The sequence below is a fragment of the Zootoca vivipara genome, chromosome 14 (genome assembly GCF_965207765.1).
Source record: "Zootoca vivipara chromosome 14, rZooViv2.hap1.1, whole genome shotgun sequence".
Classification (NCBI taxonomy): Eukaryota; Metazoa; Chordata; class Lepidosauria; order Squamata; family Lacertidae; genus Zootoca; species Zootoca vivipara.
In genome coordinates this window covers 29,064,265-29,208,443 of record NC_142597.1, presented here as the reverse complement: position 1 = coordinate 29,208,443, position 144,179 = coordinate 29,064,265, and the positions used below count along the sequence as shown (strand labels likewise).

General features: G+C 46.4%; 2 protein-coding genes across 2 annotated transcripts in view; one reads left to right on the top strand and one right to left on the bottom strand.

Annotated features, from left to right (window-relative positions):
• The first annotated feature begins 31,275 nt into the window (after positions 1-31,275).
• On the top strand, positions 31,276-121,185 carry FLI1 (Fli-1 proto-oncogene, ETS transcription factor). The gene is made up of 9 exons (XM_035138987.3): positions 31,276-31,462; positions 75,030-75,241; positions 83,785-83,942; positions 88,032-88,235; positions 94,186-94,254; positions 113,054-113,125; positions 115,965-116,027; positions 116,449-116,496; positions 119,515-121,185. Exons 1-9 carry the CDS (start codon positions 31,445-31,447, stop codon positions 120,042-120,044), a joined length of 1,374 nt encoding a protein of 457 aa, XP_034994878.1. The 5' UTR covers positions 31,276-31,444; the 3' UTR covers positions 120,045-121,185.
• Positions 121,186-143,605: 22,420 nt separating this feature from the next.
• Positions 143,606-144,179, bottom strand: part of KCNJ1 (potassium inwardly rectifying channel subfamily J member 1) — a 17,874-nt gene continuing 17,300 nt past the window's right edge. The window contains exon 2 of the mRNA XM_035139660.2: positions 143,606-144,179. This exon is cut by the window's right edge and continues 559 nt beyond it. Coding sequence (XP_034995551.1) covers positions 143,606-144,179 — 574 coding nt within the window.

Below are 144,179 nucleotides of genomic sequence, written 5' to 3'. Positions count from 1 at the left end.
ACATCGAGGCAGCATTGTTTTCTTTAGGAATTGTCAGGAATTCTGTCTGGTGGGGAGAGTGAATTGTATATAGACATGACTCCTGGGCTGCCCTTTCACCCTGTCACTTTATACATATATATTAAGGAGGAAAATGTTTCAATATGTTAGACTTAGGGGTAAACCTGGAAGAAGGGAGAGATTTGCTGCTGGGGGTATTCTAAATACTTCGGACAGAGGGTATTGTTTACACTAAACGAGGTCCCTTGCTACATATTTTCTCTGTAGGCTTTATAAGAACATACAGAAATATCTTTTTTTAAAGCTGTTTTAAGTGACATTATTTAGAATTTAAACATGCAAATAAATCATGGTATCCTATTCCATGTAAGGCTTTTATTTTCCTTTACCACAGTAATCAGCCCAGGGCTGCCTTGATCAACCACTCGGCTCCAAAGTAAACCTGAATTCAGTGGGACTTATTCTCAGGTATGAGATAGGCTTTTCTAACAATTTTATTTTTTCTCAATTTCTCTGTCCCCTTCACCAACAATCTTAAGTTTGGTTCGCTACATTGCCACATCAGTTTGCTTTTCTTTCTTTTTTAAGTCCTTTAAAATCGATCAGCATTTTGGTGCAAATGTCTTCTAACATACATGTTTTGGAATGCCTTTTTGCCTAATATACACATTTTGGGGAAGGCCACTTCCTCTACTCATAGCTGCCAAGTTATCCCTTTTTTAAAGGGATTTTCCCTTATGCTGAATAGGCTTCCTCGCGAGAAAAGGGAAAACTTGGCAGCTATGCCTCTACTACGTATAATGCCTGTTTGAGGTTCATTTTTTAGGCACCCTTTATCCTCAGGTGTCCATGTTGCACACCTGAGATTGGAGAATCTCAGAGCAAAATCTGGAGATGTTTGAATTTGAAAGGATGGCAGTTTTGATTCGTTTTGAATTTGAAAGGATGGCCGTTTGATTTGAAAGGGGGAATTATGTAGGTTGACCTTTATACACACCCCACCCCTTTCCTACTGTCAGGTAAGTGTGTCTAAGATTGCAGCCTTAACACATATTTGTATAGATTAAGGTCAGTGAATATTTCGATGGCTTAATCTGAGGTCTTGAAGGATGGGGTTTTTTTGTGGTGGGAGAGGGGAAAGGTCTCCAGTGGCTCTGCTTCATTGGGGAGCGGTTAAGCCTCTTTGCAAGGTAGATTGGCCTCCACTCCCCTATTCACACAAGTACATATCACTTGGTTGCACAATACCTGCCTGGCAAGTGGCTGCCGTGTGTTTGACGGAGAGATCAAGATGCTGATGCTGGATCACAATTCTGTCTCAAATCATTGCTTGATATGACAGCTATCAAGTAATGAATGCGTATGAGGGAAGCATGTCTCTCTGCTTCTCTCTCATGCACCCTCACCTCATGGCTCCAACATCAAATGATGAGTTGCACCTCTGAAACAGCTAGCACCAAACATCACCTCAAAGCACACTTCTCCTGCCCATGACGGTTCATTTCTTTTCACTCCACTTTTAATTTCGCCTCTCTGTTTTACTAAACCCAAGGCGGTTGACAAGCTGAAAGGCAGAATTTGTCCCCACAGTTGTAAGACACCAATGAAGGGCTCTTTCACACACAAACTGGTTTCAGGAACCAGGAGTGTGTCTTCAGTTGGAACAACTGAAGGGTTGGACCTAGAGGAAGTCGTATTTTAGCTTTGATTAACTTGTCCCCTTTATTTATTTCAATGGGAAAGAGGAGGTTGGCTTACACAGAGTCAGATCGTTGATCCCTTGAGGTCAGCATTCTCTGCACTAACTGGCAGCAGTAGCTTTCTCCAGGATTTCTGATGGAGCACATTCCCAGCTGTGCAATTGAATCTGGAACTTGCTGAACCTCTGCTCACATAAGACTAAGAACAATATTCAAGAGATTTCAACTAAACATCAGGAAGAACTTTCTGATGGCATGAGCTGTTCAACAGTGGACTGAGCTACATTGGAAGGTGATGGACTCTCCTTCGTTGGAGGTTTCTCAGCAGAGGTTGAATGGTCATTGGTCAGGGATTCTCTAGCCATGTTTCCTGCATTGTAGGGGATGGGACTAGATGTTCTTTGGGGATCCCTTCCAGTTCTACAAACCTATGATTCCTTTGGGTCCATTCAGTCCATAACAAAGAGGAGTGGAATCTCCTTTAACATGTCCAACCAATACCCAACCCTAGGTTGTTTTTTTTAAGGAACTAGGTGGGAAACAGTTCTCTTTGCCTGTGCTTTTAGTAGATTGCAAGGTGCTTTTGCTGCTATTATTCTATCTGACTTTTCTGTGGTTTTATTCTTCATTTTAATGCAGTTGTAGTCTGCTTTTCCTGTTTCATATTCTGTTCAATAAGCTTCAATTTTGGCCATGTGGGTAAGTCGTTTATGATTTGATTATATTTATAATTCGGAAGATGCCTGGAAGGTAGCCTTCTTAGATTAGCACTGAAAGTCATGTTTCAACCCCCTCCCCACACCCCTAAATAAACAGGAGACTTCTGAGCATGCACAGAGTTCTTTTACCTCCTCACCAAGTACGCAAAACTCACCCTCTCCCATCGAGAATTGGAGAGAAGGGCTTTTAGGTCACTCAGATTACACATTACACAGAGGCTTGAGTTCCCAGGCACATTTCCTTTTTGAACTTAAAAGTACTGCCTTCCTCTCAAACAAGTAGACGTCCAAACCGAGGAATGATGATTTTAAGAGCTGATATTTGGAGTGTCTTTCTTTTGAAGCGGGGGACCTAAAGCAGCACTTGAGCTCCACTCAGTGACGCTTTTTGGACTGGCTCCTCCAGCGGGGGGGGGGGGGTTGGGTGTGTTTTTCCCCTTCCCAAAAAGTTTTGCAGTCTTGCATCTTTTTTTTTAATAGGGTTTCTAGAAGATGAAAGCAGCTCCAGTCGAAGACTGGAGTTGCTGAGCAGAGTCAACGGAGGCAAAGATGGTCACATTTGGCTGATTTATCAAAGGAGCAGCTGAAATATTGATAAGAGGTGACGCTGGGTGGCAGGGAGGAAACCCAATGAGAGGAGAGGAAGGGAGAGGGGTCTGGGAGTAGGGGAGAGAGCAAAAGGGGAAGGAGGCACTGGGACCCACAGCATTGCAGAAAACTCCCGAGGATGCCTGAGAGCTGATGCAGGCTGTCTGGAGAGTCTGGGGAGAGAAGGACCCTTTTCATCTTCTCTACAGCCTCTGATGCAACCAGGTTAATCGCCTTCCCGCAGAAAAGAGCTCTGTGTTGCCTCTGTAGCAGAGGGCTATGTTGGACCACCAGACTGGGGGAGATTTTGCTTAATTTTCTCCGTCACCTTTGGATCTTTACAACTTGGCAACCTTCTTACTGGCAAGAGAGGAAGAGAGAGAGCGTGCATAAAAGGTGAGGTTTTGTTTTTTTATAATTTAAGTAAATGAGTGAAATCTGCAATGCAAATAAAGGATTTTAAAAGTTTGCCTTGTAAACCGAGGGGCGTGTTTTGTGTGGACTGGAAACATTGCTGGAGCACCACCACCCGCTGTTCCTTTTCCAGGGTGGTTTCGCTTAATGCCAAAAAGTTTTATATCGAAATTTAAGAGGAGTTCTGGAAGCAATTCTGCTCGCAGCAGAGAAGATTTCCCATCTGAGAAAGATCATTTGAGGGTGGTGAACCCCTTTCTGACCTCTGAAAACGAACTGGCCAAGGGAAATTATATTGCTCCTCAAGTCAGAGGGTTTTCAGCCCCTTCCCCAAAAAATCAGATGTGAAAAAATGGAATGCTTTAGAGGAAGGAACCGCTTAGAGCCAATCGTCCTTTTGTGCCAGCTGGCAGACAACAAATGTATATTCTACATTATTTGAACTTTTCTTTTCAATAGTAGATGTTTTAGCAAAAAAAAAAATCCAAAGGCTTTGGAGAAGAATAGAGATGTTTTCAAAAGGAAGGTCAGGGGATGGAATTCAGGATTTCTCCTTCCGAGAAGCTCTCCTGCTTAGGATCCCAGTGAAATGAACGGGAGCGCTTGCTCAGGTCCAGCAAACCGGAGGACGGTTTAGCGGGACTTGCGCAATGTTGCTTCTCCCGTTGTTGGGTTGTGCCCTTAAGCTGCAAAGGCAGCAGAGACGCAACCGAAGAACTTCAGACAGTATCAACTGCTGGATTTGACACACAACGTCGGTCCTGCATTGTGTGGGCTGCATTTTGATTTATTTCTTTTTGCCAGTACCATTCACAAAAGCAGCAAACATGAAACTTTGCACGAAGACCTACCCGCCCACCCCCCTTCGACACCACCCTTGCACCGTGAAACACACACCTCCAAATGCAACATTCATATTGGCGATTTTTAATCCCAATTAGTGGTAGAAAATCAATATCGTTTGCATTTCAAAATGCCTAAAAGCTGCGGGTGGGGGTGGGGTGGGGGGCGCGGCAAAGATCTTGGGTGAACTTTTTTGTACTCCAGGAATTGTGCGCTCAGGGTACAATCTTAAAAGAGCAAGTAAGTTTCGTTGCATTTGACAGAATTTACTTCCGAGTAAACATGCTTAGGGCTGTTCTGTCAGCCGCTCAAACATAAGGCAAAAGTTTACTCATTCCTATTTAATAACAATTATTATTTTATTATTTATACCACGCCCACCTGGCTGGGTTTCCTTAGCCACTCTTTCTCTGATGCAGGAAGTTTCCCCTTAATTTTAGAAGCACTTTGAAAACGGGAGTTGGCTCTCTCCCATCTTGGTGTGCGTGAAATGAATCAATCCTTCTGATAATCCATATTTGTGTGGGTGTGTTTGTGTGGGTGGGTGATCCTAACCTGTTAATAGCTGTGTGGGATTCTTCAAACAAAGCAGCACTCCAATCCAAAAGACACGGCTTGGTCATGATTTCCACTGAAATCAATCCTTATTCCTAGCAATGTAATAAAACTACTGTACACTGAATAAACTAACGACACACACACATGCACACACTTGAGCTGAGCACCGATGGCATTTTCTTCCGTCTCTCTGAAATTCTCTTCGCCTTATACATCCAAATCTTATAAACATTTATTCAGCAACCCCATTAGACTCAATGGGACCCGCTCCCAAGGAAGCAGGGTAGCTATGGATCGCTGCTCACTTGAATCCTGCAACCAGCGCCTCGATAAAACTCTTCACGGTGACGTCGCATTTAAGTTGCAAGGAAATTGGTTCCGTATAAACAACCCATTATTTTGACATCAGATATAACACGGGCTGCCTGTTCCTTGCAGTGTTGATAACCCCCGTCCATAAGCATTTCCATGACCAAACACAGCTGTAGCTGCAAACGACTGCAGCGTGCTTTTCTGTCCCAAAATCAGTCGTGAGGAATAACTTCATTTGCTTAACTATCTTCCCACTCGCATGAACCCACACATCTATGGCCAGAAGCACCTCTGTCTGTCACTCGTGTTATCAGTGATCCTTATCGGGCACGACGTGGAATAGCAGGTCCGCAAAGGGACTATTGGGGAAGATTTGTGTCTCCGCACTGAGGGACTTGGGCTTGTTTGGAGATGTGGCTGGACCGTCGTTGATTCCTGACTTCTGAAAGATAGTGGCTGAGTGTGACTATGTCAGCTGCCTCCCTTGCAATCTGAGGACGAAATTCACCCAAAATTAAACATTTCTAAAACCCATTGATTTGCATGGGAGAGAGTTAAGCACATGCTAAGCTCATTGAACTCAACGGGTCTTTAAGGACTTGGCTTTGATTGGCTGGTGGCCCAAACGTAGATACACCAAGACCCATACCATTTATTTACTGCTGATATATTCGGGTATGCTTGCAAGTGTGAAGTGCGTAACGATCAGTAGAAATAAATAATCTGAGACTATTTGTTTTACTACTGAGGGGGCTTTGCTGTGAACACACTAGGTTCTGTTCCCTTGCCTTATTAGAAATCATGTTAACAGTTTATTAAAAGCTATTAATGATGACATCATGATGTCATAAAGGTTGGCCTGCAGAAAAAGTATGTGAGACAGCAGGAGACCCTTGGCTGGCTAGCTAGCTACTTTTTCCACCAGAGGAGCTGACATTAAGAAACTGGGTATCTTTGTTCTTTTTGGTGACAGGTTCTGCTTTCTAATATATGACTTGCATGACATTTTTTGTTTATTAATGGGCAACACACACACACCTCAAATCAACAAGGTTTGTGCAAACCACAGTAAGGACTGCAAAGGGTTAGCATGTGTTATTTTGAAAATAGGAACTTAGTACAATTGCATTTCATTTTGCAAAAAACAACAACACAAAAAACACCTTCCAATTTGGACGTTAATGCCTAGCCAGTCTCAGCCTAAATTTATGCAAAAGTTTATTTTAATTATGAATTGTCGATGTGGAAATTTAGTGCAATTATCCAGTGCAAAGTTTTCCACCTCCCCTCCCCTGCCCTCCCTATTCTAGTCCTGGCCCCTTCAAAAGAGGAGCTGCAAAATGGATAAGTATTATTATTTCATGTGGTTTCCCCAAAATTGTTCTTTCTTCTGACATAAAAACCTGGATTAAAACCTGCTCAAACTGTATCTCAGCTTGCTGGTTTTTATTATAAAAATCGAACAGGTTTGTGTTTTTTTAAAAAATAAAAAAAATCACATTACTCTTCCAGGCCAACTTGGGGGCTCTTTCAAACATCTCTGTACAGATAAGGATGTTCCAGACGGTACCAGACACTTCGTCTTACGTCAAGGTAAGACATGACAGCATCTTTAAACAGGTAATGCCAAACATTTACAATCCTCCCATTTACAACCCCTTACCCCTGTTCAGTAAACCACATGTGTTTGTTTCAAGGTGAGACTTGAGCCTCTGTGACAATGGCTGAGTTTAGGGAAACTTCCTGAGAAATTCCTTGCATTAGCTGTGTAATGTAGTGGTGTTTACAGGAGTCAGTTGGGGTTTCCTGACATATATCATATTCATCCTTTTGCCTTGTTGGAGTCTAACTAAGTAGTCCTATAAGGTAATGTGCTGGTGAATCACTATATAACCTTGTTCCAACATTATTAAACAGCAGCCTGTTGCTCAGATTTACATATATAATATACAAGCTTCCCCAAATGGTATCAAGTCTAGAATCCAAATTCGGTGCAATGATGGGAAATGTCCTTGTCGCATTTCGGGTTCCACTAACAAACTGCCCATCCTTAGGACAGGTGCTAAGGGGGTTCTTTATATGGCAAAGCTTACGAGAAGAATAAGAAATCAAGAAGAGATTCTTTAAAAAAGAATGGGGGAGATACGTGGATTATCTGAAAAAATACTGTAAACGATTAAATACATTAGCAGGATTAATTTAAAATCTAGCACTTAAAAGGTGATTTTGGAAGAAATATAGAGTAATAAACAAAAGGAGTTAAGGAGCAGATGCAGTTTTGAAAATGTTTGTATAAGAAACCAAGGAAGGGGAGGAGGGAAGTCTAAACAACTATGTGTGTATTTGATGATGATTATTGTTAATTTGAAAAAATGGGGGGGATTTATATATAAGTATAAGGAGGGCTTTTATATAGAAGTAATAAATAGCTCGACACAGCATGTGGCCACTGCCATGCAAAAGACAAATTCCATGTTAGGCATCATGGGGAAAGGAATTGAAAGTAAAAATACCAGTATCATAATGCCATTATACAAATCTATGGTGCGACCACATTTGGAAGACTGTGTATAGTTCTGGTTGTCTCCTCTCAGGAAGGATATTGTAGAGTTAGGAAGAGTTCAGAAAAAGGCAACCAGAATGATCATAGGGATGAAGTGGCTCCCCTATTAAGAAAGGTTGCTGTATTTTGTACTTTCTTGGTTTAGAGAAAAGGCAAGTAAGAGGTGATGTGACAGAAGTTTGTAAAATCATGCATGGCATGGAGAGGGAAGTTAGATGCAAGTTTTTCTTCCGTCTTATAACATTAGAACTTGTGAACAGCCAGTGAAGTTGAATGTTGGAAGATTCAGGACAGAGGAAAGAAATTCCCTCACACAGCGCAAAGTTTAACTGTGGAACTCACTGCCACAGGAGGCAGTGACAGCCACCAACTTGGGTGGTTTTAAAAGAGGATTAGGCAAATTCAGGGATGAGAAGAGGGCTACCCATGATGGCTCAGCTTGCCCTTCTGGATGCCAGTTGTTGGTAACTACAGGAGGGCAGAGGGCTCTTGAGCTTGTGGGCTTCCCATAGTGCATATCTGACTGCCCTCTATGAGGATGTTGAACTAGATGGACCATAGACCTGATTCACCAGGCTCATCTTTTGTTCTCTATGCCAGTGGATGATGTGAAGAGGAGTTCCTGTGCTGAATCACAAACAAAATAACTTGTTATGTTCTAGTTACAGGTAGGTAGCTGTGTTGGTCTGCCATAGCCGAAACAAAATTTAAAAAATTCCTTCCAGTAGCACCTTAGAGACCAACTAAGTTTGTCATTGGTATAAGCTTTCGTGTGCATGCACACTTCTTCAGATGCCTCGTTTTCTTTTACTTTTGCATTGAACTGCACTGTGCAATGTGAAATTCGGAGAAGAGTCTTTATCGGGATCTCACTTGCCTGCCTTTTTTGGGCTGTCTGTCCTCATACATTGTGGGATCCAAGATTGCAGATCAGGATTTTTGGGTTTGTTTTTGTTAAGCTCATTTGAGCCCAGTATCATATTTTACATTATATAGATGGGGTTTACCCCGCCTCCCCAAAACAGTGCCAAAGAATGTAAACAAACCAGGCCTGCGACATCTGGATTACACATTTTAAACCAGCTTGCAGTTCGTACAAGAATTTAACATGTAGGCTGCTGCTACTTTTACTTGTCTGAAAAAGCAGAGGAGGAGGCTGTGATAAAACCTGTACCTGATGCGGGATTTGCCCCTTCCGTTTTTCCCTTCCGTTGAAGGGAGTTTGGGATGGGGAGGAATTTGACCCAGTTCGCATTTTAAAGCGAACCTATTTAATTAGCAGGACGCAGGTGGCGCTGTGGTCTAAACCACAGAGCCTAGGGCTTGCCGATCAGAAGGTTGGCGGTTCAAATCCCTGCCATTGCTCGGTCCCGTTGCTCGGTCCCAGCTCCTGCCCACCTAGCAGTTCGAAAGCACGTCAAAGTTCAAGTAGATAAATAGGTACCGCTCCGGTGGGAAGGTAAACAGTGTTTCCATGTGCTGCTCTGGTTCACCAGAAGCGGACTAGTCATGCTGGCCACATGACCCAGAAGCTGTATGCCAGCTCCCTCGGCCAGTAAAGCGAGATGAGCGCCGCAACCCCAGAGTCATCCACAACTGGACCTAACGATCAGGGGTCCCTTTACCTTTATTTAATTAGCACTTTCCAAAACAATATGTGAACCCAAAACACAGAACTGCCTTCATCTTTTATAGTTTGTACACTTATTTTTTTTTTAAATATTTAAAGTTTGTAAACTGCCAAATTTTGCAAAGCTGTTTCACAGCCAAGTAATATGTAGTAAATATGCAAATTTTAAGGGTACGTGTGCATAAAAATGCACATATTAGTGAAAGCAAGATGAAAAAATGCATTGTATTAGGAGAAATGACTTTGTAATAAAGAATAGGTATATAGGAGAATTTCACACTATGCTGGTGAATTTTCATGAGGACTTAAAAAATAATAATTCACAAACTGATGTAAAAACAGGTAGAAGTGAACTGAGAGAAAGTGAAATTGACAGATTTGCTGGTCCTTGGAGCTAGTGCCTGCGCTTTGCATGCAGATGGTCCCAGCTATTTCTGGCGTCAAAACTAGTAATGCTGCCAAAATCTGTATTTCCTGGCTCCAGAATGCAAACCTCAGTAGGCTCATAATGCTTTCCTCAGTATGGAGCGAGAGTCATGACTCTGGTGTCCTTCTCCAGACAGGATGCCTTCCATCCACGCCTGCCCCTGCTTAAATTTGTTGCTGCTCCATAGGCAGTAGAAAGAGGGAGGAAGGGGAGCCTATGTCCCCTCCACTCCCCCTCTGAGAAATAGAATTTATCCACTCACGAGCATTGGTAGCACCGGGAAAATTACATTTCCCAGTGCTCCTGGATATGCAGCAATCTGGGGGTGGGGGTGTAATAACAATAACAAAACAATAACAATTTTATTATTTAGACCCTGCCCATCTGGCTGTAAAGAAAAAAAGAGGTGGACTGGGAGTCAATTAGATCAGGAGAGCAAGAAGAGCACTTAAGACTTCCTGGTGCAGGATTCGAGGAAGGGATCGGACCATATTGCGCTTCTGATGACATCATTCGGGGAACAACATAACTTTTTTTGTAATCCAGATCAGAAATAACTGTAAACTATTTTCCAGGTTTGGTTCTTCCTGGGCCTTAAATCATGAATGGAGGCATCCTTCCAGTCACTAATTTTAGATCTCAAGTAAAAGAGCTGGTCTGACTTGGTGGAAGGCAGGCACACTTAATGCATTTTGCAATGAGAGGCTTGCAAAAAGCCAGTGCTGAATGCCAAGAATTCATGCCCAGATCCTATCAGCCTCACCCATCCTCCTCCATTTCCTTCTGCTCTTGCTTCTCCTGGCTCTGAAGAATCCCGTCTTCATACCAAAGCTTCATGTCGAGCAGGCATAGGGTGTCAAGCGCGGTCTGCCAGTTGTTTAGAAAGGGACTTCCTGGGGAAATTGAAGTTGTTGTTGTTTAGTCATTTAGTCGTGTCTGACTCTTTGTGACCCCCATGGACCACAGGACGCCAGGCACTCCTGTCTTCCACTGCCTCCCGCAGTTTGGTCAAACTCATGTTCGTAGCTTCGAGAACACTGTCCAACCATCTCGTCCTCTGTCGTCCACTTCTCCTTGTGCCCTCAATCTTTCCCAACATCAGGGTCTTTTCCAGGGAGTCTTCTCTTCTCATGAGGTGGCCAAAGTATTGGAGCCTCAGCTTCACGATCTGTCCTTCCAGTGAGCACTCAGGGCTGATTTCCTTCAGAATGGAAATTGAAGTACTATAGGGCCTAGTATAGGCAATGCAACTTACACAGGGGTTATGTAACTTACATTCTGGGGGTTCGTGAGAAAATAAAATTGTGCAGTGTCAGGAAGACTCCTGGAACTGCCCCTGTGTTGACTATCCCTACCTTTCCAGGCTCTGGGAAGGTTGCCTGAGACTCTTGGATGTCTGTGGGAAGCTCTCATGACATCTTGCAGGAGCCTACCACAGCCTTCAAGAGGTCTTGCATGACCTTCCCAGACCGCTGTAAGCAAGGCTCATTCCGTGGCAGGAAAATCCAGTGCCAAAAGAGCTTTGCAAGCCCTCTTGCCTTGCTTACCAGGCTCTGGGAAGGTTGCAAGAGATCTCTGACTGTCCCTTCCCTTCCATTCATTTATTTCTTTTCCCACCATTCACGCATAGCTGAAATCGCATATGTAGATCATGCGTAAGTTGCGGGTATACTGTACATATTTAAACTACTGAATCAAACTGCTTCCCTTGCCCCGAGATAGGCTTGGCAACAGGGGTTCTGCTTGAGGCTACTGTGGGACTGGTGGGTCTGTAGTGGGACTCGGATGAGGTGTCTGAAAAACCAGAGAGCTGTTGTTGCCAGCTTCTGCATCATAGAAGATACTGCAAGAGATGGACCAAGAGTTTGACCAGGTGCAACCCCCTCTTCCTAAATTGATTGCATAGCAGCAGTTGGGTGAAAAAAGAAAAGAGCATTAATTTGATTATAAGATGGCCACATACAGTGATAATAATTGGGGTGGAAGGAAAGGTGTTTCATGGAAATAATAATAATGACCTCCTATGAATCAGGCTCTCCCACTTTGGAGGCTGTTAAGAGGGTCCTGCAAAACGATATGAAAATATTCACCTGTCCGTAGTAATGACAAGATGCATGGCCACCTCTGATTTGGCTTCATGATGTCACCCTCCAACAGGTAGCCCAAACTGTTTGTGACATCATCATCCCTCTGGGTATGTGATCTCTGATTGGTTAGGTCATGTAGCCAGAAATAAGAAGAAGGCCCTTTTGAATACAAAATGGATTGAAATGGTGTAAGCAAATGTTTGGCTTTGCTTTGGGACCCACTTGATACATTTTTTTGTAGGAAGGGGGAACCCCTTTCAACCTGAGAGCCTTGTTCCCTTCTAGGCAGTCTTCCAGGGCTCACATACTTCTAGGCAGTCTTCCAGGGCTCCATGGTGGGTGGAGCCAGAGACTAAAGTAGGTGGGGCAATGAATATGAAAGTTACTCTTGTACAGCAGGCTAGCTTATTACAGAACACTCAAACAGCCCTCTCTGTCCTCCAGGCAGACAAACAAGAGGCATGATCAGAGTTCAAGGACACATCCCAGCCAGGCAAAAATATGTGGGGGGGGGGCAAGGTCAGTGAAGGATGTGGCCTGGTGAGCATCCCGGGGGCCAGATAGACAGGTTTGGAGGGCCACATTCAGGGTCTAATATTCCCCACCCATGTTTTACTGAATGATGGACATTGCATTAGGGGTTGTTACCAAGTTAGACATTTGATTTCCATGTTGCATATTAAAATGCTGCTATTTGGGGGATGCACTTCGGCTATTCTTTGAGAGGCAGAATTAGCTGCATCGATTTCAGTTTGAAACAGCCTAGGATCCTGCAGGAAAGTGAAATGAGCTATTATTGCATGTCAACAACACTCCAGAGGTGCAATATGAATGCTTAAAGATGATGATGTTTTTAGGAAGGCCTTTGGGATTGATATGGGAAATCAAGCTGGCCAGACTGTTGTCATCTCTCTGTTGCGTAGATAAAATATTGTGGCCACACATTGGCCAGGATCCAAAGGCCTGTGTGACTAGTTCTGTGTGCTCAAGTGAGGAGGAAGAGGGTGGGCTTGTGCATCTAGCGCAACAGAACCTCATGACGCAGGGTAGAGGGGCTTTCAAAAGTGAAGGGAACTTCCTAAGCAATCTGTAATTATGTAGGGGGAGATCTGCTGTGTGAAGATGTGTATGTGCTACCAATCCGACTGACTACACCCAAGCTCCCAAGAGCACATACAACAGCTCGTTGCACCTGTACATGTGTGCCAGGCAACAATTTTGAATCATCTGTATATATACACATCTCTTGATCTACAGTAGAGGAGGCTGGTCCATTAGGGGAAATGGGGCAGTGCCCCACCGTCATGGTCTGGCTGGACGCAGAGGAATGGTGAGAGGCACCAGCTGGAGAACCCCCAAGGGAAAGAAGCCTGGGGATTGGTGGTGGGATGACGATGGGTGGTCAGAGGGACGAGACTGGAAGGAGTTGGTGTCAGAAGCTGAAAAGATAACAGGTGTCCTGATCCCTAGGGTTACCCAAGAAGCGTAGTCGAAGTCTGGTCCATGGTTCAAAGGTTCAGGGTCGAGACAGTCCAAAGTAGCCAAAGATGGGAGCAGGGCAGGGCATCAGGTGAGGTCAGGAACAGGTACGTAGGTCGGGATCTAAGGAAGGTCAGAAGCGCGGACAGGAAAGCTAGGCAGGTCGAAGGCAGGAACACTGGCAGGGTCTAGTAACCAACAATGTTGCTCCCACAATCTGGGGTGGGGTTTGGCAGCCTTTTATCTAGAATGGGGTAACGGACGGCCCCGATCGCCTGGCAACTCACTTCCTCGCCTCGCCTGGAGGTGAGTACTCCTCCTTCGAGTACTCAGGTCTCTTCTTCTATCAGCCCTGAGTCTCTACAGCTCAGGAGATGCTGGTGGGTTACTGGACCCAGGAGCCGCCTCAGCCCTAGCCAGCAGTGGGCCAGCTGCTGGTGACAACCCGGCTGATGGCAACAAGGTATCCTCTGCATCTGGAACCAAGGCAGGCTCAGGCCCCAGACGTGGCTCAGCTGATGCTTACTGCAGAGGAGGTTGAGCGGACTGAGGCTCCTCAGGACCAGGCCCCAAACTTGGTTCAGCCGATGTCCCTGGCAGAGGGTCCAGTACAGGCTGCGATTCCTCCAGCTCTGAGCCTCCAGCTCTGAGTCCCAGGCCATCACAACAGGATTTAATGAGAAGGGAGAGTTTGCTGCAGAGAGAAGTCCAGAATCAGAAGTGGAAACAGGAGAGGAGGGAGACCAAGAGGCAGAGATAATGCAGGCTGCTGAAGAAGCCAGGGTGTCTCTTCCTCCTGCTGCGACCAGCTCCCCTTTCTGCTGGTCTCCCAGGACCAGGAGAAGCATGAAGCAGGAGGAGCAAAGGCATGCACATGGCACACTCTCAGATTACTTGGGAAAGACCCAGGAGAGGAGGAGACTTAGGCAGCTGTGGGCAGGTGAGCACCTTTAGTCTCCACAACTGCCTCATAGGGGCAAGAGGCCTATTGAAGAAGAGTTGCTGTGCTCATTAGGCCTGGGAGATCTTGTCTCTTCTAATAAAGAGTTAAGATCACTTCCTTCGTGTGATTTATTTCTGGCTTGCTCCAGACACCCACCCACCCCAGCCTGCCCTCAGTCAGCAGTCAGCTCCACCTGTCTACCTTCTCACATCCATTTAATCCAGGGAGTGGACTTGCCTGCTAGCTTCCTCCTCCTCTTTAGCCTCAAAGTTTCCCCTTGTAGGGCAAGGGCAAAGGAGAGTCTCTGAGGGAAGGGCATTTGCTCTCTTAGCAGTTGCTACCCACCCACAATGGGATGATGGGGGGGGGAATCTGTTCAGCCTGCTTTTTAATGTGAATCTACCTAATTTGTACTTAACAATGTATGGACCAAATTTCAATTATCTTTCAAAATTCAATTTCCCCCCTCCAAATTTTGCAGTGTGGTTCTCCAGCAACAACAAAAATGGGGACCAAAATGCATATATGCAGGATAGAAATGATGTTGTTGGCATCTCAGGGGTGCAAGGCTGGATACCACCTTTGAGCATATAAATTCTATTTTGTTCTTTCCTTCATGAATTGGTCTGATCAACTTTGACAGCCGTCTCAGCCAGTGGCCATCAACACAAAGACCATAAATTAGATTAATTATGCATTTCTGTTCATGTGGCATCAGGAATTGGTATTATTTGCATTCTCTTTAACTTGCCGTGCTGTTCTATGGCAGTAGGATGATGTCACGGGAAGGATGGCTGCATGCAATGGATCAGGAGTGAGGAGCCTGTGCCATGGAGATCTTGTTGGACTCCAACAGCTGCAAACCAGAATGGTCAATGGTCAGGGGTGATGGGAGCTGTAAGCAAGAACTTCAGAAGGAACACAGATTTACCACCTCTGTAATGAAATATGTCCCTTGAAATAGAAGACAAAATTAATGTTAGAAAGACGAGAGCTGGGTTCAAATCCTGACTCACTCCGAATCTTGACGTTTGGTTTGGGTCACAACTTGGTCTTCGTTCTCTGCCTGTAAAATGGGAGGAAATGGTGAAAAGGGATGAAATGAGGTTCAGATGAAGATGTGCTGCAGATGTAATTTTTGAGAAGGAATGACCAACGTTACTCAGATCTATCCCACCTTTCAAAATCCTGTGTCTGAAAGGTGTTGCAACTTTGTGTGTTTCTACCAAGCTTGAGAAAGGACCTGTTTCCCATCTGAATGAATTCAGTGCGCAATTTCTTGCTTTTTCAAAAATGGGTTTTCATACAGCCATAATGTTTTTGGTCTCTCACAAAGAAGCACATTCATGGAGGGTGAATGGAAACAATATTTGGCTTGTTCTTGGCATTGGCCTGTCTGGAAGGTTTGCAAAGCCAGAGAGAGAGAGAGAGAGAGAGAGAGAGAGAGAGAGAGAGAGAGAGAGAGAGAGAGAGAGAGAGAGAGAGAGAATTGTTGTTAGCTAGAAAAATTTATGTTTTCACTAGACAGAAAAATATTACAACTGCTGACAAATTGTGACACTTCCACCTTATCAGTTTTGTGCTCTGTCATGTCATGCAATAACAATGGCTTGCAGAGAGAACTTCTGCCTAAGTAGCAAAATGACCTCACAACAGAGCGATTCCTTTCCACGTACTGTATTCTTATTACATTTCTATCCTATTTTTCCTTCCATGGGTTCTACATGAGTCTCCCCATTCCCTCTTTTACCTTCACAAAAACTGTGCAAAGTAGGTCAGGCAGAGAGATGGTGACTAGTTCCAAGGCAACACAGTGAGCTGCATGGCTGAGTGGGGAATTTGAACACCTGCCCCCCCCATAACAATGCAAATCACCCTTCTCGTCGCCGCACGTCGCGGCAAAATTTAGAGTCGGCATCCAGCCGGAGGCCAGAGAGGGTGCCGCCGCCGCCTGGGGAGGAGGAGGCAGGCGGGGAAGGCTGCGCAGGGCTTCCCTTCGCCGGGCCAGAGTGGCGGCGGCTGCCTGGGGCGGCCGGGAGGGAGGCGGCGGCAGCTGCGTGCCCGTGTCTGCCCACCTGGGGTCTGTGCGTGTCCCCGCTCACTCCGCAGGCTCTGCGCCTGGTGGGTCCGCCTGGCTACCGCGCAGCAGTTCTTCAGTGGCATGCTTTACGTCTCCCCTCCAAACTAAACTAAATATAGGGCGGCACAGAGTTGGTGTGCCGCGGGATTTTTTTTCATAGAACAAGTGTGCCGTGGCCCAAAAAAGGTTGAGAAACACTGAACTAACTGACCAATCACAACGGTTCTGCCCCCTCCCAAGTCCTGCATCCCCTAACAAAATTCCTGTGTACACCCATGTCCCAGGTCCTAGTCCATCTCCCGTACTGCTACACAACACTGGCAATAATGATGACTGGACTTGGTAATGGTGACTTTTCAGAGGACAGCATTTGCTACAGTTCTTTGATTGTGGGTTCATGGTCAGGGTTGGTCCGAGACATTGTGCTGCCTGAGGCAGAAGAGCAAAAAGGATTGTCCCCAATGCACTTAGTGGGATACTTCTTTCAGTGGCAAAACATTTTATGCAAGCAGAATGTTGCTTTCCATGAGCAGAATGTTGCTGCACAAGCAAACTCATAAGCAGGTTACAGGTAACTATGCTGAAGAACAGATTGTGCACTGTGTGTTCCCATTAGCTCTGGTTTCCTCTGTTGGGCAAAGTCAAAACTCACCTGTTCATGAGAGCAATAGCCCTTGCACTAGTAGACACAGAAAGCCTTAAACGCATAGCTGCCAAGTCTCCCGCTGAAAAATGCGGGATCAGCAGCGGCGCGGCACTGGATGTCGCTTCTACGCATGTCCGGACATGCGTAGAAGCGACTTCCGGTGCTGCGCTACCCATGTCTGGGTACCGGAAATCGGGCGGTGCCAGCACCCAAAACGGAGCCTCCCTGGCAGGTAGGAAATCTGGGGGATTTACGGGATTTTTTCCAATATGGGCTGCCAGCGGGGAACGGTTTAAAATATGGGGGTTTCCTGCGAAAAACGGGAGACTTGGCAGCTATGCTTAAACGGCTCAGGGCAGCAATACCGCAAGGATTGCCTCTCGCCATATGAACCTACTTAAACACAGAGATCATCCTCCGAGGCCCTTCTTTGTGTGCCTCCGCCATGAAGAAGAAGAAGAGTTTGGATTTGATATCCCACTTTCTCACTACCCGAAGGAGTCTCAAAGCGGCTAACAATCTCCTTTCCCCTCCTCCCCCACAACAGACACCCTGTGAGGTGGGTGGGGCTGAGAGACTTCAAAGAAGTGTGACTAGCCCAAGGTCACCCAGCAGCTGCATGTGGAGGAGCGGAGACGCAAACCCGGTTCCCTAGATTATGAGTCTACCGCTCTTAACCACTACACTACACTGGCTCTCATGAGAGGTCTGGAGGGTGGCGACATGAGAACAGGCCTTGTCTGCAGTGGCTCCCCATTTGTGGAATGCTCTCGCCAGGGAGGTTCAGCTGACGCCTTCATTATACACCTTTAGGCACCAGGCGAAAATGTTCCTCTTTGGCTGTTTGACATCCGGTGCCCTTTTAAATGTGTGTGGAAGGGGGTGTTATTGGTTTGTTGCTGTATTGTATTATGGTTATTGGTTGGTATTATGTATTTTGTGGTTTTTATATTGTAATTTTATGTTGTGAAGGATAGTATACAAATTTTAATAATAATAATAATAATAATAATAATAATAATAATAATAATAATAATAATGGATAATTCCCACTGTCTCTCGCACGACATGTGAAGGTATTTAGTACTCCAGTCTGGCCATGTTATTTTGGAATCTGGGGCAAAGTCCCATAAGTTTTCCTCCCTTGGAATACAAATACAGTAGCAATACATTAAATAACTAACAAGTTACTGTCCTTTTATGAAAACCAAAATCCCCTGCCAAATGGTAGGGCTGGCTCTGCCCATGATTGTGGGAGAGTTGGGGGGAAATAAGAACCCGGTTCCTACATATACAGCTAGGGTTACACAGAGGCAGGGTAGAGGATCGGACTGCCTCAGTAGGCCCAGTTTGGCCCAGGTGAGTGCTGTCTGGGTTAAGGCAGAACCACCATTCCAAGAGATTTCTATGAAGCTATCTGACATCACAGAACAGTCCAGATGCCATCAACTAAACTGCAGTATAGTAAAATCAGCAGCCACTAGGCCCTTGATCACCTTCAAAAACCTTCTGCAGAGGGACACAGCAAAGAGATGGTATCCACAATATACAAAATACTGCTCCAAAATCCCACAAACCCCCTTGATGCAATCAAAGAACAATGGGAACATGACGTAGGCTATGAAATAAACACCACCCAATGGATTAGAATGTGGTCTAAACCTCCCTTTAAATCCATCTCAGCCAAAAGAAGGGAACTCACTCTGAAACTCACCTACAGGTGGTACTTAACACCACAGAAATTGGTGCTGATATGCGCCGAGGAACCTCACCAAAATGTTGGAAATGCTGCACCTCCACAAGCACATACCTCCACATGTGGTGGGAATGTCCCCATATCCAACCCTTCTGGGCAGCAGTCCTACAAGAGATATGCAAAATAACTAAACAGGTATTTGAACTCACCCCAGAACTGGCCCTACTGAACATCTTTCCAAGACTACTCGCATTATACAGAGCTTATAAAACCCCCTACTCTCAGCAGCCGAAAGCCTCATAGCCAGACACTGGAGAGACCTGTCAGGAGGGAACATGGACCAGTGGTACCAAATTGTATGGGAAACAGCCTTACTAGAAAAGCTAACCAATAAACTGAAACTGACACGGGGACAAATAGAAGAGGACACCTTAACCCAAGTATGGCTCCCCTTTATCACATACACAGACCAACAAGACAACAAGAACCCACCAGCAGCGTACAAATTAATCTGGCTTTGTTGTTGTTTAGTTGTTTAGTCGTGTCCGACTCTTTGTGACCCCACGGACCAGAGCATGCCAGGCACTCCTGTCTTCCACTGCCTCCCACAGTTTGGTCAATTGGACAATTCCCATCACCGCTGACCACTGGTCCTGCGAGCTAGGGATGATGGGAGTTGTAGTCCAACAACAGCTGGAGTCTCAAGTTTGGGAAGCTCTGCTCTACTGTATAGAGGGGCCGTGTTGTTGTTTAGTCGTTTAGTCGTGTCCGACTCTTCGTGACCCCATGGACCAGAGCATGCCAGGCACTCCTGTCTTCCACTGCCTCCCGCAGTTTGGTCAAACTCATGTTGGTAGCTTCGAGAGCACTGTCCAACCATCTTGTTCTCTGTCGTCCCCTTCTCCTTGTGCCCTCCATTTTCCCCAGCATCAGGGTCTTTTCCAGGGAGTCTTCTCTTCTCATGAGGTGGCCAAAGTATTGGAACCTCAGCTTCAGGATCTGTCCTTCCAGTGAGCACTCAGGGCTGATTTCCTTCAGAGTCTCTCAAGAGTCTCCTCCAGCACCATAATTCAAAAGCATCAATTCTTCGGCGATCAGCCTTCTTTATGGTCCAGCTCTCACTTCCATACATCACCCCTGGGAAAACCATAGCTTTAACTATACGGACCTTTGTCGGCAATCTGGCTTACCTGAACCAACAAGCCCCCCCCTCACAAATGCAAACAAACCCCATTGCAGCCAACTATAGACAACCAACCACACCCTGCCCCCTAATAACTATCACTACCAAGGAAATGTAAAAAAAAAAGAATAGAAAGAGAACCTACCCAGTTGACGCTGACACAAAACCCCACACGTACACTATACAAAATAATATAAGCCTCCCCACCCCTCCTCTCCCCCCTCTTCTTCCCCACCCTTATACTGTACTCAACACTAATGTCTCACAACAAATGTAACTGATCTGTAAGAAAGACTGTACAACCTGAAAAAAGGCATGAACTTTAGTAAACCAAGAAAATCTTTAATAAAAAATTCTCAGAGAAAAAAACAAAACTGCAGTATGTCCCAATCTAAACAAGCTTCTGTCTGCCTGCCCCAGATCCATTTGCTAGTGTCCCTGTTTCTGGGTTCTGTCTTTTTGTCACACTCTGCTGTGACCAAGATATGGAGCTCAGGGTGATGTTGTGTAGATGAAGCAAACTCCCTTTTTGATAGATCCTGCTGGATTCGTGAGAAGAGAAGACTCCCTGGAAAAGACCCTGATTTTGGGAAAGATTGAGGGCACTAGGAGAAGGGGATGACAGAGGATGAGATGGTTGGACAGTGTTCTCGAAGCTACGAACATGAGTTTGACCAAACTGCGGGAGGCAGTGGAAGACAGGAGTGCCTGGCGTGCTCTGGTCCATGGGGTCACGAAGAGTTGGACACGACTAAACAACTAAACAACAACAGCTGGATTCTATAGGGCAAAATTAAGAAAAGGTTGCAAACAGCAAGACCTTCTAGTAGGGGCATATAACCCACAAACCAGGGGTGGTATTCAACTTATTTTTACACAGAGTAGACCCACTAATTCTGAGTAAAAGTGTGTCACCCAGGGCAGCTCTCACCACCCCTGCCCTGCTGCCATCATTGTGGTACACACTTCTGCCTTCTCCCGTAAGAGATGACTGCCATTCACTTCTATGGAAAACAGGAAAATGCTCAGCTGGGGGGACCCTGGTGGGATGGGGTAAACACTGGCTTCAAGGGGTTGTGCACCAGAAGGGGTGGGGAGAGAAAGACCCCCAGGATCTCTGCAAAATGCCAGCCTTTTCTCTGCCCCCACTCATCAGAATGACAGGCATTTCACCAGTTAATAACAAGCATCTGGGAAACAGAAAAAGTTGCATAAGTCATTTTCCATGTTTTGCTGGTTAGCGATTGATATTTGGGGCACTCACAGGGGCAGGAATGGGTGCAGAGGACCGGGTGACTGAGGGCCCAGAGGAGGAAAGTTGCTCTCCCCTCCTGGTTCACCTTTCTTGCCCATAGATAGCCCCTTTCTATAAAAATACTTAATTAAAAGTAGAGATTGCAAAAAGATTTTTGACAGATTTTTCTGGGCACTTGGGGGTCAAAAGAAAGTAATTTAAAACAACTGTTTTTCATTCTGAATCTGCTAGTGTTCCTGGACCCATAAATGCAAGCCAGGCATCTGCCCTGGGCACATGACACACTCAGTGGGCACCACAAGCAATTGTGTTGAGACAATGTTGCCTGAAATCACCCCAATGAATGGCAGTAGCAAAGAGCCAAGTTGAGCCAAAGACACCCAGAACCTGTGGTACAATTTGGATCCACGTATCTTATGGATCCCTTTACCTTTACCTTAGTGTTAATTGGTTTGATCCATCAAGATCCTTTTAAAGCCGTCCTGGGGCCTGAATGTGGCCCTTCAGGCCTATGTGTCTGGTCCCCAGAACTCTCTTCACGCCTCTCTCCCAGGGCCACACCCCTCACTGGCCCGGTAGTTTTTTTTTTCCTGGCTGGAATGTGCCCTTGAACTCTGGATAGCTCAGTTGGTCAGAACATGGCGCTGATAATGCCACGGTTGCAGGTTCGATCCCATTATGCACCAGCTGCATATTCCTGCATTGCAGGGGGTTGGACTAGATGATCCTCAGAGTCCCTTCCAACTCTATGATTTCATGAGCTCAATATTGTTCTGATTATGCCTCTTAGCCAGTGGCGAAGCTGCATGCTCCGGCTTCGGGGACGGAGAGCAGGCAGGGCCATGGCTGGCCCGCATCCCGGGGGCGTGGCACGCCATCTGAGGGGCGTGGCGTGCGTCCCGGGGGCATGGCACGCCACCTGCAGGGGTGTCACCATAGCTGCCAAGTTTTCCCTTTTCTCGCGAGGAAGCCTATTCAGCATAAGGGAAAATCCCTGTAAAAAAGGGATAACTTGGCAGCTATGGGTGTCACGCCCGGCACAGGGGAGGGGTGCGTGTCGGGGGGGGGCAGCTGCAATGGTACCCTCCTCCCCGATGGTGCAGGGGGTTAGCATGACTAAATGGAAGCTAGGAAGGAGAGAGAGAGTAGAAACTAACCTATTATGCAAAGGCAAAATTTACATTCACTGCCCCATCCACTTTTGCTTCTGGCTCCACCAACCACTGGGCCTTCTCTCTCTCTCTCTCTCTCTCTCTCTCTCTCTCTCTCTCTCTCTCTCTCTCTCTCTCTCTCTCTCTCTCTCTCTCTCTCTCTCACACACACACACACACACACACACACACACACACACACACTCTGCAGTATTTTCCTCCCACTCCAGGATGGAGGTAGTCAAACAGACTGAGTAGGGATCTGCTGTGGCAGATCCTTCTTGATGGCATCTGTGTGTGTTACTTGGAGTAAGTCACCATCCTCAGCCCATCTGGAGGAAGGAGAAGATTGTAAAGCCTTCTTTTCTCCAGACCCATACAAGACTCTTTAGGGGGCCGGGGAAAGTCCTGTACAATTTGCAAAGCTCCTTCTTCTGCCAACACAGCTGGTTCAATAAATGGTAAAACTTAAGGCTGCCTGACATGATTCTCATTCTTAGATCCACATCCACACTCCCTTCCTTAAGCCAAACATGTTGCTAAATTCCTGACTTACAGTGCTTTAAGGAAAACTCCATGGGCTTGACAGAAAAATAAATACTACTCCTTATGCTCACTTACTTGGGAGTAAGCCCCACTGAACTCAGGGGGTTCTTACTTCTGAGTAGACATGTATGTATAGGATTGTGCGGTCAATCAGCAGCGTAAACATGTATTTTAGTTAATACAAAAACTTATTTAAAAAATAAAATATTTAAACATTTGAATGAATCGCTTTCACACAGCTTTAAAATAAATTAGCAGCTTTTTTCATCCTAGGACAATCTTCACCTTGTTATTTTAAATCATCATCAACTGCAATGAATTATATATTTTTTAAAAAAAACTTGAAAGGTATCACTTGGAGTTAAAGAAAAGAGCAACGTTATTTATCCTGGAAAATTCAACAGGCTGAAGCTGTTAAAAAGAAAACAGCAAAAAAGAAAAAGAAAAAAAAGGCAAGAAAGCAAAATAGGCACAGGGGATCGGCTTTTACACTGCAAAAGTCTCCTGCTTTTCCAGACACCAGAATCCAAGTAACCAAATCCCCCTTCAGTTAATTCACTAACTCTGCTGACCTTCTAAAGGTTCCATTATTTCTGTGACTTATAGAAAAATGCACCTCTAAGAAAACAGACTTCAGCTCCTCTGCACATTTTGCAATCCAGACTGCCTCGCCACTTCTCTCTCTCCCCCCCCCGCCTCCTGCCCCCTTTCTCAGTAGGGGAGGGTGATGCTAGGGGAGGGCGTGGGGGGAAGCCTTAAATCTTTCCTTCAAATCTCCAAATATATGAAGTCTGAGGAACAAATTCAAAGCAGGCACGGACGCCTGAAGAGAAGTTAGAGGGAGAAATATTCCGTTTCATTCAAGCGCATCAAGGGTCTAGCTGGAGTCTTGTTTGGCTAAGGTCAGACGAGACTGGGCTCTCCAATAAAAATAAATCTCAAATTAATTATGGCCTCAAGCGAGGGGCCAGACGTTTGGAGCTGGTGTGCTGCAGTCTGGTTTTGGGGAATTCGTTTTTTCTTCTTCTTCTTCCTCCTCCTCCTCTTCCTCCTCCCTCCTCCCGCAACCACTTTAAATTTACAATATTGGAGCGAAATGGGGAAGAGAAAGCGAGGTCTCTTTTACATGTGGCCTTCCAGATGTGTGTGGTGGACTCTTGGATCCCCCTCGGCCCCAGCCAACATGACCCTCGGCCCGAGATTATGAGAGTCCAGCAACTTCTGGAAGGACACGGGCTCCCCATTCCTGGATCGTGTGTCCGAAGAGAAATCCCTTATCTATTCTGAAAGAAAGAAAGAAAGAAAGAAAGAAAGAAAGAAAGAAAGAAAGAAAGAAAGAAAGAAAGAAAGAAAGAAAGAAAGAAAGAAAGAGCTTGAGATGACAAAACCTAAGCTCCAGCTCCAGCATGGAGTAAGAAAACTAATGATGTCAGTGCTTCTGAGCATGTGCAAAATTCCTACTTTGTTGGGACCACTCCTTGGCTGAGATATGTGTGCTGCTTTGGGGGGGGGGTTTACCCCCTTGTTAATGCTAAAAACCTATGGAGGTTGCTACTCCCCACCACCACCACCATGGGAGCCAACTCCTAGGGGCAACTCCAGCCTCCCCCCATAAAATACTCGACGTGGCTACTCCCCACAATGGCATTTCATTGCCATTGAAATGGTGTGAGTGTGCCACACCTTGTGTTTGATTATGTGGAATGGGGCTTACCTGCCCCCCTATTTTATTCAAGTTGGCACCCCTGCCCCCCCCAAAAGGAATCTTATACCTGTTATCCTCCTAGGCATACATCAATTTGCCCAAGGTCTCATTATCACTGCTATACCTGTATCTCCATACTGGGCGGGGTGTGTGTGGACTTCCCCTGCTGAATATCTGCCTGTTTCATAGCTGTTAAGGAAGAGTTAACAAACAAACAAACAAACAACGATTACTCTGTCTAGTTGTGCTGAAGACTGCAGTCCAAACCTTGCCAACTTCAGCCGAAAGCAAGTCCCCAGTCTTTCTGGATGAGGTCCTTAGCTTATGTCACTGCCTTGTTTGTGTGTGCGCGCGCGCGCAGTGGAATCCTGTCAATGTGAAAGATAATGAGAGGCTTTCCCTCAATCTGTGAATGAGACAGGATCTCCCTCTGCTGCTGTCTGTTTGCAGATCTAAGCCAAGTGGAAGAACTTCCAGTTCTTCTGGCAACCATGCATCCAGATCCTTCGCTCATTCGGGGGTCGGCTGAAATGTCTAACTGACGTTCACTGCCCCCCACCCCCATAATGATTTTAGGGGGACTGGATTGTGCAAGCAATGAATGTAATATTATAACTTCTCTCCAAACTCCTTTGATTTCCGCTCTGTTGACAGCTATATTGTAAGCTCCTTGGGGGCGAGGACTTTTCTCTCCCGCTTCTGAAATTGTAAAGCCTCCGGTCCGTTCACAGTGCTTTATGCGAAAGAGGACTCGCTAGGCTTCTTTTCAAGCCAGATCGGATCGGTAAAGGGAGACTTCCCAGAAGAGTGGAGCCCGAAGCAAGTCTCATTTGGATCCACGGGGATTTCTGCCTTACATGCATAGAATTTCAGCCTGGGGAATCAGTAGCTTATACGTGGAGCAGCGGTGTAGATGCACAAAATGTTACCGCAAAAACGATAATTCTGTAGTGTGGCCAGCATTTTGCATAGTTACTTGGAAGCAGATTTCTGCTGCAGTCAATGGAACTTAGTTCCAAAGAATTCGGATCCTGTGCATTTTGGCCAAGATGTTCTACGGAGTTGAACATCTTGGCAGTTCGAAAGCACGTCAAAATGCAAGTAGATGAATAGGAACCGCTACAGCGGGAAGGTAAACGGCGTTTCCATGTGCTGCTCTGGTTTGCCAGAAGCGGCTTTGTCATGCTGGCCACATGACCAGGAAGCTATACGCCGGCTCCCTCGGCCAATAATGCGAGATGAGCGCGCAACCCCAGAGTCGGTCACGACTGGACCTAATGGTCAGGGGTCCCATTACCTTTACCTCTACGAAGTTCCAAGTAAGAAGGCATAGGATTGCAGCAGGGTGTGTGCGTCCATGTTCCCAGTGTGTGTGTGATATGTATGTAGACACCAGCGAGGTATCAACGGGGTAACTTTCTTGCATAGGTGTCTAGCATAGGGTTCGATCCTAAGCACAGAGTTCATTGTGGATGCAAGAGACAATTCCTGCATCCCAGGGGGCTGGACTAGATGCCCCTTGGGGTGCCTTCCAACTCTACAATTCTATATGATTCAGTGATGCGGTCTAAGCATTTCTCACTGAATCCGTAGCATCATCGCGTTCTTGTGCAGTCCACGGTTGTGTTAAAAGATAAATGGCATGAGGGGTGGTGGATTCCACTATCCTGATTTGATTGATTGATTGAACGACGGTATTAAATACCGACCGCCGGTGATCCCATCTTTTCTGGAGCTCCACTACAGCCGGATCCTATGCTAAGTGAGCCACTCCCAGTCTGGCATTTCAGAGCCATCCGGAGAGGCGCGGCGGGGGGGGGGGGGGCTCAGCGCCGGATCGAAAGGGAGAGCCCTCGAGGAAAGAGGCTCCCAGCATTCCTAGGCATGCTTACACGAAAGTAAGTCCCATCGAAATCGATGGCATTTACTTCTAAGTCAGCAAAATGAGTAGGATGGTTTTGCGCTCATTTGAACTGATTTGCGAAGTTTGTTGAATATCTTATTTTAAAATTTCATTGTGATATGCTGCTCGCTTCCCCCACCCCCAAAAGTAATATCTTAAGAGAGAGAGGGAGGGAGGAAAACTATCCTGACATTTTAAAAAAATGTTTCCAAATATCCCTTGGCACCCCTATTAAGTCGTACATCGTCACGGCGGACTCTTGAATAGAGACAAAACAGAAACAAAAGGTCGAATTGAGAGTTTGCAAAAAATGGTTTTCCAGTTGCATGAAGAACGGAAGGCAGCCGCCCGCCCGGGTTCTTCGGGCGCATCAAGAAAGGCTTGGAAAGAGTTCCTTGTCCATTTACCTCCCTCGCCACTATCCCCGTTTACTTGTCAAAGCGTCGCTGAATGTTCCCGCAGCTGACAAGCGCGAAATGCAGCTTGTACTTTAGGGTGATTCGGATCTTTCGCCAGTCTTCAGCCAGACCTCTTGGGGTTGCGAGAAGGACGTGGCCTGAAAGTAACTTTCGTTGAAGTCCACGGGACTTACTTCGGAGTAGACGTGCCTAGCCTGGCTGTGACTGACTGTGCGCAGTGGCCTGTCAGCTAGCTCAGGATCTTGCCGCATCCTCTCTGGGGCGATCCAGCGCCGGGTCAGCGGCTTAGATCCCATTGATGCCAATGGGTTTTCAGCAGCCTAACTCTGAGGCTGCGCTTAGCTCCTGATCTTCCTGCAGGTGAGGGAGACTTGCCGAAGGAAGCGGGCAGAAAGAAGGAATTGCTGGAAGTGATCAACCCAAGGAAGAGCCGGGATTGGGGGGAGCTATCGGCCAATCCCGTCTCATCGTTGGGTTGATCACTATATACAGCGATGCATATACATACCTGTGTGTGTGTGTGTGTGTGTGTGTGTGTGTGTGTGTGTGTGTGTGTGTATACTGTATATAGATATTGTACATAGATATAGATCAGGCACCCTCAAACTGTGGCCCTCCAGATGTTTTGGCCTACAACTCCCATGATCCCTAGCTAACAAGACCAGTGGTTGGGGAAGATGGGAATTGTAGTCCAAAATATCTGGAGGGCCGAAGTTTGGGGATGCCTGATATAGATATATAAAGGAGGTGAGAATCTCGTGCATTCCAACTTTCGCCTTCCTTTTACTTGTCAAAGGCACCCCAATTCTTTTCTTGTTGGCTTTGTGTGTGGGGGGGCATAACAGATGGCCTGATCCCTTCTGGTGCTCCCCTTGTCCACACCCGCGTTTTATTAGAACTTAACTCCGAAAGGAAATTGGTTCATATCTCGGCTTCCAGTATAAAAGGCGGAGGAGCCCAGATCGCTGGAAGACGAGCCCTTTCGGAGCGCTTTCTAGCTCTCTCTTCGCCTCGGATCATTTCCACAAACTTTCTCGATTTCAGACCTTGACATTCACGGCCAGGTTTTAATAGCAGGCGACCTCAGGTCACCTGAAGGTCAGTATATTCGCTTCTCAAGGCGCACAAGCACATCCAGGCAGCGATTGGGATGGCTTGCTCTTCTCAGTCGATATGGACACTGCTTAATAATAATAATAATAATAATAATAATAATAATAATAATAATAATAATTTTACCACCCCCATCTGGGTTCCCCCAGCCACTCTGTGCGTCTTCCAACATATATAAAACTTCTTGTTCTTCCCACCGATGCCATTTAGAATTGGACTGCGCTGCTGTGCACATCTACTCGAAAGTAAACTCCCCTGGATCCAATGGTTCTTCTGAGCAAGCACGCATTGGTTCGGGTTGCAAACATTAAGAAAGCGACATCTGGGTGAGAAGAGGATGGGGGGGGTCCTCCCTTTTCCTCCCTTCTCCCCCATTGGAGTTTGCCATGTCGTGGTGAAGCGGAGCTAGGGAAGTTGTTGGTTAGTAGAGACAAGCAGCCGGCCAGCCAAGGGTTAAGCCTGGTGCCTTTGCGCGGCCTGCCAGCCAGCCCCCGTGGCCCCGGGCGGAGGGGACCTGACCCCGCTAGCAGCATCCAGATGTGGGCTGCTCTCCGGGGACACCGCGGCAGAGCCGCGCTCGGATTGTAAAAAGGAGACAAGGCGGCGGGGCGGGGGGAGGCGGTGGTCTTCTTGTCCCCAGCCTTAGCCCCCCACCCCACCCGAGACAGCCTCTCTGGCTGGCTGGCTGGCTGGCTGGCAAGGCGGGAGCCCCCGACTGGGTGGGGTGAGTGGAGTGGAATGGATGGGGGCTGATTTTTTGGAGAAGGGGAGACAGAGGGAGGGGCCAGAGGAAGTCAAACATCCAACTATCCGGGCGCCGCGCCTCCGCGTGCGCGGCATCCTAAACAAACCTCCCCTTCTGGACGGGAGGGGCAAAGGGACTTGGGCTTCGTCTTGAGACAGACACACACACACTGGCTGGACTAACAAAACCGGAAGAGGGGGGAGGAGGAAAGGTTGGACCTTGCATGAGGTAACCATCTTTTGTGGAGGGGGGGTTTGTAGAGAGACATATTGACAGTGAACTCCGGGGGGGGGGGGCTGCGTGTGAGGAAAGCTTTTCCAATTTCTGCTTCATTTCCTTGGAAGACACCCCCCCGCGTGTCTTTCCATTCTTCTCTGTTGCACAAGAACGGTGGAAGTGTTGGATGTTGGGGGGCAGGGGGTTACTTTGGGAGGGAGAGGGATTTGTTTGAACAGTGCATGGCTTTGAGTGTTTGGGGAGCTTGTCCAGATCATTCTTATATATATATATATATATATATATCGGGCTTTCGTCCGGGTTTGTCTGGGTTCTGCTGGCCGGTCGCGCGATCCTGTGTACTTTTACTTGAAAGTAGGTCCCATCGAGTAGAATCATAGAATTGTAGAGTTGGAAGGGACCCCAAGGATCATCTAGTCCGGTAAGGCGGGGCTTCCGTGGGACTGAGCTCCGTTGGGGATTTACTTCCGAGTAAACCTGCCTGGTCACAGGTTTTGGGCTTCGAGAAAAGAGGCAGAGATGATCGGACTTCTTTTCGATCCTTTTTTTGACATTGGGTCCCCTCACCGTCCGCCCTGAGTCTCAGACCTATTTCCACCATCAAAACCGGCTAGGGACGTCTCCTATGCCCCTTGCACCTAGTCCTAAGCGGGGGGAGTTTGTTTCGTAATAGAAAACATACTCGAAATTGAGCGTCTTCTTATATACAGTATATACTCCATCAATTGCTTGGCCCGCATTTGAATCTGTCCTAAAACTGTCGCAGACCCCCAAGCGCAGTAAATTTGGCACAGTCCCGCTCACTTGAAATGAGCAAACGTCTCTCCTCACTTGGGAGAACTCAAGAACCCTTTTACTTCCGAGTAGGCATCATTGGGGTGCCGCTGCATCTACCGCATAGCTGCCAAGTTTTCCCTTTTCTCACGAGGAAGCCTATTCAGCATAAGGGAATTTCCCTTAAAAAAGGGGATAACTTGGCAGCTATGATCTACCGTAAACTGTCCTGCAACGCAAAAACGTTAAAATGCGGGTTGGATGCAGTGTTGACCAGGATATCATCCAAACAGGTTGCTCAAGAGGTCAGTTCGTGGCTCCAGGAACCATTCCGTAATACAAATGCTGTATTATTGAGAAGAAGGTGCAGAAAATAAATTACAGGGGTCCCCAGAAGGGCTGCAGTCCTAGCTTCACTTACTTGGGAGTAAACCCTATTTCATTTAATAGGATTTACCTTTGAGTAGACATGGCTAGGGTAGCGTTGCAAAGCTGCAATCCTCCGGTCAGGCTGCAATCCGAAACAAATTTACAAAGGAGTAAATCGCATTGAAGCCCGTGGGACTTGCTTACAGGGAAGCATGCTTAGGGTCACCCTGTTAACCAGGAGTAAGCTCCATTGAATTCCGTGGTCTTTTAGTGCATAGGATGGCACTCTTAGCTTATTAAACTCAGTGGCAAACAATGTTTTATTTTATTTTGAAAATCAAGAAATATTGTGGCTTTCGGTTACGCGAAGCCAGCGAAAAGGTTCAAGCTCTCACTATACACACATACACGTATACACGTGTCCACGGTTGCCTCGCGCCTTACCTTAGTTGCCCTTTTCCTGGCAATAAACGGGAGTTTTGAGTTCCCAGTTAGGAATGGGGAAGGGAAAAAGCCAAACAAAGGAAAAATCCTCCAGAAAACCTTCCACGAAACGCCTGTTGAATATTGGCAACCATTTGGTTTTGTCATCTATCCAAAAGAGCACATTGACACATTTAACCATAATAAATTAAATCGAATTTGGTAGGCTGGGGCGAACGAGAGCCTTCCCCCATCCCCGATGTAATTAGCCTCTGGACGGGAAAACGCCGTATGAATGATTTATTTTAATTTATTTTACAAATTGCATGTGAAGGAAAACGGGAATTAATGGCTCAAACTGGGATCCTGCAATGGATCTGTATCCTACTGAATTTCCGGATAAATAGAGCCAGGATCGCAACGTCAGGCACCTTTAAATAGATCTGTCTGGAGAGCTGGGGAAAAAAAAAAATCCCCCCAGATGTCCGGGAGAGGAGAGCCGAGTGGGGGCTCCTTGCCTCTCCTGACCAGCCAGCCAAAATCCCGCAGGAGCCGGAAGGAGCGTCCCGAGTCCTGAAGCGCGCTCCGGGGTCTCGCTCCTTATCTAACCCCAGCAAATATCCTGCTAGCGTTAAAAAAAAAAAAAAAGTTCTCCTTCTCTTCGGATCCAGCAAGGCCGGCCCAGGCGCGGCGGGGAGCGAAGTTTCCTCCTCGAGTGACTTCACTTCCCAAAGTGAGCTGGGGGAAAAAGTTTCATCCGGTTAACTGTCGCTCTTTCGCTTTGCGGAGAAAGGAGAAGCGGAGGAGGCAGGCCGGGCGGGAGGCCGGGCGGGCGCGGAACGGAGTCGGGGCTGAAGCGGGCGGCGTAGCGCGGGCGCGGAGCTCAACCGGGTCAATGTGCGGACTCCCGGAACGCCGGGCTGGGAAGCGCGCTCGATGGACGGGACCATTAAGGTAAGGGGAGGGGGAAGAAACTGGGGGAACCAGGGCGGATGAAGAGGTGGATGGATGGATACGGGGCGAGAGGAGCGCAGGGAGCAGGGGTTGGGGGGCAGAATTGGGAAGCGGGCTGCTGTGGCTCTTTTCGAAGGGGGAGTTCCAGGAAGGGTTAAAACCCGGCCGGCGAGCGAGGAGCACCCCCTCCTGCCCGTTCTCCTTTCCTCGCTACTTGGCCTGCGCGGCGCCGGCTGCGATCCTACGCGAAGGGCGCAAGCGGCGCGCGGCAGAGCGCACGCCTGAGCTGCTCGCCTTCCCTCCAGCTTAGCCTCCCCCTCGGCTGGGGAATCGGGGTTGGCAGCATCTGGTGGGATCTTGGGGGCTATAGTCTCGCGCGTTTGCCCCCCTCTCCCCAGCAGCATTATCACGCACACACGTTGGAACGGGCAAAGTTGGCGGGAGGGCGAGAAGCGCTGGACCCGGTAGCTCTGGGCTAGAGGAGGCTCGGGTCGGGGATGCTTTTGCGGAAGGACTGCAGTGTGCGCAACGAAATCCAGGTCCAGGGTAATCGGGATCGGTGCGGCGTCAGTATCTCCGGTTCCCCTCCCTCTGTGTTTTGTCAAACCCCCCCCCCCATTTTCAGGGCAACTTCTACCCGCGAAGCACCTTCTGTCGATTGGGCGCTGCTATTTGCCTGCCTAGCTCCACGCGCGCCCTTCCCACTGCGGGTTTTCTTTAGATTGCTGCGACGCGCCGCTCGACAAAAGAAAAAAGCCACGGGGCAAGGGGGCTCCCTTTCTCCACCCTCAGCTCGATTACGGACCTGCTTAATTTCTTGGTCGCCTTTCAGAGGAAGAAAGAGGCGGGGAAGGGATATTTTAAAGCTTCCGTGTGTCAGGCGGGACTTCGTTGCGAGGCGCACGAGTTGGATTTGGGCCCAGGAGCAAAAGGGAGCTGGCCAGGAGGGTACTCGCTCCCACCAAACGTATCTGCCTGATTTTGGAGATTCGTCGTCGTCGTCGTTGTCGGAATCATAGAAATGTAGAGTTGGAAGGGACCCAAGGGTCATCTAGTCCAACCCCTTGCAATGCAGGAAAGTTGTTTTGTGTTGTTGTTTTGACGGCTTCACCAGCAGCCCCTGAAACGGATCAGAGGAGGCGAAAGGCAGCGCAGGGACGCGGCGGGCGGGCGGGGAAACAGCCCTAGCAGCTTCCTTGCTTGGGCGGGGCGGCGGCAGCAGCTTCCCTTCCTCTCCTCCCTCCCTCCCTCTCCCGCACCAGCCTCGCCCGCAACTGATCTCTTGCGGAATCTGCCAGATTCCTCGTAGTGAGTAACAAGTGCAGCATCCCACCCTGCAGGGAGGGGTGGAAGGGAGCGGGCGACGTCTTGATGACCTGGCAAGGAGGCTGCTGTTGCTGCTGCAGCTGCTACCACGAAGCCTTCAGCTATTTTGCGTCCTAACCACCAACTCCTGGAGAGAGAAAACATCAGTTTCTCCTTATACTCCAAATCCCCCCCCTCTCTCTCGGACAAAAACACTCCTGAGTAAAACCAGGAGAAGGCAACAGGGCTCTGGGAATTATTTATTTGGGCTTCCAAGATTTTCCCTACCTAGAGGTGAATTTGTGCCCTGATCCAGGGCGGGAGATGTAGTTCGACAACATCTGGAGGGCCAGAGGTTCTCTGCCCTTGCCCTGAAGTGTAGAGTCCTGAGGCTGCTGGTAGAGAATGGGAATTTTTTTGAATGGAAAGGAAACCCCTCCCTGTATTCAGCAACACATCATTGATGTAATGCCAGGGCACCAGTGGTGGATTTATACTGGATCATTCATACATCATTCTGCTTTGCTAGTTGTTCTGTGTCGCCCAGATACAGCAAAGGTGCCATTATTGTAGCTGCCTGGGGAGTCTTTTTATAGTTCACATATAATAATAATAATTGGAATCAAAAAGAGGGAAAGGAACAAGGAAAAGTTCTGTGAATGGTTCAAAGGCTTGCTTTTGTATCCTGTCCCAGCTGAACTGCCAAACAGCAGCATGCATTTACAAGTATTTGCTGTGGTTGCTGCTAAAAATCTCTGTAATAACTTCTATGCAACATGAAATATGGGGGGAGCACCTACTCCTTTATGACTTTCCCCAGCACCACTCTTAAGAGCTATGTTTTGTGTTGTCTGGGCCAAGAGTGGATGCTTGTATAATAGGCCTCAGTATTGTTTTGATGGGCTTGAACTCCGTGTGTAGCTTTATATGAGACCTAATGTGTAAATCAGCCAGTGAGGTGTAATGGTTGGACAGACGGACTATGACCTGGGAGACTAGAGTTCCAATCCCTGCTCAGCCATGAAGCTCACTGGGTGACCTTGGGGATTAATTGAGGAAGGGTAGAACCATGTCCACCAACTTGAGCTCATTGAAGAAAAAGTGTGGGATAGAAATGCAATAAATAAATAAATACTGTAAATAATCTGGGGTGACTAACCCATGGCTGCTGGATTCCAGTTGCTGGTGTCTCTGATGGTTGGCCAGGTTTTTTGGGAGCCAGGAGTCTAACAACAGTTAGAGTGGCGGCGGGGGGGACGGGACAGAGATCTTTGGCCCTCCAACTGTTGCTGAACTACCTCTCCCATCAGCCCCAGTCAGCCTGGCCAAGAGTCGAGGCTGATAGGAAGTGTCATTTGGCAAACATCTGGAGGGCCACAGGTTGCCCAATCCATGATGTAAAGGACGGTTTACGTTCTGGATTCAGGGCAGTGTGCCAGGTTCCCCCACACTGGCGCCGAACTGTAGTGCATTGTGCAGAACGGAAGACAAGAGGTGATGGGGGGGGCACCGAATTTTGGCTTTGGACCGGAGGACACAGTCAGGGCCGGATTTAGGTTTGATGAGGCCCTAAGCTACTGAAGGTAATGGGACCCTTTATATGGCAGGTGGGGCCCTTTACTTACATCATAGGAGCCTACACAACACAAAACACTGTTGCTGTATGTAGGTTTCATTTTATTTGTTTTTGATCTTATATTTTGGAAATGTACATCCAAGTTCCCCCCCTTTAATATTTTTTGGGGGGGGCAAGAGAGTGGGGCCCTAAGCTATAGCTTGTCTAGCTTATACATATATTCAGCACTGGGCACAGCTGAAATTTGAAAGACCGAAGCCCACCTTTGTCATTACTGCCCCTGGCTGCTGTGGGAAAAGGCTTTTTGCTGTGTTAGCCACCCACAAGAGGAGCAGGTGGTGCGAATGAAATGTATGTGCTGTAACTAGTGCTGTTTTTTAGGGGGTACTCAAGGTATATAGTACCGGCGGCTTTTTCCCCCCTAAAAGAAAAACGCTGGTTAAAAGTGTGGCACTTACTATAACATCTTCGTGGTGAGTACTGGCACCTTTCTTTCTAGAAGAAAAGCACAGACTGTAACCATGGGCACCCATGTAAATGGAAGTGGAGCCTTCTTGTTGGCATTATATGCCCTTGTAGCGAAATGCAGTTTGTATTTAAACAGTTCAGTGTTGCTCCCAGTGTTGAGAGCCAGTGTGGTGTAGTGGTTAAGAGCGGTAGACTCGTAATCTGGGGAACCAGGTTCGTGTCTCTGCTCCTCCACATGCAGCTTGCTGGGTGACCTTGGGCTAGTCACACTTCTTTGAAGTCTCTCAGCCCCACCCACCTCACAGGGTGTCTGTTGTGGGGGAGGAGGGGAAAGGAGATTGTTAGCCGCTTTGAGACTCCTTCGGGTAGTGATAAAGCGGGATATCAAATCCAAACTCTTCTCCTTCTCCTTCTCCTTCTCCTTCTCCTTCTCCTTCTCCTTCTCCCAGCAAGGCAGTGTGGTCGCTCATGTACATATAGCGGGGATGGGGAATGTGGTGCCCTCCAGACAACGTTGGATTGCAACTTGTCCAGCCTGGACAACGGTTAGGGGAACATGGAAGTTGCAATCCAACGTTGTCTGGAGGACCCCACATTCCCCATCCCCGCTATATGAACATGAGCGACCACATTCGCCTCCCTTTTCCAAATTCAAGTGCATCTAAAAAGAGAAGAAACGTAAGCTGCATTAGCAGAATGCTCGCCAGAAGGTGGAGGGAATAGATTTGGAAATGTGGACATAAATATGAACTGTGGGTGAGCGTTGGTGGTTGTTTGCCTTTGTTACAGTGGTGGCTGGTGCCCAATGGGTACTGGTAGGGCGGAAGGCAGGGAGCCCAACAGTAGGGGGCACCAGAGCCAATGACAGGCAGGGCCAACTAAGTCTGCTTTGGCTCAAATCTTCTCTCTGCTGAGTTCTACAAGGGCAATGCTGAAGAGGAGGAAGTTGATAGGCAGGGCTACCCGCTGGACTGGCTGTCAGTAGGAAAGCCAGGATGGAGGCGTTTGGAGGAAAACCAAGGTTAGGGTTGCCATACATATGGATTTTCCTGGACATATCCAGAATACTGTAGTCAGCAGCAGTGTCCAGGCAGAAATCGAGAAAATGTCCTGGAAAATCTGGGCGTATGGCAGTCCATGGCAGCAGTGCCATTTTTGCTGTTTCCCCACCGAAATAGCTCAGAAACGGCATTTTAATGCAATTTTGCGGACAAAAAGCTCAACAACTTCTCTGTACGGATTTCCACTGTTTGAAATATGGCAACCCTAACCAATGTTGATGGGGCAGGGCTTCATTTTCCCTAATGGGCCTTTTCCACCGATGCCTTTGGATATACTTGTTCACCCTTTTGCTCCATAAGTAAGCATGACAATTTATGCCCTTGGTTGCCAATCATGCAGATTGATCTGAGAGGAGGGTGGGGACTGGTCCAATGCAGGTTTCCTCAGCCTAGTTCCCTTTGGACCACAACTTGCCTCATCCTTGAGTGCTTGTCATGCTATCTGGGGCTGATGTGCTACGAAGGCACAGGTGGTTCTCAAGACAGAGGTATAAATTGGGAAGAGGGCAAAAAGACTCCTGCCTGTGTTCTGTTGGCTTCTCTCTCCTGGCAAAACAGGCCTGTCTTCACTTGCTGAGGTCATCCTCCTATAGGAAGATGGCGTGTGTGTGTTTGAGCCCCTTCAAACATGCAGTTCCTATCAGTGTTAATCTTGTAATTCACCCCTTTGGGGCTCCAAGACAAGAAACAACCCTGTCCAAATCATCACATCTGTGTACTTATTTGAGGAACGATGAATATTTCTTCTTCTGGAAGAATTTGGGGCTGCAAAACAGCACCGAGATGACCTTCACATTGCTTTAAATTTAAATTGCTTTTGATGTTGTGTTTTAATTATGTAATCTGCCCTGGGACTGAAAAGCGGGCAATAAATAAATAAATTAGGAGAAAACCCAGTTTGGTCCTTTGCCAGTTGGCCAAGCCAGAGAGGCTGGTGGAGTGAGAAAGCTTTACAAGTGGAATTGCTGCTTCTGGGCCACCCGGTTAGAAAGCGCCAGGAGATGGGTGCAGTGCAAGACAGTCCCCTTCCAGGCAGGAGGCTACTCTCTATGCACCTGGCAACGTCCTAACGGTAACGGGCATTTTTCTGCAGCTGCGGCTGCTCTTTGCAAAGTTGGTTTGCCACAACGTAACAGATGGAGGAGGGAAGATCTCTGAAAGGACAGGGAAGGAACCCTTGAGCGTAGCCTGCAAGGGAAAGAGCAGTTACCCGCAAGGCTGGGTAATTTGTCCAACCTCAGAGCCAGAGCACTTTGTGCTTCCTGAGGGTCTGTGCCTATTTCTGTCCTCCGAAAAATGCAACTGACATACACCGCCTGCCTGCCTGCCATTTAGAACAGGGGCTGGCTCTTTTTTTAAAAAAGGTTGCCAGTGGTCAACTCTTAATCCGCATGATACGCTGGCTGTGTTTTTAAATGTGCCTCTTTCGGATCTCTTAAGCAGTTAAAGGACAACTAAGTCTGTGATGCAGAGTGATCCTGTATACACTTTTGGGGGCCACAGCTCAGGGGCACAGCACGTCAAGGGTGTCAACTTGAATAGAATATTGTGGGGGTCCAGGTTAGCCCCTCCCAGCATAATCGATCAGCTGATGCAGTGCACACACCCCATATGGATGGCAATGCCCATGAACATTTTTTGGGGGGGGAGCTGGCCCCCTCAAATATTTTATTGCAGGGGCCAAAGCTCTTGTGGCCCCTAGGAGTTGGCTCCTATGCAGCACGTGCTCTGGAAGTGTAGAGATCCTTTGGCCTTCCAGTCATTGCTGAACTGCAACTCCCATCCTCTTCCTTGGCCATTGGCCATGTTTGCTGGGGCTGATGGGAGTTGTAGTTCAGTATTTTAATTAATTGTTTTTATGTTTTATTGTAATTCTGTTGGTGTCAGCCGCCCTGAGCCCGGTTTTTGACTGGGGAGGGCGGGGTATAAATAAAAATTTATTATTATTTATTATTATTATTACTTCTGGAGGACCTGCTGTAGTTAGGAGGGCAGGATTGCAGGTGATTGAAAAGTCAACTCTGTAGTCATTGGAGGCCAACATGGACTCATGGGTAGAAAAATTAGTCTGACTAATAATAATAATAATAATAACAGGGGGGAAGATGATAAAAAAGAAAAATGCAAATTTTTGGATCAAATAACATGGTACCTGTGAGCACTTTATGAGCCTAAGGATTTGTTTCCAGCCTGGTTAGGTTGCTTCATCTCAACAGACTTATCTAGATTGGGAAAGGAGGTTATTTCGTCGTTGTGGTTGCTGCTCCTGTGGTTAAAACAATTTGCCAAGGTGTGTTGCACATCCCCTTTCTGTTCCCACCCCTCTGCTTTACAAGGTTGCTAGGGATACACTTCGTAGAACGGTAGAATTGCAGAGTTTGAAGGGCCATCTAGTCCAACCCCTGAAATGCCGGAATCACAGCTGATTTCCATAATTTCCAGCCAGACAGTGATGCCCTTTCCCAAGACTCCATTCCATGCCTCTTCCCACTGCAACATTCTGTGCCCACTGGGCATGCTCGGTCTTCACTAACATCTTTGGTGTTTTCGATTCCTGCATTACAGTCTCCCCGCCCCTTGAAGATATTCTATAATACTGCAAACCTTTAAATTTCCCCAAGCCTGTTGACATCTCTCACTTATGTGAGGACGGTGCCATTTTGGTTACATAAGGATCCAAATTTGAAAAACCGAGCTCCCTGTTGGTGTGTAAGGTGCTGTGGGCAGCCTGCTTTGTGAATGGAGCAACAGGAGACGTTCATTTATTATTAAATTGATCCATTTTTCACATCAAACGAGCAGTTTTCTCCCCCCCATGGAAAGAACCCAACATGCCTTTTTGAATGAGCTTCTGTCCTAAGGCAACTGGAATACAAAGGTGTTTGGTTGCTTTCCTAACCCAATAGTAGTAAATTTGCAAACACCTGCCTGAGGATTAAAGATGTGTTCTCGCACCTGTAAGCCATCTTAGGCTGCCACTGTTGGAAAACAGCAGCTTCTGGCTGTATCACTGATAGTTCTTGAGTGCATCGTAAATTAATTTTACATGCAAAGGAAAAGCAAACTGCAGTCAAGAAATGGTTGGCTGCCTTTCAGGGATTCACAGCTTCCTCTCTGATGTTTCCCGTTTTCCACCATAACCTCTTAAGAAGCAGCATAACCTCAGAAAATTGCTTAAATATGTGACACACGTTGAACAAAGTTGCATGGTCGGGTGGGGGAAATGGTTGGCATGTGTCATTTTTGGATCTAACGCCACTAGAGTTTTATACAGTTTGGTGGAGCTCCAGAAATTGGGGTCATAGAGAAGAGTGTTGAGTGTTAGACCAACTGGTGTGCAATTGGTGGTGGAAGCCTTAGGTATGGCTCCTAGTCTGGGCACCACAATGGTAGCAGTAAGCAGAAAGGCTCAGAGTCGCCAGCTCCCCTGGGATTCTCTTCTTCGGGTTTCTCCAGATGGTCCATATTCAAGTGCAGACCCAAAATTTAATTTTGCACAGTTAAAGTGGGCGAAAGTGCACTGTCACCCTAACACAACAAATTTAGAAAATCCAGACTTTTGTAATTGGGAAAATGACAGGGAGATGCATGGAAAAGTGTGGGGGATGGATGGATGATTGACAGGAAGATGTACCAAACACTCGGCAAGCGAATCAAGGCAAAGGCTCATTGCTATATAACCTCCCTTTAGGCATATTGGAATGCTCAGCAAAGCCCAGGCAAAGCAGGTTGTTTGGAAAATTAAGAAGCATTTTGGAATTAGAAAGTCAAAATAATCAGACTGGGCAATATCAAATCAAGACACACTTTGCTAAAAGAATAAATAGATGAAAAGTATAGGTGAAAGTATAGGTGTTACCGGTAGGTGAATGTTGCAGAGAAATCACCTCCTTCCAGAAGGTGGAGCAAACAGTGGCTTGCTGGAGCAGGCATAGACAACCTTGGCTCTCCAGATGTTTTGGAACTACAACTCCCACGATCCCTGACCACTGGCCCTGTTAGCTAGGGATCATGGGAGTTGTAGTTCCAAAACATCTGGAGAGCCAAGGTTGCCTATGCCTGTGCTAGAGGCACATGATACCAATGGGATCCAATGCTCAACATAGCCATATTTGTTGTTGTTGTAGTGAACAGATTATCTGTATGTTTGTCCACAAGAGAGAACCTCCATATTCTCTAATACCGTTGAGAAACAGATAAGTGATTCTGTATCTTTACAGTGCTTGGAAATCTTGAGTCTGGCTGCTAATAAGCCAAATGTGATCAAGTCTCGATAAGAACAATCTTCGTTGTCAGACATGCCTAGAAGTGCTAAGTACACATAGATCTCATGATCAATTATCAGTTATATTTCTCTGAAGATACTTCCACACACGCCCCAGTGAGGTTATACTTAGACACATGACTTAAAAGAGCATCCACAGCCTCTCCCCTAAGTGTGTGTTATATCAAAGCTATAAAGTTTTATAGGAGCCAAGTGCCACCTAGGCATCAGCTTTGACCCAGTCTCACATCAACAGAAATAGAAGGAAATGGAAGTTTGTTCCACACCGCAATCCAATTTATTTAATAAGTAAATAAACATTTGTGCCATAAGCAAACATAGACCCAAACTGCAAAAGGGCTGTAGCTGCCTGTTGTCTGTGAAATTGTTCTGTTTGAAAAAAATGAAACCATGTTAACCTAAATTTATCAACTTCACCTGCTAACCTGCCTGCTAACCTAGATATGAAATTGGTGGCTTTGAATGAGTCAAACCTTTCCCAGAGGCTGGTGAATGTTGTCATGCTAAGCCTCCCCAAGTCAAGAACTGGTTTTTTTTGAGAATCCGGTGAAGCTGAGCAATGGAGAATCTGTGGCCCTGCAAAGGTTGTTGAACTACAACTCCCATAAGCCCCAGCTGACATGGCTGACAACCAGGGACATGATAACTGTATTTAACAGCATCTATCTAGAGGGTTTGCAGGGTAGGTGGGGATTCTGAAGCCAGAACCGTCAACCCATCTGGTGCCATTGGTGTGATAATGATGTCTGTAAAGGGAACGGGTTGCCACCAACACTCTTGCCTCGTGATGCGGCAGGACACACCAACTGGCACAGGAGAGCTTATGGAGGCACCTCCAGCTGCGTTGCTTGTGCGTCTTTCAGTGTCTCTGCATTTTGTCAGCCAGTGATTCTCCTGGGCCCGGGAGCCCTGGGACAGCTCAGTTGGTAGAGCATGAGACTCTTCCTCTCAGGGTTATGGGTTTGGGTCCCATGTTGGGCAAAAGAGTCCTGCACGGCAGGGGGTTGGACTAGATGGATGACCCTCGGGGTCCCTTCCAACTCTAGGATTCTATGTGCTGAAGGCAATAGGTTGTGTGAGCCACGCTCTCCCTGTGTTGTTCTGTTTGCAGATAGGCTCAGGTATTCTCTCTCTCCAGAGGTGGGAGGATGGCACTCTCTTTGTCTTCCCCACAAATTGTTTTTTGCCTCTCTCTCTCATTCCACCGGCAGTGGTGAGGATAGTCAACAGGCAGGTGGCAGGCTAAGCCCAATCTCCCCTGTCTCGGGTCTGGGGTCCAGTGCTTGCTCAACGAACAATCTTTGGGTTGTATTTAATGCGAGCGGCAACTTGGTTGTTCTCTGCACAAATCTAAAATCTTTCTGCTGCAACTTCTCCGTCCAGGTTTGATTGACTTATAACTGCATCCAAACCCACTTTGCTTCAGTTCTTTTTATCAGGCTGAGAGAGGCTTCCTGCGCTCCACAGCCTGGCTTCCTGATGTGTTTCCTTTTTCCCTTTTAACAGAACAAAGGAAGCTATAACTCTCAGCTGCTCCTGTTCCAGCTCTCCTGGGGAACCTCACATAATGTTTGCATTGAACATTGCCTTCTTTCTTTCTTTCTTTCTTTCTTTCTTTCTTTCTTTCTTTCTTTCTTTCTTTCTTTCTTTCTTTCTTTCTTTCTTTCTTTCTTTCTTTTTCTTTCTTTCTTTCTTTCTTTCTCTCTCTCTCTCTCTCTCTCTCTCTCTCTCTCTCTCTCTCTCTCTCTCTCTCTCTCTCTCTCTAGCAAGCATTGTCTGAATACCGGCCAGCATGTTTTTTCATTTCACATACTGTTTTCCACAGTTTCTTTTTAAAAAGTGCTTTAATTGTGGGATGGAATGACCATGTCAGCCTGAAAACTCTTTACCTCTGGGGTAAAAAAAAAGGGGTACCTGGGTCAACTTTAAAGGGTCAAGCTTCTAGGTGAGAGATTTTTCAAGAGGTTCCTTTTGCTGAGCTAAAGGGCTATGCCTCTATCTTCTTAGGGATGCATGGATCCGTCTGTTTTCAATCTGTGTTAATTTTGCACGTCTTCGTTCATAACTCCATTCCATCCTGTTTCCGTAGCAACCTGATTTTTTTAAAGGGGGAAAAATGCATGAAAGTTCACATTATTTTTGAATCTTTTTGCATGAAATACGCATTGTTGTAGGCAATTTACCCCTGGAAATGTAATTCTTACTTAAAATAATGCTGTTATGGGCATACACAATTTTTATATGCATATTGGTACATTTTTATTTTATTGTATTGTATTGCAAAATTCAAAACTGTGTGTAAACCAAAGGATAAGTTGTGCTCTGATACAGGGGATAACCCAGGAAGTGCAAGCTGAGCCAGGTTGCTTAAAAAGGTTGATCAAAGAAAACGCTCCAGCATCTGCTCTCATCGCATCCTCTGCATCCCTTGTTTCGGAAATTTAGATGCTGCAGGAGACACATGTGGGAATCTCTAATGTACTCAAGAGCCTAACACATCATCACAGATCCTGGGAAAAGTGTTACGGTAATCTATATATAGTCAAAACAAAACAAAAAAAATTCATTCCAGCAGCACCTTAGAGACCAACTAAGTCATTTGTACGAGCTTTCGTGTGCATGCACACTTCTTCAGATACCTTCAGATACAGTGGAGATAGATAGTGAACCAATAGGAATTCATCTTGCAAACTCCCCTAGGCAGGGTTTGGGATTTTTTTTTTAGAGAAAAGGAAATTCAGAGGCAACATGAAAGAAATTTATAAATTTATGCTAGTTGCGAGGCTGTATACAGCACTGGAAGATTCAGAACAGACAACAGAAAGTCCTCTTTCATGCAGTGCCTTGTTAATCTAAGGAACTTGCTGCCACAGGAGGCAGTGATGACCACCAACCTGCATGGCTTTAGAAGAGAATTAGACAAATTCATAGAGGAGGAGAGGGCTATTAATGGCTATGCTTTGCCTTCACAATCAGAGGCAGTGATGCTGCTGAATACCAGTTGCTGGAAGCCACAGGAGAGGAGAGGACTCTTGTGGTCTAATCCTGTTTGCGGGTTTCCCACAGGCTTCTGAGTGGCCACTGTGAGAACAGGATGCCAGACTAGATGGGCCATTGGCCTGATCCAGCAGGCTCTTCTCATTATGTCCTTCAGCCTGGTGCCGTGCTGATGTTTTGGGCTACAACTCCCATCAGTTGTAGGTGGGACCTGTAGTTCAAAACATCTGGGTGGGTGTGGCTGGCAAAGGATGCCAGAAACACATTCAGCGCTTCCTGTTTATTGGGGGGACAGCCCCTATATGTTGCTGCCTTCCCCCAGAAAATCCCTGTCTTCATTGTGCTTCCTGTTTTGTGCTATTCCTATATGGAGGATGCCGTCTTGAAATGCCGTTAATTGTTAGTTGCTAGATTTGGGTCATTCTCCAGATTCAGTCCAGCTTCCTTCCCAGAAGCACAAACAGTCAAATCTTCTGAGTTGGTAGGTGAATACAGCATACACCTCCAATACACATCCATGAAAATTTTAATGACATCCCCACCCCCAAATCTGTAGAGAAATGATTTGGCTTCAAAGCACAGTGCAGCTGTTGCAGCTGCCTCCTTTGAACTTGGACAGGTGTCGATCCCCTGCTGTCATTGTGCCAGTTGATCAGCCTGCCAAAGTTGGCCCATGGAGGGGTGGGGGATTGAGGGATCCTGCCTGGTGTCTCCCTTCCTGTGGCCTTCCAGGAACTGGTATTCGGAAGCATTGCTGCCAATGAATGGGGAGGCCAAGCCAAGCCACCGTGGCTAGTAGTCATCAACAGCCATCAACAGTATGCAACTGTACCAACCAAATCCAGGTTTCTTTGGTGGCTGGGCGAAGACAACTCATCAGAATCCAAGGTAAAGTTCTGAAGCTTTTGAGCAGGACATAAGTAGAACATTAGCTGTGTGCCTCAGGGTCATGTGAGTCGACCCCACAGATGAGAACTAATTAGTCTGACTATCTATCTATCTATCTATCTATCTATCTATCTATCTATCTATCTATCATCTATCTATCTATCTATCTATCTATCTTGTTAGTATAGGCTCCCTTTTACGCAAATGATGCTTAGAGACTGTATTGTCTTCAGTACTCATCTTCTCTGAATGCCAATCGGACACCTGGGTTAGCACCTGCCAAGACAGCCAAGATGCAAATAAACCCTGGAAATCTGATCTTGATCAGCCGAGGCCATAATGAAGGCTAATAGACATGACAACAATGCTACTGAATGGCTTTCCCTTTATACAGGGGGCCAGGCGTGGATATTGACTCAATTGCATTAATTAACGCATCAGAATGGAAAAGGCAGCATTGCTCCCCTGCGCATTAAACAAAACAAAAGAAAGAATTCTCAGTGCTTTCTTTCTTGGTTTTTTTGTTTGTTTGTTGCTGCTTGGTTTCCTTTCTTTTTAAATAAATGAATGAGGAGGGAGAGCTTTTATTATTTGTGCAAGCAATGTGCTCCAGGGACTCTGATGTGTTCCACAGATAGGTGGTGGGGTGTGCATGAGAGAGAGGGGAATTTTGTTGCTGAAAGCTTAAATTGCAGAAAAATGATTTCCGCTTATTCATAGCAGCAACAGGCTGGAGATGTTTTTTCCAGATTGTGGCTTTCAAGTCTGCATTTATGGGAGTCTATGGGGCACCCAGGGACTCAACAGTGCCACTGCCGCTAAAATTTGCAAGGGAAATGGAGGAGTGAGTTAAGATAATATGATTGTCCCTGGATTTTTGTTGCAGTGCTTTGCAAATATGTCATCATTGCTTCACCATGTGACATTATGAAGCACATCATGTGATATGATACCACATGATGTGATATTATGAAGCGCCATGTACACCAATAGTACTATTTAATAAGTATCGTAAACTGATCCTGGGGATATTGCCTGCCAACCTCATTGGCTTTAAAAGAGGATTAGACAAATTCATGGAGGAGAGGGCTATTGATAGCTACTAGCCCCCATAAGCTATGCTTTGCCTCCACAGCTCGAGGCAGCAATGCTTCTGAATCCCAGTTGCTGGAAGCCAAAGGAGGAGGGAGGGCACTTGTGCTCAGATCCCACTTGTGGGTTTCTCACAGGCATCTGTTTGGCTGCTGTGAGGACAGGGTAATGGCCTGATCCAGCAGGTTCTGATGTCCAAAGGTGCACATGATGTGTCTTCACATTCACATAGGACTTGTCTCTGCTGGAGGTGCAGCAGCTGGGGTCGTTCAGCTTGAAACTTAAGGGCTGGGGGCAGGTACAGGTGTTGCTTGGCAACCAAGCAGAGTGGCATGATTTTCACAGGGGGAAGCAGGTGTCCTGATAAGACTGTGTAGTCCGGAGGGTTCTTTTCCTCTGTGTCTTTGGTTGAATGTCTCCTTCAAATGTTTCTCCTTCAATTATCTGCTGTTTTTGTTCAGTTGGCTTAGTTAAGCGTTACCAGGACATTTCCCTCTGGACTCCGTTGGTGTTCTTTAAGTGACTTTGCCAACAGTCTCTTCCTCACGTGCTTCTTTTGCTTATTTTCATCAGTTCCCTTCCTCTTTCTGTCTAGAAATCTAGAATTTCTGGTGGTGTCGGCAGAAAGCTCCCCTCCCCTCCCCACCCCTTGAGTTCTGCTTCTATTTTTGAGTTGCGATTCATAAATTTAGCAGAATCACACAATAAAGCGTTCCCTGGAATGCAGATGGGGAAATCACATATCTATAACCCATCTTTTTCTCCTAGGACCTCAAGGTGGTCTATGTGGTTCTCCCCCTTCTCATGTAATCCCCAAAGCCACCCTGTGGGGTAGGCTAGACTGAGATGCAGTGACTGGCCTGTAAGATCACCCAGCGAGCTTCATGTCCAAGTGGGCATTTGAACCCTGGTCTCTCCTAGGCCCTAGTCTGACACTCTAACCACTACACTACACTGGCTCTCTAATTGACAGAAAGCAGGGTCTCAAGCTCTTTTCGGACTACAGTTCCCATCATCCATGACCACTGGTCCTGCTAGCTGGGGGTGATGGGAGTTGTAGTTCAACAACAGCTGGAAAACCTGGTTAGAGTGTTGGACTAAATGTGGGAGAGACCAAGGTTAGAATCCCTTCTTGGCCATAAAGCTCACTGGGTGTGACCTTGGGGACCAGTCACTGTCTCTCAGCCTAACCTACCTCGCAGGGTTGTTGTGTGGATTGAATTAAGGGAGGAAGAGCCATGTACGCAACCTGGAGTTCCTTGGAGGAAAAAAAAAAGGTGGGATATGAATGCAATAAAATAAATAAACCTTCTGTATCACCACATGTTCCCCATAGCAACTCTTTATTTTCATATCTACATTTCTGGTGCAAATCTGCAGCCTTGTGCTAACCGTTTTTTGTCGATGACAATGCCTTCCATCATTTTTGGTTATACACAAACAGGTTTATGGCTGAGATGGGAAATGGCGGACCTAAAGAAAGTGAAGGCCCAACCCAGGCAATTGTAGTCACATCAGCCAAATGAGTAATCCAGCCCTGATGGCGTTTGAGATTTGCACATCCAAAGCCCCTTTAAGTGCAAAGTCCTGGGGCCTGGTTCTTTGGCAGATCGACCATAATGGCAAAGTGCTTTTCAGTTCCACTTCATGCAGATTTTGGGGTGCAGAATTTCATCTTTCCGAGAAACTTTGCACTCGTGTGTGTTTTCAAAACCTTTCCAAAATCTGCTTTCAATTGTGGGCAAAATGCCTAGTGACATCTCGGATGCCAAAAGGTTTCCAGCGGTTGTAAGGTGGGGCTCCGAGCATCCTGCATCGCTTCCTGCCTTTCCCTGTGACTAGCAGAAATCAGAATAAAACCTGAAAATAGAGGTGTTTAATTAAATAATAATAATCTGCAGAATTAGGACTGAGATGAAAGTTGTGTTCAGAACTTCAATGTAGGAATCACAACTAAAAAACCCCCTGGCTGATGGCCATCCAACCTCTGTTTAAAAGTGGACTTTTCTTTCCTGGAGGTGTTTTAACAGAGGTTGGATGGCCATCTGTCAGGGATGCTTTAGCTGTGATTCCTGCATTGCAAGGGGTTGGACTAGATGACCCTTGGAGGTCCAACTTTACAATACTATGATTCTAATTTTTCCAGCTAAAATAGGGAGGGTATACCCTCTGTGTTCCTGGTAGTGGTGATCATGCCCCCAAGGGAAGCCCTGGGGGCTGGTGAGCCCCATTTCTTCCCCTCAGGAAGCTGGAGACTGTGGGCAGTGAGGAGTAGCCTTACCGTACATTGATTGGCCCGGTGGTGGTAAATGGAAGGCAAGTAGCATTTCAAAGCCACTGCAACTCCCAGGATTGCGATTTTCACCAGCATTAAAATAGTGGCACCTCCTCCCCCTCCCCACAAAACGCACATTTTTTTCACTACCCCCTTTGCCAAACCTCTCCCCTCTCAACCATTGCATGTGTATAAAATGTTAAAGTTGGAGAAGCATTTTTAGTTCAGCCCTTGAATAAATTGCGGGGAGAGGAGGGTGGGAAAGAATGGGAAATTGCTTGTTTTCTTCTTATTATTACTAAGGCTTTTTTTAAAGATAAAGAGAGAGAGCAAATCTAATAACATCATAAAACACCCCAGTAAAAATTGGGATTCCCAACCCCTTCTCTTTCTACATTACTGTGTCTTCACGAATATAAGGTTGATAATGTCTTTACAATCTTCAATTGAAAATGCCTTATTTTGCTGTCAGTCTTGCAAGCCACAAAGTTTTGGCTGAAAGGCACCCAGTTCTGTGCCTTTATCTTTCTTTGTGGGGGGGGGGAGGGAAAGCAGACAGCTCTAGTTACAAGCCCCTATAGGATCCGAGTGCGAAGGATGAAGTCAACGCTTGTCTATTCTTTTCCCCTCTGCACCTCCACCTTTATTTCTTATTTTTTTGAACGTGCATCACCATATTTTCAGAATGTCACTTTTGGGATAAACACAATTGCGCTATAAATACTCTGGGCCGTTTCCTGTTGTTGTTCTTGCTGCAGCTTGCAAGAGCTTTGAGCCTGGCAAAGGGTGTGCCTGCTGTCCACGCACTGACATATGCGAACTGTCCTCTCTCAGTTTCCTAGGCCCTTTGCTGTGTGGGCTGGAATAACTTTGCAAATCTTCCCTCTTTCTCCCAAGTTTTTTATCTTCCCATTTGGACAGGATACCATTCTGCAAAGCATCATACACATTTCAGTGAACACATGAAGTTTCAGGATCATTTGCACTGTGCCATTTTTAACACATGTAGACACACACCCATATGCATGACTGGGGCAGGATAGAGCCGCAGGCCAAATCACCCTTTTGATTTCGATAGGCTTGATTATATACAGGTTTGAATTACCAAACAACCTAATCCCAGTTAAGAAAGGAGACTAGATGGCGTTCAATATCTGTGCTGTGTTACTCCTGCACCAGCTGTGCAGGCAGCACAGAGCACTGAATTACTTTGGCAACACAGCAGCTTTCAGTCCAGGTTCTGTGAGGGAAGGGGCAGCTGTCAGTTTGGCTTGGATTAAAACTTCTCAAAGAAGTAGGCTGGGGAATGAAAAAGGCCCTGGACGCAGAAAAGTGGGAGCATTTAAATTGCTCTTTAAATCCCTAAAAGGGTGAGAATGGGTGAAATTTATATCATAGTTCTCTTCAGAGAAAACCCACTGACATGAATGGATCACTTAGCTATGATTCCTGCTTTGCAAGGAGTTCAGCTAGATGACCCTTGGGGTCCCTTCCAGCTCTATGATAACAGGGTTGTTCATTTCAGTGGGTATACTCTGAGTAGAACTTGTTTGGACTTAACCCTCTGAACCCAATCACCCTGTGACTGAGCTGTTGTGTGACGGGCAATCTTTTGCCACCTATTGGCCAGCTGCTTTGTGGGATCCAGTGTATAATTGTGTAGTTGTATTTGTGATCCATTTTTCTACAACACCTTTGGTGTACTGTACATGATGCTCAGCATATACCAAAAGGGTCATACTTCTGCCCCAAGAAGCTTCATCTAAAGTTTACCACAGAGGATTTGGCAGGAGAGAGAGAGAGAGAGAGAGAGAGAGAGAGAGAGAGAGAGAGAGAGAGAGGAGTGATGCTTCTTTGCTGCTCAAAGGCTCATTAGGAACCAAGGTTTGGACTTGGAGAAGCTGAGCCAGACATAGGCAACCTTGGCTCTCCAGATGTTTTGGAACTACAACTCCCATGATCCCTGACCACTGGCCCTGTTAGCTAGGGATCATGGGAGTTGTAGTTCCGAAACATCTGGAGAGCCAAGGTTGCCTATGCCTGAGCTGAGCCATGGGACAGGTGCCCTCCAATTATCTTCTCCACACCTCCAGTGGTTACTTTGAGCTCCAGAATGAACGGGACCAAAGAGGAGGTTGCTTGCTGCAGCAGGCTAGTTTCTACAGACAAATTCAAAGACCTTCCTCTGTCCTGCATTTGGACAAGCAAGAGGCACAACCAGAGTTCATTAAAGGTAAAGGGACCCCTGACCATTAGGTCCGGTTGTGACCGACTCTGGGGTTGCGGAGCTCATCTCACGTTATTGGCAGAGGGAGCCGGCATATAGCTTCTGGGTCATGTGGCCAGCATGAAAAAGCTGCTTCTGGCGAACCAGAGCAGCACACGGAAACGCCATTTACCTTCCCGCTGTTTATCTACTTGCACTTTGACGTGCTTTCGAACTGCTAGGTTGGCAGGAGCTGGGACCGAGCAACGGGAGCTCACCCCATCATGGGGATTCGAACTGCCGACCTTCTGATCGGCAAGCCCTAGGCTCTGTGGTTTAACCCACAATGCCACCCACTGTGGCAAAATCTCTGAAGGAGGGTGCAAAGCAGGAGGAAGGAGAGATCTGACAGAGGATGTGTGGCCTGAGGAGAATCCCAAGGGCTAGGCAAAGATGCCAGATGGGGTAGGGGCTGCATTTATAGAATTGTAGAGTTGGAAGGTACCTGCGTGGGTCATCTAGTCCAACCCTCTAAGATGCAGGAATCACAGCTAAAGAATCTTTGACAGAAGGTCATCCAAACTCACTTGACAAACCTCCAGTGAAGGAGAGCCCACCACCAAGGGTCTATGCTATGGCGTTTCCCATCAAGTACCCTAGATGGGAATTCAGGCACTTTTTGAAATGTGAAGCATTCCTGTGTCCAGTGCGGGATGAATGCAGGATGTGTTCCTATGTGTGTCAGGAGCCCTGGAGCCTTGTGAGCACAAGACATAATCAATTTGAGCCCCTTGGACCTTCTTACAATGACAGAGTCCTCCCCCGACGCTCCTGTCTTCCTGCAGTGAGGATGTGAAGTCGTAGAATCACAGAACTGTGTAGTTGGAAGGGACGCCCAAGGGTCATCTAGTCCAACCCCCTTCCTTGAAGGAATTAGGAGGGAAAGCATAGTTGGCTAGAACCCTGACACCAAAGTCACACTATCCTTTATGAACTGCGCCCACATAGCATATTTATTTTAACTTACTGCAAAGCACATGCCGTACTCTACATCATCACAATGATCAAAATCAGGGCATTTGTTTTCGTATGCTGTGTGGAGTCACCAGTCTACATGTGCTTCTGCATTTTATGGTATTGATGGTTCAGGCAGTGGCACTGCTTTTTATATAGATACTCCTTTTCCTGTCAGTGTTTGTAGGGTTTTGTCATAGTCTTTGGCGAGTACAAGAAAGCTTATTTTGAGCAATGGGTTGAGTGGTTCCCAGCTGATTTGCGCCAGAGCACCAGACCAAAAAATGGGACATTCCAGGATCCAGTCAGAAGCCGGGATGGCTTCCATAATTCCCAGATGTCCTCCTCCCATTGAGATGGTTGAGGGTTATGTCATAGCATTTTATCCAGTTTACTTTTGAGATTACCTCGTTAAGGCAGGACTCTCCGTATACTTGATAGGCTTTCTTAACCTGCTCACAAACTACGGAGCTTGTGGGTTTCTTCCAAATGGGTGTCAATAAGCTAAAAGATTAGACAAAATACATGAGTCCAGCAAAAAAACCCTCTGAATCCTGAGCTAGTGTACCACCCGGCAACAACACTATGAAATCAAACAAATAAAGTAATTACATCCTTTATTTGTTTGATTTAATATATTTCTATTCCACCTTTTCTCCAGGCTGGAATTCAAGGCGGTTGCCCTAAGCCGCCAATCCCGATCTAGGTGCTGGGTGGTGAGATTTATTTAACGATCATTATTTAATAAATTTATATGCCCCTTACTGCCAAAATAGACTTCTAAGCAGTTTACAAAATAGAAAAGCCAATTGCACAGCATTAAAATATATGAAACAAATATATCAAAATTGTTTTTTATTATTGTCTTCTCCCCTGCCATGTTTTTAGATGTTACTCTTTTAGCTGTACTCTGCCTTGTGTCCCCGTCAGGAAAAAAGAATACTAATACAGTAACTACTACTACTACTAATACTAATAATAATAATTCCACAATCAAAATATACAATAAAACCATTCTGGGCAAATGTTATCAACAAGCTTGCCCAATTTTAGCTCAATGTGAATTTATTTCAAGTAATTTTTAAGCTGTATTTCAGGTGGCATACATGCGAAAGAAAAAAAGCTGAGGTTCTTTCTTCCTTTCACTGACTGTGCTCCTCCCCTCCATGTTCAGTATAGTGGGGATTTTTTGATTTTTTTAAAAACAATCTGTCTTATTGGACCAATGAAACTGATTGATTTATGCTGGCTGGGGGAGGGCAGGGCTGAGCTTTGCAGCAAAGGCTCCCTCTCCCCCCCCCCCCCGCCCACCCCACCCCTCTGAGCAAAGTTAGTTTTGCACACCCACACGTGGCCCAAATGGCTGCTCCATGAATGGTTGCCTTTGTTCCCCGACCAGATCAACAAGACAGGCTGTTTAGTTCATGTCTGCGCCTCAGCAGAGGAGGAGAAGCCAGCCTGGGAGGCAGATGTGGCCTCTTAATTGCGTGGAAAGGTTACCAGATTGTTAAGCTCTCTTTGACAAGGGGTTCCTGTCGGGGCAAAGAGCCCAGCGCTGCGGCTGCAGGAAGGCAGGGGCAGATGACTCCTTTTGCCCCTCTCCATCAGAACCTGCTGCCCCTCAGATGCAAAGCAAGAGCTTGGGTCAAAGTGTGTCTCCTGTCCCCCTTCCCCAACCTGTCTCATTAGGGGAAAAGGTCCCATCAACACCTGCCTAGTGTTTTGCTAGATCAGGTGGGGCAGAATAGCCCACAGAGGAACTCAACGGACAGGTCCAGTCTTCATAAGAGAGGCTTCATCTGTCTAGGTCAGTGCTGTAAGAAGACCCTGGTAGACCAGACTCAGGGCCGGCTCTAGGGGGAGGTTGGGTGGCGGGGGGCGCCAGGGCAGCACCGCGCGCTGCGCCTGCCCACCAGCCGCGGCAAGAAACGGGACGGGGCGGGGGCGCCGGAGCGATCTCTGCACCACGGTGCCATGGCGCCCGACATGCTTAAGACGGCCCTGACCAGACTCCAGCATCTGCTTCTCAAAGTCGCCAACAGATGCTTGTGGGAAATCCCAAGCAGGATTCGAGCACCAGAGCACTCTCCTGCCCTGTGGTTTTCCCTCCTTGGTTTCCAGCAACCGATGTTCAGAGCAGAGCTTCTGTGGCTATAGCATTGGTAGCCTTTTCCTCCATGAATTTGTCTAATCCTCTTGTAAAGCCATCCAAGTTGGTGGCCATTACTGCTTCATGTGGGAGGGAGTTCCACAGTTTTAACTATGTGCTGAGTCAAGGACTTTTTTCTTTTCCTCTTCAGATACATGATTCTGCTAAACATTTTTTTTAAAAAAAATAATTTTCCAATTATTTTTAAACATTCTCAATCAAACCTAAATAGCAAAAGAAAAAAAAACAGATACAAGATTCTCTTGCATCCTTGAACCTCCCTCCACCCTTCCATGGGTTCCGTATTTAACCTTTTCTGCTGCATATTTTATGCCCTCCATTTATTCCATTTAACATTTATATCTTAAGTCTCCGTTAACTCACAATTGCTATTTAAGTCCTGTTAAAGAGCTCAGCTGTTTACAGTGGTCTTCTAGGTACAACATAATTTTCCTCCAGTCTTTATTAAAATCTTGGTCTTCCTGGTTTCTGATTTTCCCAGTCATTTTTGCCATCTTGGCATAGTTCATCAGTTTAGTTTGCCATTCCTCTCTGGTTTGGACCTTGTCATCTTTCCATCTCTGGGCAAGTACTTTGCCATCTTAGGCTGGATCATGCTCCCTTAGAAGACATCGGATGCATGCACACGGCAATTTCTTCTAGTTCCTCAACATTTCCCTGCCTGTCAATTTCCACACTATATTTGAGATACTGGAATTATAGTGGAATATAGTGCTTATTTCCATATCATTTGCTTCCAGGGGAAAAAATCCATTTGCGAATCCCATGGAACTGAAAACAGGTTGATTAGCATGGGAATTTGCAAAGAGCTAATTTCTCAAGCACCTCTAGTCATTGCGAGTGACCTCACAGTCTATTGCTATGCCTAGGGCTCACTTTAAGGTCATGTAACCTGGATGGTGGAACTTAGATCACTGTCTCCTCCTTGAGTTATTGATGGAAGAAAGGAAATAAATGTTATAAAAATAAATAGAGAAATAAATCTTGTGGTTTTAGGTTGGGCTCAATGGGTAGTCCCAACTCCAAGAGCATTTAAAATATATTTGCAAAAGAACAGAAATCCTTTACATCCCCATAGAGGCCTAGTTTATTAGTTCATTGACCTTTGCCACAGCTCTGTTTCCCTACACAACTGTTGAAATTCTAATGCAGAGATATATATGTATGCAATTCGGTTACCATGATCACATCCATGCATGCAGAACCATCACATCTGGGCAATCTAGATGTCAATTTTGGTATCCTTCAGCTTCTCATTTTTCCAACTTTTAGTTCTCCACCTTCCCATATCAGTTCTCAATTTAAAAAATCCTCATGAAAAGTTATTAGCATTTTGATGCAATTTTTTTTCAAATACTCACTTTTTTGTATGCCGTTCTGACTAATATACACATTTTTTTTGCAGGGCATTTCCCCCTTTTTGTATGCTGTTTTTTTACTAATACTATGCATTTTCATGCACACTTTACGCTTGCATCTAATTGCCTTGCAAATTTTGGAGATGTGAAAGATTCAGTGAATGGCTGTGTTTCAGTTTGTGTATAGTTTCAGAAAGTGTGAATCAGGATTAGGGCTGCGTTTTCAGTGCAAACTGGACTTAATTTTAACATCCCTAGGTGTGGCACTTGGGCTGCAACCCTAGACATAACTTTCCTGGATTATATCCCATTTAACTTGATGGGGCTTACTCCTGAGTAGACACTGTCAGTTGTGCAAAGCAGTAGAAAGTTGGCAGCAAGCGAAAGGGTTACGTGATCCACACTCCCATTCTCACCCATTCTACAATGGAGGGAGTCTCCCCTGGCATTTCTCCCCAACAACTGGAAAACTTGGCAGAGAGCTGAATGTTGGGTCTCTTATGCTCAAAGCAAGAATTGTCTCCACAGGCATGTCAATGGGGTCCCCTTGCCCAATGAGGTTGATCCTAGCTGGGGCTGGTGGGCAGCTGAGTCCAGCAGCATTGGACAACACTACATTGCCTACCCCCCACCCCCACTACACTGATGGGAGAAAATCTTGTATGGAAACATATTAGAATCATAGAATTGTAGAGCTGGGAGGAACCCCAGTTCTGTAATGAAGGGTTCATGGCTCAAAAATCCCTGGCAGATGGTCACCCAATTTCGGGCACTATCTTTCACCATCCAGCTTCCTCTGACCAAGTCAGCCGTCCTGCATCAACTGTTACAACAGGAATCTTAGGTGTTTTATTACTGATTGCAGATTTTTGTGATTGCAAATTTTGAGGTCAACACCTAAACCAGTGTGTCAAATGGAGTTTTCTCTCATTTCCCCATCGAGTGTGCAGTCATCCTTTTTTCATCTTCGGTATGCATTACACATATCAAGACTGTGCTCAAAGCACCAAAATCCCCACAAATGTGAAATGCCAACCAATTTCCTATTGCACCCAGATGTAGAGGAATAGGATGCAGAGTTTGGGCACAAAGAGCATTGAAGTGTTTAGGTTTGCATTCAAGCCTCTGCCTTGCAAAACCTTTGAGGGAAACCTGAATAGGACTCCATCTGGTCTGTTTGCTTGTAATTATTATTTATTGCATCTGTATCCCACCTTTTCCTCCAAGGAGTGAAAGGTGGTGTACACAGTTCTCCCCCACCTCATTTAATCCCCACAACAGCCTTGAGAGGTAGGTCAGGCTGAGAGGCAGTGACTGCTGGCCCAGGATGACCCAGTGAGCTTCATGGTTGAGTGGGATTTGAACCCTGGTCTCTGTCAGGTCCTAGTCTGACCCTCTAACCACTACACCACCCTGCCTCTCTTTATGCCCTCCAAAAGTTCAGGAGAGCCCGATTATCCCTCTCACTCTGTCCTCACAATAACTTTGTGAGGTCGGCTAGGGTATGTGTGAGCGGCCGCCCCAAAGTCACCTTCTAAGCTGCCTGCCTGAGCCTGGATTTGAACCCTTGGCTCAATGAACACTTTAAGCAGAAGCCCTTATGCATTCAACTGGAATGGGTTTTGTTTGTTTGTTTTTAATTGTTTTTATTTTAAAAAAAATTCTTGGGGTATGAAAGTTACGTGCATTGTCTCTATTTTCAGATGGTAAAATCCTTTCTACAGATCAGTTATATTCAATGTGAGACTTTAATGTTGAGGAAATGGAACAATAACAACTTCACCCTTTCAGACAAAATAACCATGATCAAAACATGATCACCCTCCCAAAATTAACCTCCCTATTCCAAACCCTCCCAATCTGGATTCCCCCAACCTAACTCCATAAATTGCAGGGAAAGAAACGACACTCGCTTATTTTCTCACACACAAAAAAGCCCAAGGATAAGCTGGAAAGGTTTGTTGAAATGAAAATATTATTCCGTTGTTTCTGGAAAGTACAACAAAGGGGGTACCTGTTGCATCCCAACAAAGATGCTGTTTTGCAGAACTAGGACATCGGGAAGATTTTGTACCCCGAGATCAGTGCAGGATCTCTGGAGCGGATCTTTCCCTTGAAGGGAAACTGGTTTATTGCTCAGACCATTGCCCCACCCTCCTTGGAAGTGAATGACACATTGCTGTGTTAACTTTGGGTCTGCACCCAGCATGGTCTGAAACCCCCCCCCAAAAAAAACCCCAACATTCCATCCCAGCCTGCGACCCACCAAGCCCCTCCAGGGGACACCCGTTTGCTCTTTTGGAGATTGGAACATTAATGAATCTTTTTGTGGAAAATGAGATCAGCCAAACCCCCGCCTCCCCCCGAAAGAAGTTTCGGCGGTTTGAAGCTGGGACTGACAAAGAAAATAGCTTGATGTAATCCCATTGAGATGTTTTTGTTGGAATGCCACGAGAGGACTCGTTCGCAACGCGCGCACACAAAAAAGAAAGTCTATACTCCCACCCCCACGACACACACACACCCGTAGAAGTGCGTGGAGGCAAACTGGCCAGCGTGGAGCCAGAGGCTGGACTGGGTGTGGAAAGAAAACACAGACGCTTGCCAGCCCAGTGGGGGCAACAGATTTGGGCTGGGCTGCCAAATGTGGGGGGCCGGTCAGGGGGGAGACGGAGAGGAGTTCAAGGGAAGGACATATTTGTGGAGGAGGCCAACCAGCGGACTGCCAAATAACTTGAGTTGGGCAGCACCAATATTGTCCACCCCAGGGGCACAGCTGAAAAGACAAATGATGGTTTCCTCCCCAAAGAGAGGGATGGAGATGGCCTGGAATAATTCGTGGTGGTATATAGACAACACAGTTGTCTCTCATGGACAGGTACCCAGGGGACAGTTGCTAGGTCAGGACAATGGCCCACCTAGTCCAGCATTCTGTTCTCACAGTGGCTGACCAGATGCTTGCAGGACACCAGCAAGCAGGATTCATGCATAAGAGTACTGTCTCCTCTCTATGGGTGCCAATTTGAATAAAATAGGGGGGGGTAAGCTCTGTTAGGGACCCAGGTGGTGCTGTGGGTTAAACCACAGAGCCTAGGGCTTGCTGATCAGAAGGTCGGCGGTTCGAATCCCTGTGACGGGGTGAGCTCCCATTGCTTGGTCCCAGCTCCTGCCAACCTAGCAGTTCGAAAGCACGTCTAAATGCAAGTAGATAAATAGGAACCGCTACAGCGGGAAGGTAAACAGTGTTTCCATGTGCTGCTCTGCTTTGCCAGAAGCGGCTTTGTCATGCTGGCCGCATGACCTGGAAGCTATACGCCGGCTCCCTCGGCCAATAATGCGAGATGAGCGCACAACCCCAGAGTCGGTCACGACTGGACCTAATGGTCAGGGGTCCCTTTACCTTTTACCTTTAAGCTCTGCCCCACACAATCATAAGATGTGACATACTCACATCATTTGAATGGCAATGCCCATTTATTTTGGGGGGAGGGCCATCCTCAAATATTTTATTGGGTGGCCCCAAAGGGACCTCAGCCCCCAGGGCGTTGGCTCCTACGGTTTCCACAAATGGTATTCAGAAGCATTGCTGCCTTCAGCTGTGGAGGCAGAGCATAGCCAACGTGGCTAATAGCCATTGACATACCCTCCAAGATTTTGCTGATGAAAATAGGGACGTCCTATTCCATAATGATAATTTTACTATTTATACCCTACACATCTTACTGGGTTGCCCCAGCCACTCTGGGCAGTTTCCAACATATATAAAAACATAATAAAGCATTAAACTTTTTTTAAAAAAAATAAACTTCCCTATACAGGATTGCCTTCAAATGGCTTGGAGGTCAGATGCCCTCCAACATTTCTCCAATGAAAATAGGAACATCCTAAGGAAAAAGGGGACATTCTGGGGTAAAATCAGAAATTGGGATGGCTTCTCTAAATCAGGGACGTCCCTGGAAAATAGGGGCAACTTGGAGGGCCTGCACTGATAGCCTTCTCCACCCCTTGAAAGCACAGTGGAAGGGTGTTCTTTCAAAGAATTCTAGGCCCTGTTGTTTGTTGAGGCTTGGTAGGAATGGTAACTCTGAGGGGGGGATACTACAACTCCCAGAATTCTCTGAGGGAAAGAATGAGCTTTGGAAGTGCTTTAAAGGGATAATGTGTGCACAACCTCAGTCATCAGTCAAAAAGCAACACGTTGCATCATGTACAGAAGACAACAGGAAGCCAATGGGAGTGTTGGAGCAGTGGTGGCCTGTGTTGTAACCCTCTGGCATTATGTGTCGCCAGCAGGAGACAAGCTGCTGAACGTGTTACATGAATTCACAGCACCAGAAAGCTGCCATGACAAAGATCTTCAGGGTTTAGGCAGGAGTCAAAACCAGCACTTTGAATTGGGCATGGAAACTAATTGGTAGCCGGTGCAGTTGGCCCCAGGATCGGTGTAATAGGCTCAAACCGACTTGCTCCAGTGAGCGACCTGGCCACTGAATTCTGCACTAGCTGAAGTTTCCGAACCGTCTTCAGAGGCAGCCCTGTGTATAACGCATTGCAGTAATCTAACCTTGAGGTTACTAGAGTGTAGACAACAGTAGTTAGGCTACCCCTGTCCAGATAGAGGCATAGCTGGGCCAGTAGCCGAAGCTGATGGAAGGCATTCTGGGCCACTGAGATCACCTGAGCCTTGAGTGACAGCAAAGGATCCAGGAGGACCCCCAATCCATGAACCTGCTCTTTCAGAGGAAGTGTAAACCCACCAAGAGCAGATGATCTCCCACCCATCTGGTCTAGGGAACCACCCACTAACAGTGCCTCAGTCTTATCTGGAATGAGTTTCAGTTTGTTGGCTCTCATCCAGTTCATTATGAGGCGAGACACTGGTCCAGCACTTCCACTGCCTCACCTGCAGATGTAAAGGTGAAACAGAGCTGAGTGTCATCAGCATCCTGCTGACAATGTACTCCAAACCTCCGGATAACCTCACCCAGCGGTTTCATGTAGATGTTAAACATGGGGGATAGGATTGAGCCCAGCAGAACCCCACATTGAAGGTGCTATGGTGCTGAAAAGCATTCCCTAAGCAACACCCTCAGGGAACGACCATCCAAGTAGGACTGGAACCACCGCAAAGCGGTGCCGCCCACCCCTAGTTTGAAGAGTTGCTCCAGAAGGATACCATGGTCAATGGTGTTGGAAGCCACTGAGAGGTCAAGAAGAATTAACAGGGAGATGTTTCCTTTGTCTCTCTCTCAACAGAGGTAATCATACAGGGAAACCAAAGCAGTTTCTGTGCCAAAACCAGGCCTAACACCTGATTGAAATGGATCCAGAAAATCAGTTTCTTCCAAAAGCACCTGAATTTGGTCTGTGGCCACTCTCCTGAACCTTGCTCAGGAAAGGAAAATTAGCAATTGACTGGTAGTTAGTTAGGTTTTTCGAATTCAGGGAAGGTTTCTTAAGGAGTGGTTTTAGAACTGCCTCCTTCAAACAGGCAGGGGCCACCCCCGTCTCATAAAGAGGCATTTATCAGCTCCCTGGCCCAGCCACCTGTTCCCTCCCTGCTGGTTTTTATCGGCCAAGAGGGACAAGGGTCTAGAGCGCTAGTAGTCGCCCTGACCGATCCGAGCACCTTGTCCACATCCTCAAGCCTTACCAACTGAGCCTGACTTTTTAACTGGGCCTGTGAACATCCTCAAATTGCATTCTTTCTCTTCCTGTGAGTTTTTCTTTAGGCAGTCTTATTTGTTTTTTATTGCCCCCCCCTTTAGTCTTCAATAAAACATCTCATACTGGAAGTGGATGTTTTGGTGTCTGAACCAGACTCTATCAGCAACACCTTGTGAATGTTTCCTAATGGGTTTCCGCTAATTGTTCTGGAAACAGTGTTGGGATAAGGAAACAGGATGTTGCCACACAATGCTTATGAATGTAGGTGGAATAATAGCGTCACAGGTTGATTTAAGAAAAATAATGAATGGGCATTGCTTGTAGATGGTGGGTCAACATAGCAGACTTCAGAAGCGGCTATGTACTGTATGTCCCTCAGCTTCTCTGAATGAGTTGTATAGGCTTCCCAACTGTGTTCCTGGGGAACATTTTGTTCCTGGTTAAGAAGATCAGTCATGATGGACATCAGATTCCCTGGGAGATAGGATGTCCAATACTGCTGGCCTTTTGTTATAATGATCAACCCACAAGGTGGCACTGGGTTAGTTCTAAGGCAAATTTTCATTTCATCTAGTGTGGGGTGGGATTCAAAATTTAGAATAATAATAATAATAATAATAATAATAATAATAATAATAATATATTTATTTATACCCCACCCATCTGGTTGGGTTTCCCCAGCCACCCTGGGCGGCTTCCAACCTAATATTAAAAACAATACAGCATCAAACATTAAAAACTTCCCTAAACATGGCCGCCTTCAGTTGTCTTTTAAAAGTAAAATAGTTGCTTATTGCCCTGACATCGGCTGGGAGGGCGTTCCACAGGGCAGGTGCCACTACCGAGAAGGCCCTCTGCCTGGTTCCCTGTAATCTCACTTCTTGCAGCAAGGGAACTACCAGAAGGCCCTCAGGGCTGGACCTCAGTGTCTGGGCTGGACAATGGGGGGTAGAGATGCTCCTTCAGGTATACAGGACCGAGGCCGTATAGGGCTTTAAAAGTCAGCACCAACAGTGAGCACATGTTTGCATGGATAAAAGGCTTAGGTTCAACCCATAGTATCTTCTGTTAGTGGTGATGAGGAAGACTTCCAGCTGAGACCTTGAAAAGCCCACTGCCTCTTTGAGTGGACCAGCCTTCCCCTGACCCTCCAGATGTTTGGGACTTTGGTTTCCGTTATCCCTGAGCATTGGGCATGTTGGCCAGGACTGATGGGAGTTGTGGTCCCACAACATCAGGAAGCACCGGGTTGGGGAAGGCTGGAATAGAGAACACTAGTTGAGATGGGCAAACAGCCTGAACTTCTGGGGGAATTGTGGTGAGCAGGCGTGTGGTCTCTGAAGCCATCTCACTAACCTCCATGGTGATTAATGAGCTTCACCTGACCATTCTCCCGCTGAGGTTGCATGGGCAGCCTCAAGCTCCAGGGCAAAATTGAGCAGAGCTGCAGTGGGAGAGTGTTTCTGGAAGGATCCATTTGTGTGAGGTATTGAGGCAAGAGAAACAACAGCAAATTAGAATCGAGAGTTCCTGCTAGTGTGCCCAGTCAATGATCACAAATTTGGAGATTGATGCCCAGGAACTGAATTGGAGTAGCCTATTGATAGATACTGTTAACTGGGGTGAGGAGATAAGTAACTGAAGTACTGTAGACATTACATAGCACTGTGATCCTCCTGACTGATAGAGTAGTAGTTTATTGGAAAATGAAGTTTTAGAATAAGGGTCGAGATCATTTGCAAGGGGGTCAGGTAGTTTATAAGAAATTGTTGAGGTACTAGTGAAATTCATGATGGGGTTTTTGTAATATATTTATTAAAGGAATGGTGCAATGTTATTCAAAACAAAGTGATTGTGCAATATATAGAAAGTGGTGCTTATTGTTTGTGGTGAATTTTATAGAGGGTCTGGAGGAAGTATTTGAGGAATGTGATATATAGATAATTGCAACCTATTCAGGGAACCAGTCCTCTTTAAGATCAAATCAATACAGAATAAACATTAGACTGAATATTCACAGAGTGTTAGTGAGTGTTCTCTAGGTCGTGAAGAATACGTTTCATAATTTCAGTGATAATATTAAAGGCTTTGAAAAAGGATGAATTAATATATAAGAAGAAAAGATAAAAGCAGAAATAAAGCTAAAACTAAATATGTTTGAGAGACTTTTCTTTTAAAGGATTTTAATCCATAATGGATAAATAAGGTATTTCAGAAAGCAGAAGTACACAGCAAAATTGTCACCGTTATGAGAAAAGTGGAAAATATGGAAGAAGAAAACAGATTCACTGAAGCAGTGAGTGAGATTGATGAACCTTAGATAGACATACAAGCAGCGGTGGAGAGCAGGCGCGCTGCCCCCCGGGGACGTGGTGCGTGTTCGGGGGGGGCGTGATGTAGCGCGCCGTGCGCAGGGGCAGGACGTGCGTTTTTGGGGATGGGGTGGGGAGCTGCAATGGTGCCCCTGGGAACGCACCGCTCAGGGCACCCCGCTCTCACCACCCCATCTTCCTACGCCCCTGCATGCAAGAAAGTCATTCAGCGGAAGAAGAAAGCGAATGTAGTTGTGCTAACAGTGAGAACAGAGGCATTTAAGAGCTAAGCAAGTTGCTAGAAGAATTATTAGCAACCATCCTAGGAATGAAAGTGGATCATTGTCAGTTGAGCCAACATACTGGGCCTGTGAAAGCAGGCAAGTCCATGGGGAGGAACTCACAGGTGCTCTGCTCTGGTCTTTTCCCCCCACTCCTGCAAAGCACTGAGCAAAGTCCCTAGTCCTCCGTCTGCTCTGCAGGATTTCTCAGGCCTCTGGGCAGATTTTAGGGGGCTAGGAGGGTCAAGCGGAGGACAGAGGAGCCCTGTGGTGGTAACAGTTGCCTGCTCATGCTAGGTTGGATCTCACACTTAATTTGGAATTTTTTGGAGCATTTCCACTGCTGAAATAAAGCTATAGGTAAAGGACAGATCGTCTCCTGCCACACTGGTGTGGTGCACCACACTCTTTGAGAACCACTGCTGTAGATCAATCAGTGCGGAAAGGGGCTGACCCCACAGTGAGGCAGAGGGAAGAAACTGCCTCGGGCACCCGTTCTGGGGTCTTTGAAGGGCAACACTTAATTCATTGTTGTGTTTTTACTGCCGTTGGGAAGTTTGTGCCTTGACTTGAGGAGGCGCCATTTGTTTACTTCATTTATCAACAGCTTCCTTTGGGGAAGGGGTCATAGGTCAGCAGCAGAGCTCGGGCCTTGCAGGCAGATGGTCCCAGGTTCAATCCCTGCCATCGCTGGAGAGTCTTTCCTGCATGCAAGTCGGTGTGTAGGCAGTGCCAACCTAGATCAGCCAATGGCCTGACTCAGTCCAAGGCAGCTTCCTGTGTTTCTTCCTATGAAGCATCTCAAAGCAATTTCGCAATGAAGAACAACATCTTTAACATAAAAACCCACAACAAAGCATGCAGCGATTTCACGTATCGAGACAACAGTTAGCGCCTCCAAATGCCTTCCACGCCAGCTCTGCTTCAAGAGAGGAAGTTTGGAAATGGCCGGTTTGGTTTTGTTCAAAAGGACATTTGATGTCCGCTGTGGTTCTGCGTCTTTTTATTTCCTTCTGATGTGGCGTGCTAACAAAAGGTAACCTTCTGACCGGAGAGTCATCCTTTCATATTCCCCCTCGCCCCACATTTGTTTATCCTTTCTGAATGGGGAAATCAAACCGCAGGACTGTCGGACAGAGTGTCTCTTGGTCTGGTTGGGCACGTGGCTTGAGAGGCTTCTAATCATTCCTGCACCAGGAATAAAAACAAAAGCTTCAGGAAGCGAAAAGGACTTAACGCTCAAGCTTCAGATTAAATCAGAGAAGCGAACAGGGCTGCAGATGGAGATGGATTTTATTCAGAATGATTTGCCGTGTTTCTCAGCCCAACCAGCTCCACATCACCCGCTTACCTTCCTCTCCCTCCTCGGAGGAAGTTTAACCCCTCTCATCTCCTGGCATGTCCCGCAGAGGACCCTAAGGCATAGCTGCCAAGTTCTCCCTTTTTTAAAGGGAAATTCCCTTACGTTGAATAGGCTTCCTCGCGAGAAAAGGGAAAACTTGGCAGCTATGCCCTAAGGTCCGCGAATAGTAACAGCCTAAGGGTCCCGGGCCCTAAAGAAGCCAGATTATCCTCCACCAGGACCAGGGCCTTTTCAGCGATGGCACCGACCTGGTGGAATGCTCTGTCCCATGAGACTAGGGCTCTGCAGGACTTACTCTCCTTCCGCAGGGCCTGTAAGACGGAGTTATTCTGCCTGGCCTTCAATTTAGCCTGATCCTCCATTCCTTTTTCCCTTCCCCATTTTCTATGAAGAAACCTTTCTGGGTCCCCACTTTTAAATACTTCCCTGGTCTCCTTGCTGGCCATAGCAGGACTAACTTGGCCAGTTATCCCTGGCGATGCTACATTTATGTTGTAGTTCAATGTTGTTTTTAAGCTGTTTTTAAGTCATTTTTAATCAATGTTTTATATTTGTTGTTAGCCGCCCTGAGACCGGTTTCTGGACCGGGAAGGGCGGGGTATTATTATTATTATTATTATTATTATTATTATTATTATTATTATTACTGTATCTCTATGGCTGGCCCTGCCATGGGGCACTGGGAGGCAGTTGCCTCAGGCAGCAGGTGTTGGGCAGTGACAACGGGAGCAGCAGCCCTCCAGCTGTTCTTCCTGAGGACCGCATCCCTTCTGTGGGAGGGGAGAGCTGTGCATGCTCCTCACACACTAGACTTTACCTAGCCACTAGTGTCGAAGCAAGATTAAACTGTTGATCCAGTGGGTTTCTGTAAACAGATTAGGGGTGGAGAAGGGGAACATAGCACCTTGTCCTTGGCCTCAGGCAGCAAAATGTCTTGGGCCAGCCACGTGACTGATTAAGATCACTTCGCCTGCGGTGCCTGCAGGGGACAACTTTGGTATTGCCGAGGGGAGGGTTAAACACCCACCGAATCTGCAGTCCCGTCCCCCCCGTTGCTCAGCTGATTGGAAAGGAACAACTGATTGGCAGGAGAAAGGAGACTGCAGCCCACCTGCAGTGGAATGGATGAATGATGAAAGGGGAAATGCACAGCCATCATTTGAGCAAATCAGAATAAAGTTTCCATGTCACATAACTTTGGCTGATTAGCAAGAGGGGGGCACAACGAGTCACATAAAATTGGACACTGGTGGGCAACCGTTTGCCCACCTTTGAACTAGACACAGAAAGGAAGGACATGCTTCTTGGAGAGTATATGCATATTAACTGGAGAATGTGCATATTACCCAGAGAATTTTCAAAAACCTTTTTTCAGATGCATGCATTATATCCAAAGCCTGCTGGGGATTGTGTCTGTTGACTGGATAATGTATAAAATGTTAGTGAGATATGCATGATCCTCATTCCTTTTTTGGAGACTATGTACACTGACTGGGAAATGTGCACAATTCCCTCTATGGGGCATGTCAAATGTGCATAACGGCCAGGTGCAGACCCTCCAAGTGTCCCTATTTTCCAGGGACAGTCCCGGATTTACAGAAGCTGTCCCAGTTTCTGATTTGATCCCGGAATGTCCTGTTTTTCCTTAGGACGCCCCTATTTTCATCGGATAACTGTTGGAGGGTATGGTAGGATGTCCCTATTTTCATTTGATAAATGTTGGAGGGTATGGAGTTATCCAACCCCAGAGCCATCTGAAGGCAGCCCTGTATAGGGAAGGTTATTTTTAATGTTTAATGTTTTATTATGTTTTTATATATTTGGGACGCAACCCAGAGTGGCTGGGGCAACCTCAGGCATGTTCAACAGGTAGATCGTGATCTACCAGTAGATCACTGGACACCTGTGGTAGATCACTGGCTCCTCCCAAAGAAGCTCAACAACTTTGGCTCCCCTAAAAAAAGCTCTACATCAGGGGTCCCCAGACTTACCGTGCGGCGGGCCGGAGGGCAGGGGAGTGCGCGTGCAGCGGGCCGGAGGGCGGGGGAGTGCGCGCCCGTGCGCATGCGCACACACACACGGGCGGGGGAAAAATCGCCGAAAATTGCTTGTGCGCATGCGTATGGGCCTCCCCGACCCGGAAGTGCACCAGAAATGACCTCTTCCGGGTCGGGAGAGGCCCATACGCATGCGCACAAAGGATTTTCGGCGATTTCTTGCCGATTTTTTAGATCGTCGCTGTGCCGCGCGCCGTGAGAGCGGGCAGCGGCAGCAGGCGGCGGGGGTCGTCGCGGGCCGGATTGGAAGGCCGATTGGGCCACATCCGGCCCGGGGGGCGTAGTTTGGGGACCCCTGCTCTACATCTTTGACCTGAACCTCTAAAAGGGGGGTAGATCACCCCCAGTTTTTAACTCTGTGAGTAGATCACAGTCTCTAGAGACTCTTGGGAGTTGGCCACCCCTGGATTAGATGATCCTTGGGCTCCCTTCCAACTCTATGATTCTATGTTCCCCTTCAGGTTGCTAGCATTTTGTGGGAGGGATTCAGAAATTTAGGTTTGTGAAATTAAAGTAAAACTTTCACACCAGCACAACTAATTTACTTATTTAAAAACAAAACCAAAAACAAAGAAACTGGGTTTTTTGTGGTTAGGAAAGTGATGCAGAAATGCACCCCAAGCAGGGCCATCTTAAGCATATCCGATGCCATGGCGCAAAGCTCCCTCTGGCACCCCCCCTTTTCCAGTTTTTTTAAAGGGAGGATGGCGCTGTAGGTGGGGCTGGAGGAGGCAGTCAGTGGCTGGAGGGCGGCTCCTCCAGCAGGGAAGAGGCGGAGGCCTCCCGGCTCAGCTGGCCGCTTCATGCCACGGTGGCCACAGCAGACGGAGGCTCCAGGCATGGCGCTGCTTCGGCACGGCATGGCGGAGGTGAGCGAGGGCGGCGAGCTGATGCCAGGAGGTGCCGCGTCCAGCCTCTGCCTCTTCCCTGGCGCCCTCTAGAACTTGGTGTCCCGGCGCCCCACGCCACTAGCCTCTATGGGTAAGACGCCCCTGACCCCAAGGTGAATGAATGACGAAAGGGGAGGTGCATGGCCATCATGTGAGCAAATCAGAATAAAGTCTCCTTGCCATATAACTTTTGCTTAAACCAGAAAGAATGCTCAGTGGTGACCAAACATAGTCTAACCTCTCTGTATGTTTTGTGCAAGCAAACCAGCAGGATGAAGTCTCAGTGAACAAGTCACCTGTAGGAGCCCCTTCTTCCAAAGACCTATAGGGTTCATGACTTCCCTCCTTTTCTTGCAAGAGGAGCGCCCTTTAAATTCTGGCTGCAAGGGAGACAGAAAGTAGAGAAAGCTGCTGCTTTCTGCAATGCAACGTGCTTCACTTATTTGTTTGTTGAGGAAGTGGTTTGGTTTGCAAAGTAGCCAGTTCTTGAAACCATCTTCTCCCTGGCCCCGAGCATCTCCAGCTGAAAAGACCATAAAACCTGCTAAAACAATATTTACAACTGTGTCTGCAATATGTGACTGTGTATTTATAGCCTTGGGTCAATGCTGACAAATAGGGATGCCTAATTATTTCCCCCCAAAATGAAAGAAACAACAGGAGAGAAGGAGGGACGGAGTGGGGAGAGAAAGCGAATCAGTGCATGCACGCTTGGTGAGAGGGAGAGAGAGAGAACATGCTTCTCCCCCCCCCCCCGTCTGGTCTGTGGGCAATTGAGCGGCGCTGTAAATTGTTATGTACATACCAGATGTAAGTGAGCATTAAGGGGAAAGTGGGGCGTATTTGGTGGAAGAGGCAAGGCTCGGAGTCTTGAACTGATTTGCCAGCTTGGATCAATCCAGCACCAGGCCCAGGTGGTTCTTGTTGGGATTAGCATGACAAGTTTAGCCTGGCTGCCAAATCAGCTGCAGCGGTTTTTGTTGCCTCTGCTCTGCTGCTCCAAACCAAGAACAGAGCGCGGAAGACTCTCCTGCACAGGAGGCTTTTCAGCAGAGGTTGGATGGCCATTGGTCAAGGATGCTTTGAGCTGTGATTCCTGCTTTGCAGGGGGTTGGACTAGATGACCCTCAGGGGTACCTTCCAACTCTACAATTCCGTGATTAAGAAGGGATGTATGTGTGATTGTTTTTTAATTGTTTATTGATTTATTTTGAACCATTTTGCGTTCACTCTTCAGGCCTCCCTCCTTCCCTCCCATCTCCTGAGCATCATTCCTGCATTGCAGGGAGTTGGACTAGGTGACCTATTCTACAACTCTGTGGTTCTATGATCTGGGCTGGGAGAGATTTACAGGGATGGGATGGACAGTGGGTGGAAAATGGCAGCCTTACAGAACTGAAACGGGTGTCAGAAGGAGGAGCTGAATGTTGCTCAGCTGGTTGCTGTTGGGTTTTTTGCTTTTTTTAAAATAAAAAAGTGTGGTAGAATCTGCCTGTATACTCTGGACCATCTCTGCACATATCAGGACCTACCAAGCTGATGAATCCAGATGAGTGGCCCTGGCAGACGGTTGTCAATGTCAAGGTTGCTTTTGCAGTCCCAACAAGACCAGGAGGTTTAAAGGAGTTCTAAAAAGCAGCAGCAGCAACAGCAACAACCAGGCCATATTTTTCTGCCTTCAACATGACCGCAATGCGGGGGGGGGGGGGGGGATGTTTTCCTGGCATAAAGACGAAGCAACAAGAAATGTTTTGCCTGTTTCACTGCTGGGAAGGTGAGGTGGACACTTATGCATTGTCAAAAAAAGAGGAGGCTGTACCCAACCCTGTTCGCCCTATTCAGAGTAGACCCATTGGCATTAACAGGCACAGCTAATGTAGGGCCATTAATGTAAGTGGTCTCCTCTGATTAGAAGCTGGATATGGCTCAAGAAATGCACCCCCCCCCAAAAAAAAGTCAAAAGATGATACAGATTTGCATAGATTCTGCACAGGGGCGCCAAGTTGGGCCCCAGGTTGTGGGTGCCCAATGGCACCCATGACATAGTGTGATGTCGTGATGTTGTGACATCATGACATCATGTTACATCAACGCACCACAGCGGCGCTTCTGAGGACTGGCAGGGCCTCCGATGTGATCTCCGAGGCCATACGCATCTTCCCCCGTGACTTCCAGGAAGGGCCTCCAATGTGACTTTCAGTAGAAACCAGAAGCTGCATCGGAGCCCGTGCTGTGGGTGCTGAGCACCCACAATTTTTTGTGGGTGCCTGGGCCCCCAGGGCGCCCTGTAGTTGGTGCCTATGATAAGGCTACCAGATTTTTTTTTCAATGAATCCGAGGGCACTTTTCAACTTCAATGGATTTTGTATGGGGACTGATTTGTAAATCCAGGGACTGTCCCCGGGAAACGGGGACATCTGGTAACCTTAGCCTATGATCCTGCATATTTAGACCTGGATCTAGGTGTGGTTGAAGAGTAAGGGGCTGTTGAGAGGTAAGGGATTGTTCCCCCTCCAATGTTTTAAGAGTGAAGGTGCCTACCTGAATCAAGAGGCAGTGAGTTCCAAAGTGTAGGTGCTCAATATCTTACAGCTATGGAACAAGTGCAGTATGGCACCTGTAACAATGTTAAGGTAAAGGGTAAAGAGACCCCTGACCGTTAAGTCCAGTCACGGATGGTTCTGGGGTTGCGGCGCTCATCTCGCTTTACTGGCCGAAGGAGCCAGCGTTTTTCCGGGTCATGTGGCCAGCATGACTAAGCCGCTTCTGGCAAACCAGAGCAGCACACGGAAACACCGTTTACCTTCCCGTTTACCTTGCACTTTGACATGCTTTTGAACTGCTAGGTTGACAGGAGCTGGGACTGGGCAATAGGAGCTCACCCCGTCACGGGGTTTCGAACCGCCAACCTTCTGATCAGCAAGCCCTAGCTCTGTGGTTTAGACCACAGCGCCACCCCCGTCCTGTAACAATGTTAGTTCTGCTTATTTAAGTAGTCGAGTAGGCACATGTGGGACAAGGAAAGAAAATGTCCCAAGCTGCAAGGGGCTTTATATACTGTAAGACACCTACCATCTTCCCCCTAAATGGGGTCAGCTTCTGCAGGATGAAGTGCCCTTTTAAGTTATGAATGGAAAAGTGATTGTATGCAGAGGCACGGCATTTTCTGAGCCTGTAATACAAATGTTATAGGGGAGGAACAAGTCCCTTCTCATAGTACACATATGATGCAATGATTTGTGGCTTATCCCCCTTTTGGTTTTGCACACTTCTGGGGCTTGTGTTCATGAGGTTAAACAGAAGTTTGGTGTCTATACGAAGTCTGTGACCCTCCAATTACTTCAATCTGGCATCTCATCTGCTCCATACATTTCTTGACTTGGGTTTGTCAGGATTCGAATACAGCCCTTGCCAAAATGATGCACCAGGTTGGTGCAGGCTGTGTTAGGCTGCATTCTCACTGTCTGGTGCTTTGTTTTTAATCTTCGTTCATTGTTATAGGATACTGCTGTTGGATGTGTTGGTTCTCAAACCAGCTTCACCCTGACTGCAGCTCTTAAACTCCTCCTAATCCAGTCTCTGTCCAAGGTGGGAACATCTTTGCATAGAGGGAAGGTATCCAAGTGGAAACGAATCTGATACTAATGAAGCTGTGCTGATGTGAACGGCTTTTGTGGGGTGGAGGTGGAAAGAGTTGTGAAGAGCACCACCACAACTCCACTGTGCTTGAAAACGGTAATATGAAACTCCTTGGCTGGAGTCGATGTCCAGAACATCTGGAGGGCAGCAGGTTGGCTAAGGCTCCTCCAAAACATTTTGACTGTCTATTTTTAAGGGTTATCTTTTTTTTTTTTGCCGGTTTGTTCTTCACTTCCTGTTTCAGCAGATGTGCTTTGGTATGACGTCAGCTGGACGTTGGCTCCCAAACTGCAATCTGGCCAACACTTGATTCAAGGAGTCTTTTCAAAACACAGCTCAAAATTGCTTGGGCGGAATCTTCCGCAGAGGGCTCCTTTTGCCCTGAGAGGCATTCAGAAGTTCCAAAGTCAGGCCTGTTATTGTGAAACAACAATCCCTGCCGATGTGAACCAGTCACCCCTGTATCTGATGGACTTAAGTGGTTCCCAAGTCAGTCGTGCGGAAGTCTTCGCCCCACCCAGGTCTGCAGGCTGGAGATAAAAACTCTGCCGCACTTTCCTTGATTGCTTAGTCTGAGATGAAAGAGAAGTGAGTTAAGAGCCCCAATCTGAATTATTCCCAGGGCTTTCTCACTTCCCTTTAGCTCATCTGCTGCCTCCTGTGTGTGCTGCACTTATTCCACTGGAATATATTCTCTAACCTTCCAAAACTGAGAGCATCATCGGCCATTTATCGCCAGGGATGGAGAAACCCACCAACTTTGTCTTTTCTCAGGCTTCTTATATTTTCAGTCTTCAACTTAGTCCACCCCATTTCCACATCAGTTAGTAGGCAAAAACTGGCAAGCATTTTTGTGAGTTTTTTTCCTCGATGTGTGCATTTTGCAAACACTTCCCCAGATTGTCACGTCTTTGTGTATATTTCTCTCAACGATATACTGTATTTTTGGTATGTCCAGGCTTTCACCTAAAATAATGCATTTTGGGGACACAGTTTTTTGGTTGGAGAACAAAACAAGCGCAATGAATAAACTTGCGCTGACAATTCGGAGAAGTGCAAATTTTGAAGGTTAGCAGCAACTGAGTTCAGGAAGTGCACCTTAGGTAGATTGGTAATAAAATGTGAATGGAATGAATATCTCCCCACACCTTCCATGTGGTTGGTTTCCCTTTGGAATAGCTGTATGTAGGCAGGAAGCATGCATAATATGGTCCAGAGAGCAGAATTCAGTCAACAACAACAACAACAACAACAACAACAACAACAACAACAACAAGAATTTATTATTTATACCCCACCCATCTGGTGGGGTTTCCCCAGCCACTCTGAGCAGCTTCCAAGAGAAAAATAAAATACAGTAATCTATTAAACATTAAAAGCCTCCCTAAACAGGGCTGCCTTCAGATGTCTTCCAAAAGTCTGCTAGTTGTTATTCTCTTTGACATCTGGTGGGAGGGCATTTCACAGGGCAGGCGCCACTACCAAGAAGGCCCTCTGCCTACTTCCCTGCAACTTGGCTTCTCGCAACGAGGGAACCGCCAGAAGGCCCTCGGCACTGGACCTCAGTGTCCGGGCAGAACGATGGGGGTGGAGACGCTCCTTCAGGTATACTGGACCGAGGCCATTTAGGGCTTTAAATGTCAGCACCAACACTTTGAATTGTGCTCAGAAACGAACTGGGAGCCAATGTAGATCTTTCAAGACCGGTGTTATGTGGTCTCGGTGGCTGCTCCCAGTCACCAGTCTAGCTGCCGCATTCTGGGTTAGTTGTAGTTTCCGGGTCACCTTCAAAGGTAGCCCCACGTAGAGCGCGTTGCAGTAGTCCAAGCGGGAGATAACTGGAGCATGCACCACTCTGGCGAGACAGTCTGCAGGCAGGTAGGGTCCCAGCCTGCGTACCAGGTGGAGCTGATAGACAGCTGCCCTGGACACAGAATTGACCTGCGTCTCCATGGACAGCTGTGAGTCCAAAATGACTCCCAGGCTGTGCACCTGGTCCTTCAGGGGCACAGTTACCCCATTAAGGACCAGGGAGTCCTCCACACCTGCTCGCCTCCTGTCCCCCCCACAAACAGTACTTCAGTCTTGTCAGGATTCAACCTCAATCTGTTACCGTGAGTTTCAGTTTTGTTTATTTAAATTGAACGGTATATTTCTTTCTCTTATGACAGTCATCAAGTGTTTACGCCTGCAACAAAATCTTAGAAGCAGACGTTGGTGGTGCTGGGATGTGTGGGTACACTGGTCAGCGAATGGGGGCGTTAGCACCCCAATCAACTCTTTGCCCCACCCCGCCGCTAGCAAAAATAGACTAAATTGTGCCAGTTTTTATAACAAATTTAGGTCTCAGGATTCAACCTTCCTGGATGAAGAATGCTTTAGAGCAGGATCTTAATCTTTTGTGAGGTGAATTGTACACACAGCCATGGAGCTAGGATAACAAGATGTCTAGATTTGGGACTTTTAAAATTTGGCGTTGCGTTGGAAAACTCTGTGGACCCTTGGAATCCTTTCCTAGAAAGGATTGCTTACTCTTGGAGATTAGACTATTTTTGTTGTTGTTTCGTAATCTACAAAAAATGTACACGCACAGGTGTGTAGCAGTGAGCTGCCACAAAAGGGTGAGAATTATCTGTAGCTCTGGTTGACCAGCTGGTGATATTTTTGCCTCATCCAGCACCTTCTACATATTTTCTGTATGAATTCTTTCCATACCTCTGTGAGCTCTTAAGGTGTTTTTCCTAGTGACGCCCCACAATCGTCTCCCTATCCCCGCAGCCATAAAAGCGGCCGTCTTCTGTAGCACCATGCAGCTGTCCTGGAGGGGAGGCAGGGGGTTTGGGGGGGGTGCTGACAGTCCCAGGAACCTGGGCTAGGTTCAGCTTGGCCACAGACAGAGCCCACAGCAATGTGCCAGGAATGCAGATCTCCAAAATGGGGGAAAGTTAGAGAGCTGGCTCTCCACCAAGGACAATAAAAGGCAAGATGCAAGGACAAGGCCCCTCTCTCAAGTTCAGTCTGTCTGGCTTTACAATATCAGGACAGGCCATTGTGTTATGGGGAAGGAACTTGCCTAGGTTGCTTCTAGCCTGACTGGGCGATAGTAGTGTCTTTATCTGCTGCTGTAGATTACTGAAGGAGCCCAGCGTGAACCATAGAATTGTAAAGGGTCCCTTCTTAAATTTTGATGCCCCAAATTGGACACAATATTCCAGGTGTGGTCTGACCAAGCAGGATAGTACGGGACTGTGACTTCCCTTGATCTGGACACTATACTTCTCTTGATGCAGCCTAGAATAGCATTAGCTTGTTTTGCTGCTGCATCACACTATTGACTCATGTTAAGCTTGTGGTCCACCAAGACCCCTAGATCCTTTTCATATGTACTGCTAGTATGCCAGGTGTTCCCCATCTTATATTTGTGCACCTGGTTCTTCCTGCCTAAGTGCAGAACCTTACACCTGTCCCTACTGAAATTCATTTTCTTAGCTTGGGCTCCCCACTTCTCCAGTCTGTAAAGGTCATTATGAATTCTGATTCTGTCTTCTGCGGCATTAGCTACCCCCTCCCAGTTTGGTGCCATCTGCAAATTTGATGAGCATCTTTAATATTTGTTGCTGCGTCTCCTTTGAGTATTTGGATGTTTACAAAGTTTGTTCAGGATTTTCAAAATGCTCAACATGCAGAGGCTAAGAGTCACCAGAGTTGGGGCTTCCATCACATCACAGCACAGCACACTCTATGCACTAGCATTTTCCAGTATGAGGTGAATCTTCTGCCATGAGCAACTTTCTGCATATGAAGTCATGCCAAACAAAAGGGCTGCTACCGTCATGGGGCCGCATTGATCAATCTGCCTCCACCAAGTGGTTTTTCATATGTCTCAGCCCTCAGTCAGGATGGGCTAAACTGTTGGTTTTGGGTTCTTTCAGTTTCTCATTCTTCTAATCTCAAATTGCAAATTTGCAGTTTTGACTTCCAATCTTTCAGTTGGCGGGGTGGAGACACACACATCCGCGTCAGCATTTTGGTGTAGATTTCTTCTAATTTCACATATTTTTGCAAGCTGCTACCACTGATAAAATGTTTTTGTTTGTTTTGCTATTTTTGCTAATATAAATGATACTGGTGATGATGATAGCAGCAGAAGCAACAATTTAATTTTCTAATTTACACCCTACCCATCTGGCTGGGTTCCCCCAGCATATTTTAATACATATGATTTGGTTAGTGCACCAGATTCAGAGAATTGCAGATTTTGTAGGACAGCTGTCTTTTACTTCACATATTGTTTTGGAAGGTGTTAACTAGGGAAGTTTGCATTAAAACCTGAGCGTAACTGGATTTCACCCTCACTCTGAGTTCTTAGCTATTTCAACTCCAGAACCCTCTCCAAAAAAGGGGAGGCAGTAGACTGTCGGTGACTCTTTTGCTCCTGGTTCCAGTAAGTTCCAGTTAAGAGCAACAGCCCGTAAGTTTCACTTAACAGTTGGGTGGAGGTGCAAAATATCTGATTCAATCTGCAACTCTGAGGCAAACACTAGTTTCAGGTAAAGCCTGTCTGGACAGCTGCTTGCCAGCTCAAACAGGGAGCATAACTTGAGTTTCTAGTCTAGTTTTGACAACCATTTTTAATTTTTTGTTTCTTCTCTTTGGCATCCAGGAGGCCCTCTCCGTGGTGAGTGAAGACCAGTCCCTCTTTGATTCCACCTACGGTGCTGCTGCTCACCTTCCCAAAGCAGACATGACAGCCTCAGGGAACCCCGATTACGGCCAGCCCCACAAAATCAACCCTTTACCTCCTCAGCAGGAGTGGATCAACCAGCCAGTCCGAGTCAACGTCAAGAGGGAATACGAGCATATGAATGGATCCAGGTGAGGAAGGACAAAAGGCTATTTTTCTAGGAAAAGAGGTGCCAGAACTCACCGTTAACACTTCCCTTGTAATGGCAATGGTGCCTGCCGGAACTGCAAAAAAGCCCTGACAAAATGCCCACCTTGGTATGTGTGAACCTTGGTGCCAACTTGGGATTCTGTATGGGGAAGCTCAGAAAGGCACCTCTGGAGTTCAGGTTGCACTCTCCTTCTGCAGGGCCAACAGTCTTTTTTCCCCCTCCTGAGGTGAAATGGGAAAGTGAAACCCTGGACAGAACCCCCACCCCAGCCTCACTGCTTGCTGGAGCTGTGTAGCTGTGGCTTCCAGGTTCCGGCAAAATCTCTGCAAGACCTCTCAGAGACCTCATGTGGCCTTCACAAGACTCTGGTAAAGTTGCACGAGGCCTTCGCAAGATTTCACAGGACTCTTGTGAGATCTTGCTGGGACCTGGAAACCGTCACTAATTCTCCTCACTTCTCCAGCAGTGTGTGTGTGTGTGTGTGTGCGCGCGCGTCTTCCCCTACATCCAAGTAACCAATGGCAATCCCCACTCCTGGAATAGAATTTGGTTCTAGACAAGAGCCTGTGGCAACTTGCCATAACGTGGAAGGAAAAAAGAGAGACCTGTTGCATGAAATTCCAGCACACACTGAAAATAATAATAATAATAATAATAATAATAATAATAATAATAATAATAATTTATTATTTATACCCCACCCATCTGGCCGGGTTCCCCCAGCCACTCTGGGCGGCTTCCAACAAAACAGAAATTCTAAAATACAGAAATCCATCAAACATTAAAAGCTTCCCTAAACAGGGCTGCCTTGAGATGCCTTCTAAAGGTCTGGTAATTGTTGTTCTCTTTGACCTCTGGTGGGAGGGCATTCCACAGGGTGGGTGCCACTACCGAGAAGGCCCTCTGCCTGGTTCCCTGTAACTTGGCTTCTTGTAGTGAGGGAACCGCCAGAAGGCCCTCGGAGCTGGACCTCAGTGAAAAATAGGGATGTGGAACTTGCCCCCCCCCCAGTGCTGTTGCTGGACTATAACTCCCATCATCCTTGGCCATTGGTTTTCAGACTCCAGGATAAGGGTTTAGGGTTGTCAGTTTGTGATCCAGAGGTGCTACATACATATGCAGGACACCTGTCTCTAGATATAATAATAATAATAATAATAATAATAATAATAATAATAATAATAATAATAATGTGTTGGTGCTGACCTTTAAAGCCCTAAATGGCCTCGGTCCAGTATACCTGAAGGAGCGTCTCCACCCCCATCATTCTGCCCGGACACTGAGGTCCAGTACCGAGGGCCTTCTGGCAGTTCTCTCATTGCGAGAAGCCAAGTTGCAGGGAACCAGGCAGAGGGCCTTCTTGGTGGTGGCGCCTGCCCTGTGGAACGCCCTCACATCAGATGTCAAAGAGAAAAACAGCTACCAGATTTTTAGAAGACATCTGAAGGCAGCCCTGTTTAGGGAAGCTTTTAATGTTTAATAAATTATTGTATTTTAATATTTCTGTTGGGAGCCGCCCAGAGTGGCTGGGGAGACCCAGCCAGATGGGCGGGGTATAAATATTATTATTATTATTATTATTATTATTATTATTATTCATCAGGGGAATCAGAGCTGGTGTAGGGATCCCTTCAGCTTGCTCCATTTCTCTCCTATTTCCAGTCTCTGCCTCCCTTCTGCATCTGCTTAGTGCAGTATCAGGGCATGAATTTCTACTTGTACAGCAGAAATTCTTCCCCCTCCCACATTGCTCTGGAGTTTTGGGGGAATCCCTAGAACAGAGGTCACAGGAGCAGAAGAGAGGGGAGCTCCGTTGTGCAAGTACTGATGATATGACTTTTAGAGGACATCTGAAGGCAGCTCTGTTTAGGGAAGCTTTTAATGTTTAATAAATTATTGTATTTTAATATTTCTGTTGGAAGCCGCCCAGAGTGGCTTATATCACTACTTTGGATGCAACCCCGGGACTTCATTTTTTTGCACTCTGGGAAGAACAAGAAGAGAACAGGCAAAGAGAACTTGGGGGGTGGGTGGGCATGAGGTCCATCCATGGCTGCATCCCCTCTGTATCACAACTTGGAAACCCAGCACCAGAGAACAACCCAGCACTCTGAATGCAGTGTGTTTCTCTGTAGAGCTCAATTTCTCTCTTTCCCCCCAGTAGTTTTGGCAAACTGGCCTTTGCACCTCATAGAATCGCAGAGTTGGAAGGGGGACCCCCCAAGGATCACCCAGCAATTCAGGAACCACAGCTAAAGAATCCCAGACCTATGGCCATGCCATGCAACCTCTTCTTAAAAACCTCCAATGAATGAGAGCCCGCCACCTTCCGCCTTTTGTCATCCTTGCCAATCCCAATTCAAAGACAGGCAAATGGAGCCAGCAACTGTCGGGCCATAGGTCACCCTTTCCTACGCTTTTCTTCAGAGGGGCTACAAACGGGCATCTTAGCTGTGGTGTGGTTTTGCCCCAATGGCGCTTTTCATCCCATGATCAGCAACGGGTGAAACTCGCCGCTCGCTTGCTGTTTAGCCTCCCGTACGATGCCACCTTTTCTTGTATCAAACATACAACCAAGAACCCAGGTTACGAATGGCAAATTCAGCAATACAGCAGCGTAACCGGCCGATATTCTCAGTCACCAGTTTATAGACATATGACACCAAATGACAAAATCCTACACACAAGAATATGTAACATTCAAACATCATAGAAAAACGTATGACAAGATTCAGTCCAAACATCAGTCCAAAAAGTATCAAGTCTTAAATACAGCTCATATAGGTCATCCATACGGCATATGAAAAGGTTCCAAGATGTTTTCAAGTAGATGAATGAGGATCTAGGTAACAACGGAGCATCCAAATGTGGTAACAAATAACGGTGGCAATGGAGTATCCAAATGAAGATGAGAAGCAACAATGGATGGTGACAAAGAAGATGAGACAAGATTACCCAGGTTATATACTTTGTTTCACCGGAACTGGCTTCTTCAGTGAGTAGAACGATCGCATTCATAGATAAGATACTTAATGGAACTCCAAGTGCTGACTCCAAGTGTTAATCTTTAAACCTTTTCTTGTGCCTCCTTCTTTCCTGTGCCTGAAATGAGAAAATTCAGAAGCAGCGCCTAGGGGCAGATAAACAGAATTGGTGGCTCGTTCAGAGGAATCTTGTGCTCCAAAAGAAATGGGGACAATATGTCAGGCTCCATGAGCCAAGGCAATTTGAATTATTATCCTTCCAGCGAGAACCAGATAAATATTTTCTAGTGCCTGAGTCTGTGCTGGATTAGCAGCTGTTATTGTTTTTGCAAACAGGACAACTCTGTAAGAATAATGCCTGGTGCTTTGATTTTAAGGTTGCTATAGGATTATGGAACTATCGGGGTGGAAATCTTAACCCCGACACCTTAGAAACAGCAATGTTAATTCTGGGCTCTGCTGGCAGACTCCATATGCCTGTCCTTGGGATATTTTCTTTATTGAAACAATTTTTTATTGTTGTTTTCAATAACCACAACCAGCAAACAAACAAAAACCAGACAGTAGGAATGTCAAGCTTTACCATTCAAAAATAGGAATTGATCAAAGATTCCCAAGAGCAATCTTCAGCCCCAGCAGTTCTCAAACTCCCCCTACCTCCACAGACCATTCTGGATGGTTTTGGTGAATCACTTAACAATTTTTCTGCCTGTTGTTGCCATTGTAATGCACTGTGCTAGGTGCTGTATGCTTTTAAATTATATTTAAATTACTTATTTTATTTCTTATGTAGTGTTGTATCGTATTACATTTTTTTTACTTCACCAAATTTATATACTGCTTGATGGTAAACACACACACACACACACACACACACACAACTGGGAAAGTGATTTACAAAAATTTGAATTTCGTCGAATTTGAGAGGGTGGCGGTACCAAGACCATTTCATTTTTAAAATAATTTTATTTCTCATTTTCATTTTACAATTGCAACATTAGATAATAATCCCAATATCAAATAAACATTTAATGTCGACACCCCCACCCTTTCCATGGTTCACTTCAGCATATTCTAATTGACCCCTAACTTTTCATTTTCTCATTTTTTATCTCAATAATTGTTACTGCTGAATTTACTCTATGGCTGTTAACTTTTTAATAGGCTTACAATAATTTCCCAAATATTCCGCAAAACATTTCCAATCTTCTTTAAATGTCCCCCCCCCAATCTTGGTTTCTTATTCTGTTGGTCAATCTTGCCATTTCTACATATTCTATCCATTTCATCTGCCATTCTTCCTTTGTTGGTATTATAGAGTAAGACCATTTCAGGCGGAGCGGCTGGCGGGCGGGCGGGCGGGCGGGCGCAGCTGCGTGGCGCCCCCCATCCCCACAAATAATGCTGCCACCCCATATTTGTGGTAGGCAGGGTCTGTCTCCACCTCCACCCCTTTCATCTGTTTCTTGTACCCTGCAATTGTGACTCTTGGATTCTAAGTAATAAACACATTCTCTCTCTCTCTCTCTCTCTCTCCCTCTCTCTCTCTCTCCCTCCCTCTCCCTCTCCCTCTCCCTCAGCCCCCCTCTTTACAGGGCTCCAGCTGCCTCCCAAGAAAGCAGCCTTTACTCTCTTCTTCACTTGTGCTTCCAGCCAGGGATGGGCAAATCCAGTACTTTTTTTTCACTAAAAAATGTTTAGGGGTACCCTCATTTTGACTCAAGAAAATTACCATTTTATAGTTCAAATCGGGGAAAATAAATACAGTAAATGGACAAAAGTACAAAGATTCACAAAATGTTTAGGAGTATGCGTACTCCTGCATCCCCCCCCCCCGAAAAAAAAGCACTGGGCAAATCTGTCCCTTTCACTTGCTCTCTGGATCTGCCTTTCTGCCACTCAGTTCTCTACATTTCCACACAGGTTTGCATTTTCTTTTTTATAGCCTTCTTGAAAATTCATCCTCATTCCTGCATGTGAAATTCCCCTAATTTGTATGCAATTTTGCCCGATATAGATTTTTTTCTTTTTTGCAAAGCTATCTCCCCAAATGCGGTGCTCTGTTTTGTGAACAGGTCCATTTTAATGCACATTTTACCCCAGTAAATGCATTTTTGTACCCCTTGCTTGCAAAATTCAGAAAAGTGCGAATTTCCGAAGGCAGAGCGTGTCTGTCATGGCTAGTAGATCTTGGCAGTCCTTTCCTTCTCCAGGAATCCATCTACAAAGCCCTGTGAACTTAGATGGTGGGAAGGCCCATAGCACATGCTTTGCATCCAGTTCTTTATATCTCTACCTGGACTGGAAGAACTGCTAGCCACTGTAAACAATGCTGAGCTAGAAGCCCTAGTGGACTGACCTGATGTAAGATCCTTTGGAAACCTTAGGTGGCTTTTAAACAAAATAAAATGAGACAACTTGCATTCTCATATTCATCAGAGAGACCGTACGTGGCTTTCTCTATCCTCAATGGGTCAATGCTCATAGCACTGTGACCAATTGTGTGTCAAGGCTTACCAGAAATTACCTTAAAAATAACTCACAACTGACACGAGAATTATGGTTTGGTTTTTGGCAATTAATTTAGGCCACAACTTTATTTAATTACACAATTTTAATCCGAGTGTTGGCTTAGGCTTTGGGTTAACCACTCGTCCTTCCCTAAGAAGGACTATCTCCATCTGTCCACTGAGGACAGGACTCAACTCATCTGTCCACTTGGGACAGGACTCACTTCAGCTGTCCCCCTGGGACAGGACTCACCACTGTCCACTTGGACAGTACCCGCTCCGACTTCCTGAAGGGAAGTCAAGTGAACATCCCTGGGAGAGGAGGTGTCTGAGCCCAGGCATTCCCTCCTCTCTTTTTCCAAGATGTTCCCCAAGGCCCGTACTCTTATAATTGGGCCCTCCATCCCCGCCAATGGCGGGATGGTAAGGACAAGAGCGTAAGCCCTGGGATTCCTTTAACGGAATACTTCTATGTGGAGCAAAAGGTGGGGGGGTAGGCATCTGGATGCCACACCCCTCTTCCAACCGATTAACCAACCAAAAGCCTAACCGCCAACCTAACAAGTTGTGACAATTTGCTAAGCAGTAGACGAAAACCAAGAGGCAAAGCCAATCAGCCAATTGGAAAAATTCCTACTGGCCCCTGAATACAGGCGGCCCCAAAGGCATAGCAATGTCAGGCTAACCTGCAAAAGAAAGGGCGGGTGGGAGGGGATTCAGATGCCAAGGCAAAAGTGAATTCTAAAATGGAGGGCAGAAGCTTAAAAGGGGGGCCCCTCAACCAATCACGGACCCAGGATTAACATGACCACACCCCCATTACTCAGCATGACCTGTGGCCTAGGCTGCAGCCCCAAACCCTATATTAAATTTCCTAGCAGCCCTACCACAATCCGCTTTATATTAGATGATATAAAGCGCTTTGCTGCTTTCCAACATGTCCCGTTGAGTGTTGATCACATTCAGATCTCACCTTCCCACTGTGAGAAACACCAGGGTAGTCACAGCATGGTTGCTACCTAAGAGTCTCAGCTTCTGGGCCCCTCCTAGATTGCTGGAGAAGTTGCTGTCCCGATGTTGCTGGACTTCAACTCCCATCATCCTTTGGTCTGTTTGGTTGGGACCAGTGCTTTTTTTCTGGGGGGACGCAGGAGGACACATACACCTAAACATTTTGTGAATCTAAGTGTGGCCTCATTGAGGGGCAGTATTTCAATATGAGTAGGAAAATGAGAGTACCCCTAAACATTTTTTTAAAGAAAAAACAAACACTGGTTGGGACTGATGGGAATCGAAGGCCAATGATATCCAGAGGACCACAACTTCAACCCCTCAGCCTTGCAGCACCAGACATCTGAACCTGAAACCCTGACATCAGTTTCTGCTCTCTGATGTTGTCCCATCTTATACATCTGCTGGCAGCCCAAACACTACTTTGGAGGAGGCTGTAATCCCTCCAGAGAAACTCTGCAGCATGCCAAGGATTTTGCACTCCAAATACTTGCAGCTTTTAACACCTGACACTGAGAATTTCTGCTGCCAGTGAGAAATGGTCTGGCCTTCTCTCTCTCTCTCTCTCTCTCTCTCTCTCTCTCTCTCTCTCTCTCTCTCTCTCTCTCTCTCTCTCTCTCTCTGGCTTGTCTACCCTGCAGTTCCTCACCCCCCCCCCCCGACTGCCACGGGGACATTAAAACTCCAGCAATTTGCCTCTCCAAAGACTGACTTTGGTTCGGTGCCTGGAAAAACAGTAGGCGAAATAGTGCAACCTTAAATTCTAACATGTGTAAGTTATACATCTTATTTCCATTTCCAAGCAGCCTTTCTCCCCAGAAAGACATGAGGAAAAAATTACCATCTGCCTCGAGAATATCTCAGCGGAACGTTTATCTCCTAGCCACGATAACTATGCTAGAGTAATTCTGCCTCCGCGCCTTAACAAACAAATTTAATGTTCTCAATTGGAAAATCCTTCAGGCTTGTTCACCAGATGGGAATCCAGCACAGAGTTGTAAGGCTTCCCTTTGCAGTGAATGGGGAAAATTATTTCAACACTGTTTTGGGGGGGTGGGGGGGTGGGTGTGAATGTGAGAGGTGTTAAGTTCAGATGACACACACATACACACCCTGAAATAATATATGATGTATAATGTCCACTGTGCCATGTGGGCAAGCTCTGCTTTCCATGGGTAACGCAGGCTGTGAGCACATCCCTTGCCCTCCATGGGTGTGGCTGGCATGTAAAAGGAACATGGAAGGAAGACCCTTGGTCAATCTAGCTCCTTGTCGAGACATTGATAGGCAGCAGCTCTCCAGGGTTTCAGGTGAAGGATGTTCCCACTCCCACCTGAGATCCCTCCACTGGAGATAGAGCCTGGCACCTTCTGCATGCAAAACAGGTGCTCTAACCACTGAGCTACAGCCTTTCCCTTTATACTTGGTCTACACTGATCATGGTCCTCAATCATTTCAGATGGGAGTTGCTTTAACGTCCCACGGTGGACAGGCCTGTGGGTCATCAGGGTTGCTCAGGGCTTTCCTAACACACTTTTTTGCTGCCCCACTTTCCTTTCTTGGCACAAGAAGCCCTCTTTCCTCTGCTCAATGATCAGGTGGCATTGCAGGGGGTTGGTCCAGATGACCCATTGGATCACTTCCAACTCTACTGTTCTGTGTAGTTGCACCAGGAGCTGACGATTGCCTGGTATATGATACGATAGCCATGGTGATAGTTGGTGATATGATAGCCATGTTCAAATATATAAAAGGATGTCTTATAGAGGAGGGAGAAAGGTTGTTTTCTGCTGCTCCAGAGAAGCGGACACGGAGCAATGGATTCAAACTACAATAAAGAAGATTCCACCTAAACATTAGGAAGAACTTCCTGACAGTAAGAGCTGTTCGGCAGTGGAATTTGCTGCCAAGGAGTGTGGTGGAGTCTCCTTCTTTGGAGGTCTTTAAGCAGAGGCTTGTGGTCTCTTCCAACTCTATGATTCTATGGTACTGATCTGCCCCCTGTGTTTGCATTTCAGGGAGTCCCCGGTGGATTGCAGCGTCAGCAAATGCAACAAGCTGGTCGGTGCCGTGACCGAATCCAACCCCTTAAATTATGGCACCTACATGGATGAGAAGAACGGACCTCCTCCCCCCAACATGACAACCAATGAGCGGAGAGTCATTGTGCCAGCAGGTAGGGGCTCAACAGTTTCTGGGACACTGACACCCATCTGCATAGCCCAAATTTGGTTTTGGTCCTATCACGACCTCTTTCATCAGAGAAATGAACAGGAATACTGTAGGTCTTCAATGAAGAGAGGTTATTGTGGTTGCTCCTGAATGCTCCATTTGGGGTCAGTGATGAACCCAAACACCATGGCAAGATGGGCAAGTTGAGGATGCATGAATTGCCTTGCTGAATCTGGTCCAAACTTGGGGAACCTGTGCCCTTGCCCTGCCCCTAGATGCTGTTGGACTCCAGCTCCCATCAGTCCCAATCAATATGGCTGATGGGCAGGTGTGATGGGAGCTATAGTCCTGGAGGGCCACAGGCTCCTCATCCCTGATCTAAGGCCTTGCCACAGCAGTCCATGCACTTGTATTACTTCAAGACTGGATTACTGCAGCACGCTCTATGTAGGGCTTCCCTCACACTTCACTCAGAAGCTGCAGTTGGTGCAGAAAGCTGCAGCACGATTGCTGCCAGGTGTAAGGCCTTGCCAGCATATAATACCTTGCGCTCAGAGATCTGCACCAGTTGCCAATTTGCTAACAGGTCAAGTTCAAGGTTCTGCTATTGGTTAAAGGTAAAAGGTAAAGGGACCCCTGACCATTAGGTCCAGTCGTGACCGACTCTGGGGTTGCGCACTCATCTCGCATTATTGGCTGAGGGAGCCGGCATACAGTTTCCAGGTCATGTGGCCAGCATGACAAAGCCGCTTCTGGCAAACCAGAGCAGCACATGGAAATGCCGTTTACCTTCCCGCTGTAGTGGTTCCTATTTATTTACTTGCATTTTGACATGCTTTCGAACTGCTAGGTTGGCAGGAGCTGGGACCAAGCAACGGGAGCTCACCCCATCACAGGGATTCGAACCGCCGACCTTCTGATCAGCAAGCCCTAGGCTCAGTGGTTTAACCACAGCGCCACCTGGGTCCCTGCTGCTATTGGTTAGAAAGCCCTAAACAACTTGGAATCTATGAGATCACCTTACCCCACATGTGCTCACTTGCTGAATTGGCACTACTACACGCGCCACATAATACTCGTTCCTCATTTGTAAGAACTTGATTGTTTAGTGTGGCAGCATCTGTGCTGTGGAACTCCCTGCCTCTTGACATCAGGCAGGCACCGTCACTGTACTCTTTTTGGCACCTGCTAAAAACATTCTTGTTTAGACAAGACTGTCCGGATGCTTAGAAATGCTAAGGTGGATTTTAACCTGTTTTGGTATTTTAACTTTTTGTGTGCTTCATTGTCGTAAACTTTTATTGGTAAGCAAGGATGGTCATGCAAGGACTGTTCCAAGGAGATGGTTCAAGTGCATGTGTTTTTGCTTATACACACCAATCCTGGATCATAACCCCCATGCAAGATGCCATCGTGCTGTAATTACAATTGCAAGAGTTCGTCTGAGGATGGAATCTGGGAGAGCACAGAAGGAAAGTAAAGGGCATGCAGAATATATTCTGCTATGACTCTTTTTCCGAAGGGTACCCCTGCGTGTCTAGATAAGAGTCGTGAGAAAAATAGCACAGGATGCAGATAAAGAGGCAGACAGGCAATGATAGGTAACTCTGTAAAAACAGCTTCAGACCCTGATATATTGCTCCCTAAGGGGATGCACGAGGGTGTGTGTTTTTTAAAGTAGAAACTTTATAGTTAGATTTACTTTATTTTATAGTTAACTGCAGTTCACGGTAACTATGGTTAGCTTTAAATAACCCCAACCGTGGTTTATGGAGCTGGCTTGTTTCAACTGAGCATGCTTCTGAACTCCTCAGCTGTGTGGAAGGAAGAGAGGAGGGAGCAAATCTAGGAGCCTGGGGAAATCTAGGATCATGTGATCTTCCACTAAACCATGGTCTGGCATGACGACCAAACATGGCTACAGCAGATTCTGCAGAGTGAATGATTTTGGAGGAAGAAGCCATGGCTCAGTGGTAGAGCATGTCCGCTGCAGTCTGAAGCGCCTAGGTTCCCTCCCTGCCATTTCCAGTTAAAAGAAACAGGTGGCAGAGTGAGATGTGGGAAAAATCTCTTCCTAGAGAGCTGCTGCTGGTCAGAGTAGACAACCCTGGGCTTGTGTCTGCACTTAAGGCAGCTTTCTGATCCTGCTATATCAGAGTCCGGTAAAGTTGGCATAAAGGCAGCCTAATGTAGTTGGTACCCTAAACTCCAGCCTGCACAAGCCAAGCGTGGAATTGCCCTATCAGTTCCTAGAATCGCCACTGGCGGTTAGCATTCCGTATGTCGGTCCTTGGCAGCAATGTGTCATTGTGGACGGAATCCACCATTCTTCCTGCCCTCCTCCTGTGTTGACTCTGCAGGGCTAGCGTGGCAAGGGAAGGGTGAGTGGGCGGGGGAGAGTTTGTTTTTGTCAGCAGGGTCTGGAAATATGACTCAGACCGAGGAAGCCAGCTTGTCTGAGCAAGGAGAGGTCATTTTCACAGAATTTACTACTTTCTGGAGCGCAGTAAGGAACATCCATCCAAAAATTTTAATAACCCATCTGTACGAGATTTGCAACAGGCCGAGGGTAGGACCAAATGTGCTGGCCTGCCTGTTTGTAGCTGCTTTGCGACTGGAGACCCGCAGGAGTAGCTGAAGGGGGTGGGGAGTAAGACCTCCTACTCTTCAGAAAACAGAGGTGCTGTGATGGGGTCAGCGTGGTGCCTGCAGTGAGTTGTTGAGTGGTGGGGGTCAAATCCTGCCGATTTGGCTTCTGACACAAGCACCCACAGCCAATGCAGGATTGAGCTCTGCCCTCCCATCCGCTGGTGTCACAAGTATGTCTGCTGAGTGACAGGTGAGCGTGGCTTGGGGAAAAGGTCATCGGATGCCAAATTGGGACCCCTGGCCGGCCAAGGTTAGCCCACCGGCCAGTCTGTGGCAAGGGAGAGAGGAAGGCAGAGGCACCCCTCTTAGCCCCACTGAAGACTTACTGATAGAAAAATTTCTCATCTAGCTCAGTTGGTAGAGCACGAGACTCTTAATCTCAGGGTCAATCTCTTCAGTCTCTGAAACGGATGTCTCATTGATAGGAATAACACCACCACCAATAATCTTTCGGTGCTTGTTTGCACTTTCAAGTGCCCAGAGCCCTCCCGCTTGCTTTTTTTTAAAAGTTGCAATCCTTACAACAACCCTGTCAGTGTCATTATTCTGAATATCACAAACAGGGAAGATTGAAGCTAAGAGGGAGTGGTGAGTTTGTGGCAGAGGTGGGATTTGCACTGTGGACTTTCCCAACTCATAGCTCAGTCTCACAATCACACAGGAAAATGGTCCTTAGCTATCTGTACATTGACAGGCAGGAAAGCTAGGGGGGCAATTCCTGGCGATTCTCCCCCCCCCCATGACTTTGGACTACAACTCCATAATCCCTGTTCATAGGCCATGCTGGATGGGGCCATTGAAACTGGAGTCCAGCAGCATCCAGAGGCCTTCACAGGTTGCTCATGCCTGCCCCAAACAATCTGGCCCAATTTACCTACAGAACTTTCTTCACTCCTGTGACCCACTGTGACCTACATAAGAACAAAGGTGCACAGAGGAAATGTTCTCAGTGGCTGTTCCTCAGCTTCAGAATTTTCTTCCCCTGGAGACTCTCTAAAGCCAGAGCCTGTGCATCTTCTGAAAGTGGTGGTTTTATTCAAGCCGGTAGCCAGGATGTGTTTGTTATTGTTTTTACAGCAAAGCATAATTGCAGGTTTTAAAGCAATCAAGCAGTACATAAATTTTGTTGAATCAATAATAAACACATTGGCATATAATCCACTCTGAACCCTTGGAATCTCAAAGGCTATACACATTGTTGGGTGGAGGAGGATAACGGTTTTACTGTTGCTCTAAAGCAGGGGTGCGGCGCCCTTTTTTTGGTCCTCTCGATGTTACTGAACCACAGCTCCTATCTGCCCCCACAAGCATGGCCAACAGCCTGAGATGATGGACATTGTAGTTTAGTGACTTCTGGAGGGCCAAAAGTCCCCCATACCTGTTTTAAGAGAAAAACCTTGACGACTCTTGCTTTATCAGTGTCCCCCCTGCTTCTTTCTGGCAGACCCCACATTATGGACCCAGGAGCATGTGCGCCAGTGGCTCGAGTGGGCTATCAAGGAGTACGGCTTGATGGAGATCGACACCAACCTCTTCCAGAACATGGACGGGAAGGAGCTCTGCAAGATGAACAAGGAGGATTTCCTCCGGACCACATCTCTCTACAACACGGAAGTTCTGCTGTCTCACCTCAGCTACCTCAGGGAAAGTAAGTGACTGCTCTGTTCTGCCTTTCTTCTTTCTTGGAGGCCTGCCTGGCACGTCAAACAAAGAGTAGGTTCTTTTGGCCGAGAGCTGAAGTCAGAAGGGTAGCTGGGAGGGGAAAAGGAAAAGAGGTTGAAAGGGGACCAGGGTCAACAGCAAGAGCCAGTGTGGCACAATGGTTAGAGTGTTGGGCTAGGACCTGGGAGAGCAGAGTTCGAATCCCCACTCAGCCATGAAGCTCACTGGGTGACCTTGGGCCACCCACTCGCTCCCTCACAGGGTTGTTGTGAGGATGAAAATGGGGAGGAAGAGAACCATGTGCCTCTCTTTGAGATCCTTGGGAAATAAAGGTGGTATATAAATGTAATAAATAAATAAAAACAGCAAGAAATGCAAGAAAACAGTGTCCTTCCCGATGTTTCTGGACTCCAACTCCCATCATTCCTGGCCCATGGTCCTGCTTGCTGGGGCTGATGGGATTTGGAGTCCAGGAACATCTGGAGGGCCAAAGTCTCTCCATGCCTGAAGCAAAATCTCCCAAGCTGTACTTGTTCTGCCTGGTTTTTTCTTGTACCCACTCGCAGAGGTGGATTTAGGGCAGCACAACTGGTTCCACTATGCTGGGCACCAAGCCAAAGGGGCATTGCAACTATGACATAGTGAATTGAGCAGAAAGGAAGGGGAGAGGTGGTGGGGCACCTCTGAAATTTGAAAGTCCAAAGTCCACCCCTGAGGCTCCTATCACAAAAACCTAGCTGGCGGTGTGGAAGAGCAGATCCACCGGGTTTCCTCTGAAAATGCAGATCAATGAATTGCTCATTTGTTTAGCTCTGCTATCTCACTGAGAACAACTTTTTAAAACATCAAGCTGCAGACATTTTGTCTGACTGAAAAAAGGTGTCTCCAATTAATTGATGGAAAGATTAAGTAGTTATAGACGCTCTGTCTCTGTGGAAGCGATATACAGTGAAGTGTGTGGGGAGCCTCTCCTTAGGGGCACAGCACACATGACACTTATAGGGGCCAATGGGAACTTTGCCCCCCATTGCTAATTGCAGCACAGGTTTGTTTCTATTAGGGTTGCAACTGGGGAGGGAAGGTTCACATGTCCCCTCCACGCATGGTGTAATCCCAATGGAAAGCCATGGGGGGTGTGCCTAGAATGTTGTTGTCTTTTTATCACCTGATTGGCTGCAAGTCCCATGGCTGGTTTAATGTATAGTTGGGCTTGCATGCAGATGTATGTCCTAAGAAAGAGCTAGAGCAGAATTCCTATATGCATGTGAACTCAGAAATGCGATCCGTGCAAATCTGCTTTGCATGGGGAGAGTGCAAAAGAGGAACCAAAGGGTTTGCAATTCTGCTTTCTGTACAACTGGAATTTGTAAGATCCAGTCACGAAGACTTGTATCCAATACAGAACAGATTTGCTGAATTTTACTGCCATGGCTAGCTTAGGTCCATTCATTTCAGTGGGTCTGCTCTGCGTAGACGTTAGTTGGCTCCCAGTTCCAGGGTTCAACCAGCCTCTCAATGAGTGAACCCATCAAAGTCTTATTTCAGTGCAACCCAAAGCCAAACAGATTTGCCAGCAACCCCCAGTTCAGCAGCCTCCCACTCTTATCTGCCTCAAAATGTGGTTTCCTGGAGTGCAGCAACTTTGAGGACGTAATGCTCAGCACTGCCATGTTCTGAGGCTTCTTTCCGCCCACATCTGACTTGACAACTAGGAGAGTTGCGCTGATCAACATCGCTTTCTTGGTGTTTTCCTGCCGTCACAGTGCAGTCACCTGCGCTCAACCATCGTAGAATTGTAGAGTTGGAAGAGACCCAAAGGGTCATCTAATTCAACCCCATGCAATGGAGGAATCACAGCGAAAGGTTCCCTGTCAGACAGCCATCCAACCTCTCTCTAAAAGCCTCCAATGAAAGAGAGTCCATCGCCTTCCAAGCTCATCCATTCCATTCTTGGATGGCTCTTACCATCAGAAAGTTCTTCCTGATGTTTGGCTGGAATCTCCTTTCTTGTAACTTGAATCCATTGGTTTGGCTCTTCTCTTCCGGAGAAGCAGAAAACAGGCTTCTTCCGTCTTCTGTATGACAACCCTTCAGATATTTGAAGATGGCTCTCATATCACTTCTCAGTCTTCTCTTCTCCAAGCTAAGCATCCCCAACTCCCTCCTCCACTGCTCTTCAGGCTTGGTTTCCAGACCCTTAATCATCTTGGTTGCCTTCTTCTGCACACTTTTCAGCTGGATTGCTGTGGTCCATGACTTGCACGAGCCTGCCTCCCTTGGCACCTGACCTGTTCCTTTCTTCTGTTTTGCACACTGACTCCATAGGCTATGGAGTCAGTGTGCAAAACGGATGAGGCTGCGATCCTCTGCGCTGCTTCTTGCTGCCGGCATCTCTGGCTGTAATTGGGGGTTGGAAGAGGTGTGGGCTTTGAGGGAGATAGGGCAAAGCCTTGTTCTCATTAAAGTGTGTTCATAGCCCAAGCCAGGCTACTGGACATGACTCCTTTCCAAGCAGCTGTTCCTACGTCTGCTTCACGACAGTCTGGTTTCTGGATTTCTGGGCAACTCCCTTGTGGCGTCATGCCTTTGAAGGGAATTTATTGTTTTTCCAGACTTAATTTCCACTGGATGTTTTGCGCTGCATCTCTGAACCAAGAAGGGCGCTCGAGGAGATGGCTCCTTACTTCCCCACAACAGAGAGACATTGGGGGCACTTTAACCCACTGCAGTGAGTGAAGAACACTTTGCAGAGAGCAGTGGAGCAGCTGGGGAATTTTAGACTCTGGGTTTCATGGTTCTCCGGGCGGACACTTCACTTGCTTAAAAGTAGGGCAATCCAGCCCTATGGTAGCTGATTGGGGTCCTGGGCCAGAGTCCTGCCCTGAAGGCACCAGGGTAAGAATCACAAACAAGCAGCTTACAGGAGGATCAGCCACATCCTTTTTCAGTCTCTATAGACTCAGCAAGGGGTGAGGTGGGAGGAGATCTGATTCTCTTGTCATCTAAAGGTAAACTTAACACATTTGCACTATCTGAAATGAAACACCATGGATGGGGGACCTTTCTGCCCAGCAGGACAGATCCTTTCCTCCTTACCCTTGGAGGGCCAAATCTGACAGATGGGCGGGGTCACCCACCTGTCGGTTGTCCAATAACATAGTGACATCAGGTGATGCTGTGCTTTGAAGCCCCCAACTGTTGGGGCTTCAAAGCATAGCATAAGGATGTTCAACACACACACACACACCATTTGTTTTGCAACTCTAAACGTCTGGGTAGTGGAAGTTTAAAAGGCAGCATGGGGCTGTTTGCAAAAGGGCTTTCAAGCAGCCCTGCACTCTGCAGCCAAATGTTTTATCAGTTTCCCGTGGTACAATGTGAAATTTCCTAATGGTCTTAAGTACTCTGCTTCTTTGTCGTGTGTTTGAACTTCTGTTGTTTTTATTGTGTTCCTTTGTTTAACTTTACTTCGATAAAAATTATAAAATGAGTAATAACCTGGAATTAGCAGTGAGGGCTTGCCATTCCGGCACGAGTTGCCTCTTAGAATGCAAAAGTTGTCAGTTAAGGATTCCAGGTCTGGTATTTTTGCTGGCCTCAGTGCCCTTAAAGTCTTGATGTCTGCTTCGTCCCCCGTCCCCTCCGTCCCCCGTCCCCCACATTCCCCTCCTTTTTTCATTTAAGCATCTTAATAGGAAACACATTTTTCTTCCTTTTCTGGTGTTCCCAACTAGAAACCTCAGACTGCCGGGCAAAGGTGAGAACTTTCAGCAATAAACCTGGGGTGACTCTCTCCCTTTTGACAGCCACAACTTGTGTTTTTCAGCAGAGAGTGGCCCTTGTTTTATCTGACAAGTTCACTTAGACGGGAATTCCCCCTCTCCCACCCCAGCCCCACTCCCTGCCCCACCGTCTGTAACTTCAGCCATGTAGGCTGTCTGTCTGATCGCTGGGTCTTGGGGCACTGGGCTGGCTGGCTGGCTGATGCTTGTCATACTGAACATCGAAGTCTGGATCCGTTTCCAACCAGAAGCCAGAAAACGTGTCAGGCATGAATTAGTTCCCTCGCTGAGATATTTGAAAGGAACAAATTAAAAGTGAAACGAAACACCAACTGAAAACCAAGGATAAGGGGGTGGGTGAGAAGTTTGGCTTGGTTTGTATTTTAATGTGAACCAACCTAAATAAATCACACATTCTGGAACTATCAGTGAACCAAAATGCAGTAGCTCCTTGGAATTTGCACCTCTCTGATGGTTTGTGACAAGTAAACAAGTAATGTGCACAAAACAAGTAATGTGCAAACAAGTAATGTGCACAAAAATCTGTATTGTAAGGAGAAATGTGCATAACAAGGCCAGCATTTGTGAAAATAGCATTAAGAGAAATTGCTTGCAAATGTGTTTCCGTTAGGAAACCTTGGCACTCAAATGAGGATTAGGCAAATTCATGGAGGAGGAGGAGAGGGCTGTTGATGGGGGGATGGCTCTGCTCTGCCTCCACAGTTGAGAGGCAGCTATGCTCCTGAATACCAGTTGTTGGAAGCCACAGGAGGGGAGAGTTGCTATTTTGCATTGAATCCTGCTTGCACATTTCCCCTAATGGGCATCGTATGGGCATGATGAGAATCATATGCCGCTTGGAGAGAGAGGAGAGGAGAATCTGAGATTAACAATGCCATCCTGCATAAGGCTAATCAGAAGGAAAACCCATGAGTTTAATGAAATTTACCCCTGTTGAAGAATCAGTGGAATCTGATTTCATCTCAAATGGCAAGGTCAGTTTCATGAATTTTTAGTTGAATCTCTGTTTCCCAACCTTAGCTGTATCTAAGTTCTACTCGGATCAAACCCATTGAAATTAATAAACTTAAATTAGTCATGTCCATTCATGCCAGGGGGTCTACTTGGAGTATGACCAACATTGGATACAACCCATAGATAGATAATATAAATATTTAACGGTAGTTTTGGTATGTGTCATATCTTGAAAGGTATTCCCAGTTCTCTCACACTTGGCCAAATGGGGGCAATGCCTCTTCTCAGATGATGCCTCTTCTCTAACATGGGGGATGTTTTTCACTTCAAAATTATTGTCTCGTTTATATTCAGACAGGGAGATTTAATTGGCTAGATACTTTGAACTGATTTACAGCCTTCATCTATAGACTATGGCAGGCATGTCCAACAGGTAGATTGCGATCTACTGGTAGATCATGGGGTGTTCCAGATAGATCCTGGTTGATCTCTGGCCCTTCAGTAATCTCCTTACAAAAAAAGCAAAACAAAAAACAAAAAACCCCAATTTTGGCTTACTAAAAAAAGTCCAACAACTTTGGCTTACTAAAAAAAAGCTCAAGCTCCACAAGTTTGGCTTCCTAAAAGAAAGCTCCACAACTTTGGGTAGATCACTGCCAGTCTTTTTACGACAATGGATAGATCACTCCCTTTTTTTAATACTGTGAGTAGATCGCAGTCTATTGGGAGTTGGACGTCTCTGGACTATGGCAACTAGTCATAGATAGTGCTCCATCAAGATTAGACGTGATCCCTGATGTTGACCTCTGATTATGATGATGCACTTTCCAGAACACCTGCTGGTTTTCCTTTTGAGATAATGAACATCAGGGATTCTTTAGCTGTGGTTCGCTGCATTGCAGGGGGTTGGACTAGATAATCCTTGGGATGATTCTTCCAGCTCTACAATTCGATTATCCTAACTGCAGAAGGGAACTAGGAAACCGTTCCTTTCTCCTTCCTTTCTCTGCACAGATCCCTTCCAAGCAAATAATTTGATCATGAATACTTAATTGCCGCATTTCTCTACCCTACCCCATCCAAAATAAAGGCTTTTTTCCCTACACATTGTTTTTTAAAAATACCTGTTTTTGCACAGGCTAAACCTCTTCTTGTCCTTTATTTTTTCCCCCTTTCCAGGTAGTTCCTTGCTGTCTTACAACACACCAGCCCACACGGAACAATCCTCTCGACTCAATGCCAAAGAAGGTGAGTTCCTTCTTCTGGATCTTGATCATTTGTCTGAGACTGTTTCGCTGTTAAAAAAACCAAAAACAAACACCAAACAAGAAACTCAGTTTGGAAATGCGCAGAATCTGCTTCCTTGTCTTTTCATCCCAGAGGCTGGGGAGGATGCTTTTCCTTTCTTCCCCATTGTCTACAGCAGGCGTGGGGAACCTTTGACCCTCCAGAAGCTGCTGAACTACGACTGCCATCAATCCTGGCCATTGGCCATGCATGCTGGGGCTGATGGGAGTTGCAGTCCAGCAACTTGCTGGCGTTAGGAGCTGTTCAACAGGGGAGTGGACTCCCTCCGGAGATTATGGACTCTCCCTCACTGGAGGTTTTAAAGCCAGAGGTTGGATGGGCATCAATCATGGGTGGTTTAGTTGAGATTCCTGCCTTGGAAGAGGTTGGCCCTTGAGGTTCCTTCCAACTCCACAAGTCTATGACACTATGAAGTTCAGGAGGGCCACAGGTTCCCTATTCCTGGTCTGAAGTTCAGATCCTCGCCTTACTGGGGCAGAGACTTGCCTTCTTTTGCTGTATATTGCTTTTAATGCACCCGAGTGTGTTGATGGTGCTCTACTTTTCTGTTTGTCGCATTAGTCAGTGCAGGTGTGTAATTGCATTCGTGGCCAGTGCCGGATTTACGTAAAAGCTAAACAAGCTATAGCTTAGGACCACCCCACCACCCCAATTTCACTATTAATATACTTCTTCTTCATTGCATTTCAGTTCAACAATTACTTTGATAAAATACATATTTTGTTATGTTCAAATGGCTCCTGTTAGGTCCATAAATTACCATATAGCATATATTCAACACACAAAAACAGTGACAATTTGTTGTTGACAAAGGCCAGCTGGACATATAAAGCGCCCCATTACTTTCAGTAGCTTAGTGCCTCATCAAACCTAAATCCGGCCCTGTTCGTGGCCCCCCCGCCCCGGTAGAGACCCCCCATCCATGCTAGGCAGCCACTGGACCTTTCCGCCTCCATGGCCTCCTCTCTCCTTCTCTATGTCTGCATCGCTGCCAAACCAAAGCTGAGCAAAGATCCAAAGCAGGTCTGCAGCACTTCTTTAGGGGTTGGGTTTTCTCATCATGTTAAGAGGGTGCAGGTTGTACAATATCTTGTGAGTCTTGTGAGTGTATGTGTGTGAAGGCTTTGACCATAGCATTGTGGAGGCAGCTGGTGAGCAGATGGAAAATTTAAAGTGTGCGCATCCTAGAGGCTGATCTTGGTCTTTGGATGTGTACTGTGTTGTCTTGTCCCTCCTGGCTTGCCATACCAGGAACTGAGTCAGTAATCGGGCATCCTGCTTCTAGCTCTGCAATAAAGCTCTCCCCACACACAGCCACCCCTGAAATTAACTGCTTTTGGAAAAGTTCTCCTGGTTATCCATCTTTTGTGTGGCCTCCTCTTCATGATACCAGAGGTTGCCCCATTTTTGGACAAAAGTGTCCCCTGTCCCGTTTGGACTTCAAACACAACCCCCCATATTTCAGCTCAGCTGGCCCAAAATGGTGGCTGTATCGCTGTTGGTGCGGTTGATGAGGAGCCTGGCCCGGTGTGAGCAACAATAGAGAGGGGGAAGGAGCAACTTCCACTAGTGTCTTAGGCTTGTCTCGCGCCCTGGTGCAGGGATCCCTAGGGCGCTCCCACCCCCTCCCACACACATGCCTGCCGCCTCGCCCGCACTTTCCTCAGCGGCTGCCTTGGCCAGGGAAGAGCAGCACCGAAGCCTCCTGGGGAGTGCAGTGCGCCTTCCTGCCAGGCCCCGACCACGGTGCCTCGTCCTCCGCTGCCGCCACATCCTGCAACAGCCCTGACGTGCTTGCCGCCTCCCCCTTGCCGATACTCCACCTCAGCTGAAGGGGAGAGCTGGGAAGGGGAGATCGCGGCCTCCGGAGAGGCTTCGCCAGCAGCGCGCACACAGCACGGGGAAAAGGAGAAGTAGGCGCAGCACGGCGGCGGGACCAGCATAGGGCTTAGTGGCTGGTTGCGCCCTGTCAGCACCCCCCAGAGGCTGGCGCCCTGGCACAACGCGCCACTAGGCCCTATGGCAAAGACGACTCTGGCAACTTCCTCTTCCTCCCTCATCCCCTCCTTTGTTCCATTTCACTGGTGCTCCTCATCAGCCACCGCCTGTTGGTCTAGCGTGGTGCAAGTCTGCTTGGCCTCCTCCGCCATCCCGACCTGACCTCTCCTCCTCCCTCTTCTGAAATTTGTGAGGCAGTTCTCTGCCCCAAAAGGATGCATAAAAATATGTGTAATATATATAAAAATAATGCTGTATTGTTTTAATATTCGATTGGAAGCCGCCCAGAGTGGCTGGGGAGACTCAGCCAGATGGGTGGGGTACAAATAATATATCATCATCATCATCATATATTATAATAAGGAGAGTTGATTGGAAAACTGCAGAAATGGGCCCAAATTGGATACAAAAGTTTGTATATAGAAAAAAACACACACCCAGAAATGTTTGTGCAGATTTGTACAGGAAAAAATGCAGATGGATGTGGAAACGAGGCAGATTAAATTTAAGCCTGGAAAAAAATGAGGGGCACCTAAATGGACAGATTTGCCCATTTTCCTTAATGCAAAAATATTTCTTGCATATCTGGGGAGGAGGGGGGAGGAGCAGGTTTTTCGCACAAAAGCACCAAACCCACGTTAATCCTGCAACTTGAATTTTGGCAGTGTGCAATCTGAATCCTACCCACTAAACAATGACTGTCTGTGGGGAGCCCTTACTTTCAGATAAGTGTGCCCCATGGGATTGCATTGCTAGTCAAGATCCATGGAGAAAATGTCCTGTGGATCACTCAAACGTTGAAGCTAGACATTTGGTACTCTTTGGACGTTTGACCGTCTAGAGGCCAACAAGCGAAGAATCCTCCTGATGACTTTCCAGGCAGAGTACCCCACCAGTGCCTGCTTGTTCTCTGACAAGGGGGGTGGGGCGGGGTCTGGATTTTAGCTAATTCATGCCTTTGCAACTGTCTGATTCAGCACGAAGCCCACATTTTATATAAAAATCCCTTCTGCAAAGTGTTGTGCCTCGTGGTACTTCCACATTCCCACATCCTGCAGCCGCTGAGTCCATTTCCCTTAGCAATCACTTAATCTAAATCCCAGCTTCATCCTGGCTTTATAGCCTAACCCTCCCCACCTACAGAAAAAAGAAGAAGCAAGCAAGCAGCATATCTGTTTCAGTTTAAGCTCTGCCAACATCTCCTGTGTGCTGACGGTTGATGGGTTTGGCTCTAGGAGATTTTGGGGGAGGGAAAAGGGCCAGGTCTTTTTATAACTTGATGTTTCATTGACTACAATTTCCTTTTTTTAGATGTGTTTTTCATATTTACAGCCATAACAGCATATAATATATAATAATCAAGATAATATATAATACTCAAGATCAAAACAATGCAATTCAATATCACAATTTTAATTTATTACCTGTCATTCTCCCTAAGGTCCCAGGGTGCAACCATTTAATAAAGAGCTTAAGAAATTAAAAGATGCAGCCACCCAAAATAGAGTGGGTCCTGAAAATATACATCTTAGGTGTCAAAAGCCAGGGTAAAGAGCTGCGTTTTCAGCATCCTCTGGATGCTATATAGTGAAGTTGCCAAATGTATCTCTTCAAGTCTCCTGTATTCCCCCAGAAACCCCCATTTTTCCAGCCATTCCCAGCTGGAAAAACAGATTTTTTTCTTTTTTCCTGGTTTACTTACCGGCCGGGGGAGGCTCCTTCTGTGCATGTCTGGAGTCTCTGGACATGCGCAGAAGCAATTTCTGGCACGGCGGCCATTTTGGAACTGGGCATAGCTGCCAAGTTTTCCCTTTTCTCGCGAGGCAGCCTATTCAGCATAAGGGAATTTCCCTTAAAAAAGGGAGAACTTGGCAGCTATGGAACTGGGCCACAGTGCGACTTCCTGTCTGCCAATCCCTTATTTTTCTGGCAGGAACTTGGCAGGTATGCGCTTTGGGAGGGAGTTCTACCACTTTGGGGCTGCCACAGAGAAGGCTCTGTCCTGGGCATCACATGCAGGTCCTGCAATATAATATATAAAGTGCATGAGTATATGAGTATAAAGTATATGAGTGCAAAGGGGGGTGGGATATATCCAGTACATAAGGTAATACTACAACTGGCCTACACACACATTTTAGGAACTACAAATCTGCAATTTGACTAAAAGAAGTGGAGCAACCAGCTGCGAAATATTTCAGTTCAGAGATCTGCAGCCTGTTGGATTGATCAGTAATTGCTGTAGAGATGACAACAACACAAGCAAGTGGGAGAACCTCTGGGTGTGTATGCAGGACATGTTAGCATGGCCTCAGGCTGGAGAATGGTCTCCGCATTATGGACGATGTCCTCCAGTCTCCGCAACTGACACTTTGGAAACAGTGCCGTTCCTTTTTATCAGAGCAGTTGATAAAGACGGAAGCCAAAACCTCTCGACACATACATTTTTTTTTAAAAAAAAGCTCTGTTTTGTTACATTTTTTGTTACATACATACATTTGTTACATACATTTTTTTTTAAAAAAAGCTCTGTTTTGTTAATCAGAGTAACATCCCGTAGATATTATTTTTGGGTTTAACTGGATTCTAAAAGGAACCCAGAGCAAGCTTGTATGAAGTGCTTGGAGTGGGCTCTTTTGAGCTCAGGTGTGCTTACTGCTGTCTGCATAGGTTCTACTTGTAAAAAAAAAAAAAGGTGCATTGAGCATTAACAAAAGATCTTCGACCAACTGAAATGCAACCTTTGGCTTTTAATTAGAAATGCAAACCCTCTTGCAAAGAAAGCTTAGCATTAAGTTTGCTAGCATGAACTGGGAACCCCACTGAAGAAAAGGAAAGAAGGACCCAGCCTCTACTTAATTATTTTCCTGATTCTCCCAAGTTCAAATTTTTTTGAAAGCCTCCTTACTTTGTTTATTTCTATGAATATATATGTACCGCCTTTCATCTTATGATTGCAGGGCATTGTACAGAAAGAAAACTAGTGCAGACTTAATAAAACCCTCACCTCTGTCTTTAGCCAGAACAAGAAGGGTCCGTCTAGAAGCCCAGTACCCTGGCAGATGACATCATCACCCCTGCTCATAAAAATCTCTGCTCCTCTATCTTTGCCCTCCCCTACCTGTCAGGCTTTCATTGCATGTTACAGAAAAGGCAAGGCTCCGAAACGGGACTGTGATTTTCCACAACCAGGAAGACAAAAAGACAGGCAGGTGGCAATGAAAGCAACAAGAATGCAAAAAAAGAGGAGAAACTGTCAGCTATCAGGGACAAGAGGCCTGTGGGTTGTTTGTTTGTTTGTTTGTTTGTTTGTTTGTAGATCACCTGCTTCAAAGATTTGGGTAAGCTGCTTCAGAACGCCTTAAAATTGCTCCTGGAGGAGGGACTGCTTCGAGCTTCACATTAAACCAACCCTCCCTGACATCTTAGGGGTTGATGGGAGTTGTGGTCCAAAACTCTGTAGAGAGCACCGAAGCCCATGATGGCTGCAATGAATGCATGCCATTCCAACATTTCTCCCATGAAAATAGGGACGTCCTAAGGAAAGGTGGGACATTCCTGAATCAAATCAGAAACTGGGACGGGTTCTGTAAAAAGGGACACTTGGAGGGTCTGTGGACCTAAACCTTGATAGCTGGTGCTGATGAGGACTAGTTTCTTCTTTTTGCATTCTTCTGAGTCCCACCCCCACCCCCCAAAACACATCATTACCGGCTGCAATGAGCGGCAGGGCGTGATTTTGCAGATTGTGACGATGCACTCCCTGAAGAGGTGAAGATGAGCGTAGGCCTTGCGGCCGAGCGGTGGGAGATCATCACAAGGGTGCCTGCTTGGGGTGACACCCTCGTGTTTCCTGCTCTGTGTGGTTTCGGCCTCAGCAGAGGATGTTATCTGATACCGCTGCTGCGCCTTCTAACCTCAGCCGCCAGCTGCCTCGCAGGCAGAGAGAAGCAGCACACAAACACGGGCCCGGTGTGTGTGTGTGTTTGAATGCGGCACCCTGCAGGTGCTGCCATTGTCTCCGCAGCAGCCGCCCACTTCAGCACCCTGCGCCCTACAGTTGCCCTCCTCTGAGCAGCCCGGCTGCAAGGTGGCAACAAAGCTCCCCGTGCTTGCCCCCAGCTCCTTCTCTGGGTGAATGGGTATCTGTTTGAAAATAATAACAAAAGCTTGTTTGGACGAAGCAAACAAGGAGAGCCCAGAGCCTCCATCTGCAAGCAGGGGGTGCACACAAACCCATCAACCTCACTCGAGAGAGCTGTAAACATAGGAAGGCAAGGAGGGAGAGGGAGAGAGCGCGCTCAGGCTGCAAAAGTGACCCTTCTGGGTTTTGTGGGGTTTTGTTGAATTTGGCATAACTTCTATCACTCGAGAGCAGCCCTGTGTTCATTTTCAAAAGGCAACCTGCTTAGATATATTTTTGTGCAGAGCATGAAAGAGGCTGCATTTTATTTGGTGTCTGGCCTTCACGCCGTTAATGTACAGGGGTGCTTTCCCCGTTCGTCTGCCTCTAAATACAAGGAAAAAAGGATCAGAGTCGAATGAAGAAGGAAAAAATTGCCCACAAAAAATCCCAAGAAGAAGAAAAGGTCTCCTTTTTGCAGACCTAAGAATTTGTTGGAAACTAGCACAGGGAAATGCTGTCTCCCCCCCACCCCACTTTATTAGATTAAGGGCAGAATAATTTATAATTCAAACAACAATAACAACTCGGCTGTCAGTTCTTGAAATTAAGACATCCAGAATGCAGCAAATGGATCCCATATTTGCTCAAACTGGTTTGAAAAAATTGGATTTCCCCCAAGTGCGCTTATCTTGTGCAACATGCAAGTACATGATGTTCTAAGTTTAGCAATCAGTGTGGCGTAAGGAGAGCTTTTTCTGGACTAGAGAGTGTATACTATGGGATGCAGGAAATCAGGAGTAGCCAACCTGGTGCTCTCCAGATATTCTTGGGCTCCAACTCCCATCAATCCCAGCTAGCATGCCCAGTGGTTAGAAATGTTTTGTGGGCTTTTTTTTGCTGCTGCTGCTGCTGCTATTCATATTTCTTATTTGCTTTATCCAAAAAAGGGTCTCCAAGGTCTCAAGATAAAATAGAGATATTTTTTTTAAAAAAACCACATTAAAAAAGTGCAAAGTACAACATTCCCAAAATGCTCATCCAACAATGAACTAAAAGATGAGCACCACAGGAGAGGATGATTTAACCGCCAAAGGGCTAGGTGGAAAAAACATCTTAGCCTGGTGCCTAAGAATGGTCAAGGATGGCACTAGGTGCATTTCCCCAGGGAGAGCATGTCCATGCAGCCACCCCCTCCACACCTCCCTTGGAAGAGACACACTTTGAAGGACATCTGATAAACACTATGGGGCCTGGGCTTGTTTCTGCGGGATGATGGGAACTGTAGTCAAGCAACAATCCAAAGGGCACTCCGGAATCAAGTGGTATTGCAGACTGGGACTTGAAATGCACCACAGGTTAACAGGGGATGTTACACACTGTGGAACCAAAAGACCATGAAACTCATTGTCAGCATTTCAGGGGTTGTGTTTATTTGCACGGTATAACTGGGGAACAGAAATGACTGCTAAATTAAGATCTCTCTCTCTCACACACACATACACACACACTGCCCCCCCTCAACAACAATTAGCTTGGCTGCCACCTTAGTCGGTAGGTATGCTATCATACCCCCCAAGATTTCTCCAAGGAAAATAGGGGGATGCGGGTGGCGCTGTGGTCTAAACCACAGAGCCTAGGGCTTGCCGATCAGAAGGTTGGCGGTTCGAATCCCCACAATGGGATGAACAGAAACGCCGTTTACCTTCCCACCGGAGTGATACCTATTTATCTACTTGCACTTGGTGTGCTTTTGAACTGCTAGGCGGTCCTAGCTCCTGCCCACCTAGCAGTTCGAAAGTACACCAAGTGCAAGTAGATAAATAGGTATCGCTCCGGTGGGAAGGTAAACGGTGTTTCCGTCCGCTGCTCTGGTTTCGCAAGAAGCGGCTTAGTCATGCTTAGTCCACATGACCCAGAAACTGTCTGTGGACAAACACCAGTTCCCTCGGCCTATAGAGCGAGATGAGCGCTGCAACCCCAGAGTCATCTGCAACTGGACCTAACGGTCAGGGGTACCTTTACCCTTAAGGAAAAGCGGGACATTCCAGGATCAAATCAGAAACGGGATGGATTTTGCAAATCTAGGACTGTCCCTGGAAAATAGGGACACTTGGAGGGGCTGTGCTATGCATTCCTTGCTGGTGTTAATTTGGCTATTAATCAGCATTCATGGTTAGGAACCAAGCCACTAAGCAAGAGAGCAGATTGCTCTTAAGAGTATCACAGGCAGTTGTGGTTTTGCTGGGGAACATGCTCAGATTGTCTCTGGCTCCCTCCACAAGTCTGCCTTGTGGTTCGTGTGGCAGGTTCCTTTGGGATCAAGCCCAGCCTCCTCTGGACATTGGCTGAGGTTCCCCGTTAGCAAGCATCCCAACCAAACAAATGTACGGGGTTTCGCGTCCTTGGTACAAATTGTCTTCAGCTGCCTTGGAGACCTGAGTGGTCCTAATGAGAATCATCAGGCTTTCCTGGCCAAGGAACAATTTTCTTGCAAACGAAATGAGGCTCCTCTCATCATTAAGTGGAACGATTTGGACCTCTCTGCTTGTTTTGTTTTAATGGGAAAGAGTCTGTTTCGGTTTCCATGACTTGGCAGACCAGGTCAGATATTGCAGGCACATAAGGAAAATGGGAGACATCACAAGGTAATTTATGTGCAGGCAAGGTACACCGTTCACGTTTTGCCAAACCCAGATTTCAATATGGCAATGCAAAATGGCATGGCTTATGTAAGGAGTAGCTAAATCTTTTGAGGCTGAGGGTAGCATTGACCCTCAGTCAACATTCTGAGGGTCGTTCATCAAAGTAGGTGTGGCCAATGTGGGTGTGGCCAATGTGCAAAAGTGGGTGTGGCAAGAACTTTAGAATTCTCGGGTCTTCTTCTTTGCCCATTAGCTGTTCAGCGCCATTTTAAATCCTTGTTCAATTCATCCATCGTTCAATCCAGCAAACAGCAGCGACAACAATTTAAATGGAGAAATGTAAGGGATGTGTGCAGAAGACATAAAAACCTTCAGGCATCACAGGAACGGTCAGGAATGTTGTTTTTTAAAAAGGGAAATTACATTTTTGTTTTTAAAAGGCCAGATTTTGGTGAGGGTCTTGGGAGTCTGCAAAAAGCTTTTGGCAGCACAGTTTTTAAAATAGGGGGGGGGGAATGGCAGAGAAGGGGGGGTTGGGGGGACACAAAAAACCAACAGAGGACCCGTGGTGGAGGCAGAGGCTCCAGCCCAGTTGCCACCGTGGTGCGGGAGAGCTAGAGCTAAGGCAGCGGGTGGTGGCAGCAGGCAGAGAATGGGCACCCACAGTGAAAACTTTGTGGGTACCCAGGACCCCCTGGAGATGGCGCCAGTGCCTTTTGGTAAAATGGCATAAGAATAGGGGAACCACAGGCGTGGGGGGGGGGGGGAAGAGAGAGAGAGAGAGAGAGAGAGAGAGAGAGAGAGAGTGTGTTTCATTTTATAGTTTTTAATTTGTTTATTTATTTAAGAAAGGACATACAGTTAAGTAACATCAATATAAGAAAGAAAAGAGACAGACAGACAGACAGACAACACAACCGAATGAATATTAAACATACACACAAAATACAAATTTGAGTTGCTTCATTCATTATTCCTGAAGATAATTAGTATTGGTGGCATTGGGATGGGGGGTAGTAATACCTCCCTGCCCCGCTAAAAGTTTTTACTTATTTTTATTTTGTATCTTAGTAAATCACTTAGAGAACATTGTAATTAAATGGCACATACCTTGTATGAATGAATGAATGAATAATTCTATGACATTGATGGCTTTGATGTCCCAGTGTAATGCAAAGCAGGCACTCCTGTACCCCTCTGTGGTAAAAATGCACAAACAGGACATATTTCTATTCAGATTATTGTAATTCTCTGTAGATTTGTATATAAATCAGCACGTGCATGTTTATGCAAACCAGTGTCCTCTTTTTCCTCAGTGTGTTTCCTCTCTTTTTTGCGGGCGGGGTGGGGGGAGTTGCAATGTGCAAGTGGTTAGCCTATTGCAGATAGCGGGCAGACACCACCGCTCCTGTTCCAACGAGGATGGCAGGCAGGGCAATGAGTTTAAAAAAACCCCACAACCTTCCCCACATGTGAGGTCCAAATCTGTTCTTCCCTCCAAACACACACACACACACACACACACACACACACACACACACACACAGAGAGAGAGAGAGAGAGAGAGAGAGAGAGAGAGAGAGAAGGCAATTTAATTAAAACACCAACAGCTATGCAACGCTAAAAACTCTTTAACAAATAGCACATCTCGCTGCGCCCTCAGAAGTAGAGTTACTCTAGAAAGAGTGAGTTCTAGACCTTTTTCCGCAAGGGAAGGATCACACACCTCCATAAGCAATTTATTAGTTTTTGAAGCATCTTTTGTGAATGTAGGAGGCTATCCTGCCAGGAAGACCTTCCGCAGATAGAAAAACACAACCTTTGCTGACCCTGAGAGATTTCATAGAATTGGAGGGGACCCCCAAGGGTCTTCTGGTCCAGTCCTCTGCAATGCAGGAATATCAACTAAACTAAAGCATCCATGAGAGATGGGCATTCAACCTCTGCTGAAACACCTCCAAGGAAGGAGACTCCATCCCCTCCCGAGGGAGTCCGTTGCCACTGTCAAACAGCTCTTCCCTTCATTATGTTCTTCCTGACCTATAGTTGGAATCTCCTTTCTTTTTAACCGTCTCTCCCTCTCATGAACCCTTTGCATCTTTCCCCCATTCCTTTTCTTTTCTTTTACTGGCCAAACAACCCCAAATCCATGTCAGGACTTGGCGCACCAAAATTTGCTGTCGTGTCGTCCCCCACCTGCAACCACCACCACGTATACTTTATGTTGTTGGTTGTTGCTGCTGCTGCTGCTCCTGTGTGGAGCTATAAAGTCGGGATTTTTTGGTTCCAAGAGAAACAGTAGCTTGCTCTTGGGGGCTTAAAAAAAACAACCACCACCACTGTTTTCCTTTGAAATTCCATGGCTGGTGTTGTGTCTGCATTTCTCCCTGACCCTCTTTGGAGGTGGCCATGTGCATTTTTCAGAGAGAGAGAGAGAGAGAGAGAGAGAGAGAGAGAAGGGGAAAAAGGAGGGGGAAGGCAACCTCTCCTGGAAACAAAGCCCTGTTGTTTCTGCGCTGGAGCAGGCAGGAAACACTGCTCACAGGGGATCCCTGAAGGCCAGGACTGTCCCAGCGCGAGACTCCAGTGCGCTGAATTCAACCTGACAGCTTGTCTGGAGCACTTTCTAAGTAACCATTATCCTTCCTTTGCCCCTTGCTAAATAAGGGGGCTTCTCTGCCCCCCTCCATCCATCTCCCTCCCTCCCTCTGCTTTGAGTGCATGGAGTACAGTCCTCTGGCACATGTGTGCAAGGAATGCGCTGGAGGGGATACCTTTGCCCCCTTCAGAAAGATCCCAGACTGAGCCGGGCTTTTCCCTAAGACAAAAAGTTAATGCGTTTCCTGATGGTGTGTTTCTACAGACCAACAGCGCGTGTCTATCTCCAGCTTGCATTACGCCTGTGCTCATGCGTATGAGTGCTGGGTTTCCGCACAGTTCTGGCGGCATACACACCATGCAACTGAATCCCATTTCCTCTCCTCCAAGAATCCTGGGGACTGCAGTTTTTTTTTGAAGGGTGTTGGGAATCGTAGTGCTGGGAAGGGTAAGCTACATCTCCCCGGATTCATAAGAACATCGGAAGAAGGCTGCTGGATCAGGTCCATGGGTGCCTAGGTAGTCCAGCATCCTGTTCTCACAGGGGCCAACCAGGGGCCCCAAAGGGAAACCCACAAGCAGGATTCGAGCACAAGAGCCCTCTCCTTTCCTGCAGCTTCCAGCAACTGGCACCCACAAGCATTGCTGCCTCCAACTGTGTAGACAGAGAATAGCCATCGTGGCTAGTGGCCATTGATAGCCCTCTCTCTCCTCCTCCATGAATTTGCTTATTCCTCTCTCAGGGCCATCTGAGTCGGTAATCATCCTTGCCTCCTGTGGGAGGGAGTTCCATAGTTTAACTTTGCAGAGAGGGAATGTGCGTCAAATGAATGGCATGTCCGCAGCCTCGCCATGCAGAAACGGAGCCAGGGTGGTGTCCTGGTTAAAAGTGTTGGGCTGAGGACTTGTTCTGCTAGTCCCAACTCGGCCGTAAAGTTTGCTGGCTGACCTGAGCTGGTCACTATCTTCCTGCCTAGCCTACCTTATGAGGCTGTTGTGAGGATTGGTGTTATGTACTGAGCTGAATCCTAGAACAATAGGATCTAGAATGCCACCCAATCCAGCTCCAGGTGGAAGTGAATCAGTAACCTGATTGGCCTGCAGGAGCAGCCAATCAGCTCCTGGATGAAGTGAGTCTGTCAGCAACCTGATTGGCTTGCAGGAGCAGCCAATCGGGCTGCTAGAAGAGAGCACAGAACCACACAGATGGACCCTTAGCTGTTTGGAGAAATAGTTCTTGCATTTCTATTGGCTGCAAGAGTGTAGAGTCAAATTCAATATGTTCTTGAAAATCTGTTTGATTTTATTTTTTTGCTGGGTGGGGGAATGCTGACAGCAGCATAACTTTCACCAGTGGAGTCCCAGGACTTAAAACTAGTGCGGGGGACTTATCACCAGCACATCCCTGGTTGAGGCAGGATGAGAAAGACCCACCTGTGATGGGGGCGCCTATTCTGAACATGCTCATCCTGGCAGACCTTGGGCTTGGATGGTGCTTCAAGTGGATGGAATTTTCCCCACCTCTAAAATCACTTTGAATTATTTTATTTGCATACGCTGCAACCCCACTCTCAACATACCTTTCCCTGGGTGACTAACAATGGAATAAGCATAAAAGTGCATTTTCTTTTAAAAAGAAAATAATAAAGTTATTGGCATAGAGATGAACGCAACAGGAAGCAACTGTTTATTCAAGAGACCAGGAGTAGCTGACCCCTAAGCCAGATCTAGCCTGGCAAGCTGGAAGCTTTATCACCCTATTTCAGGGCTGCGGGGCTCCCTCCATGCTGAGATGGGGAGAGAAAATGTTTTTTGCCTGCCGGCCCTCCTGGTCCTCTTGAGAGGTGGCTTACCATCAAGGTGGCCCTCTGGCCAAAGGGGGTCAGCTACCCATGAAGCGGGCGATGAAATCGAAATAGTTCTAAATGTTAAAAAATGCTAACGTTAGATGTTCTTAAAAGCCTGGGGAAACCAGAAAGGCCAAAAGGAATGTATTTCTTTAGGCAAGCTGTGATTTCCAGTGCATCCTACCGTATACACCAGGGGTGTCCCTGTAGATGCCGGACTCCAACCCCCATCTGTCCCAGGCCAGGCAACTTGGGCGAGGTCAGGAATGATGGGAGTTGTAGTCTGGCAGTATTTGGAGTGCCTCCCCCCCCCCCGGACTAAGTAAATCAGAAGAAAGTGCCACTGAATTCAAGGGACTTACTGAGGCTTGAAGTATTTTATAGGTCAAGGTTAGCAGCTGAAGAGGTCCCTGCTCCAAGGAACTTCTAGTTAGTCCACATTTCAGCATTTGGCTAACTGGGAGGGAAAGCAGCTAAGGCTAGCAAGGAGCGATCCAAAGCTGAAGCGTCCCTTACAGGAAACACCAGCACAAAGGCGGCAGGCAGAGCTGCTCCCAGAAATTATCAATGAGGCCTAAATGGTCTGCAAATCTGAGAGATCTTTGGATGAAAGAGTCCGTGACGTTGTAGGCGTTGTTTAATATCCTTTTTCTCAGGTTTGCAATAGAGTCTGTGTTCATTCAAGGACCTTCTGGATGGAAACCAGATGGCTGTGAGATGACGGCTCTTGAAAGCCTCGTAGGATTTATATTGTGCTTTTTAATTTTGTTTGGAATTGGACACACATTTGTCACAGAAGCCGTCACAGAGACCCTCATATCTGCTGGAGCTGGCGGGATGGCAGTGAGGCTACACCAGAGGGCAACTCTTTGGTCCTCACCATTTGCAAAATATTGTTACGTGCCGCCTCAGTCTCCTACATCACCCTCCAACATTTCTCTGATGAAAATAGGGATGCCCTATTGCACAATAATTATAATAATTCTATTATTTATATCCCATCCATCTGACTAGGTCAGGGTCCCAAACTAAGGCCCAGGGGCCGGATGCGGCCCAATCGCCTTCTCAATCTGGCCCGCGGACGGTCCGGGAATCAGCATGTTTTTACATGAGTAGAATGTGTCCTTTTATTTAAAATGCATCTCTGGGTTATTTGTGGGGCTTGCCTGGTGTTTTTACATGAGTAGACTGTGTCCTTTTATTTAAAATGCATCTCTGGGTTATTTGTGGGGCATAGGAATTCATTCATATATTTTTTTCAAAATATAGTCTGGCCCCCTACAAGGTCTGAGGGACAGTGGACCGGCCTCCTGATGAAAAAGTTTGCTGACCCCTGGACTAGGTTGCCCCAGCCATTCTGGGCGGCTTCCAACATATAGATAACAGCATAATAAAACATTAAACATTTTAAGGGCTGCCTTCAGATGTCTTCTAAAAGTTGTATCTTATCTCCTTGGCTTAGGGGTTGGATAATTCCATACCCTTCAATATTTCTATGATGAAAATAGGCACCTTCTAAGGAAAAGCGGGACATTTTGGGATCAGATCAGAAACCAAGACGGCTTCTGTAAATCTGAGACTGTCCCTAGAAAATAGGGACACTTGGATGGTCTGCTCCTAGCGGTGAGAGACTGCAGGGATTCCAGGCGCTTACCCAGGTTTTGTTTCCTTGGAATGAAGCTCAGCAGAGACTGTGGTGTCTATTGGATATATTTCCACACATATTTAACCAGAGTATAGAATGGAGCACCAAGTCCTGACATGGATTTGGGGTTGTTTGGCCAGTAAAAAAACCGGAATGGGGGAAAGATGCAAAGGGTTCATGAAAGGGAGAGACGGTTAAAAAGAAAGGAGATTCCAACTATATGTCAGGAAGAACATAATGAAGGGAAGAGCTGTTTGACAGTGGCAATGGACTCCCTCGGAAGGGGGTGGAGTCTCCTTCCTTGGAGGTGTTTCAGCAGAAGTTGAATGCCCATCTCTCTATGTGTCTCCAGCTTCCAGCCTGCTTTCCAATCAGCTCCCACACACCCTCTTTGCCTATTTTCCTCCCACCTTGCAGCTAGGGGAAAGGGAAGGACCACCCATTCATTCTGTGGGCGTGGCGGTAAGGTACATCCATTTCTTCTATGGCACAGAGAAATTTCTTTCATTGCATTAATCACGGTGCTTGACTAGTCAGCTACGGCCATTGCCTAGACAAAGAAGTTGGTCTGGCCAACTTGTTTTCCTACATTCTACCCCCCCCCCATTCAAATCCCCGCGATAGGGTAAGCTCCTGTTGTTCGGTCCCTGCTCCTGCCAACCTAGCAGTTCAAAAGCATGTCAAAGTGGAAGTAGATAAATAGGTACCACTCCGGCAGGAAGGTAAACGGCGTTCACCAGAAGTGGCTTGGTCATGCTGGCCACATGACCCAGAAGCTGTACGCCGGCTCCCTCGGCCAGTAAAGCGAGATGAGTGCCACAACCCCAGAGTCGTCCATGACTGGACTTAATGGTCAGGGGTCCCTTTACATTTACCTTACCCCCCTCCCCCAGATACAAGATCCCAATAATTGGAAGGGACTTGAAGCATCACCCAGACTGACCCTATCCCCAACTTCCATAGCTCAGAGCTGCATCTCAGTGTTTTTGACTGGCGTAGGGGCTGAAATCAAGCGTCTCCTGCCACCTTTGCCCAACTCAACAGGCTGGCTGCGAGCTCTGTCACAAGAATGGGATTGTTTTTGCAAAATAAATGAACAGAAACTCCGTGCTCTGGATTGCTTCCCTGGCTGAGAATGCCTCATTGTGTTTGAAACACATTTTGCAAGGCTCCGGGTGAGGTGGCTGCCGAGTGCTGCCGTGGTGCACACATTGCATTCATTTGGCTGATGGCAGGGTGGTGGTGGGGGGTTGGGCTTTGGAGCCAGAGAACCAGAAAAATGTTGGCTTCCCTGAGCAACTATTGTCATTGTCATTTTGGAAAGATGTGGAAATGCACTCATTAAGTTCCCAGTTGTTGCCGATTCCAAAATTCCCAACCCAAAGCTCCTCTTCCTAGGGACGGGTCTCCCTCACAGGTTTCAGCTGGAATCATAGAAGCACAGAATGGCAGAGTTTGAAGGTACTCCGAGGGTCATCTAGTCCAACCCCCTGCAATCTTTTGTCCAATGTGGGGCTGGAACCCATGACCTTGAGATTCAGAGTCTCATGCGCCACCTACTGAGCTGCCCCAGCTTTTAGCCTCATTTCTTCTCCATTCTAGCTGTCAGTGTTGGGCCAATGGGCTGACTCCATATGAGGCAGATTCCTCTGCTTCTATTTAAACCAGTGCAGAACGATGAGGACTGGAATCTTGCTTGTTTTTAGGGGAAGGACTGTATCTCAGTGGTACAGCATTTGCTTTGCATGCAGAAGGTCCCAGGCATCTCCAGGTACACCTGGTAGAGATCTGTGCCTGAAACCCTGGAGAGCCACTGCCGGTCAGTGCAAACAGTACTGAGCTGGATGGCCCAATAGGCTGACTCAATATAAGGCGACTTCCTGTGTTCCTAGTGAGCTAATCCCTGGGCAATGAGATAGTCCCACAACCATCCCAAATCCCGCATACACACAAATACACACAAACAACTGACAAAACATGTATCACGCATACAGATGACTCTGCCTCTGTTTGTCTGTTGTTGGTTTTAAAAAATCCACACCAGCTTCTAACATATAAAAAACGAAACCAGGAAAATTCCAAGGAAGCTTTTCCTGCGCCAGCTGGAATAGACAACAACATGAGGGGTTTTTTTTCCATCTGACAATTTTTGCAGTCTTTGTCATTCCTAAAAGGAGCAGACAATAGGATCTTCTGGCTTTAATTCGTTTGAGAGCATCATCTCAGGACTGGTTTTAAAACTGCCCTTTCAAGGGTCTCTCAAGTGCCAGGTTCACCAGATGGCAGGGATGGGAATTTGCTCTTATGGCTAAAGGAAAGCGACAGAAAGACCCTTTTGCTGCTGAGTGGTGGTGTTTTTATTCTTATTCTTATTACAAATAAAACGGAAAATAATTGACAAGGACCAAAAGTCTTCTCAAACTTTCTGATGGTAGGTTGTTGATTTCTTCTTCTTTGCAAAGTGTATTATTTCACTGACTCGGTGTGGTCACATCTACTCTGTATATTTAATACATGATTATACAGCTTTTAACAGTCATGGAGAATCCTGGGAAGCATAGTTTGCAAAGGGTGCCAGGAGCTGTAGCTCGGGGAGGGCAGCACCATTTTAAAAAACTACATTTCCCAGGATTCTCTGCAAGTGTTAACAGTGGCATAAAATTTCTTTAAATGCAAGGCATGGAGGTGACCTTGGACCAGAGTCTAATGAACCTGTTGTATACAGAATTGCTGTGCAGGGAGCACTGCTGTAGTTTTATACTTCCATAATGCTGTTTTGTTTTGAAGAAAAGAAAGAAAGAAAGAAAGAAACCCAATCAGCCACAAAAATGGGGCATCACATTTGCTGATGGTAAAATGTTGGAAGCGTTTAGTTTTTAGAAATGCTGGTTCTTTTCTTGTTGAGTAAGGCTGTGGGCTCACCCTGTTACTCCTTTTGGTATTAGGCTTTGGTCCTGTGGATACTCATTCGAGAATATCTCCCGGTTTCAGATGCTGTTGATTCAGAGCTGTTACCCTGAGGCAAAATTCTTGCTCTCTCGGAACATGGAAATTCCAGGATTTATTAATATATATATATTTTAGCGGAATTGCTGGCTGGAAAAGATCAAAGCCAGCATGTACACACATTGAGTATTCAGATGATAGAATCATGGAAATGTGGGGTTGGAAGGGACCCCCTGAGATCATCGAGTCCAACCCCAATGTCCTTGGGCTGCTGCAGCTGCCACCAAGAAGGAAAACAAGGCAGTGAGTCAACAAAAAGTGCAAGGGGAGTTGGAGAACTGAGGGAGGAGGGCAGGCAAATGCTAAGAGAGGTTACGATTTGGCTTAGGCTTGCGTGTCAACAAGTGTATTCACATTTTTTAAAAGGTTCCACAGGAAGATGGTGCCTGTGGTCTATGCTGTCAGAGGGCATGAGCACCCTCTGCATGTGAAACAGGACAGACACCCCCTGTCTCCGCTTCCTACATATTCCTTTCAAGGTGCTATTGGCTACGTCCGTTATTTGCATGCTGCATCTCCTGGGCTCAGCTTGACTTTTCAGATGTCTCAGAGCACCTCCAGCTGCAGATGGCGATGCCCACCTCTCACACTGGTTGGCTGCAGCATATCCAGGACAACAGGAGTGAGGGATCTGTGGCCCTTAAGATGCTGATGGACTCCAACTCCCATCAGGACCAGCCAGCATGTCCAATGGTCAGGGAAGGCGGGAGTCATGGCTCATCAACATCTCAGAGAGCACTAGCTCACCTTGATCCCTAGACTGTAACGAAAGCAAGCACAAATTTTAAACCACCTCCTAACACCAGCCATTCTTTTCTCGCGTCCTTGCCTCTGTGCCCGGCTCTAAATGAAACATTTGCTGCTTCTTTTTTCCCAGATGCTTCTTCCTATGATGCAGTCAGAAGATCAGGATGGGGCAATAGCATGAACTCTGGCCACAACAACAAAAGTGAGTTGCCGATGGCCTAGATGGCAACTGGCATATCCTGTTTAACTTATTATTATTATTATTATTATTATTATTATTATTATTATTAATTGAATTAAGCGCTACAACAATGGCTGTGTCCACCGACTCCTCTCACACAAAGGGAAGAGAGAGTCTTTAACCCATTCTGACCTCAAAATAAGCAGAGACTTTGGCATATTTCTTTGGTTAGGCATCTCAGCTGTCGCTCTCATCTTTATCTCGGCTTGAGAATATAAGGTGTTCAGCTGAGATATAGGAAAGGGCTCTGTTGATGTTCATACTGTGTAGGAATGGGGTTAAGTGACGCTGAAGTCCCAAACCACCTGCGTAACTGTGTTTTAATTTTATTTTAAGCCATCTCAAGAACTTCCGTTAGTAAACATGCATAAATATTGGGTTGGATTCAGACTTGCTTTATGAAACATGGGCTTTATGAAAGGAACCATGACAAGTCAGGCATGACGTCACATGACTCCCCCTAATTTCAGTGGGACCTCTGCTCAGCTAACTCATCTATTCATTCATTCATTCATTCATTCATGTATTTAAAATATTTGTATGCTGCTGGATCATAAAAAAAATCAAAGCGGTTTATAGCTTTAAAAACATACACTAAAAACCATTAAAAAGTTTCAAACAGACATCAGTTAACATTGCGGAGGGGATGTTTTCGTTAGCACAAAGTTCTCTGGGCAGCTTTGAGTCATAAAAAATGTAAATATAAAATAAAACATTTTTAGAAAACATTACAGTCAAAATGAAATAAATGCAAGCAGGATTTAAGAAGGCCAAGTTTTTGTTTTGTGCCACCTAATCTGTAAATTCACCAAAAGCCCGCATAAGATTCTCTATGCTGTGATTGTTGACTTCTTCTCAGCCTTTGATTTAATAGATAGGGGACAGCTGTGGAACAAACTGGCCCATTCAAATATACCGTAGATAAAAGACTTCTCTGGCTCATCCAATAAGTACATCGAGGGAACCTCATGCAAATGAGACTGGGCCTTCAAGGCAATTCCACTTAACAGAGGTGTCAAGCAAGGATGTATACTGGCACCCTTCCTATTTAATTAGTATATCAATAATCTCATCCCTGATATGGCATCTCCATCTTTTTTCACCCCCACCCTTGGGAATCGTAAAGTGCCAATCCTGCTCTATGCCGATGATTTTGTTTTGAGATGCATTTTAAATAAAAGGGCACATTCTACTCATGTAAAAACATGATGCTTCCCAGACCATCTGTGGGCCGGATTTAGAAGGCGATTGGGCCGGATCCGGCCCCCGGGCCTTAGGCTAGAATATCATGGGTAGGCAAACTATCTGAGATACTGGCACAGACTAAAAAATGCCTTTGGGGACCATACTCTTACTAAGCTCTGCTGGTTAGAGCAACTAAGGGCAGGGGACAGGGCACAAAAGTGCCAAGAGAAGCTTAGGGCTTGTAATCTTCAAATGGAGAACTACTTAGCCCATGTGACCTTAGAAATTGGACTTTTGATCAGGATGCCAACCAAGACAGAGCATCCATCATTGCCGCCTGTTATTCTACTTGGTACCCCCCAAATTAAGAGCAATCACTCAAGGCCCCATTACCTTGAGACTCTGACCTTCCCACAACTATGCAGGGCCTTTGTGGAACTAAGATTTCAACAGATGCCCGTAGCATATTTGGAGGGGAGTTATCAGGGAATTCCCCATATGGATTGCAAATGTATACATGGATGCAATCTGGCAGAGGACATCACACACTATCTGCTGATTTGCCCCCTGTATACAACGCCCAGCGGAAAATATATACTGCCAATTCTTAAATGGCTTCCAGGTCAATCTGCACAGGACATAGCAGTTGAACTCCTAGTGGATAAACTTCTACATATTATTACACACCAGGTAGCCAAATTTGCACTGGCAGCCAAGAAACTCCATTTCAGCTATGTGACTGCACTCCAACCTTAAGTTTTAATGTAATTTTCTTTTTATGTTGTAAACTGCTACAGGTTACGTTGTATGATTTTAGATGAAAGTTTCCTTTTATTCTCCATTGTAAAGGCCTTTGGCTATATACAATAAAATTGATTGACTTACCAACTAAACAAATGCAATGAAAATAGGGCACACAACACCCCTATGATTAAAATGAACAGGGTTTTGTTTTTGTTTTTTAACAAAAACAGAGAGACCCAAACTATGTACTGTATATTCCTGCATATAAGACTACTTTTTAACCCAGGAAAAATCTTCTCAAAAGTCGGGGGTCATCTTATACGCCGGGTCGTATTTCTTATACGGCGAGTATATCCCAAACTCTATATTTCAACTGGAAAAGTTGGGGGTCGTCTTATATGCCCAGTCGTCTTATACGCCGGAATATACGGGCAGGTTGTCTGGAAGGCCTGCATAAACAGAACACAGATTGAGTCAATCAGAGTATTTAGGGGAGTGGGGGGGGAAGCTAGCAAGACTGTGGGGGTTGAAGGACAGAGCAGCTTTGTGGTGAGGTGGACAGAGTGGCCTAGTCGGGGCAGGGCAACTGGGAATTCTTCTCTGGATTGGATTTGAATCCAAACCGGAGAAAAAAACCAGGTCCTGGTAAGGCTCACCTCTTCTCCGAGGCAGGCTTTTATGAGCTCACAAAGTCTCTTGCTCAGCCTGGCTCAGGAGAACTTCACCAGCATCACTCATTGGTGAAAAGCACGGACTATGGCAACAAGGTCTGCTTTCAAATACCGTATCTTTTATTGTGCATGGAATCTGTTTCCTTTCCCCCCCCCCCACCCTGCGATCTGAAATGCTTTCGTTTCTCTGATACCCCCAGGTCCTCCTCTGGGAGGGACGCAAGCTGTGAGCAAGAGTGTGGAGCAACAGCGACCCCAGCCAGGTACGGGTGCCGGAAGTTTATTCCCTTAGAAAAATACGTATATACCCAGCTAGATGGGTGGAGCATTATGGTACTTAGCCCATCATCATCATCATCATCATCATCATCATCATCATCATCATCATACCACTATGGCATAAGAGTGGTTTTAAGCTTACCCAAATCATGCCCATTTCCCTCGTAATTCAGAAAGTACACAGAAGTGATGCACACCCTTAATAAATATGCTACATATAACTATTGGTTATCCAGCAAACGAACAGCAAGCAGGGATCTGTCAGGTGCTCTTATGGACAGTGGAAATAGCATCACGCTGAAGCTAACAATAACATTGCAGTTTGCAGCTGTGATAAGTAGCCTTTGGTGCAGAGAATTGAACAGTGTTTAATTTTCATTTCCTTTTGTTGGTCTCTTCACTTAGATCCCTACCAGATTTTAGGACCTACCAGCAGCCGTTTAGCCAACCCAGGTGAGTCTAGTGGGTCAACAGGTTAACAGCCCATGGGCTCATTCTATCTCTCCAGTTCTTAGATCAATACCTTATGGCTCTCATCTCCTGTATGGGCTGCAGTTCTCACTCTGGGTCCCACCCCTCACCCCATTCGATGAAACACTCACCAACTATTGGGGTCACATGTTGTTTTAGTTTAAGGTCACTGGGAGCATTCCTGTTAGCTGAGACCCTTTTTGGGGGGTTGGGGTTGCGAGCACAGTATTTGTTTTGGAGAAAGAAAGAGGAGGTTTGTTGAATATATATTTTGGCTAGCTGGAGGTTTCTAAATCCAATGCCAAGATTCATGAGGCTTGACAAATCATACCCTGAACACAGACATCCTAAGCACAAGGAATGCCATTGTTGAATTCCGAAGGCAGGTATGGGTGGGTCACAGTTGCATTGGCAACTGGTCCAAGAAATAATAAACCCATGCATGGCATTGACTTGATGGATCAGCTTATGATTTACTTCTGCATTTATACCTCACCACATCCAGTTTGCTCATTCACAAAATAGGAGCTGGCATTTCTGCAGCTGCTTTGTGCATGTGATTACATTGCAACCAGGCAGAGGGCCTTCTCGGGAGTGGCGCCCACCCTGTGGAATGTCCTCCCATCAGATGTCAAGGAAATACAGTGGTCCCTCAACTTACGAACTTAATCTGTTCCGAATGCACATTCGTAGGTCGAAAATTTCGTAAGTCGAAAAGTGGATTCCCATAGGGAAAAAATATTCGTAAGTCGAGGAAACCACATTAAAAAATTCATAAGTCGAGGAAAGCGCATTTAAAACCGCCAACGGTTTCCGTTCGGATGTAGAAAAATTCATAAGCGTGCGCCCATTTGTCCCGTTCGTAAGTCGAAAACTTTGGATGTCGAGTGATTCGTAAGTCGAGGGACCACTGTAAACAACTATTTGACTTTTAGAAGCCACCTGAAAGGCAGCCCTGTTTAGGGAAGTTATTAATGTTTGATGTTTTATTGTGTTTTTAATATTCTGTTGGGAGCCGACCAGAGTGGCTGTTCACAAGGTGAATGTCCTCCTTCTCCAATGGCTGCTATTTAACAGAAAACAGACAAGCAGACTGTTGTGATTTCATTCATGGGAGCCACCAGGTAGACCAGCTGTCTGGGGGCCCCAAAGGGAAACGTAAAATTTACTGGGGATAATTGGTCATCCTTGTTGTTGTTGTTTTTAAAAAAAGCAGCTGCAGGGGGAGGAAGCCTGACCAGGTCTGACCAGGAGTAGAGCTGTGAGGAAGGGCTTAACCCTTTTCACCACCCCCATGAAGTGCCAACAAAAATCCCCTCTGAAGCTTCTATTTAATTGTGTGGTTCTCAAACCTTTTGAGGCCACCATCACCTTGATGCCATAAACTCACCCCCTGTGCCCTATACCCAACCCTATAAAAAGCACCATTCAAAAGAACACAATGCAATAAAATTCGCAACAGTAACAATTAATTGCACATTTATTCAAAATACAATTAAAACTATTTAGTTTAATTCAAGAAAATTTGATGTACTTGATCCAGTGACATCAGCTTTTCAAAATCTGATCGTCATTTACACCTCCAGCACCTCTTGCCTCTTAATGTCCTCCTTGGTAATTCCACCCCCATGGGGTAGTATCACCCATTTTGGGAACAACTGGTTTAATGGGGACAGCCTATTGTCACTCTGTGTCAAAGTGGGGGGGTTGTTATATCCACCAGAGGAAACTGGCTATTGGTGTCACCAGCAACTTCAGGCAATGGCAGCTTCAGCGGAGGGAGGTTTTTGTCTAGACCATAGCTGCCAAGTTTTCCCTTTTCTCGCGAGGAAGCCTATTCAGCATAAGGGAAAATCCCTTTTAAAAAGGGATAACTTGGCAGCTATGGTCTAGACTACCGTAAATAGAGGAAAGGTTTCCTAAAGCTGCAGTCCTGACTAGCAACCCCCACAAAATGGCTACCAATTCACATGCACACCCTAACAGATAGAGAAGATACATTCCATGTACCATCTTGACCAGGCACAGGCAAACTTGGTCCTCCAGATGGTTTGAGACTACAATTCCCATCATCCCTGACCACTGGTCCTGTTAGCTAGGGATGATGGGAGTTGTAGGCCAAAAACATATCAGGGCCGAGTTTGCCTATGCCTGATCTTGACCAACTCACATCCGGGAGATATTGGGATTAATAGGATACAGACATCTCCAAGCCACTTGGAAGGACACTGGAGGCAAACCACCACCGATATTTTTATTCCATTTATAGCCCACCTTTTTCTGCAAGGAGCTCAAGGTTGCCTGCATGGTCCTCTTCCCTTCCTCAATTAATTCCCGCAAGAACCCTGTGAGGTAGGCTAGGCTGAGAGGCAGTGACCAGCCCCCAAGCTCACCCAGGGAGCTTCATGGCCAAGTCGGGGGAACTGAACCCTGGTCTTTCCTAGAGATGGACAAAATCTCTACCAGAATAGAATGGCAGATGAAGTTGATGGACTATGCTGAAATGGCTAAAATAACCAGAAGAATCAGAAAGACCAAAATTTTAATAAGGAATGGGGGAAAATTATAACTGATCTTGAAGACCATTGTAAACAGTTAAAATCGTTAGTAGTATTGGAACATCACTTGTAGTTTAAGGGTGAATTCTGCACGCAATGGAGATGTAAAAGATTTGGTTAATCATAAAAGATGCAGAAGGAAATGATTAATAACAGGACCCACAAAGGGGAGGATGGAAGTCCAGGAGATTCCTTGAAATCTTGTTTTTATGATATACGTTTGATATATCTCTGTAAAATTTTAATTTGAAAAACCAAATAAATAATTTTTTATATATTTAAAAAGAACCTTGGTCTTTTCCCAGTCCCAGTCGGGCATTCTAACCACTGTGCCACTCTGGCCTTGATAAATTGTCGCTTGGCAGATGATATTCCCTGCCCCTTGGCTTTGGGGCATTGTACCACCTGGTAACTGGGCGTTTCGTGGCCTCTTCTCTTGCAGGGAGTGGTCAGATCCAGCTCTGGCAGTTCCTCCTGGAGCTGCTGTCTGACAGCTCCAACGCCAGCTGTATCACGTGGGAAGGCACCAACGGGGAGTTCAAAATGACGGACCCCGACGAGGTGGCCAAGCGCTGGGGCGAGCGCAAGAGCAAGCCCAACATGAACTACGACAAGCTGAGCCGGGCCCTGCGCTACTATTACGATAAGAACATTATGACCAAGGTGCATGGCAAGAGGTATGCCTACAAGTTTGACTTTCACGGCATCGCCCAGGCGCTCCAGCCTCACCCCACCGAGTCCTCCATGTACAAATACCCTTCGGATCTCTCCTATGTGCCTTCGTACCACGCGCACCAGCAGAAGGTGAACTTTGTGCCCCCACACCCTTCCTCCATGCCCGTCACTTCCTCCAGTTTCTTTGGCGCCGCGTCGCCCTATTGGACTTCCCCGGCAGGAAGCATCTACCCCAACCCAAACGTGCCACGCCATGCCAACTCCCATATGCCATCGCACCTGGGCAGCTACTACTAGGCGGCCTTTCTCCACGTGGCAAACTGTTCTTTTTTCCATCCGTGGATATCTCTGGACATTTCTTTTCTTGTTGCTGTTGGACATGTGCCTTTCCGTTGGGAAGAAAGCTGAAAAACTGGATATTATAATTATTATAATTATTATTGGAGTCAACTTTTTCTTTTTTGTAACTCTGTCTTGGACAGGCAGGTGGATTCTCCGGCGGGCCAGTATTACGCGTTTTATTTTGGTTCTAAGCCTTATATCCCCTCTAGAGCCAAGTGGAATGTGTTTTGGAATTTGCAGTGGTTATCACTTCAGATCTTAGACAAAGCGTTGTAAAGTCCAAGGCGCTTTTTTTTTTTTTTTTTGGAAGGAAAAGACCAAGACCTCTAAGTCTTAGAAGATAAATGTTTGTTTGTTCCAGACTAATGGCAATGACCAGTTTTTTGTTTTGTTTTGTTTTGTTTTCCGGTTTGGGGGCAGAAGCAGAAGCAAGCTCCTATATTATAGGGCTTGGTTTGGAGACGCCCAACTGGAACCTTAGCTATGAAGCCAATTGTGGCTTGTTGCTTTTCACCCAACTGGAAAAAGAGATAGAGAAAAAATTAATAAATATATATATTCCTATAAATAAATATGTATATTTTAAGACAAGGGCATTGAAAGGACCTTTTGAGAATGTGCATTGTTGTTGTATCAGTTTTGTTAATATCTCCAGAAGCATCTGAGACCAAGGGAAATAGAAGAAGTTATAGTGGATCATGGGCAGGTAGTCTTATGAATGCAAAATGGAACTAATTTAAATGACAGCAGCTCCCAAGCTTGGCCAGGGTTTCAGGGGCTGCGAGAGCATAACCGATTCACGAGCGCTGTGCGTTTGTCAGACCGCTACTCAGAGGGTCAACCAAGTCAGAAGGCAACTTACTGTATAAATTATGCAGAGTTATGTTTTTACCTATATCTCACAGTATTAAAAAAGAAAGATGAAAACTGAAACGAGTTGACCTCGGTCACAAATGCAGTTGTTTTTTACTATCAAATCCATTGTTGTTGATGTTGTTTTTAAAAATGTAATTTGTACATCTTTTCAATCTGTACATTTGGGGTGCAGCTTTGTAACTTTTTTTTGCTAAAAAAATAAACTTAAAAAAAAGGAAAATGTATGCAATGTGTCTGTTGGAAAAACAAGCCCGTGGTTTTGAAAAGAACAATGGTTATATCCGGAAACAAGGGCTGCATCTACACTACAAACTTACATTGATTTTATGCCATTTTAACTGCCATGGCTACCCCCAGGGAATCCTGGGAAATGAAGTCTGATGAGAGGAACAGGAGTACAGTCGTACCTTGGTTCTTGAAGGCCTTGGTAATCGGACATTTTGGTTCCTGAACACCACAAACCCGGAAGCGAGTGTTTCAGTTTGCGAATGTTTTTCAGAAGCCGAATGTCTAACGCAACTGCCGCTGCTTCTGATTGGCTGCAGGAAGCTCCTGCAGCCAATCGGAAGCAGCACCTTGGTTATCGAACAGTTCCAGGAGTTGAACCGACTGCAAGAACAGATTAAGTTGGACAACCGAGGTACGACTGTATGTCTGAAACCCTAAATCACCTCACAGAACCACAATCCCCAGAGTTTCCTGGAGGGAGAAAATGCCCATTTAAACCACTTTCAGTTCATAGTGTAGATATGTCTGAAGGCATTCTGGATAATTAAAATACAACTTTAGCTCACATTTGAGTTTATTTCTGATTAATGCCTGTTACCTGGTATTTTGATTCAAGCTGTGAAAATGTAACAGTGATGATTAAATAGGGTTGGGTTCAATGAGAGGAGAGCAAGGTTCTCTTTCTACAGGCACTAAAACTCTTCTGGGTTGATTTGTTAGCTGCCAGAATGGATGCAATAACTTGATGACGAACACGTCATACAACACAAACCATTGGCCTGTCATTTCCTTAAAATGGACATTTGCCCCGGCTCTTCTGGTTGCAGTCCAGATGCAGAGATTTGTTTTACCCTGGTAAATTTTTCCTCCAGGGCACCAGGCTAAAAGCAAGCAAACTGCCACCGATAAATATTTTGTCACCCAAAATAAGCACCCGTCACTTATAAACTGGGATCTGTTGTTTCTCCCTAGTCCAGCAGAACCTGTTACAATTTCCAGCATCTCTGACCATTGAACAAGCTGGATTGGGCTGTTGGGAGGTGGGCGGTTAGGTGCCCAACAAAATCTGGTGGGCCATACATAGGCTCCCCCCCAGGGCCATCTTAAGCCCATCCAGCGCCCTGGTGCTAAGGTCCCTCCAGCGCCCCCCTCCAGAGCCTCTCCAAGGGAGTGCCAAGCGGACCGCGGCAGCAGCAGGAGGCCACCTCCGAGGACTCCGCGCTGCGCCTCCTTCTCGTTTCCCCAGCTCTGGGTTCCGCTCAGTCAAGCTTCGCCACCAGCACGCGCACCATGGGACCAGGAAGAGTTGCTTGGGCGCTGCGCGCGCGCTGGTGGCAAAGTTCGACTGAGCGGAACCCAGCGCTGGGGAAACGAGAAGGAGGCACAGCGCGGAGTCCTCGGAGAAGGAGAGAGACGTGGCGTAGCCTCTCAGCTCGTGGAGCGCAGTCATGGTCAGATCGCCGGAACCCTACACTCACTTGGCACCCTTCCAGCGCCCTCCAGCACCCAGCGCCGTGGTTCTCCACGCCACTAGCCTCTATGGCTAGGACGGGCCTGCTCCCCCCCTGCCATAATTCAAACTCAACAATGAATTGGTTGACTTAAATCCCTAGTTTTTATACTGTGTTCCCAGGGACCCTGGTGTTTCCCCCTCCCAGGAGCTCCCGATTCATAGAAATATTTCATAGAAACATAGAATTGGAAGGAACCTTGAGGATGATAGTCCAGCCCCCTGCAATGCAGGAATATGCAGCTGCTCCATACAAGGATTGAACCTGCAACCTTGGCGTTACCAGCACCACGCTCTAACCAGCTGAGCTACCCATCTTATTCCTGTGTTGGGCTCTTTAGGTAGCAAAACAGGAGCAGTTACAGTGGTGCCCCCTCTGGAGGTTGTTGGGACTCCCATCATCCCTTGCCACCAGCCATGCTGATGGCAGATGGAGTCCTATGGCATCGTGAGGGCACCATCTTGGTTTCCACTTTGGGATCAAGGGCCGCCCGTGTCAGACTCTTGTGCCTGGTAAGCCAGTCCTGCTGTGTCTGGGAGTCCTCCTGCTCCTTCTGCTGAGTGGGTCCCTGGACTTCTTCCACTAATGGCTGGACCTGGCATAAGGCAGCACCCTGTGTTCCTAACGGTGGAAACGCTTTCCAAAAAAACCCCACCACCACCACCAGTTTGCCCACCACAAGCAGCCGCTTCATAAAATCCACACCAACAAGAGTCTTCTCAGAACCCTCCACGAGACACAAGTCCCATGGCAGGTGTGCCAGGGTTTCAACGGAAGACAAATCAGTGTAGAAAAGGTCCCCAGAAGATCTAACCTGAAAAACCACAGGGCAAAAAGCCATAAAAATCTATTTCTGGAATGGGGAACCTCTGGTAGCCATCTGGATAACTACTATTCTCACCATCCCTGACCATTGGTTATGCTGGCTGTTGGGGCTTGGCGGGGTCAAACAACAGCATCTTGAGAGCCACAGGTCCACCCAGCCTTGGGCTATCGTGATCTGAATGAAGTTGGCAGAAATTTGGTTGTAAGTCTTCCCTCAGCCACAAGACTTGACACCTCCAATTTTACATGTACCATCCCAAGCACAATCTAGAAAAGCTTACATGACAACAGGCCAGGGGCGTAGCCAGGATCAAAATTAGGGGGGGCAAGGGGCAAGGGGCGGGGGCAAGGCACGGGGGGAGGGGCCACAGTGCGGCAAGGAAAGCCATGGTCGTTCAGGGGCGAGGGGGCGCCAGGATCAGCTCGAAATCAGGCTGTTCTGATCCCCTCCCCCCCCATCCGCGATCGCCGGGGCAGGTGGAGGGAAAGCCCCAGAGCCACGCAAAGCGTTTGGCTTTCCCTCCACCCAGTCCATAGCTGCCAAGTTATCCCCTTTTTAAGGGATTTTCCCTTATGCTGAATAGGCTTCCTCGCGAGAAAATGGAAAACTTGGCAGCTATGCCACCCACCCCACAGCCAGCCGGCTAGAAGGGAGACGTCCTTCTAGCCGGCTGGCTGTGGGGCGGGTGGAGGGAAAGCCAGCCAAACACTTTGCGCGGCTCTGGGGCTTTCCCTCCACCTGCCCCACAGCCAGCCAGGGAGAAGGGAGACGGCACCGGGTGGCGGCGGGCAGCGGGGCAGGCTGGCCAGCGGCCCTGCTTCTAGGGGGGGCAACTGTGCCCTCCTGCCCCCTGCCTACGCCCATGCAACAGGCAGTATCCCATGCTAGTCCTGCTCAAAGTAGACCCATTGAAATAAACACAGATGGCTATCTTAGTTTTGTTAATCCCAATGCATCTACTCTTGAGGAAATGCTGGTTGGATACAACCCAAGCACTGAAGCTGTTTCTTTGCTGAACAAAAACAAGAGGTCAAACTAATTTTTCTCCATGTTTGTGTTCTTTGGAATGTGGGCCAATCCTACTGCGATGCTTGCAAGATATTTTGCAAAATGAAACATTCCTGAAAGATGTATTTTCTAGTTTATATATGCAGTGTATTTTGGGGTATTAAATATATATAAAAATATATATATAATTTTGCAAGTAGCCTTTGGGGCCTTTTGTTTTTCTAAAAAGAAATGTGTTTAGCTAAAGACTGTTGTATGATGATGCTGAATTACGATGTTTTAAAAGTGATAAAATAAATGGTTCTTTCTCTAACTGAGGATTTGTTCAGATATATATTTATATATGGTGGCAGTGCCAGATTTACGTATAAGCTAAACAAGCTATAGCTTAGGGCCCCACTCTCTTGGGTGCCCCCCCCCAAAAAAAAACAAAAGAAAAAAAACCTGGATGCACATTTCCAAAATATAAGATAAAAAACAAATAAAATAAAACCTACATACAGCAACAGTGTTTTCTTATGTGCATGGGCGTAGGCGTAGGCGGGGGGGCAGGAGAGGGCAGCTGCCCCCCCAGAAGCAAAAAATTATGTGCAAATGGCTTTACATACCTATTAGGTCAATAAATTACCATATATGCAACAACAAAAAACAGCGACAATTTGTTGTTGACAAAGGACAGCTGGTCATATAAAGCTACCTTCAGTAGCTTAGGGCCTCATCAAACCAAAATCTGGCCCTGTTATGGTGGTGTTTCTTGACCATTCATGCATACTGTATAAGCTGCAGGGCTCTAACCATGTCAGGACGATCCTTTGAAACAGATAAGGCGTAGAGCCAAAATGTGTGTGTATCTGTGTCCTTGGCTGCCTTTTTGAAGGGGAGGGTATTTTCCTTGAGAGCGGAAAAAGGGGGCCTTGTGTGGCCCTCCAAGCCACCCTACCTGACCTTTGGGACTCTCACCAGGCAACATCCCTCACTGCTCCTATTTAGGGTTGTCATACGTCCGGAATTTCCTGGACATAGCCAGGCTTCAGCCATTGGGAAACAGTGTCCTTACAGAAATCGCTGAAATTTCCAGGAAAATCCAGGCATATGGCAACCTATGTCGGAAGTGTAGATTTCATTAAAAATCGCTCAAAAACTTATTCTTTTTTGAGAATCGGGGCAAAACTAAGCAACATCTTTTGCATCCATATTTTCACTTTTTAAAACATGGCAACCCATATTTTGGATCTTCCTGGAACAGATGCTTGATCTCTGATCATGCACCTGGTTTGCCTGGATGGTGGATAGAGAGGGGTGTGTGATTTAGTGCAGGCCCTCCAAGTGTCCCTATTTTCCAGGGACAGTCCTGGATTTACAGAAGCCGGTTTCTGATTTGATCCCGAAATGTTCCACTTTTCCTTAGGACGTCCCTATTTTCATTGGAGAAATGTTGGAGGGTATGGAATTATCCAACCCCTGAGCCAAGGCAATAAGTAACTATACAACATTTAGAAGACATCTGAAGGCAGACCTGTAGTAGTAGTAGTAGTAGTAGTAGTGTGTTACCTCGGGTTGAGAACTTAATTCGTTCGGGAGGTCCGTTTATTATTATTATTATTATTATTAAAATTCTTTATTATTTAAAATAATACAAAAAATAATATACATGTGAAACAAATACAACACAAATTCTTCCTCTCGTCGAGTTACATACAGAAAAAGTATGAAAAACAAAATACTTAATTCAAAATAAACTCTTCTTCGCAATGTGAACAGTATACCATCCTTGTATTTTATCCTATTTCTTCCCTCTTAGATACTTCCCATCCTTCTAATAATACATTAGCAAATTCTTTATTTTCCACGGGCCTGCCTTATAAATTTCCTTCTTTCTTTCCTTGATTTTTCCTGATCTCACTTTATATTTTTGAACTCACTTTATATTTTCATACTATATCTGCTAATATGGAGTTATTAGGATAATACATTTTTAAATATTTTTTGTAAACACTCCATTCCTTGGATACATTTTGTGTTGATGATCCTCTTACTGAGTCGGTAAGTTTTGCCAGTTGTACATATTCTAACATGAGTGTTTGCCACTCCATTACAGTGGGTAAGTTCTCACTCTTCCACTTTCTTGCTACTAATACCCTGGCCGCGGTCATTGCATACAGCAGTAAAGATTTTGTTTCTTTTTGAATTTCTGGTGGTGACATATTTAGCAAAAATATTTCCAGTCTTTTTTTGATTGGTTGTTTAAATAGTTTTTTTTAATTTCTTCATGTATGTTATTCCAGTAGCCTGGAGGTCCGTTCTTAACATAGCTGCCAAGTCTCCCGTTTAGTGGGAACCCCCCGGATTTTAATCTGTTTCCCACTGTTCTCCTGAATGGAAAAAAATCCCGGAAATCCCCTGGATTTCCTACCTGCCAGAGGCTCCATTTCAGGTGCCGCTCTGCCCATGTATGGGCACTGGAAATCGGGCTGAGCGGCACCGGAAGTTGCTTCTATGCATGTGCATAGAAGTGACTTCCGGTGCTGCTCTGCCCATGTCTGGCCACTGGAAATCGGGCAGCGCCGGCACCGGAAGTTGCTTCTACGCATGTCCAGACATGCGTAGAAGCGACTTCCGGTGCCGTGCTGCTGCTGATCCTGCGCTTTTCAGCGAAAGACTTGGCAGCTATGGTTCTTAACGTGAAACTGTTCTTAACCTGAGGTACCTCTTTAGCTAATGGGGGCCTCCCGCTGCCGCCGCGCCGCCACCGTGCGATTTCTGTTCTCATCCCGAAGCAAAGTTCTTAACCCGAGGTACTATTTCTGGGTTAGCGGAGTCTGTAAGCTGAAGCGCCTGTAACCCGAGGTACCACTGTAGTTATTATTATAATTAATTTCTATACAACTTTATATTTTTAAGGAAAACTCTCAAAGAGGTTTACATTAAAACATCACATACAACAATCCAAAGCAAAACATTACAGAAGAAAGTAATGTTTAAAGTTTAAAGTATACATTCAAAGAAACATAATTAACAGGAAACTAAAATATTACCTTAAAAGAGTTTGAGAATGCACATTTAACGCAGCAAAGTTAACAACAACAAAATTATCATAAATGTTTTGAAAGAAAACATGACTAAAGGAAGTCAAATATAAAATGCACATTCAAAACAGCATGATTAAGCAAGAGAATAAAATATCACCGTAAGTACAGAACCTATCATCATCTGCTGTTGCTGCCAGTTCCTGCCCATGGCCGTTCATGGCAGGTGGTGGCTGTGGAAGCTCAGGCTCAATGACCTGGGTCTGCGCTAAGAGACAGCCAAGATGGTCTCTGGCCTCAACCTTTGCAGTTGCAGTCAATCAAGGCCCCTTCCCTCCCAGGCCAGGTGGGAAAGGGCCTGCAAGGCAGGGAGCCAGTCTTCCAGGACTCTCAGAAAATCTGGTGAAAGAGGAAAGCATTCAACTGACACTGAAAAGCAACCTCAGCAGTCATAAGCTGAAACTCAAGGGGAAGAAGAGGGCCCAGGCCTGGGAAGAGGACCCACTGCCAAGCCACAGATTTCATTCAGCACCACCAAGAGAGCCTTCACAGTTATGATTCCTGCATTGTAAGGCATTGGACTAGATCAGGCATCCCCAAACTGCGGCCCTCCAGATGTTTTCGCCTACAACTCCCATGATCCCTAGCTAACAGGACCAGTGGTCAGGGATGATGGGAATTGTAGTCCAAAACATCTGAAGGGCCGAAGTTTGGGGGTGTCTGGACTAGATGACCCTTCCAACTCTATAATTCTATGATTCTATGACCTCATGGCCTGGAAAGGATGATGATGATGATGATGATGATGATGATGATGATGATAATTTATTATTTATACCCCGCCCATCTGGCTGGGCTTCCCTTGCCACTCTGGGCGGCTTACAACAAACATTAAAATACATCAAATATCACAGATTAAAAACTTCCCTAAACAAGGCTGCCTTTAGGTATTTTCTAAATGTCAGGTACAGGTAGTTGTTTATCTCTCTGACCTCTGATGGGAGGGTGTTCCACAGGGCGGGTGCCACTACCGATAAGGCCCTCTGTCTGGTTCCCTGTAGCTTTGCTTCTTGCAGTGAAGGAACCGCCAGAAGGCCCTTGGCGCTGGACCTCAGTGTCTGGGCAGAACGATGGGGGTGGAGACGCTCCTTCAGGTATACTGGACCGAGGCCGTTTAGGGCTTTAAAGGTCAGCATCAACACTTTGAATTGTGCTCGGAAATGTACTGGGAGCCAATGTAGGTCTTTCAAGACTGGTGTTATGTGGTCTCAGCGGCCGCTCCCAGTCACCAGTCTAGCTGCCGCATTCTGGATTAGTTGTAGTTTCCAGGAGAGGAACTCTTTCAGAGGCCCACATCCAAGGCCTTAAGACCAGGCATGGCCAAACTTGGCCCTCCAGCTGTTTTGGGACTACAATTCTCATCATCCCTGACCACTGGTCCTGTTAGCTAGGGATGATGGGAGTTGTAGTCCCAAAACAGCTGGAGGGCCAAGTTTGGCCATGCCTGCCTTAAGACCTTGAACATAAGAACGCAAGAAGAACCTGCTGGATCAGGCCCATGAAGTCCAGCATCCTGTCCTCACAGTGGCTCACCAGATGCCTGTTGGAAACCCACAAGCAGGATCCGAGCACAAGAACCCCCCCCACACACACACCCTGTGGTTTCCAGCAACTGGTATAGATTCCCTGCTGATGGGTTATCATTCTGGATGGCGGAGAAATTCAACTCGTTTTGCATTTAAAGGTGAATCCGTAAAAGCTGCACTTTCTGAAGAATATGAGAACTGAAACACAGGCAACCTTTGAAATTTGCACTTACCTGAATTTTGCAGTGCAGTTCTCCAACCAAACCCTGTTTATAAAAAATGCATGTGTTAGGTAAAGAATACCCTCCAACATGCCTCAGTTGGAAATTTGGATGTGCCAAAACGAGACATCCTGGGTTCCAATCAGAAGCCAGGATGGCTCCTGTAATTCCGGGATGTACCACTCAAAGCAGTACAGTTGATGGGTATTGGTAAAAGACTGCATAGAAATGAATCCATCAGCGAAAAGAACATATAAAATGCATTAGGAGAAATGGCCTGCAAGAATCTGTCCTTTAATCAAAATCTCATACAAAGCTGTGTTTATTAGGTGAAATCTGCACTGAAATGCTGGAAGAATTTTCGAGAGGATATTTTTTTATGTTGCCGCAGGTATCTGGAGGGCTAGATGAAAGATGGGTAAAATGAGAACTGGAGAGGGCCCAAACAGACAGATCTTTCCCTACCTTGAATTAGTCCCAGCAACAAATGGGAAGCCGGAACTGATCTTTGAGAACCTGTCAAGTGTGGTCTTGCGCAGATGTTGCATTTTGCAGAAATTGCAGTCTCTGGGCAGCCCCTCAGAAAGCAAACTGCATTGCACATAGAATCATAGAATTGTAGAGCTGGAAGGGACCCCAAGGGTCATCCAGTCTAACCCCCCGCAATGCAGGAATCTCAACTAAAGCATCCATGACAGATGGCCATCCCACCTCTGCTTAAAAACCATGTCCAGAGATTGCATGGAAATATAGGAAGCTATTGGGTTCATTGAGCCCATGTCTGCTGTGATTGCCAGGTGCTCTCCATTCTTTCAGACTGGAGACTGCCAGGCCTACCTGGACATGCCAAGGATTGAACCTGAGACATTTTTCATGCTCAGCTTGCAAAGCCTGAGCACTCCCCCTTCTCTCGCAGTTACCCTGGTCCAGCTGATCACATGAATATGCCTATAACAACCCCCCCCCAGAGGCATCCACCATCAAAGAACCAAATATGAGGCTCAGCGGGCTTGTAGCCTAATATTTATGCACCGAGGAATTACTCCACCCACTGTGCACATACTTCTGACAATGAACTCCCTGGCTTTTGTAGACTTTGTAAATGCGAGGGCTTTTCCTGCCTTAACGCCTCCTTGTTTTCGCATTAGCAAAGGAGGGAAACGGGAAGGAAATATTAAAACGTATATTGTACCCTTAACCACCTTAAACAATTCCGTCAGGCCTGATGCCACTGGAGTGGAATGCGAGCTGGTTCGGAAAAGGGCCAGACGAGATTTCTCTTTTCACAAGCACTTCCTCCTGTAACAGGAACATTAGCTGGGGAGTTTGCAGATATTTCCCTCCACTGAAACAAGGGAAGGCATCAGTCATTTCTCATTGCAGGTTAATAGTATCATAGAATTATAAAGTCAAAAGGGTTGTTTTCTAGTCCAACCCCCTGCAATGCAGGAACCACAGCTAAATCTCTCCTCCCCTCTTTCTAAAGGAGGGCCTGAGTTAGCAGAACGATTGTTCAAAATGATGCTTGCCCTGTATTTGCATGTAAGTAGCAGTAACAGTAATTTTAAGTGTGGCGTGTCTTGTGCTAAAATTGCTTGCTCCAGCAATTGTCGCAAGGTTGTGCCATACAGATACAGCCATACCTCGGTTTAAGTATGCTTCGGTTTGAGTACTTTAAGTTTAAGTACTCCATGGACCCGTCTGGAACGGAGTAATCCACTTTCCATTACTTTCAATGGGAAAGTTCGCTTCAGGTTAAGTACAGACTTCCGGAACCAATTGTGTACTTAAAGCGAGGTATCACTGTACAAGGAAACAGAACGGCAAAAACATCCTCAAGCAAAGCTTAACATTTCGTTTCGTCTCCCCTGCCCTCATGCTAATGGGCTTGCACTGCCTCCTGTGCCGGGAATCCCAGGACCTCCAGACCTAGGGAAAGGGGTCCCTTTCTAACCTGCCCCAGGGCTTGGACCCAGTGGATTGCTATGGGAAGCATCCTCACAATCACACACTTTTGGAATGCACCCTCCAGTTTGCTGACGTTTTGTCTCTTGTACTTTGTGATGTTAGCCATAGATCAGGCATTGAGGCTCCGATGCTGGGACTTAGCAAGGGACGGGGAAGAGATTTGATTCAATTCCCATTTAAAGGTGGACCTGCCTAATTCGTATTTTCCCAAACAAGATGTTAACTGAAATCCATGCTCCTTCAAATTCTGCAGTGCAGTTCTCCAGCCAAGCAGTGTGTACAAAATGCATCTATATGGGTTAAATGTGCATATACAATGCAAAGTTATGAGTGTAAGGGGTGGGGCATTAGGCTGAAAACCTGAACCCCCTTCTGATTCCTGGAACAGCCAAGCTAGCTTCCTGGTGAGGTGATGGGCCATTGAGGGGAACAAAGGAAGTGGCTCTGTGCAAGATGGTGAATGAGTGAAGCCCCCTCCCTCAATTTAGAAAGACAAAAGGCTGGAGAGTTTGAAGTGATATGCAGGAGAAGCAAAGCAGCAAGCTGGGAACAGAGAGAAACAGAGCGGTTTGATTTCTCTTTGTATCCACAGCTGTGCCTATGGGGGGGGGAAAGCAAGACCCTTTAGGCGTGTAAACACTGTGAACCCCTCCATCACAGGCTCAGGTTGTATACATGTATAAATAAACCACGTATCAGAAAGACACCACAGCCGCATTCCGAAGAAAATGTGAATCCTGGCTAAGCGCCTGGAGCCCCTGGAATCTCACACCACTTGAAGATTGGAGTGGTGTGCAACTTTATATTACTGAAAATTATATACACAAATGCTTTATATTAGTGGAAATTGTTTTGCAAAAATGTGTATATTAGAAAAACATGTATATACAGTGGTACCTCTGGTCAGGGCCATCTCAACCATGTCGGGTGCCCTGGCGCCGTGGTGCGGAGATCGCTCCGGTGTTCCCGCTCTGCCCCGTTTCTTGTCGTGGCTGGTGGGCGGGCGCAGGGCGCAGCACAGCTTCTACACAGCTCCGCCACACGACGCCCCCCTGCCAGGCCGGCACCCTGGCGCCCCGCGCCATCCAGCCTACCCCTAGAGCCGGCCCTGCCTCTGGTTAAGAACTTAATTTGTTCCGGAGGTCCGTTCTTAACCTGAAACTGTTCTTAACCTAACTTTAGCTAATGGGGCCTCCCACTCCACCGCACGATTTCTGTTGTCGTCCTGAAGCAAAGTTCTTAACCCGAGGTACTATTTCTGGGTTAGCGGACTCTGCAACCTGAAGCGTTTGTAACCCGAGGTACCACTGTATTAGGAAAAAATGTACATCAAAACACTGATGAATTTTGGTGAAGCCTTTTTTTAAAAAAAAAAACTAAATTTCGCATCCAGACAAAGCAATGCAATCAAGTATTTCTTCTCTTGCTGCCTCCATCCTCTGCTGAGTGTTTCCTGATGTGGTTCATCACCTGACGGAAAGAGATGTGCCACCTGGTGGCCGTTTCACTCTAATCACATGGCCCTGAATTCACTTTCCTCAATCCTGCAGCTCCTCTCTGTGGCTTTCCAGGCTCCCTGCTTCTCTTGTCCTACCTCCCAAACCCCTGGCAAATGGATCACAGGACAGAACTGCTCACAGAGCCCTAGAAGTAACAGGGGAAGATTTGGCAGAGCAGGGGAGAGGTCTATAAAGACCCAGCACTCCCAATACATGAAACAAAATATATATTTTTCTTCCAGTAGCACCTTAGAGACCAACTAAGTTTGTCATTGGTATGAGCTTTCGTGTGCATGCACACTTCTTCAGATACTGTACACTGAAACAGGAGTCTCCAGACCCTTATATATAGTGTGAGGGTGGGGAGGGGTATTCTCAGAAGGGTGGTGGGAATTGTTGTTTGACTGATAGGTGTGGAAGCTCGTTGATGACTCTTAACGACAGCAATTTGTCTTACAGGAAAAAAACAAGGGGCGAGATGGCTAAAGATAGCTTTATCATGTATAATGAGATCAGAATCCAATGTCTTTGTTCAGGCCAGGTCTCTCCATGGTTCCAAGTTTGGTAATGAGTTGCAGTTCAGCAACTTCTCTTTCCAGTCCATTTCTGAAATTCTTTCGTAATAAGACAGCTACTTTGAGATCTTGTATAAAATGTCCTGGGAGATTGAAGTGTTCTCCTACTGGTTTCTCTATCTTGTGATTCCTGATGTCAGATTTAGGTCCATTTATCCTTTGGCGTAGGGTTTGGCCTGTTTGTCCAATATAGAGAGCTGAAGGGCATTGCTGGCATTTGATGGCATACACAATGTTAGAATAGCTAACTCAGTGAGAGAGCTAGAATAGATAGCTCAGTGAGAGAGCCAGGGCAGGGGCTGGATCCAACATGGCACCAAGCAGATGTTGCTGGATTCTAACTCCCATCAACCCCGGGGTTAGGGCTCCAACAGCATCAGGAGAGCACCACATTGGCCAGTCCTGCACTGGGTGACGACTATGACAGACCTCTATTTGAAGGGCTGTTAAGAGGGCAGCCTTCTATTCTCAGAGTGGTTTAACTATCAAGCCGGCTTCCCAAGGAACTCTGGAAATTGTAGCTGAAAGGGGAACAGTGGCGTCCTAACAAGTCTCAGCACCAGTGGTATTTTTCTGGAAAAAGAGGTGCCGGAACTCACTCCCTTGTTCCCTTATCATGCCAATGGCGCCCACCTGAGGTGCCAGAACTGAGTTGCGGTGAGTTCTGGCTGAAGAAAAAGCCCTGCTCAGCACCCTTAACGAACTACAGTTCCCAGAATTCTCTTTGGGGAAGCCATGACTGTTTAAAGTAGTGTTGTAGAAAATATATTGGAGGAAAGAGAGGGAGCGAGAGAAAGACTTCCTGGAGAAACATGAAGAATTAAGGAACCTGAACAAGGGCTGGAAAAGGAAGGGAAGACTCATTTTATGATTGATTGATTGATTGAGTGATTGATTGATTGATTGATTGATTGTGTGGCTGCGGAAATGGACCCCCATCCAAACAAGCCCCCCATCCAAACAATGACTATCATCAGTGCAGGTAAGAAAATTTTTATTTTTATAAAAAAATATATTTTATAGTACAGTTCATTGATTATTGCTTTCATTTTATGGATCAATGGTCTCGTTAGATAGTAAAATTCATGTTAAATTGCTGTTTTAGAGGTTGTTTTTAAAAGTCTGGAGTGGATTAATCCGTTTTGCATTGCTTTCTATGGGAAAGTGTGCCTTGGTTTTGGAACGCTTTGGTTTTGGAACGGACTTCCGGAACGGATTGAGTTTGAGAACCAAGGTGGCACTGTACTGTATTGGGTTATGAAGACTTGGGACTCAGCTACATTTGTCACAATAATATGTTTTGAACGCATTATAAACATCTAACACCAGATGGCGCCAGAGAGCAGAAAGGAATTTATATGGATGTAACAATTTAATTTCTTACATATTTATAGCGTTTTTAATCTGTGTCTAGATCCACCCTCTAAAGGGAAAAGTATTTATCTGCTTTATGTTGTCTTTTTTCCTCCTACTTTCCTTTTCAAGGAGCAACCTAACTTCATCTTAAATTCCCCTTTGGCACCAAAGCTTCTGTCCCCACCCCCACCCCATGCAACTGCGCAAAACCTGTCCCACTGGATATCAGAATGAACTCTGCCGTGGCTGAAGAACTGAGCAATGACAATCAGCCAAGATGGTGGTGGTGGTGACAATGACTACGATGATTCAAGGGAAACTTGGTGGCACTAATGTCCTGATGGACCTGAATCATTGTCATTTGGTGGGGGTGAAGAATCATTAACAGAAAGTGTTCCGGTTCCGGGATTGTCTAGCTCCAGCACCAGGGCTGGCCTATCATTAGGCAGAGTGAGGTGGCCACCCTCAGGCGGCAGATTCTGAAGGGCAGGGAGTGGCACGTGCTCTGCCCAGTAGATAGTCTGCTGCCCTCATGTGCCCTGGAGCACACCCTCTCATTGCCAGGGTTGAAGTAAGAATCAGTTGCCAGTTCAGCATAGCTGCCAAGTCTCGTGTTTTTCGTGGGAAACCCCCAGATTTTAATCCGTTTCCCGCTGTTCTCCCGAATGGAAAAAAATCCCGGAAATACCCCGGATTTCCAACCTGCCAGAGGCTCCATTTTAGGTGCTGGCACCGCCCGATTTCCGGTGCCCAGACATGGGTAGCGTGGCACCGGAAGTCGCTTCATGCGTAGAAGCGACTTCCGGTGCCGTGCTACCCATATATGGGCACCGGAAATTGGGTGGCACTGGCACCGGAAGTTGCTTCTACGCATGTCCAGACTGATCCCACATTTTTCAGCAGGAGACTTGGCAGCTATGCAGTTCAGGTGGCTTTTATGCATGGATTGGAAGAGTGGCCCTCTTGTCCTTCTCAGGCTGGTCCTGTTCAGCACACGACCTTAGGGAAGCCCACTCCATTGAGGGCTTCGTCCAGTGTTGCTGTTTGAAGTACTTTTGCTCTGAGTCCCTCACAATGATCGGAACACAACTGCAACACAGTGGGAGCCTGGAAACAGGCCAAGGCCTTGTTGTTCCTTGCCACTGCGAGGCCACCCGGCTTTTAACCTCTCCCCCCGCCCCTAGTGCCTGTTCTGGAAGATTACATTTATTTTTATCCTGTCAACTGAATTTTCTCTTAATGGCCATGGGATGTCAAAGTACAGGAAGAGTTTTCCTCCAGGATCTCTCCTGAGTGGACTCTGGGCCCTCCTGATAACCCTCCTTTCCTGACCTGGGACTTTTATCTTGTGGCAAACGAAGAGCCCGCGCTGGGCAGAGGAAATTCCACTCATTGTTTCTTAGTTTCGGGGCCTTTTCTGGGCTGCGCTATCTCCCTCCGCCCTGGTCCGCCACCTTCAGGATGGGATTGGCAAGCATTTCCTGCAGCGGTGATGTGCAAGAGCCCTGTGAGATGGAGCTGAGCTTGTTCCTAGGCAGGGGCGAAACTAGGCTTTATTACATCCTGGCCAAAGACCCAGTTATTTGCGTACACCCCTCTGGAGGCTTCGCCTGGGCAAAAAAAACCCCATCTAGCACTCTGTAGCTATGGCACTGTCCTAACTTTGTCATTAGTGTATTCCTTCGTGCAGCTCAGAAGAAAACTGCAGCAAAGATAAGTCACAGCTGCCTATTTCAGCCTATGCTGTCTCAAGAAGGTGGCTAACAAGGTGATGTGACCCCTGGTCTAGAACAAAGGATTCTCCTAAACTGAGACAAAAGTGTGTAGGTCCCCACTAGGGCAAAGCATCTGAGGCATTTTCACCATCATTTATAAAAGCTTGCAAGGCTGCTGGACAAAAATAGAGAAACAGATGATTGATTGGGCAAAGGATATTATTGATGGGGGACTGGGAAAAATTGTGGAAACAGAATATTAAGTTTACAGCATGTAATGTTTTGAAAGAAAATGTTATAAAAATGATGTACAGGTGGTATTTAACACCAGTAAAACTTGCAAGAATTTACCATACACATGATAATAAATGCTGAAAATGTAAAGCTGTAGAAGGAACGTTTTTCCACACATGGTGGACTTGCCCCATAGTAAAAGACTTCTGGGAAAAGATTTATAATGAATTAAAGAAGGTGTTGAAAAACACATTTATTAAGAAACCAGAAGCCTTCTTATTGGGCAGAGTCGGAAAAGAAATTCCCAAAGAAGATGTTACTTTCTTTTTGTATGCCACAACAGCAGCGAGAATTTTGATAGCCAAGAATTGGAAGACACAATAAATGCCAACTGTTGAAGGATGGCAGATGAAAATCTTAGACTATATGGAGCTGGCTGAACTGATCAGGAGACTCCGCGACCAGAGAGAAGAGATGGTGGAAAAAGATTGGAAGAAATTTAAAGAATATCTAAAGAAACATTGTAATACAGTGGTACCTCTACTTACGAATAACTCTACTTACAAATGTTTCTACTTACGAATGGAGCTCCATCCGCCATCTTGGATGCGGTTTAGATAGGATTTTTTCTACTTACGAATTTTTAGACAGGATTTTTTCTACTTACGAATTTTTTCTCCCAATGCATTCCTATGGGATTTGACTTACAATTTTTTTGTACTTACAAATGTGCGTTTGGAATGCATTAAATTCGTAAGTAGAGGTACCACTGTATTTTAGGTTGAATATAGATTTGGAAGAAGTTATAGGCTGTAATGTAAAGTGTGTAAAGAGTTTAAAGATAATTTGAAGATAAGATTTTAAAGGGTGAACAAGTAGAAATTATGAAAATGAGAATTGAAAAATATCTATAGTGAGGAGTTAAAAGGTAAAGGTAAAGGGACCCCTGACCATTAGGTCCAGTTGTGACCGACTCTGGGGTTGCGGCGCTCATCTCGCATTATTGGCCAAGGGAGCCGGCGTACAGCTTCCAGGTCATGTGGCCGCTTCTGGCGAACCAGAGCAGCACACGGAAACGCCGTTTACCTTCCCGCTGTTTACCTTCCCTTACCTATTTATCTGCTTGCACTTTGACGTGCTTTCGAACTGCTAGGTTGGCAGAAGCTGGGACTGAGCAACGGGAGCTCACCCCGTTGCAGGGATTCGAACCGCCGACCTTCTGATTGGCAAGCTCTAGGCTCTGTGGTTTAACCCACAGCGCCACCTGCGTCCCTTGAGGAGTTAGAAGTTACTAAAGATGAATTACAATGAACTGCAGATAGGGGGGATTCGAGGAAGTCGCCCTAAAATGGTAAACAAAGAATAAGAATTTGTAAAGATAGATTATTTGCTGTATGTGTATTTTTTTGTTGTGTTTGTATTGTATAGTGTGTAGAGGTATTTGTTTTTTTTTTTTTGTTATATCATATGTGTTCAGAAAATCAATAATTTCTGGGGGGAAATAGAGAAACAGAAATGTCTCCTTTGCAGACTCCTAATCTGCAAAGAGCATGGTTCCAACAAGAAGAGCCACAGGAAAATTTTGTGCATGCTGGGTGTGAGGTGGAGTTAAGTGTACAATACAGTGGTCCCTAGGTTCTCAAACTTAGTCCATTCCGGAAGGCTGTTCCAAAACCAAAGCCTTCCAAAACCAAGGCACACTTTCCCACAGAAAAGAATGCAAAATGGATTAATCCATTCCAGACTTTTAAAAAACAACCCCTAAAGCAGCAATTTAACATGAATTTTACTATGTAACGAGACCATTCATCCATAAAATAAAAGCAAGAAACAATGTACTGCAGTCACACAATCAATCAATCCGTAGCTGAACTGGGTTCCCCACAGTCACAAATACAAAACAAAAAGCCGCAAAAACAAAAATGCAAAATAAATAGCAGAAACAGACAGACCTCAGCGCAACACTCAAAAGGGAAGTGTGGCACTCAAATCCCGGAAGCATAACACTCAAAACGGAACACATTCGGCTTCTGAAAAAGGTTTGCAAACCGGAACACTTACTTCCAGGTTTGCAGTGTTTGGGTTCCAAGTTGTTTGAGTACCAAGGCATTGGAGAACCAAGGTACCACAGTAATTCACCTAGGAGTAATGACGAATTTTTAGAATCATAAAGTTGCAGGGCTGGAAGGGATTCAAAGCATCTAGTGCTGCCCCATGCAACAAAGGAGTAATCAAAGAAGGGAGCTTTGTGAAGAGTCAGGGCCCGGCATGGTGGAGTTTGGGCTTTGACCAGGCAAGGATCCAGGCTCAAGCTTTAGCCCTTCCAGTTTAAAGGACCTCAGCAGGAAATGCTGAGGTGCCTGCCTGATGCCACACAGAGTTGCTTATGAAAATAAAACAGTGGCATGCAGACCTGCTACTTGGGACTGAGGGTGCGGGGCGGAGAAGGGGACATTCGATTCAGCTTGCATTTAAAGGCAAATCTTCTGGATTGGCACTTTCTGAAGGAAGAAATGAAATGAAACACAGCTGTCCCTCGGAATCCTTATGCCATCGGATTTTGCAGTGCATTTCCCCAGCCAAGGAAAGTGTAAAAAAAGGCAAAAAAAGAAGAAGCATAGATTTGTGAAAAGAACACCCTCAAACCTCACTATGTTGGGGAAAATATAAATATATGGGGAAATACGCTTTGCAAAAATAAGCAGTTTAGGCAAAATTGCATACAAAGTGTATAGCTTAGGAGAAATTTGCTGATAAATTTTTATGAGGACTTTTTAGGGGTCTTTTAAAAAGTTACATACGCATTAATTCCAAGACGATCACTTGAGTAATGTCCTCTTTTGACCTGAAGGGGGCTTCCTTCTGCAACAAAAGAGCCTGCGTGACACTTCTTTTTTGTAAAAAGAGATCGGTTTTTGCCTGCCAAAGGGGAGTTACGATCTCATGCAAGACGACTCCTCCAGCATTAGAATGTCCTTTGTGGGATTACTCTGAAGTAAGCATCAGAGCCCTTGGTGAGTTATTGCACCCAGTAAAACATGATCAGGTTCAGGAAGAGTCAGTACCACTCTGTACAATCTCTCCATTAGGAGGCTCCTCACTCACTTGTGGTTCTAAGCAATGTTGGTCCTGCTCAGAGTAGAACCATTGACAATAATGGACATGATTCACCCTAGACCTAGTAATTTCAGTGGATCTACTCTAAGTAGGGATGGTGGGGGGAATTCAGTTCAATTTGCATGTAAAGGCGGACTTATTGTCACTTCCAAAACAATATTTGAACTAAAATGCAACCATCCTTTGAAAATTGCACTTCTCCAAATTTTGCAATTTAGTTCTCTATTAACGTGTACAAAATTGTGTATACTAGGGCAGGTATCTTCAACCTGCTCGGGCCCAGGACCATTTTAACCCAAACATGCATTTGTGGATCCCTTTCTTAATCTTTTACCATATACTTGCATGGTGGTACTGTTCCTGTTATGACCCACCTTGAATCAGGCTATGCCCCACCAGTGGCTGCCAACCCACCAGTTGAAGACCAGCAGACTAGGGCAAAGTGTGCATAAAAAGGCATATATCGATGAAAGCAACATGCAAAAGTGCATATATTTGGCAATATTGCATATGGAAATTATTTTTTCAATAAGATGCAGGTGAATTTTCGTAAAGACTTTAAGAAGCACACACCCAAAACAAACAAACAAAAAACCACAAACTGATGTGAAAATGTGAAGAACCGAACTTTAGATTGGAAAAGTGAGAAACTGAAATGGACTGATTGAATCTGTCAGGTGAAAGTTTCAAAATTGGGCATCGCCCACTGGGGAGAGGACAAGAAAAGCCCATTTCCATAGACGTGGAGAAGAAGGTGGTGCAACCGAGTATCAAGCGAAGCCACATCTACCATCCCATCAAATATATCCTAACCAATGACTGTGAACCTGTCCCTGTTGCATCTGTGGGAAGAAAACCAAACGTCTCCGTCTGCCCACGACTACAAACTCCTATCGAAATGTGGACAGTATGACATCACACTGTTATTACATCATAAATATCGAAGGGAGGATAAGGGGGAATGGGATTAAGGGAGGCTTCCTTCCCTCTTCCTATTTTCAAAGGGTTTATTTGTATTTACCAATCCAAACGGTCACGGTAAACACCCACAGGAGCTAAGTCAGGGCAGCCTTTCCGGATTTTTCCACGTGACACAGATTGTATACGCAAATCTTTTGGTACCAGATTGCAGCATGATGCCTTTCACCTTCCTGATAAACATTTTGGCTATTTGCATCCTGGCCCTTTCCCCACACATTTTTTGAATACAGCTGCTCAGTGTTCTGTATCCTAACAGAACCCTCGAGGGCCAAAATCTGTACGGTTTAGGGATGAGGTCTGCTTGAACCATAGAACCATAGAATTGTAGACTTGGAAGGGACCCCAAGGGTCTTCTAGTTGAATGCCCTGACACCAATTAGTTTCCGGGCCCAATTCAAAGTGCCGGTTTTGACCTATAAAGCCTTAAACGGCTCAGGACCACAATACCTCAAGGACCGCCTCTTTCCATATGAACCTACCCGGACCCTGAGATCATCTTCTGATGCCCTTCATTGTGTGCCTCCTCCTTGAGAGGTCAGGAGGGTGGCAACATGAGAAGGGGCCTTCTCTGCAGTGGCTCCCTGTCTGTGGAATGCTCTCCCCAGGGAAGTTTGCCTGGCACCAGGGCCGTCTTAAGCCCATTCAGCGCCCTGGCGCTAGGTCCCTCCAGTGCCCCCCTCCAGAGCCTCTCCAAGGGCCCGGGAGTGCCAAGCGGACAGCGGCAGCAGCGGGAGGCCACCTCCGAGGACTCCACGCTGCGCCTCCTTCTTGTTTCCCCAGCGCTGGGTTCTGCTCAGTCAAGCTTCGCCACCAGGGCATGCACTGCGGGACCAGCAAGAGCTGCTTGGGCGCTGTGCGCACGCTGGTGGCGAAGCTGGACTGAGCGGAACCCAGCGCTGGGGAAATGAGAAGGACGCGCAGCGCGGGGTCCTCGGAGAAGGAGCACAGTCCTGGCCAGATTGCCGGAACCCTGCACTCACTTGGCACCCTTCCAGCGCCCTCCAGTGCCCGGCGCCATGGTTCTCCGCGCCACTAGCCTCTATGGCTAGGACGGGCCTGTCTGGCACCTTCATTATACACCTTTAGGCGCCAGGAAAAAACGTTCCTTTTTAACCAGGCCTTTGTCTGACTTGATCTACATCCTATACCCTTTTGCAATGTTGTGTGTGTGTGTGTGTGTGTGTGTGTGTGTGTGTGTGTGTGTGTGAAGGGGGGCTATTGGGTTGTTGCTTTTATTTTTATTGTGTATTTTGTGGTTTTATATCTTGATTTTATTCTGTGAACCTCCCTGAGACCTCCAGGTATAGGGCAGTATATAAATTCTAATTCTAATAATAATATTAAAAATACCCAACTCCCCCATATATATATCCCATGCATTCCATGCAAGATTCAGTGACTCATAGAATGACTCTCCCCTTCTTGGAGTCTCACCAACGATCTGGATATCATGCAACTTCAAGCTGGTGCTTATTGAGTGGGGAAGAAGTCTTGCTTGCGTGTGAAACATTGAAGTTCCTGCCCATATGTAGATTGGAGGGAGGGGGAAGAACCAATTTAGTTCAATAGTGGATAGCATGCTTTGTCTGCAAAAGGTCTCAGATTCCACCCCTGAGTCATTTCCATGTAGGGTTGAGAAGGGCTCATGCCTGAAAGCCTGAAGAACCATTTCCAGTCAAGGTAGCTCAGCCTTTCCCAACCTGGGACATGTCGCATGTTGTCGGGCAACTTCCATCAGCCCAAACCAGCCTGGCCAGTGCTGAAGAAGGATAGGAGCTGTGGTTGTCAATGGACACCATCCATCTGCAGGGCACCAAGCTCGGAAAGGCTACTAGTGTAGACAAGATTAAGATAGGTGGACCAATGACCTGACTCAGAGCAAGGCAGCTTCCTATGTATAAATCCACCCCAAAGTTCCCAAAAGTGTATTGTAGAGGTTACAGGTAGGTAGCCGTGTTGGTCTGACGTAGTCGAAACAAAATACAGTGGTGTCTCGCTTAACGAATGCCCTGCTTAACGAAATTTCCGCTTAATGAAAGGATTTTTCGAGCGGAGGTTGCCTCGCTAGACGAATTCGTTTTATGAAAAATTCGTCTAGCGAATCGCGGTTTCCCATAGGAATGCATTGAAATTCAATTAATGCATTCCTATGGGCGAAAAAATTCCAAAAAAATTTCAATGCATTCCTATGGGATTCGCTAGACGAATTTTTCATTATAAGAAAAGACCCGTGGAATGAATTAAATTCGTCTAGCGAGGCACCACTGTAAAAAAATTCCTTCCAGCAGCACCTTAGAGACCAACTAAGTTTGTCATTGGTGTGAGCTTTCGTGTGCATGCACACTTCTTCAGATTCTTCAGATGTATTGTAGAGGGTTAGACTAGATGATGCTTTGGGTCGCTTCCAGCTCTTCTATTACTACTACTACTACTACTACTACTACTTGCATACCACCTTATCCCCACAGATCCTAAGGTGGTTCACAACATACAATTCTATTACTGTATTCCATTAATCTGGATGAAAATTTTATTGGACATATCAATTTACCCATTTACATAAAAGTCTCACAAATATATAAAAATATATAGACTGTTCTGTGACTATAAACAATAGGAAGTTAGCAGCACCCAGGGATTTGCTGCTGCGTGCCCTGCCCTGGTAAAGTCTCAGTACCCAAACAACCCAGTCCCTTTTCCCTTCTGTACTCAGAATATGCTTAGGCTTCGCTGGAGCGATATCCTAGTTTCTATCGAGAAGTCAGCATTCCTGTCTCACCGACTGAAGATTACATTTTTGTGTCATTGGTTTCACCGACTCCTTGAATTTGGAAGCCGAGGTTGTCATAGCCCATCTTTGCTTTGGCTTTGGCATCTTTCTCGTTGTAAAGGCAGAAGGCACAGTGAGGGGTCTCCACCTCCACAGGTTTGCCAAAGTTATGGAAGTCCACCCTGTACTTCCCTTCTTTGGTCTTGGAGACGATGGGAGCAAAGCGATAGCCCCACAGCACCTCCTCAGCGATGTAAGAGGTCCGCACTTGGCAGGTGGCACTGGTGGATTCCACCGTCCCATCTAGAAACACCACCAGCTCAAAGTCGTGTTGAAGGATGGTGTCTGCCGTCATGTGGAAGAAGGGGCTGTGCTTGTCAATGATGTGGTAGATGGTCAAGGGGGAGATGAAGAAGAGATTCTCGTTTCCGGCATCGACTACAAAGTCTATGTTGACTTGGTCCAAGATGATGGTCTCCCCTTCAGGTGTGATGGTGGTTTTCAAGAGCTTGCCATAAATGTGGCTCCCAATCAAAAGGCTTTTCCGGAGGTTGGCCACCCGGATGAGGAGACACAGCTTTCCGCCACGCTTG

Bases quoted from the DNA above. Each gene is read 5' to 3' on its own strand.
- FLI1 (XM_035138987.3), top strand. The intron at 113,126-115,964 runs GTGAGTTGCCGA...TGATACCCCCAG, and splicing joins CTCTGGCCACAACAACAAAA to GTCCTCCTCTGGGAGGGACG. The intron at 116,497-119,514 runs GTGAGTCTAGTG...CTTCTCTTGCAG, and splicing joins CAGCCGTTTAGCCAACCCAG to GGAGTGGTCAGATCCAGCTC.